Below are 144179 nucleotides of genomic sequence, written 5' to 3'. Positions count from 1 at the left end.
ATATATATATATTTGACCATTAACCACGCTCCCAACAAAGCCCCACCCCCAACGAAGCCCCGCGCTCAACCCCCGACCACGCCTCCCACCCCGCACCCCCACCACCCGAAATCGGAGGTCTCAAGGTTAGCAAGTATGGTTCGGTTTGTCTTCGAGTAGGCTTCATCAGTTCGAGCTTATAGACTTAGATTGGTCAGCTCTAGTCCAGTGACAAGTGACAAAACCCCAAATATTTATATTCCCAAAAAAACGGAGGGTGTGTCTGGACAAGGATGGTTTCGCCCTTTCGTAGTGAGAAAAACAACTGTTTTGATGCAAACGAGTAATCCTAACTGTCAAAGCCAATGACAGTCAATGAAGTGTAATTTCCTTTTGTTATTCTTGAGGTATTGTGTGGATCGACTTCTACCAGTCTAAAAGAGTCGGAATCCCCCGCGTAAGCATTCCATGCAGTTGTAAACAAATGGCACAAATGGCATTCTGGTCACCTTCTGTGACCAGGATGTTCTCGAAATCCTGTTATTTGTTGGAGGCTAAATAGCAGAGTCTTTTGGGAATGGTTGAAAGGACAGTGTTATATGTGGTACTACATCTGATCAATCTAAGTCTATGAGCACGAACCGATGAAACCTACTCAGATGACCGGCGACACGTCTCTAAAACCAACCAAACAGTCCAATTACGATCGATTAAATGCCCTGAGATTAAAAACAATCCTGATTGAGTTGATTATGTGCCACCTGTGATGAGGTGGTGACTTGTCCAGGGTGTACCCCGCCTACCGCCAAATGCAGCTGAGACAGGCTCCAGTGACCCCCGTAACCCCAAAAGGGACAAGCGGTAGAAAAATGGATGGATGGATGAATGGAGTTCATTATATCTGTGACATTCCATTCATAACATGAATCTTACAAATATGATTTTCTTGATCTTCTTCTGCAGCTCTGGGGGCTCCTCAAACAAGGCTACAAGTGCAAAGGTATTTTATTTTATGCATACATCATTCATTTCCCCTTAGGACCAGTTTATGTTAATCACTTTTCAATGTGAACTACATTATCAAGTCCTGGTCCACCATGTTCTTCTTTTTATCAAAAAGCGCCTACTTAAAGGGGAATTGCGTTTTTGGAATTGTGCCTATTGTTCACAATACTTATGAGAGACAAGAAGACTAAAGGTTTTTGTTTTTTTCGCTTTCCAACGTATAAAAATGGGTTCGTCCTACATGGCTAGCAATGCAGTCAATGGGAGCAATCAGTTTTACCGATAAATTACTTTGAAAATGTATTCAAAAATTGTCAACAATGCTTCATTTACGTTCTGTAACCTGTACAATAACCAAATTGGAGTGAAATTGTTATCATAAGAGCGAACACGGAGGAACCCTTTTTCTAGCGTACTAACACATCGGTGTGCTACGGTATTAGCCGTAAAAGCTAACTGTGGCAAAAGATAAGCTAGCTTCTACGTCAGCACGAGACATGTCTTAGTTTGTACTGATTAGAAAATATGAACAATCATATTACAGTATCTGTAAAGCATACTTGCCAACCCTCCCCGATTTTCCGGGAGACTCCCGAAATTCAGCGCCTCTCCCGAAAACCTCCCGGGACAAATTTTGTCCCGAAATTCAGTCAGAGCTGGAGGCCATGCTCCCTCAAGCTCCATGAGAACAGACTCAGCAATGTTGTGACCCTCTTAAACAGGACAATACTGCCATCTACTGTACATAGAATAGAATAGAAAGTACTTTATCGATCCCTTGGAGCTATTCAGCACCACAGTTCGCTCACAATAAACAATGATAATAATAAATAATATAATATATATAATATATTATATATACAATATATAATATATGAATAATATAAATATATTCTACATATATACTACATTTAAGTGCAGTCAAGGAACATATGTTTTAGGGAGTCTGTTCAGAAGCCCACAGTAAAGAGACGTAACTTCATCACGTCGCCTGGTTATTGACTCCAACCCAATATATTACACCGTCAACGAGCAAAATTAAAAAATACGCTTGGAAGTTCCAAAACGAATGGAAACAAGAATTTCAGTTTATCCAGGAGAGTTCGAAGGGGAAGAGGTATGTTGCCTGTAAATTTTGTCGAACAGACTTCTCCATTGAACACGGTGAACGAATATACTCAGCCATGAATGGTCAGCGAAGCACAAAGCGTCCACAGCGCAGCATCGTTCACAACCCAGTATTATGGGCCACCTCGCAAAATGAAGACCCGATGGTGTATCTTATGCTGAGACAAAGATGGCTATGCTGATAGCTGGAAGCAACATCCCGTTCTCATTTGCGGATGTCTACAACAAATCCGTGAAGGTTATGTTCCCGGATTCGGAGATCGCTCGCCAATACGCAAATGGCAGAACAAAAGTTACTCAAATAGTGAAAGGTAAGTGTTGTTGTTGTTGTTGTTGTTTTTTAGTAACTAGCAAGCACAGTACAGTTAGTGGAACAACTGTGTTTTATTACTGTGTATTTGATAAGTGCTGTCGGAAATTCAAGTAATTATTTTATTTATATATACAATAAAATAAATATATATAGCTAGAATTCACTGAAAGTAAAGTATTTCATACACACACACACACACACACACATATATATATATATATATATATATATATATATATATATATATATATATATATATATATACAAAAATTATATATGAAATACTCGCGTTGGTGAATTATACTACCCCCCTCTAAACCACGCACCCCGCCCCAACCACGCCTCCGCCTCACCCCCCACCACGTCCCCCACCCCCACCTCCCGAAATCAGAGGTCTCAAGGTTGGCAAGTATGCTGTAAAGTATTCGCTCAGCATATGCACTGAAGTGTACGGTAATGTGCTGCATGTTTTATGAACAATAGTCGATGAACATTTGTACATTTCCTTAAGCTGGCCGGGGACGATTCCAGTTGATAAAGGCAAAGCTTGGCTCAAAAGTTCCAGATTTGCAGCGTGACCAAATCACACCTCTCTCTCTCTCTCTCTCTCTCTCTCTCTTTCTCTCTTTCTCTCTGGGCTTCTGTCTGCTCCAATGTTTCACCCTCTTCTTTGTGCTTGCCTCTATAAGCAATGGTTCACCCTCCATTTGCATATTCAGATTAAAAACAAAAAGGGTTGTTGATGTCCAAAAGTAGTCGTTTTCGTTGTCTGTTACCAAGCTGCCATGATTACAACACACTCACTGGTTGAAGTCGGAAGTGCGCCGCTATGGAAATGAAAGTAAATGTACCAGAGAAGGAAGGCACACTATTAATTAAAATGACCAAAATAAGGTAAATATCATACATATTAGATATTGTTAAGAACATGTTTGTTACTACATTATATATAGACTTGAGTATGTATATAAAACATTGATAGAGGGTTTTGAAGTTGTTTTAGAGGCCCCCCCCCAAAATGCCATGTGTATCCTTGGGGTCGATGTCAACATAGAACCGCTTGTCACAAGTAAATATGCAAGTAAGGGCTAGTTTTTGTTTCGATTCAATTGTGTCGACAACCTCTTATGTTGATATCCGCCAGCCTGTTCAATGGGCACCGACATAAACATAGATTGACTGACTCATGTTGACATGTGTTGTCAACATAAATGAAACGTACATATTTACAGTGCATTCGGAAAGTATTAACAACGCTTCACTTTTTGAGTTTTGTTGTCGCAGAAATTGTAAATTTTGAGGATTGTGGAAAAAATTGTGCTAGGAAATTGCACAGTCTGGACAAATTTGCCAGATTGTTACCTTTTCTTGCTGGCCAGTATTTTAGGACCCGAACCATACTTAGGGAAGAACTGACCCCCTTTGTTGCCTCACTGAGTTATTAAGCAACACCGCAAGTTCCCAGACTTCATTCTTGAAAGAGATAACAAAGTTTTGTCTTGCTGTATGCAAACTGTATTTTATTTTTTATTTTTAGACATGGCAGTTTTAGGCATTGGAGACTTTCACAGCGACAATACTTCTCAACTGCTCTGCATCCTGCCACGTCTTTTCCCACATTAAACAAAACATTTTACGATATGAATCCCGGACGAGCCCCCAATATTACCTATAACAGCTGGTGGTATCTTAAGACCTGAACCGTACTTAGGGTCGATCTGATCTCTTTTGTTGGCTCAAACCAGCGGGTTTACAGACTTTAGTTGAGTCATAAAATAGCCGCCATAGCTTTGTGTTGCAGCACACAGGCTTTATTTATTTTACTTTTGTTAAAAAATGGCAGTTTCAGGCACCGGAAACTTTCACAGCAACAATACTTGTAACCTGCTAAGCACACGCACTACTTCACTAATGCTGGGTAAGGTCAGAGCTCACACAGGATAGACGAAAATAGCTGTCCAAGGCTATACTTTAAGGCGAATGGTTGGATTTGTCTGAATTGTCGCAATCGTCACATAGCAAAAATCCTGTAGGGTAATAAAGTGGTTCTTTGTCCCGATCTGTTGTATAATGAATGATGCAATCAGTTGTCATCCTGAATTTCAGCTGGTGTGCTTTGACTTCTCAGACTGTGGCGTCAACTGCCATAAACAGTGCAGGGAGCTACTAGTTCTGGCTTGCAGGAAGCTGCTGCGTTCTGGTTCTTTGGGATGTGTGACCCCTGACAGACGGACACACAGTTCACTGCCCACCAGCCCCTCGCTGCACACCGATACCGGTCAGCCATCTTGAATGAACCGCCATATTTTTCAGTGGTAGTCGATCAATATGCAGTCTTACTATATTGCTATTGATTCCTCAGTAATCCTCTTCACTTCCTCCAGACAAGGACGAGGTGTTCGAGTTCCCTGGTGTCACATCAGCAAGTCCGACTCAGGGTACCAAAAGCATCACCCTGATGACCGGCTCGGCCCAGAGGATCTCCGTCCGTCTGCAGAGGGCCACCATCAGCCAAGCCACTCAGACTGAACCTGTGTGGTCTGAACACGGCTGGGGGGCCACCAACATTGGCTCCCACACCTTTCCCAAAACGAAACACCGGACTCCCAGAGAGAACTATAAAAACATAACTTTTGCCTTGTGGGAAAACCTGGAAGATAAAAAGCGGCGGACAGTTTTGGTACAATGCAGCGGCCACTCTCAGAATACGACGGGTGGAGAGATCACAGATCGCAGGATCACACGAAAAGAAAAGGTAATGGAAGCACAGCAGTATCTATTACCTACAGCATTACCACTGCGTTTTTTATGCCTCACTTTTTGTACGATTTGGCCATTGACTGACTTTTAGGAAACCAGTGTTAATTTTGACAGCAGTTTTTAATTTGGTTATAATTATAAGCCTTTGTCAAACATTTATTTTAGTTTTAGTCAAATCTCAGTCATCTAAATGTATTTAGTTTTAGATGAGTTTTAGTCAACAAAATTATATCACATTACAGTTGGCTAAAATTACTGTAAAGGTAGTGGACTAAAATATGAAGTATAAAAGAAAAGGCCTCTTTAAAGTTTATTTGAAAGCACCCATTGGCGGGCCGCTCGTTTCCCACCTTGGCCTTCAGTGATGTCCGACTTCAATGATTACCTCTCAAAATACCATACTTTATGTCACCACATGACATATCAAGGGTGATGAGTTAAATGCAGGGTTCAATGCAGAGAATAATTTCGCCCTACTTAGTGTGTATGTGACAATCATTGGTTCTTAAACTTTTTTAACTTTATTTCTGCAGAAATACTATACAGAAACACATTTACGCACTATTGTGCATTAAACACATCAAAAGTGTACAAAACGGGTTATTTTCTGGTGCATTTAAAAATCAATTAACTCACATCAGCAATTAAAACATAGCTTCTGTGGTACTGTCAAAATTAAAATTGCAAAAAACATATTAAACGTGAAGAAAAAAAGAAATAAAATATTTGAACTCACATTTTGTGGCACCCATTCGATGTCGTATATAGCCCCTTAGAGTCAGTTAATTTGAGTGGAAATGGCGGACCTTTCCCCATTTCATCGCTGACATCTTTTCACAATATGTAGTTTCTCATAAGTATCCTTTTTGAAAATGGCCTTGCAAATATATATCTGCCCACCTAATCAACATGTTGCTCTCCTTCTTTGTGAGTACTGACGAGTTTTATGTGATTGGATACTCACCCCCCCTCATTCAGAGCGAATCTTCATATCTGTTCTTCTGCCGGACAGGGAGAGATAAGAAGGGAGTTATGGCTAGTCCAAATAATTTTGATACCGGTACCGGGACTACACTGTTTTGTTGAATAAATATAAAGTTCTCGTTAAAAAAATTCCTTTTTGCTTCTAGGACAGCTGACTTGGTAGCAGAAGTGAACGCCACTCTGAGGGGTCCAGAAAGCCACTATCGACTTCGACCAAGAAGTTCTTCTGTCTGGGAAGGTGCTGGGCTGTTTGAGCAACACAGAACTTTGTCAACTAGACCACATCTGCTTAGGTCAGCGACATGTGCTTTGGTAAACTAAAGTGGAAGAGGATACACACGCTATTTCTGACCCGAGAACCGGAAGGAGATGGATCTTGATTGGGAGTTACCTTCACAACAATGTCAACATTATGAAATAGTGTGTCGTTACCTCACTTTTGGATGACATATTCGCGTATGAAGTAAACACGGGAATATGTGTTAATGCTGAAAAGGTTAAACTGAACTGAAATACTAACGGTTAGCATGCGTCAAGTTTGAGAAGAAGAGACTCTGAGGTGAAGGCTTGAAAAGTTAGCTGAAAAAGCTAGAACATTGCTAATGTTAGCAGATACAGTTAGCATGTTTATAGTTGAAATGACTGACTACGAGGTGTTTGTCTGCTAATTTAGCTAAAAAAAAAAAAGTTGGAATGTAGCTAACAATAGCAGAACATGTTACCGTTAGCATGCATTAAGTAAAAAAAATGTATGACTCTGAGGTGTTTGCCAGCAAATTTAGCTAAAAAAAAGTTAACATTGTAGCTTTTTGCATTGGACTAACATTAGCAAAGAGCATTTTGATTTTGGAATGTTTCAAATTGGGTGAGAATTGTGGAAGCAGTAAGTTCTTTTAAAAGAGAATAACTTAACGATTGATGGATACATCCATAGACCGGTTTATATTCCTAAATTTGAAGTATATCGATCTGTACTCATCAAATTGGCCTTCCGTAAGATAGGTATCGATCCAATACCGATTTAAAAGGGAATTGATCCATTTATCGATACTCGAAAAAGGAAAACATTTGATTTAAGAACGGCAGACTTTATATGAAGTTTATCACTCCAAAAAATAAGGACGTAAACGTTCATCAAAACAAAAATGTCGGATAGCCATGGTAGTTGAGAAAGGTCAGCTACAACAAAAGCCACAACGAATACAAATGATACAACACAATAATCTAGCTTTGAAGTGGAACTGCACTTTTTTCTGAATGTTGCCTATCTTTGTTTTTGATGACAGATTACAAATATTACATCTCTAATTGCTATGCTAATGTTAAATAGCGGTTTCACGGTGGCCGAGGGGTTAGTGCGTCTGCCTCACAATACCAAGGTCCTGAGTAGTCAGGGTTCAATCCCGGGCTCAGGATATTACTGTGTGGAGTTTGCATGTCCTCCCCATGAATGCGTGGGTTCCCTCCGGGTAATCCGGCTTCCTCCCACTTCCAAAGACATGCACCTGGGGATAGGTTGATTGACAACACTAAATTGGCCCTAGTGTGTGAATGTGAGTGTGAATGTTGTCTATCTGTGTTGGCCCTGCGATGGGGTGGCGACTTGTCCAGGGTGTATGCCGCCTTTCGCCCGATTGTAGCTGAGATAGGCACCAGCCCCACCGCGACCCCAAAGTGGAATAAGCGGTAGAAAATGGATAGATGGATGTTAAATGGCAGACTGCATCAATAAATTATCTTAGATTGCGCTACGAACATGACGCTACTACCAAGAATGTATCGGAGTGGATGCAGGTCCAAAGCAAAGGAAGAGTTTTTTCCAAGGAATTTTCGGACGGGGGATCATAAAAACAAAAGTTTTGAATGTCTCAAAGTTAATTTAAAAGACTCTGTGGATTGATAAGAGTGTTAAATCCGAAAAACCGTACGTGCCCCAGATGAAGTTTGCAATGTTTTGGACTATCTTGCCAGTTGTGTGGAATACAGACTTATTGTTAATTAGTTGGGAGTGCACAAATGCAGCGTGAAGAGGTTTGTGTACGCTTTAATATTTTGCCTTTAATATACCTGCTTAATAATCTAACATCTCACTCGGGAGTCCGAATTAAACCGGTATTTTACATTTTTTAAGATACCTTCTTAAATAAATCTCTGTTTCTTTTCCATCACCATCGATGTACTTCAAACTGATCTGTTCTTTTAATTTGTGAAGGAAATGAACAATCTTTTGCTAATGTTTTTATTGAATGGTATCCAATTCCGGGTTGAATCCCGCGCGTTGAGACTGGTGCATGCGTGATACGAAAGGGTCATCTCCGGCTGCACACACCCCCTCAAGGGATCTGGTTCCCAATCCAATTATCCAGATGTATTAGTCCGACTTTTCAAAAACAAACACGATCAGATTGATTGATTGATTGATTGATTGATTAATACTTTTATTAGTAGATTGCACAGTTCAGTACATATTCCGTACAATTGACCACAAAATGATAACACCCAAATAAGTTTTTCGAATTCTTTAAGTCGGGGTCCATGTTAATCAATTCATGGTAGACTTAGACTTAGACTAACTTTAATGGCGTTAAGGCGTTTCCATGGGCGGTAGGAAGCTTGTTCAGAGCTAAGCTATTTGAGAAATTGTACTAATTTAATGAATGACACTTACTGACTGGGAAACCTTGGTGGGACTGCAGATTTGGGACTTAAATGCTTCTACTGAGGTATCGTGTCCAACTGTTACCGGTAGGGCATTCCAGAGTACTGGACCCCGAATAAAAAACGCTGGAGAGAACACTCTGCGAATCAAGAATAGGCCAAAGATTTTTGGACCGGGTCATATGGTACAATACAATCAGCAAGATCGGACGTTTAGTATTATATACGTAAGTAGTAAAACCTTAAAATCGCATCTTAAGTGCACAGGTAGCCAGTGCTCGTGACCCAGTATAGGTGTAATATAATCAAACTTTCTTGTCCTTTTCTAAAGTCTAGCAGCCACATTTTGTAGCAACTGTAATCTTTAAAAGGGGAACATTATCACAATTTCAAAAAGGTTAAAAACAATAAAAATCAGTTTCCAGTGGCTTGTTGTATTTTTTGAAGTTTTTTTCTAAATTTTACCGGTGCCAGAATATCCCTAAAAAAAGCTTTAAAGTGCCTTATTTTCGCTCTCTCGAAGCCACTGTTCATTTCCCTGTGACGTCATACAGTGCTGCCAATGTAAACAAACAATGGCGAATAGCACAGCAAGATATAGCGACATTAGCTCGGATTCAGACTCGGATTTCAGCGGCTTAAGCGATTCAACAGATTACGCATGTTTTGAAATGGATGATTGGAGTATGAAAGTATTGAAGAAGAAACTGAAGCTATTGAGCGAATAGCTATTGACGCTATTCATAGCCATAGCGTTAGCATCGCCGGTAAAATGTGCGGACCAAACGATCAGGACTTTCGCATCTTGTGACACTGGAGCAACTTAAATCCGTCGATTGGTGTTTTTTTCGCATTAAATGTGGGTGGAAGGAAACGTAATATTATTTCAAATGTACATACAGCTATAGCCTAAATAGCATGTTAGCATCGTTTAGCTGGCAGTCACGCCGCGACCAAATGTGTCTGATTAGCACATAAGTCAACATCAACAAAACTCACCTTTGTGATTTCGTTGACTTCATCGTTGCAAAGGCATCTGCAGGTTATCCATACATCTCTGTGCCATGTCTGCCTTAGCATCGCCGGTAAAATGTGCAGACACTCCGGCACATTCAATGGGGGTCTGGCGGCAGATTTCTTGCCACTTTCGCATCTTCGGGCCAGTGGTGCAACTTGAATCCCTCCCTGTTAGTGTTGTTACACCCTCCGACAACACACCGACGAGGCATGATGTCTCCAAGATTACAAAAAATAGTCGAAAAAACGGAAACTAACAGAGCTGAGACCCGGTGTTTGTAATGTGTTTGCGAAAATGAAAATGGCGGCTTTCTTACCTAGACAACGTCACGTACTGACGTCATCGCTCCGAGAGTGATAAATAAAAAGGCGTTTAATTCGCCAAAATTCACCCAATTAGAGTTCGGAAATCGGTTGAAAAAATATATGGTCTTTTTTCTGCAACATCAAGGTATATATTGACGCTTAAATAGGTCTGGTGATAATGTTCCACTTTAATGCTAGATATAGGGAGACCTGAAAATAATATGTTACATTAATCAAGACGAGACCTAACGAACGCATGAATAATGATCTCAGAGTCAGCGGTGGACAAAATCGAGTTAATTTTAGTAATATTACTAAATAAGAACGATCTTCCATTTGTTCACGTTGCTTTAATAAATTATAGCAGTGAAATACAATAACAAAACATGTTATCAATGTATTCCTAAGTGCCGTCTGGCATAACTTCAACACGTCATCCACTTCCTGTTTGCGTGTGTGTCACAATAATAGTACCGTGGTGCAACATTCTCTATCTCCCCCTGAGCCTTTAACATATGTAAACCAAGGCTGAAAAGTAATAATAAGCAGAGATGATGTGATAATCATTAATGAGAACATAAAAAAAGGTGATGCGGAACATAGAACTAAAATTCACCACCCACAAACCCCTTAAATGTTACTCTATTTCATAGTCTTTATGCCAGGCAGGCGTGCCGGGCTTCCTGGTGGACCGGCGCAGGCCCACGGCTGATGGTGTAGCGGGCGACTGGGGAGGGGCAGTCGATGGGGCCGCAGGAGCAGGCGACGGCCTGGCGGGGGTACTGCGATCTGGGGTCGCAGGCGCGGTGGACCTCTCAGTGAGTTGGGAAGGGTCCATGGGAGGCCGGGCAGGTGGCAGGGTGGGCTGATACAGGGGGTTTCGACACCTTTGCAGGTAACGCCAAACTACTCAGGGGGTCAGGCAGCAGAGGCAGTGCAACAGATGGCGGGATGCCAGTATGGGTTGCCAGGTCGTCATGAATGGATCGGGGGGTGGGCAGTTCATCGTGGACAGGAAGGAACTTGCGCAGGAATCTCCGGTTCCGAGGGGAGACCCTGCCCGACCCATCAATCTTGACGACGTACTGGTCATGCTGGCGCACCTCAACGACACGGCCAGTCCTGTCCCACTTGTTGGGATGAGGCCCTGTTTGGTTCTGCACGCGTACGTGATCCCCCACTTTGAGGGGTGGCAGGCGCTTAGTGTGCTCCGCCCAACTGTCGGCTGTACGGATGTGGCGTTTGCGGAGGGCCTCCTCTCTCAGCGTCAGTGTCTGACGCCATGTTGCATGGGGCCTGTACCTCCCGGGCGGGATCGGGATGAAGTCCCGTATGGGCCGGCCAAAGATGCACATGGCAGGGGAGAGCTTTGTGACAGGGTCGGGCGTGTTGCGGTAGTGTAGTATCGCCCTCTGCACAGAGTCAGTGTCCAGCTCCCCCTTCGGGCCAGTGTTGTCCGTGATCAGCCGCTTCATAGTCTTAACGCCGATTTCCGCGCGGCAGTTGCTGTGAGGGGAAGGCTACAGACGAAAGGCAGTGGTGCACGCCCCATCTGCATAGAAAGGATCTGGTGTCGGCAGAGGTGAATTCCGGTCCACCGTCAGATGCTAGCTCCTCAGGCGTCCCATACGTGGCAAAGGCTCGGCGCAGGTGGCATATGAGGTCTGCTGCGCCGCCAGTCGACCTGGATATGAGTGGCCAGTTGGAGTACCGGTCTACGATTACTAGGTAGTGTATACCCCTATGGACGAAGAAGTCTGCGCATATAGCTTGGAAGGGGTACACAGGTAAAATGGGGGGAATTGGTGGCGCCGCAGGCTGAGAAGGTGCCATACGGTTGCAGTGTTCACAGTTAGCCCGGGTTGTGAGGATGTCGGCCGTCATACCTGGCCAGAACACAGACGATTCCGCACGGGCAGTCATCATGGAGACGCCCTGGTGAGCGGCGTGTAGGGCGTCGAGTACTTCGTCACGGAGGGAGGGTGGTATCACTACTCTGTCCCCGTACAGCACTACACCGTCCATCGAAGTGATGTCCTCGCGGTACTGGTAGAAGCCACGGATCGCGTGGGCATCTCTGTCCTGGACTCCGGGAAGCCGTCCATCGCTATCTCCTCCAGCGCGCGCATGTCGTCATCGCTGCTGGTAGCCTCTCTGACGCGGTCCCATGTCACGGACCGTAGTGACTCGAGTCCTGCAGTGCACCAGGTCAGGTCGCCACTCTCGTCATCACCGTTGTCATCCTCATCGCCATTGTCTGCAGTCCCTGTCTGTCGTATGAGGGACAGGATGTCGGTGTGTGTGCTGTGTGGAAGGTGGCCCATCATGGCGACACTGTCGTCCGGCAAGACCATGGGTGATGGGTTCCGAGTGCCAACTGGTCTGCGTGACATCGCGTCAGAGGCTCTGTTCTTCATGCCTGGTATATGTATCATGCGGAAGCGGTAACGCAGGGTCTTTTCCTTGAGGTTCCTGAGGCGGGGGTTGGGTATGTCGTCCAGCGCCCTGTCGCCAAGGAGTTTGAGGAAGGGCTTGTGGTCCACTGCTATGATGAGGTCTTTGCAGCCCAGCACGAAGTATCGTGATTTATCCAAGGCGTCGGCGACTGCCAGCGCCTCGCCTTCTATGGGAGCGTATCTGGACTCAGCTGCGTGGGTAAATCGGCTGCCAACTAGGGTCACCTTCCAGCCATTAGTGCAACAGAAGGGTTTGACTGGGAGGCATAAACAATGCTTTTGGAATAACCAGAAGCCGACCCCTTCCTTTGACCAGTCCGTCGCGAGGCATGTGGGCTTAAATTTGTCAAAGATGCGGACGCCTCGCTCGATCTCCTGGACGATCGTCGCCTTGGACTCGCGGAAGACCTCCTCCAGCTCCGGGGACCACTCGAAGCGCACGCCATGCTGCAAGAGCTTCCGGAACGGTTGCATGCGCTCGGCCATACTGAAGGCATAAGCCACCTGGTTGACAAGGCCGAACCATGACCTGACGTCGGTGATGTTTCGTGGCCAGGGAAAGTCTCTGATTGCGTCCAGGTAACGACTGCATGGCCGTACGTCGGTCATGGTGATGGTGAAGCCGGCAAAGTCCACTGTGGGAGAGGCGAATACGAACTTCTCAGGGTTGAGGATGATGCCATTCCTGCCGCAGACGTCGAGCCATCGCACGGCCTGGAAGTAGGCTTTTTCAACGTCGTCAGCCCACAGTAACGTGTCGTCCACACACTTGGTTTTGTTACCAATGTCCGTGACTACCTCGTCATATCGCCGTGAGTAGCCGTCTCCTGACGCTATGTATCCCTGCGGGGCTGAGAGGTATCGGTACCTCCCCCATGGGGTGATGAACGTTGTCTTGTGGCGATCATCCTCGTGTAATGGGACGCTGTGGTAGCCATTCCAGGCGTCGAATACAGTATTGTACATGCCACTGGGCACCTGCCTCGCCTGGTGGAAGGGGGACTGTGTGTGGTGAGTTTCACGAACAGCATGTTTGTTCAGGGCTTGGAAGTCAACTGTGCGCCGTGGCTTGCCGTTCTTTTTTGCACATATTACCATGCGGTGACACCATGTTACCGGTGTGCCAACCGGCACCTCCTCCAGTACGCCAAGACGAACGTCTTGGTCGAGGCCAGCCTTCACCTCGCTCTGCCAGTGTATGGCTACTGGGATGGGTATGTGGTGGGCCACTGGCGTTGCATCGTTATCGAGCATGAGGCAAAGTGGTGGGCCAGACATCCTGGGCAGGGGCTGGTGAGGGCATGTGTTAAACGTACTCTGAGCATACAGCTTCAGGAGGTGCGCCCGTAGCGCCTCCCTGTTGGCCTCTGTAGCTGGCATGGGGAGCGTAGTAGGTGTGACTGGAGACTCTGCGCGTCGGGGACAGTTACATGGCTCCGAGGTCGCCAGGTTGACCTCACCCAGAGTTGGGAACTTGTCAGATATCATGCCGAGATCCACGCAGGCTGTGCGAGACAGAAATATGCGGTCTGAGGTGTCAGTCACATATGCGATCTGGCGCGTTTCCAGCCTCCGGGCGTCGCTGCTGCTGCCGGCGAATCTGATGATGGCGGCCCCAAGGATGCGTATACCTTCATTGTTCGCGGCTCTCATGGTCATTGATACAGGGATGAGGTCGTCTGTGCTCAGACCTAGTTGCTGGGCGACCTTGACGCCGATCAGACAGCTCTGGCACCCTGTGTCAGCCATGGCGGGTAGGGTTGCAGCACGGGTGTGCTTTAGAAGGTCGAGTCCCAGCGCTTTGTAATCTTCACGCTCGATGGCGAGGGTGAGGCAGATGTATGGCTGTGGGTTGGATGGGCGTTTCGTCCACTTGTCGCACATATCATCATAAAGGTGGTGGGCCAAGGGCAGTGTGCAGATCTTGTCGTGGACGCTGTCCATTGTGAGTGTGCACAGTTCTACGTGCGCTGCTGTCTGTTGTTCCTCGTGCGCCCCATCAGCCTCTTCTGGTGGGGGTCTGGATGGGCGGCCGCCCAGAGAGACTCTGTCGAGGTGATTTTGCCGATTGCATTTCTTGCACGTCTTGCCATATGCAGGGCATTCAGCGCGCCGGACGCGCCACTGCGGTGTCTTGCCATGACCTGTTCCACCACAATAGACACAGGGCTCCTCAGGTTTCGTTTTAGTTTATTCTGCCCTTTGGCCCCCTTTGCTGCGGACGTCTTGCTGTTTCCCTCGCCGATATGAACTGCTGATCGAGTCTGTATTTTGGGTGTCAAGCAGGCGTGAGGCTGAGCGCTTCCCTGATTCTTTAGCTTCAATGTACTCTACCATGTCTTTTAATGGCATATTTAGATTTTTCCCGCCCAATAAATCCAGCTGTATCTCTTGGTCTGCTATGCCCCGAGCGATCACATCACGCAGTATTTCCTCTGTGACATCATTCATTTGGCCACAGTCCTCTTTTGTGCATTTCAGTTCGTATTTGCATGTGCCAGCCTGCCCCTTTAAACGAGCGTGGAATGACCTGATGGGCTCCTCGTGTCCCTGCCGCATGTTGGATAGTGCCACCCTGGCCACCATGATGTTTTCTGCACGGACGGCGAGTGCTTTCATAGCCAAAAGAACATCCTTTCATCACTATCCACGAGGCTTTTGCCAGCTGCGTGAGTGAGGTCTTTTCTTAGCTCCTCCTCGCAGCACTCGAGTAGCTGCGTGACTACGTCAGAACCGGTTAATTTGGTTCCTCTTTTGTATTCGTCCCAGCGGGTTAAGAAATATGACCACGTCTCAGCCGTTCCCGCCAACGCGATGGAGGGTCGCTTGAGCTTCTCTACCTTAGCATTCATGTGTGGCTCCCTGGGGGCTGCAGTGTGTGTGGTCGCATGGATGTTCAGCATCGCCGCCACCACTGCCGCCTCTTCGTGCCGAGTCGTGTATTCACAGTTTGCGATAGGGCAACGTACCTCCATTGTTGGTTTTACTGGTTTGCGTTTCACCTTCTTTGTTTTGATGACTCACTCACTCTTCGGTCAATGGCGTGAATGCATTCGCCGCTCGCTCATGCGTTGTTTGCATTCCGATGTCGGCAAACTCCGTTTGATAAAGTCCATGTTTTGTTATAAATAAGAACGATCTTCCATTTGTTCACGTTGCTTTAATAAATTATAGCAGTGAAATACAATAACAAAACATGTTATCAATGTATTCCTAAGTGCCGTCTGGCATAACTTCAACACGTCATCCACTTCCTGTTTGCGTGTGTGTCACAATAATAGTACCGTGGTGCAACATTCTCTAATTACGGAGATAAAAGAAGGCTGTTTTAGTAACACTCTTAATGTGTGACTCAAATGAGAGATTTGGGTCGAAGATGATACCCAGATTCTTTACAAAGTCGCTTTGTATAATTGTTTGGTTGTCAAATGTTAAGGTGGTGTTATTAAATAAGTGTCAGTGTCTAGCAGGACCGATGATCAGCAATTCTTTTTTCTTAGCGTTGAGTTGCAAAAAGTTGCTGGACATTCATTGTGTGTTGTTATGATCAGCATGACAGTAAAAGCTAACACCGTATTTGCTTGCGATGTCACCTAGCGGCAGCATGTAGATTCTAAAAAGTGCAGGGCCAAGAACCGAACCCTGTGGGGAACCTATGGCTCTAGAGCCAGATGTGGCTCTTTTGATGACTGCATCTGGCTTTCAGGTTAATCTGAGCTGACATCGCTTGACAAGATAAGTAATGAATAATTCCACTTGTGATCACAGTGTTAAACATAATGTTCAAAATATAAAACATTCTCGTGCTTTTTTAATCCATCCATCCGTTTTTCTACCACACCTGTTCAAGAAGTTGCGTTAATGGTAAGAAGTTATTTATTTATTATTGGTTAGTGTGGGGATTGCCCTCCTGGGGGTTCTTCAGACCACCGACCACCGACATGAGAGCCTGTTTCAGGGTTACAATATTGTTTTATATTTAAATAAGTCTCTCAGTTGCTTTCTAGCATTTGTCTTTTTCTCTTTTGTTCTCGCTTACACTCTGGCTCCAGCCCCAACCCCGTCTCTCCTCCTGGCTGCTGCTTATAACATAGCGACAGGTGATTAGATAACAAGGCCCAGGTGGTTCATCTACGCACCTGTCGCTGATTTCGAGGCCGATCCTGGCAACACTCCGCTTCGCTGCAGGCCCGCAGGCCACGCCCCCTCCACAGTTCACTTTAGAATAACAATTTTATTTGTTTATTTATTTACTTATTATACTCTAGAAATGTTGGTCTTACTTAAAAATGCAAACATTTAGTTGTGTTCAGTGTTAAAAAAAATATTACATGGCTCTTACAGAAATACATTTTAAAATATTTGCCTTCTTGGCTCTCTCTGCCAAAAAGGTTCCCGACCCCTGACATAGAGAGACACACTGCATCCTATCAGTAAGATAGGATTTAAACCAAAAAAAGGCTAAGTCGGACATACCAATACGTGTTTTGATTTGTGCTAATAGAATGTTATGATTGATGGCATCGAAAGCAGCGCTGAGATCAAGTATCAGCAACATGGATGACACATCAGCATCCATAGTCGGCAATAGTTTGGATGTTTTTTAGAGCGCTTTACAAGCTCCATTGTAAGCGGACTTTTGATCGCATTTGTTTACTATTTAGAATGCATACGAAGAAAGAAAAACATGTTTTTGTGTTATGCAAAATACAAAAATTACAAAGAGCAGTTCCCCTTTAAACCACAAAAGACGCGACCGACAGAAGTGACAGCGAAGCAGGTCACGCGACATGAAGCGACAACTAACAGTCTAGGACAAGTTATTTTATGAGAAAGAATGAGAACAAGAGATGGATCAAGGACGTTATGGAAATTAGGAAGCAAGAAGGGATCAGGTGACATACATGCTTTCGCACACCTGGGACACTGTCAGTCATGGACGACGCGATGGGAACTTTACTTAGCAGGTAAATCTACTGTTGGTTACTGTACTTTTATTAAAAATGTTTTGAATGCTTAGAATGTGAGCAGAAAATGTTTCATCTTGTTAATTCAACCTAAAGTGTTGGTTGCACTTTATTCAAATAAGATGTGAATGCATTGGTCAGTAATTGTTATTTACTTGCTTCTTTCTATCCATAATTCATTCATACCTAGTACCCTTGCAAGAATATAACAGGAATATAGGGAACTTCACCCGCAGAATCCAGTATTTATTTCACAGTCATACACTGCTTGATTTTTTTATCCAATTTTTTGCTACAGTTACTAAATCGTATTATTTAAAAAAAAAGATTGTCCCTGAATCGTTTTGGCAACCACAAATACTGAATCAAATCGTTCATGAAACGAATTGTTGCCCCCCTAAGAAAAAGAGTTACGGAAAATTGGGAATTCCGGGAAAGCTGGGAATTTTTGGAAGTTGGAAAATTTTGAATTTGAATGACTGAATCAGTTGAGAAATGTGGGGAATATGTAAGTTTGAATATTTGCCCATTCATTTCAAATGGGTAAAAGGTCTTGGAGTGTGTGGAATTGATGGAAACGTGGGACTTTTTCGGGGAAATAAAGAATGTTTTTTGCATGGATGTCGTGAAAGAGCCGAACGTTTCCAGCACAATCAGAACGTTCCAGGATTTTCGTCAGTAGCTGCATTTCCATAGCAGTTTTTCACAAAATAAAAGCGATTTTTTCAAAATTTCGACAAAGTACATTTGCGACTTTTATTGTTTTGCATCAGGAGCCATAAATAATTCTCGTAAAATCTTGTACCGCAAGACTCCACTTTGAGGAAGATGGACGCTTTGTGATTCCACGGTTTTGGAGCTATGATCACAATTGCAGACATTGACGTTGCCGTGATTGTCGATCAAAGACCAAGGCAGGGGGTGATTGCTCAAAGGCAATGTCCTTACGTACAGTGGGGCAAAAAAGTATTTAGTCAGCCACCGATTGTGCAAGTTCTCCCATTTAAAATGATGACAGAGGTCTGTAATTTTCATCATAGGTACACTTCAACTGTGAGAGACAGAATGTGACAAAATAATCCAGGAATTCACATTGTAGGAATTTTAAAGAATTTATTTGTAAATCATGGTGGAAAAAAAGTATTTGGTCAATCATTCAAACAGCCCCAAAGCATGATGTTTCCACCCCTATGCTTCACAGTGGGTGTGGTGTTCTTGGGATGCCAATCAGTTTTTTTCTTCCTCCAAACACGACGAGTTGAGTTTATACCAAAATGGATACTTGGATGATACAGCAGAGGATTGGGAGAATGTCATGATGTCAGATGAAACCAAAATAGAACTTTTTGGTATAAACTCAACTCGTCGTGTTTGGAGGAAGAAGAATACTGAGTTGCATCCCAAGAACACCACACCTACTGTGAAGCATGGGGGTGGAAACATCATGCTTTGGGGCTGTTTTTCCGGTAAGGGGACAGGACGATTGATCCGTGTTAAGGAAAGAATGAATGGGGCCATGTATCGTGAGATTTTGAGCCAAAACCTCCTTCCATCAGTGAGAGCTTTGAATGGTTGACCAAATACTTATTTTCCACCATAATTTACAAATAAATTATTTAAAATTCCTACAATGTGAATTCCTGGATTTTTTTTCACATTCTGTCTCTCACAGTTGAAGTGTACCTATGATGAAAATTACAGACCTCTGTCATCATTTTAAGTGGGAGAATTTGCACAATCGGTGGCTGACTAAATACTTTTTTGCCCCACTGTATGGCAGCGGTCACGAATAAGGGAGTTTTTTTCAGATGAATTCACAGAATTGAGAAATTCAAGGGCCCCCTTACCATGAATTGATTAACGTGGACCCCGACTTAAACAAGTTGAAAAACGTATTCGGGTGTTACCATTTAGAGGTCAATTGTACGGAATATGTACCGTACTGTGCAATCTACTAATATAAGTCTCAATCCATCAAAAACCGTTGACACTGTTCAGGCTGGAGCGTGGCTTCGAGCCTGCGGGTCGGCGTTCATTACCAGGAAGGCACCTGCGACCTGTCAGCCCTCCTTGTCCTGCATCAGTGCCCAGCTGATTCGGTGTTTAGGTGCCCTGTAAATGCAAACAAAGTGCTTTTACGACACACTTCAATATCAAAACGTCTGAAAAACCACCTTGCATCAAGTGTTAATATTCTTTACACAATTACTTGATAATACTTTTGTATTGTTTATACAATGTGTACAATAGTGACCACAGAACTTTTGTAAACCAGATAATAATCCATGTCTAGTATAAAGTAAATTAGATAAACGGTTATAAAAAATAAAAAGATAATTCATTTTATTTCATTCATTGATTCATTTGTCGACAAACCATGACACAAAACTTGGCTGAAAGTTCCAAAACAAATCACTTAAGCTAAGACTGTATCTCCAGCATCACGCTTGTCTCGTCTTTTCCCACACCAGGTCTCGCGTTCCCTTCAAGAACCGGAAAAGAAACGAAAAAACACTTCTCCACAAATACCATGTTGTAAATAAAACAAATATATATTTAATTTTTTTTTTTTAACCTTGTAACTATGTTTTTAACCAATTTTACCGAACTATTTATTTTTTAATGAATCAATAAATGATATAAAATGAATTCTCTTTACCATGTGTAATATAATGTAGTTTGTATTACATATGGATTATTATCTGGGTTGCACTTTAATTTGGAGCTAAAGTTGTTTTCATTTATTGTATGCTTTTTATTTATTTATTTTTTGTGTGTGTTTGTATCCTTTTTTTTTTTTTTTTTAATAAACCTTTATTTATAATCTGCAAAATTTACATACAATCAAGAAATAATAAACAAAACAAGAACAGAAACAGTACAAAACAGCCCCAGGGGGTTGTAGATTCCATAAAGTAATTGTATAGTAATAAAATGCAATATACATATACATACATATAAATATAAATATAAATATATATATATATATATATATATATATATATATATATATATATATATATATATATATATATATATATATATATATATATCCGCCAGCGCCCCCCGCAACCTCGAAAGGGAATACGCGGTAGAAAATGGATGGATATATATATATATCCAGTGGGGCAGAAAAGTATTTAGTCAGCCACAGATTGTGCAGGTTCTCCCACTTAAAATGATGACAATGTTCATCATAGGTACACTTCAACTGTGAGAGACAGAATGTGAAAAAAAAAATCCAGGAATTCATATTGTAGGAATTTTTAAGAATTTATTTGTAAATTATGTATCAAAATAAGTATTTGGTCAATAACAAAAATTCAACTCAATACTTTGTAATATAACCTTTGTTGGCAATAACAGAGGTCAAACGATTACTATAGGTCTTTACCAGCTTTGCACACACAGTAGCTGGTATTTTGGCCCATTCCTCTATGCAGATCTTCTTGAGAGCAGTGATGTTTTGGGGCTGTCGCCGAGCAACATGGACTTTCAACTCCCTCCACAGATTTTCTATGGGGTTGAGGTTGGAGACTGGCTAGAACACTCCAGGACTTTCAAATGCTTTTTACGGAGCCTCTCACTGACGGAAAGAGGTTTTGGCTCAAAATATCACGATACATGGCCCCATTTATTCTTTCCTTAACACGGATCAGTCGTCCTGTCCCCTTGGCAGAAAAACAGCCCCAAAGCATGATGTTTCCACCCCCATGCTTCACAGTAGATATGGTGTTCTTGGGATGCAACTCAGTATTCTTCTTCCTCCAAACACGATGAGTTGAGTTTATACCAAAAAGTTCTATTTTGGTTTCATCTGAGCACATGACATTCTCCCAATCCTCTGCTGTATCATCCATGTGCTCTCCGGCCAACTTCAGACGGGCCTGGACATGCACTGGTTCAAGCAGGGGGACATGTCTGGCACTGCAGGATTTGATTCCCTGTCGGCATAGTGTGTTACTGATGGTAACCTTTGTTACTTTGGTCCCAGTTCTCTGCAGGTCATTTACCAGGTCCCCCCATTTGGTTCTGGGATTTTTGCTCACCGTTCTCTCATGATCATTTTGACCCCACGGGATGAGATCTTGCGTGGAGCCCCAGATCGAGGGAGATTATCAGTGGTCTTGTATGTCTTCCATTTTCTGATAATTGCTCCTACAGTTGATTTTTTTTCACACCAAGCTACTTGCCTATTGTAGATTCACTCTTCCCAGTCTGGTGCAGGTCTACAATTCTTTTCCTGGTGTCCTTTGAAAGCTCTTTGGTCTTGGCCATAGTGGAGTTTGGAGTCTGGCTGTTTGAGGCTGTGGACAGGGGTCTTTTATACAGATAATGAGTTCAAATAGGTTCCATTAATACAGGTAAAGAGTGGAGGACAGAAGAGCTTCTTAAGGAATAAGTTACAGGTCTGTGAGAGCCAGAGATTTTTCTTGTTTGAAGTGACCAAATACTTATTTTCCACCATTCTTTAAAATTCCTACAATGTGAATTCCTGGATTTTTTTTTTTTTTACATTCTGCTTTCACAGTTGAAGTGTACCTATGATGAAAATTACAGACCTTTGTCATCATTTCAAGTGGGAGAACTTGTGTGTGTGTATATATATATATATATATATATATATATATATATATATATATATATATATATATGTGTGTATATATATATATATATATATATATATATATATATATATATATATATATATATATATATATATATATATATATATATATATATATATATGTATATATATTACATAGATAGATGGGCACCAGCGACCTCAAAGGGAATAAGCGGTAGAAAAGGGTTGGATGGATATATATAGTTACGTAAATTATTTCTTGTATGACATAATCGGTAAACAGCAGTTGGATGACGTCACTTTCTCTAAATTACTTCCTGTTGGTTGTCTTCTGGTATTCGTCTGAAAGCAAGTCGTACATTTTGCTGTCCTCTGTAATAATCTCTGTTGCCATCCTACACAAAGCAACGTAGAAGCAATGCCGTAAGTTGTCTTTAACAAGTTATGAACATGTCAATCTGTGTTGGCCCTGCGATGAGTTGGCGACTTGTCCAGGGTGTACCCCGCCTTCCGCCCGATTGTAGCTGAGATAGGCGCCAGCGCCCCCCGCGACCCCGAAAGGGAATAAGCGGTAGGAAATGGATGGAACATGTCAGACATGTTAAAAAAAATTTAATTGTGCCGCTATGTTGAATAGAACTGTCGAATGTGTCAAGTCATTCAGACGGACGGGGGTCTCCCTCTGCTGGACATTTAGGGACATTACAGTTACATGTTGCGTGTCATAGTAGGCAAATAACAACGTTCTCTTCATTGACTGCGGTTTGGCTCGGTGTTTATGTACGTCTTATGGGAACAGTAAACACTTCATGGGTGTTTCCATTACATCAATCATTTAATGTTTACTTGTGTAGCCCAAAATCACGAGTGTCTCAAAGGGCTGCACAAGCCACAACGACATCCTCGGCTCAGATCCCACATCAGGGCAAGAAAAAGACTCAACCCAATTGTATGACAATGAGAAACCTTGGAGGGGACCGCAGATGTGGTAAACTATCAGTTTTGTATTCCTACCCCCTATCTGTGTGTGTGTGCTGGGTCAGGAGCGTGCATCCTGACTATAAAAGGAGATGTTCGTGCGTAAGTGTCTGGGAAGACAACGGATGCAGGTCGTATCTTAGATGTTTACATCAAGCTAAGCTAGTCTTTTCTCAGGGCTAGGGCCATCATCTTTGCATACAACTTTATTGCCTCTTCTTCCGCAAGAAGTAATCCAATCCACACACAAATGTCAGTACTAAAGGGCCCTATGTTATTATGTGCCAAAACTGAAATACCGACTTCTTAACCTGGTGATTTGCTTTCTCCCAGATGAATTAAACATTCACCATATGCAAAACATAATAAGAGTTCATTAATTCACTTCAGTAGCTGGGTAATAATGGGTGTTGTTCAGATGACGTTTAGGATTAAGGATAAAAGGAAGAGGCAGACATGAACAGCATGGACTCTTCAGTTGTTTGCCGCTCTACTTTCAGTTTCAGTTTATTTCAAACATGCATACAATTACTATGTAAATCATCATGTATTTCCAGTTGTTTCATTACAGCATGTCCGAAAAGTAGTAGGAAGAAGCAGAGTTTATATAATCCTACCCATTTTCATATCATAGCAGATTTATACCATTTCTTTGTTTTCTGTTTGTAACAGAACAGTGCATAAAAAAATATACCGTTTCCATATGAGTTGGGAAATTGTGGTAGATGTAAATATAAACGGAATACAATGATTTGCAAATCCTCTTCAACCCATATTCAATTGACTATGCTACAAAGACAACATATTTGATGTTCAAACTGATAAACATTTTTTTTTTGCAAATAATCATTAACTTTAGAATTTGATGCCAGCAACACATGACAAATAAGTTGGGAAAAGTGGCAATAAATACCGGTAAAGTTGAGGAGTGCTAATCAAACACTTATTTGGAACATCCCACAGGTGTGCAGGCCAATTGGGCCAATTGGGCCAATTGGGTGCCATGATTGGGTATAAAAACAGCTACCCAAAAAATGCTCAGTCTTTCACAAGAAAGGATGGGGCAAGGTACACCCCTTTGTCCACAACTGCGTGAGCAAATAGTCAAACAGTTCAAGAATAACGTTTCTCAAGTGCAATTGCAAGAAATTCAGAGATTTCAACATCTATGGTCCATAATATCATCAAAAGGTTCAGGGAATCTGAAGAAATCACTCCACGTAAGCGGCATGGCCGGAAACCAACTTTGAATGACCGTGACTTTCGATCCCTCACTGTATCAAAACCGACATCAATCTCTAAAGGATATCACCACATGGGCTCAGGAACACTTCAGAAAACCACAGTCACTAAATATAGATCGTCGCTACATCTGTAAGTGCAAGTTAAAGCTTTACTATGCAAAGCGAAAGCCATTTATCAACAACATCCAGAAACGCCGCCGGCTTCTCTGGGCCCGAGATCATCTAAGATGGACTGATGCAAAGTGGAAAAGTGTTCTGTTGTCTGACGAGTCCACATGTAGAATTGTTTTTGGAAATATTCGACAAGGGGAAGCGAACCATCCAGATTGTAATCGACGCAAAGTTCAAAAGCCAGCATCTGTGTTGGTGTGGGGGTGCATTAGTGCCCAATGCATGGGTAAATTACACATCTGTGAAGGCACCATTAATGCTGAAAGGTACATACAGGTTTTGGAACAACATATGCTGCCATCTAAGTGCCGCCTTTTTCATGGACGCCCCTGCTTATTTCAGCGAGACTATGCCAAGCCACATTCAGCACGTGTAAGGTACTTTTCCGGCCCGCCTGCAGTCCAGACCTGTCTCCCATCGCTGTCGTATTTTACGCTTCATAATGATGAAGCGTAAAATACGACAGCGGAGACCCCAGACTGTTGAACGACTGAAGCTCTACATAAAACAAGAATGGGAAAGAATTCCACTTTCGAAGGTTCAACAATTAGTTTCCTCAGTTCCCAAATGTTTATTGAGTGTTGTTAAAAGAAAAGGTGATGTAACACAGTGGTGAGCATGCCCTTTCCCAACTACTTTGGCACGTGTTGCAGCCATGAAATTCTAAGTTAATTATTATTTGCAAAAAAAAATAACGTTTATGAATTTGAACATCAAATATCTTGTCTTTGTAGTGCATGCAATTGAATATGGGTTGAAAAATGATTTGCAAATCATTGTATTCCGTTTATATTTACATCTCAGACAATTTCCCAACTCATATGGAAACAGGGTTTGTATATCAACAAGCATTACATACGTCATTATCTATTTTTTTTTTTAAAAGGTTAACAATCTTTATCTTAATTCTTCTTCTTTGTACTTTGTGAATACTTTTAGTCCGAACAGTTTCTTAACCTGGATCATATTAGTACTTTGTTTGATTTCCTTGCTTAATCCATTCCATAACCTGATATACTAAATGTTTTAAGTGTTGTACGTGTACAGCACCTTCCGCCCATGTGCAGCTGGGATAGGCTCCAGCTTCTCCCGCGACCCCGTATGGGACAAGCGGTAGAAAATGGATGGATATTACTTAGTATTATCATATATATCATTCAATTGTGATATGATAACAAACCCAGCAAGTTTTCAATTATGTTGCATGCATTTTGAGCTCTATCAAAATATTTTGCAAGATGAAAATATTTGACAAGTACAATAAACCAAACAGCTTAGAAATCAATTGAAGATTCAGTGAGTTGTGGTGATTTTAATTATTAATAGACCTCTGTCTACGTTGACTAATGCAGTAAATAAACACCGCCTTGCCCTGCTCAATATGGCTGCTGTGTTCCAATGTACAACATGCGGCATCTATGTATTTATATTTATGCTTTTCTTTCAACAGCAATTTCCAGTTCCAGACAGACGAAATATGAAGAAAAAAAACATTTTTAATGTTTTTTATTTTTTCATATCTGCTGACTGCACACTAAGAGTCTACACTATGGGTGTCAAAATCTGGCCCACCGTGTAATTTAACATGGCCCTTGAGACAATATCAATTTACCATTAGAGCTGGCCCGCTGGTGTTATACAGCGTCGGTGCCGCTGTAACACCGCATTCACCGCTAATACTCATACTTGCCAACCCTCCTAATTTTCCCGGTAGACTCCCGAAGTTCAGTGCCCCTCCCAAAAATCTCCCGGGGCAACCATTCTCCTGAATTTCTACCGATTTCCACCTGGACAACTATATTGGGGGCGTGCATTTAAAGTACTGCCTTTAGCGTTCTCTGCAACCTGTCGTCACGTCCGCTTTTCCTCCATACTAACAGTGTGTCACATAATATTTGTGGCTTTTACACACACACACACACACACGCACAAGTGAATGCAAGTCATACTTGGTCAACAGCCATACAGGTCACACTGAGGGTGGCCGTATAAACAACTTTAGCATTGTTACAAATATGCACCACACTGTGAACCCACACCAAACAAGAATGACAAACACATTTTGGGTGAACATCCGCACCATAACGCAACAGAACAAATACCCAGAACTCCTTGCAGCACTAACTCTTTCAGGTAAAACTTCAAACACACTGACCAATATTTAACATTGTATTCATGCATTTTCTCTAACTACTTCAAAGCTTGAATGTTTGGTTCATTTATTATTATTTTTTCAAATTTATTAGCCTGTGGAAAAAATTTGATATTTACCTCAGAAGATTGGAAATAGAAATAAAAGGCATTACATTTTTATTTACATTTTATTTGATATGTCATTGATTTTTTTTAAATTATTATTAGTATTATTATTTGAAACTGGATTTTGCATGTCACTAAAGTTGTAAAAGCCTTGCTTGTTCAAAATTTAATGCAAAACTTGATTGGGTCCCTATTAAAAGGTTAATTTGTTCAACCGTGGCCCGCGACTTTGTTCCGTTTAAAATTTTGGCCCACTCTGTATTTGAGTTTGACACCCCTGGTCTACACAGTACAATGATGTAGCCCTGAAGGAGGGACCCAGGTGGAACTAAATAGAACTCGTTAATGCCCGTGTGCAGCTGTGATAGCCTCCAGCACCCCCGTGACCCCATAAGGGACACGCTGTAAAAAATGGATGGGGATGGAATGAGAATCAGGTGTGCTGACAGGACATTGAACAGAAAGTAAAGGTGCTTCAAAACACAGAGAAGTACACAAACCATACATTACTTATTTATTTATGAGAACTTTTGTGTATATGTTTATACTGTATGTCTCTATTTTTATAATTGTTTACTTACTTATTGCATATTTATTTAGTTACTCATTCATTAATTTGCTGTTGTGTTACAGAGAACAAACTAATGGGATAAAACAAAGGTATAGGGTTAAATAAACTCTGCTTCTTCCTATTCTTTTTCGGACATCCTTTACGACGACGAACCGCAGTCAGGTCGAGACCCCAATGAGGACGAAGACCGTGCGGATGAGCTTCCCTGGGATGGTTTCTCACAGTTTGTGCTGAAATTCTTTGGTCATGCAAACCACTTGTTGTAGCCACTGTCCGGGTGGCTGGTCTCAGACGTTCACGGAGGCCGAAGAATGTGATGCATTACATTGTGTATTGTATGCATGTTCGAAATAAACTGAAACCAATCAACCAAGTAAGATAGAAATGTGTTTGATTTCTAAGTATTGTCAATAGTCATTTTACTTTTGACCTTTTAACTTACCTGAGGCCAGAGACTGGTGACAGTCTCTGGCCTGCATGAGGAAATGAGCGCTGAGCACGAATATGAATCTTTTGCGGCGCCCCTTAGAGAATGGTCCATATTAAGAAGTGCTACTGCACCTGGGTTTGGTGCACCCTTTCATGAACATCTGTACTGGATTTGGTGTCGACAAGACATTGTGTTGGCGAGTTGGGTGAAGGATCCCTAATATTCCAACATTATGCGTTATTTCCAGGACACTTTGGACTATGATGTACCTGGCGCAGATGTTAGACTTAGACAAACTTTAATGATCCACAAGGGAAATTGTTCCACACAGTAGCTCAGTTACAATGATGGAAAGAGTAAGGATGGAAAGGACAATGCAGGTGTAAATAGACTAAATATAGGGATATAAAACATAACATATGTACATAATATTTACATGTGTACCGTTTATTATGTCTATATCATTGTGGAGTTCTCGCCAATGACGGACATGATAGCCTCAGTCATATTTTCGAACAGTTACTTATTTTGCAATAAATGTTCTTTTATGCTTTTCAACAAATGTCTGTCAATCTCACCAGTGAACACACAAATGTTTATCTTCCGTCTCTGCGCTCCTTCTCCTTCCCAACTGCTGCCTTTAACAGAGCGACAAGTGATCAGACAAACAAACACTCTCAGCTGTGTCATCTACACACCTGTTGCTAATCTCAAAGCTAGCCCTGACACACCCCGCTTTGCTGCAGGTCCGCAGGTGTTAGAATATATATATATATATATGTATACGTGTATGTATATATATATATATGTATATATATATATATATATGTATATACATATATATACGTATATATATATATACACGTATACATATATATATATACACATATATACATATACATATATACACATATATACATATACATATATATACATATACACACATATATATATACATACATACACACATATATATATACATATATATACACATACATACACATATATATATATATAATATATATACATATATTTATTTTATTACACTAACTTTAGTCTGCTTAAAGTTTGTTGCTTTAGTTATTAGCTATTTTGCTCAGGTTAGACTTTTTCTAATCTATGCAGGGACAAAACTTCTTGTCTGAGGGGTGGCCTCAGCCACAAGATGTTATCATTGTTTTGGCCCGTTGGCAGCCAAGGACTTCAGGGACCTAGGTAGGGATGGGATGACAGCACGCAGACAAGACAGAGACTTCAAGGGTCTCAACGAAGATAAGAGGACAACACGCAGACGAAGCGGGGACAAGGTGAAATCACATTCTGTCACGAACTATGCGGCCTGGACTTGCTTTGCATAATATATGTGACTACTCCTTTTAGAGGCAGCCTCAGTGATGTTGACTATGGAATGCTGAATAAAAAGAGGAACGCGGGAGCTGGACCTTAGAGCGTAGGTCGAGATTGTGACTAAGTGTGCAGTGCCCACGTTCTCCTCATGATCCCTATTTAACAGGTCCCTATTTAAGCAGTTTGCCTACCGGGCAAACAGATCCACGGATGACGCCATATCCATGGCTCTCCACTCCACACTGAGCCACCTGGAACACCGGGGGAGCTATGTCAGGATGCTTTTCATTGACTATAGCTCCGCCTTCAATACCGTCATTCCAGACATCCTGGTCACCAAACTGCTGGACTTAGGCCTCCCCTCACCCACCTGTCTTTGGATTAAGGACTTCCTGACCAACCAACCTCAGACAGTAAAAGTTGGCCCCCATCTGTCCTCCCCACGCACACTCAGCATCGGCTCTCCACAGGGCTGTGTGCTGAGCCCTTTGCTGTATTCCCTCTACACCCATGACTGCAGTCCAGCCCACTCGGGGAACACCATAATCAAGTTTTCCAATGACACAACGGTGGTGGGTCCCATTACAGGGGGGGATGAGTCTGCATACATAGATAAGGTTCTGAAACTATCAGCGTGGTGTTCAGTGAATAATCTGGCACTGAACACCACAAAAACCAAGGAACTCATCTTTGACTTCAGGAAAAACACTGCAGACCCCGCCTCCCTCTACATCAACGGCGAGGAGGTGGAGAGAGTCAGCTCCTTCAAGTTCCTCGGCACCCTCATATCTGCTGACCTGTCCTGGACCCAAAATACAACTGTCATCATCCGGAAGGCCCAGCGGTGACTCCACTTCCTGAGGGTTGTGAGGAAGAACAGACTGGAGAGGCAGCTGATGGTGACCTTCTATCGCTCAGCTGTCGAGAGCCTGCTGACGTACTGCATAACAGTGCGGTACGCCAGCTGCACTGAAGCAGACAAACAGGGGATTCAGAAGGTCATAAAGTCTGCACAAAAAATCATCGGCTGCCCCCTGCCCTACCTGAAGGATTTACATAACTCCCGTTGCCTCAAGAATGCAAAAACCATCACCAAAGACAGCAAACACCCTGGCTACCACCTGTTCCACCTGCTACCATCGGGCAGGTGCTACAGGTGCATCAGAGCCAGAACAAACAGGCTCAGAGACAACTTTTTTCCCAGAGCTGTCACCATGTTGAACTCTAACTTATAATAATAATAATTCACCCCTGTACAATATCCTGCCCTAATACCCTACTGTGCAATAGTACCCTTCGAGTGCAATACGTCCGGCACTGATTGTTATTTTTTACTTCAGTCCTCTTGTCTTGTTCTGTATATTGTACAGTATTTTGTATTTCTATAGTGTTTTGTATATTGTACAGGATTGCTTGTTATTTTTATTGGATAGTAGTCTGTTTATTTAAATTGTTAGCTTTTCCTTTATTATCTCGTGTTATTTTACCCCATATTTGTTCCCACAACCGCACCTTAAATTGGAGTCTTTAATCTCGTTATATGCACATATGACAATAGTCTATTCTATTCTATTAACTGTCTTCTTTGTTCCTTGCTTCTTGTCTGATTAATAGATTAATTAACCTGACAGCAGGCCACAACCCCTCCCACAATCATGTATACAACATATAACAATTACCATGTACAATATTACAGTATATGTGAGAGCTGCAGCATAAGAGAGAGTAAATCCAGCAGAAAATAGTCATCAAAAACAAAGAGAAGTAGCTAACATAGAAGGTGACAGATATCATCTATTGCTGTATGGCGAGTGGTTTTGCAGCTGGATGGATGTTACACCGAAAGTCAACTTAGCACAGAAATGCTTTCTTGTCCAATCTTGCTATTTGCCTCACGCAAGGCAACACTTATTCGCATAGAGTTGATCAGGTTGTTGATTTTGGCCTGTGGAATGTTACAATCCTATTCAATGGCTGTGTGAAATTGCTGAATATTGGTAAGAACTGGAACACGCTGTCAATTACACCGATCCACATCATCCCAAACATGCTCAATAGGTGATATGACCGGTGGGTATGCTGGCCATCCAAGAACTGGGATGTATTCATCTTCCAAGAATTTTGTACAGATCCTTGCAACATGGGGCCATGCATTGTCATGCTGCAAAATGAGGTTATGGTCTTGGGTAAAGGGTAAATGACACAACAATGGGCTTCAAGATCTAGTCACATTATCTCTGCATTCAAAATGCCATCAATAAAATGCACTTGCGTTCGTTTTCCATAACATACACCTGCCCATTCCATAACCTCACCTCCACCATGGACCACGTAATTCAAAACATTGACATCTGCAAACCGCTCTCCAACACTTGGTGTCTGCCATCCGCCCCGAACAGGGAAAACCAGTGAAGAGAACACCTCTCCAACGTGCCAGACACCATCGAATGTGAGCATTTGCCCACTCAAGTCGGTTACGACAAACTAGACCCCGAAGAAGACCGCATGCATGCAGTTGAGCTTCCCTGAGACTGTTTCTCACACTTCGTGCAGAAATTATTTTGTTATGCAAACCAATTGTTGCAGCAGCTGTCCAGGTGGCTGGTCTCAAACGACCATGGAGGGGAACCTGCTATATGTGGATGTCCTGAGCTGGTGTAGTTACACGTGTTCTGCGGTTGTGGAGCTGGCTGGATGTACTGCCAAATTATCTGAAACGCCTTTGGAGACATCTTACAGTAGGGAAATGGTAAATAGGTTATACTTGTATAGCGCTTTTCTACCTTCGAGGTACTCTAAGCGCTTTGATACTATTACTTGAAGTGTCTTGCTCAAGGACACAAAAGACTTGACTAGGTTGGTAGAAGCTGGGCATTGAACCAGGAACCCCCAGGTTGCTGGCACAGCCACACTCCCAACTGTGCCATGGTTGGGAGAAATGAACATTCCAAGTCAGCATGCCAACTGTAAGCACCCTCAAAACCTGTGGCATTGTGCTGTGTGATAAAACTGCACATTTCAGAGTGCCCGTTTATTGTTGGCAGCCTAAGGCACACCTGTTCAATAATCAAACTGTTTAATCAGCATCTTGATATGCCACACCTGTGAGGTGGGATGGATTATCTTGGAAAAGAAGAAACGCTCTCTAACAGATTTATGAACAATATTTGAGATGAATAAGTGTATATAGTAAAAGTTTTAGATATTTGCATTCAACTAATTAAAAATGGGAGCAAAAACTATAAAGTGTTGTGTTTATATTTTTGTTAAGTGTATCCCTGGGGATGAATTACGAATTTGTATTTTATTTAAAGAAAAATAATACAATGTCATCTGATTCATTTGCTATGCTATAAATCTAGCATTGTGTTCTTTTAATGGCTGTGCTTCTTCTGGGTCCAACCTCAGAGTGCGTGTGGGGCACACTCCACTGGTACAGTATTGCTGTTTCGTAATGGTGCCATCTGCTGGATTAAAAAGTGGATTAAGTTGGCAAGCAAATAAACGTTTTTATTATGATAATAGCTGTGTAGAAAAGAGTAAGACGTGTAACTGGTCAATGAGCCAAATAGTAATAAAACTGACCATTTTTGGCACTAAAATCACAATTATTTCCCAACTTAAAATAAACCTTTGTTTTAAAAGTTCCTGATGGCGCCAAAACCCGATGTACTAACGCAGCACGCCAGACCGACTTCTTTCAGTACTAGCAGTCACCTGTGAGCTGAAAACTGTTTAGTGCTTCATAGTAATTGTATCGGCACGTTTTTTTCTTAAAAGCAACACACGGGGATACTAGGGGACCTTGTGTTGCATAATGTGTCATTGGCCCCATCACTAGTAAGTGCTCCTGTAACAGTGATCGTATTAAATCATGGTAACATTCCATCAACATAAAAGGTGACACTGAAAGGCCAAGAACAAATGTTTTAAGACACCTTTATAAAAATCCACATAACAAAAAAAAAAAAAAAAAAGTGTACCTGCAGAATAAGTCGTATGACATTACAAAACGAAAAGACAGATTTCATCTTACTTGACAGTACTGTTAGGAGAAAAAGATTGTGACTGAGAAGCACGGTGCTTAGGAAACTAAATTAATATATGTACATGTACATCTGTCATTGTCAAGGCTAAGTTTCAAACAAACTTGTACAGGATAGTGAAACTATTTATTTTGATGAGTTTGTGCTGTAAAAAAGTGTGTTGCACCTAAAAAGATGTGACATAAAAATACTCATTTGCAGTCCAGTTAGTCGCACAAACTGCACTAAGCATAACTTTCATTGACGAATTCTAATAGTTGATTTTTCCACTTCTTAAGTTCAGCAGTTCTTTGAATTTTGCACCGACGCAAATCTCACATTCAGGCACAAAACGTTCACACTAGACCTTCTTTATACGTTTACAGCATGTCGTCGTCCTCGCCTCCTCCGTACATGTCCGCTAATTTTTTGAAGCGAGGTCCCCAGTCGCTGAGACAGTCGTAGTCCTGGTCGCCGCTGCTGGACGAGTTCAGTGTGGATATGCTTCCTGCGTCAGAGCCGCCTCCCTCGTAGTCGAACACCAGCAGGGAGTCATAGGGGGGCGCTGTCGGGTCATTGTCGGCTGCTTTCAAGTTCTGCAACAGAGCAAACAATCCTTAGCGGACATGGATCACACAGCCTCTACACCAGGTATGTTAAACGTAAGGCCCGCGGGCCTGAACAGGTTCTATCCGGCCGGCGGGATGAGTTAGTTAAATATATAAATGAGCTGAAATTTTTGAATGAAAGAAACTGCTGTTCTAAATGTGTCCACCAGATCAGAGGTTCTCAAATGGGGGTATGCGTACCCCTGGGGGTACGTGAGATTTTTAAAAAATATTCTAAAAATAGCAGCAATTCAAAAATCCTTTCTAAATATATTTTTTGAATATGAATGTAAGTTCATAAACTGTGAAAAGAAATGCAACAATGCAATATTCAGTGTTGACAGCTAGAATTTTTGTGGACATGTTCCATAAATATTGATGTTAAAGATTTCTTTTTTTGTGAAGAAATGTTTAGAATGAAGTTCATGAATCCAGATGGATCCCTATTACAATCCCCAAAGAGGGCACTTTAAGTTGATTACTTCTATGTGTAGAAATATTTATTTACAATTGAATCACTTTTTTATTTTTCAACAACTTTTTAGTTATTTTTATATATTTTTTTCCCCAAATAGTTCAAGAAAGATCGCTACAAAAGGGAAATACTTTAGATTGTTTGCAATACTTTGCAAACAATCTAAAGAAGGCTTTATGTTTAAGTTATCGTGCCGTGATTTTACCAGTCCGGCCCACTTGGGAGTAGATTTTTCTCCATGTGACCCCCCCAAAAATAATGCACCTAGGGATAGGTTGATTGGCAGCACTAAACTGGATCTAATGTGTGAATGTGAGTGTGAATGTTGTCTCTCTCTGTGTTGGCCCTGCGATGAGGTGGCAACTTGTCCAGGGTGTAGCACGCATTCCGCCCGAGTGCAGCTGAGATAGGCTCCAGCACCCCCCGCGACCCCAAAGGGGAGAAGCGTTAGAAAATGACTGGATGGATGGCTCCCCATCTAAAATTAGTTTTTACACCCGTTCTACACAATCAAGCTAATCACAATCATTATTATACTGTGTGTGTGTGTGTGTGTGCGTAAATGTGTATTGGAAAGTATCTAGTAACAAACGTGTCCGCATCATTCAACTTACTGTATCATGAAATTGACTTAATTATTGGCCACTTGGTGTCACAAAAAAAAAAATAATCACTTCACATCAACTTAAAAGATATCCATTCCAGACAGCTAATAATAAATCGGTTGGTGTTTGTTCTTGGTTTGACTAATTTCACTTGATCAAGACTAAAAGATTGATATTGTATCTAAAGTGTAAAAGTAATATCAGGACATACCTAATTGCAATACAGTTGACTACACAGTGTGCTTGCATGTGTGCAGTTTTGGCTCAAACGTTCCTTTACTCAATCACTACCAAAATAAGTGGAGGACCCCTGGAAGGAGAAATACTATCTTGCACTTAATGTTTGGATGGAGAGTACATCACGCCTGTTAAAATAACAGCTTTTCAAAAAAAACTATTAACTCTATTGTGATCGCTTCAATTGAGAGACACTTGGTAACACTGATTGAGATGAAAGGACCAAAATACCACGTTGTATTAAAGTACCAGTAGAGTCAAAAAACAAGCTGCCTCTATATTGAATATATTATGAAATATATCTGATATGACACCAAATAAAATTCCAAAGTAAATAGATATTATTAAAATAGTATCAATCTCAGAGATTCACGAGCCATTTTGAGAGCTAATGAGCAAGCTAGACACGTGATCCGTGACGTAGCGCAAGGACCACAGATTCATCCATCTATTTTTCTACCGCTTGTCCCTTTTGGAGGGGAGCCTATCTCAGTTCTGCCCTTCCCCGTAAACATTAACGCAAAAGGAGAACTGTTTTTTTTTTTTTTTTAAATTGTCTGCAACAAAAAAATACTATTTATCAATAAAATCGATATATCGTTTAGGCCTAATATAATGTAGCATCTATCGATTGATTTTTTTTACGAATTATCACGCATCCGGTCGCTTTCACACATACAAAAACACAGACAGAAACAGCTAAAATGCCAAAAATGCAGAATAAAGAAGGAAAAAAAACATACGTCGCACTGGAGTATAAGTTGCATTTTTGGGGGACATTTATTTGATAAAATCCAACACCAAGAATAGACATTTGAAAGGCAATTTTAAATAAATAAAGAATAGTGAACAACAGGCTGAACAAGTGAACGTTATATGACGCCTAAATAACCCACTGAGAACATGCCTGGTATGTTGTTAACGTAACATATTATAGTAAGAGTCATTCAAATAACTATAACATATAGAACATGCTATACATTTACCAAACAATCTGTCACTCTTAATCGATAAATCCAATGAAATCTTCTTCCTTGGTGTCGCTTCTAATCAACTCTGCCAACTCCAAAAAGGTATGCGCCGCTTCCTCTTGTCGTTTTCTGCTGCATATTTCACTATGTCCAGCTTGTAATCTGCAGTACATGATTTCCTTTTCGGTGCCATTTTTGTTCAGCCCTTCTCAGTTTTTATAAGTTACCGCCAATGTTGAAATAATCCATTTTAATAGCTACGGCAGTAGCATACAGCAGTTAGCATCCCATGACCCACAATGCACTTCTGCCATGACTTCCCTCCGCCGAATTATTATTGGTTGACGTGTGTATAACGATTGCTGACGTGTGTGTGAGACGATTCCTGACATTTTCTTAGTCTCTTCCACGAATTAGATAAATAATATTATTTGATATTTTACGGTAATGTGTTAACATTTTCACACATAAGTCGCCCCGGAGTATATGTCACACCCCCGGCCAAACTATGAAAAAAACTGATTTATAATCCGAAAAATACGGTACTGAACAGAACCCTTATCATACACAAAAGTGTGGTTATAATAATAAATGAAACAAAATGTATCTATGGGTTATAATTCACATCCAGCCAGGAAACATAAGCTGTTGCGTGTGCATACACACACACACACACACACACACACACACACACACACACACACACACACACACACACACACACACACACACACACAACATCACTGTGACGACACACGTTCACAGGACAAGCACTGCCTGGATTGACCAAATTTAAACTTGTTAATGGTTTTCCATGAAGGTAAATCTTCATGCTTTTCACACTAATTAAAGACATGGTGGCTAAGTCCGCCTCTTTAAATGGAGAATAGGGTCTCATGTGTGCGCACACAACAGATTTGACTCACATCGTCAATGAAATTGCCGATATCCTCCGGGTTGGCGGGACGAGGTCGGTACTGCGGCGCTGGCATAAAGTTTGGCATCACGTCGTTCCTGAACACCTCAGGACGGTTGTCCAGGCCCTGGTGTAGAACACCGAGATCATAGTCCTGGAAGACAAAAGATTAATTATTTTCTGTCACGCTCCTTCACCATTAACTGAAAAATTATTGTGAACCTGCTACTCATTTGTGTCAAGATAGTTGACTAGCACAGGCTCCAAAAAAAGATATCTTATTCTACGTAAGATATTCTATATTATTAAACGTAGTCACAGTAAAACAAAAGGCTCATAGTTCCTGGTCAGCTGATTCCTTTGAGTACTGTTGCCATCTAACTGGGTGTTTGTGTATTGTTCAAGTATGAATAAAGACACTATAGGCTGAAATGCAGAGCTTTAAACGGTCAACTCTTGCTGAAAAGGGTTCCTGAGCATTCAATGATAATGCTGGAAAAGTACACATAGGTAGGATAGAAAGCAACAGTGATTGAACATTTGCATTCAAATTGTTGGGAACAATATTATATATATTTATAATTATAGTAAAACCGTGGGTGATAACCGTACATTGATAAACTCAGACTGATTACGCTGCTAATTCCCAAATTCTCATGTCTTTAAATACACATTAACATTGATCCACACACTGTAGTGAACAGATACACGAGTCAAGAGATTTGCTTCAGAACTAGTGGGAAGGAAACAAGGCCTGTGTGTACGTGAGGCTGACAATGCTTGCATTGATCAATCCCTACGTTTCTATGCACTAATTTAGTCTGATGATTTCCCCAAAAGTTTTTTTTTTTTTGTATTTTCACACCTACAGTCATGGTCTAATGTTGTACACTTGTAAAGAACATAATGTAATGGCTGTCTTGAGTTTCCAATAATATGTACAACTCTTATTTTTTTGTGATAGAGTGATTGGAACACATACTTGTTGGTCACAAAATACATTCATGAAGTTTGGTTCTTTTATACATTTTTTATGGATCTTCTGAAAATGTGACCAATCCTGCTGGGTCAAAAGTATACATACAGCAATGTAAATATTCGGTTACATGTCCCTTGGCAAGTTTCACTGCAATAAGATGCTTTTGGTAGCCATCCACAGGCTTCTGGCTGAATTTTTGACCACTCCTCTTGACAAAATTGGTGCAGTTCAGCTAAATTTGATGGTTTTCTGACATGGACTTGTTTCTTCAGTATTGTCCATACGTTTAAGTCAGGACTTTGGGAAGGCCATTCTAAAACCTTAATTGTAGCCTGATTTAGTCTTTCCTTTACCACTTTTGACAAGTGTTTGGGGTCATTGACCTGTTGGAACACCCAACTGCGCCCAAGACCCAACCTCCGGGCTGATGATTTGAGGTTGTCCTGAAGAATTTGGAGGTAATCCTCCTTTTTTATTATCCCATTTACTCTTTGTAAAGCACCAGTTTCATCGGCAGCAAAACAGGCCCAGAGCACAATACTACCACCACAATGCTTGAAGGTAGGATGGTGTTCCTGGTGATAAAGCCCTCACCTTTTCTCCGCCAAACATACTGCTGCGTATTGCGGCCAAACAGCTCAATTTTTGTTTCATCTGACCACAGAACTTTCCTCCAGGTCTTATCTTTGTCCATCCATCCATCAATTTTCTACCGCTTATTCTCTTTTTGGGGTCGTGGGGGGCACTGGCGCCTATCTCAGCTACAATCGGGCGGAAGGCGGGCCATGTGATGTCAAAAGCGCCTTATTGCAGTGAAACTTGCCTACTGAAACCCACTACTACCGACCCCGCAGTCTGATAGTTTATATATCAATGATGAAATCTTAACATTGCAATACATGCCAATACGGCCGGTTTAGTTTACTAAATTGCAATTTTAAATTTCCCGCGAGGTGTCCTGTTGAAAACGTCGCGGAATGATAACGCTTATGTTGACGCGTGCTTGTGACGTTATTGGTTGGAGCGGACATTTTATCCCAGCAACACTCAGAGCTAAAAGTCGTCTGCTTTGATCACATAATTACACAGTATTTTGGACATCTGTGTTGCTGAATCTTTTGCAATTTGTTCAATTAATAATGGAGACTATAAAGAAGAATGCTGTTGGTGGAAAGCGGTGGATTGCAGCTGCCTTTAGCAACCAAAACACAGTCGGTGTTTCTTTGTTTGTTGTGAAGCTTTAATATGGTACAGAGCGGCCAAGAGAACATGTTTCCCGACCACATGTCAACCGGCAGGTTTCGTTGAGAAAATTGGGGTAATAAGTCGGCTCTTACAGGAGACATTAGCGGAGCTTGCATCCTCCTGCAGCAGCTGTCAAAAAGGTAGCTGCGACTTTCTTGGCTCCTCCATGGCTTCCATCAGAGACACTGGCGGTCAACACACCCCTCCAACTTTCAGGTATGAGTTTATAATCTCACCATAACATTAGTAACAATAATCAGATAAGGGATTTTCCAGAATTATCCTAGTAAATGTGTCTAAAAACATCTGAATCGCTCTCACTGCCCTCGCCTTTTTCCCCCTTTTTTCTAGTGCTTCACTCTAACTTTCCTCATCCACGAATCTTTCATCCTCGCTCAAATTAATAGGTAAATAGTCACTTTCTCGGTCCAAATCGCTCTTGCTGCTGGTGGCTATGATTATAAACAATTTACGGATGTGAGGAGCTCGACAACCCGTGACGTCACGGGCACATCGTCTGCTACTTCCGGTACAGGCAAGGCGTTTTTATTAGCGACCAAAAGTTGCGAACTTTATCGTCGATGTTCTCTATTAAATCCTTTCAGCAAAAATATGGCAATATCGCGAAATGATCAAGTATGACACATAGAATGGACCTGCTATCCCAGTTTAAATAACAAAATCTCATTTCACTAGGCCTTTAACATTGTTGTATGTATACTTTTGACCCAGCAGATTTGGTCACATTTTCAGTAGACCCATAATAAATTCATAAAAGAATCCAAACTTTATAAATGTATTTGTGACCAACAAGCATGTGCTCCAATCACTATCACAAATAAAATTAGGAGTCGTAGAAATTACTGGAAACTCAAGACAGACATGACATTATGTTCTTTACAAGTGTATGTAAACTTTTGACCACGACTGTACGTGTAAAGTCCATGCACACCTTAATGCGACTATTGGTCATACACCATGTGGATCCCGCACACTGGGGGGCGCTTATTTAATTTTAGCACGGACAAATTAATTTATTTTGCGGTTGACCCCTGACAGGGGTGTCAAAGTCAAGGCTTACGGGCCGAATGAATTACTGTATCTATGGCCCCCTGGGATGATATTTGATTAGTATTAGAACCGGCCCGCATGCCACAGCTGCCTGCTATTTTCTTCCACGCACCAATACTGTGAGGGTGGGCGCTAGGAATTTTCAAAACGGGGCCCCAATCCATAAAAATGGGGTCCCACTTTTTTCTAACAGTTTTGAAAACAAATGATAATAGATTGCATTATCCTGTTATATGTCACAATCTATATTGTGTTTTGGAAAAATGTCATAAAAGTTAATTCATTAAAAAAAAAAAGACCAAAAAAAAATGTTTATGCATATGTAAATGTATTCTGTTATAAACATTCATTCACTCTCAAATTTCTTTCATGGATCTAAACATTACCGCTGCCGGTATTTTTTTCAATATTTTTTTTGTAATTTTCAGAATGTGTTTGTTCTCTTTATGGCAAAGAAAACAATCTGAAGTTTGTGTGCACAGATTTTCCTCAATGCGACCCCTGAGCTAAAATGAGTTTGACACCCCTGACCTATGACTATGCATTGCGGATTCTTACAACTTGTTTTTAGTGATGTCCGCTTTAATATTGACACAGATTATAAATATTACATCTAATTTAGTGCATGGACACGCACTGAGTGCTATGAGTCAGACAGTCCTACAACTACACTGAGGAGATTGCAGTAAGAGCACTTTTTATTAACTTTACAGATTTCATTGTTTCCCATGCAGCCGTGGGACTTGGAAGTAAACACGATGATAAAAAGTTCACAAGGGATAAAACTGCCACCAATATTTGCTGCGAATATGTTCCACATTCTTGACTACTTTGATCATCATTAAAAATAAAGAAGATTGGGGTTCATAAAAGGTAGCGTTGTCATCGATTATGTGCTGTTATAAGATTTGGAAAGGGAAGAGAAAGTTATTCTCCCTGACTAACTTGGGGCAATAGTTTATGAAGGTAGGAGCACTAAACAAAAAACAAACAAAGGGTTTAAATCGACCACAAGAATAAAAGTAAGTGATTGAGGGCCCTCTTATATTCATTATTGTATCTGTGTCTTAGGCAGGATGTTTTATTGTGAAGTTTGTATGGTTGTTTTTGGAGCATGTGACAAACGTAAGTGTGAAAGACAAAGTTGGAGAAAAATAATTGTCTCAGAAATGTAACTAACAAGGAGTTGTCCTCATTTTATATAACATTTGAGAACAGGTAAATGTCCTTTGTGTAGACTGAGTGACTTAAGAGTTAATTCATGTATACTTTAGAATAAGATGTGACATACACTTCATGGTCACTCCGTGATCACGTACGACCGCCAGACACTTCTGGATATGGACATATCGGGCCGTTTTGGACTGATAGACGCGTGCGTGCTAACCGTGCTAACTAGCATGGGAATACGTCGGCGGCTACATCCAGCGGCCTGTGAAGCAGCGGAGTCTAGTAGCAGCGGGGGCCGTCTACGGAGCAGACGCCAGCGGTGTGATCGGAAACGCGAATGCAGAGCGGGGCTTAAAACAAAGCAGAAGGCTAATCCCCACAGAACACCACTTCCCTCCATCCTGCAGCCGCATTTAAATGGAAGATGCGAGACTACTGGTCTGGGTAAGGAGTCAGTTAAATTAGAACAAGTTTTTTCTGCTTTGAGTGTTTCAGAGTTGGACATGTGTTTTACTGAGGTGGCTAACTATGATGCGTGCAGTTTATCAAACCAACAAACAAACAATCGGAAAATCCCCGTTACTGAGGAGGCTAACCATGATGTGTGCAGTTTATCAAAGCAACAATCAAACAATCGGAACATTCCCGTCGTATCAATTCCTAGATATGGTCGTAATTATACTGAATGCACTGGGCATAATAAACACAACATTATTAATATTGCTACTACGGATAATTTGATCAAAAATTCCCTAAAACAGCCCACTACCTATAATATAGTTTTTTTAAACATAAGATCATTGTCTCCCAAAACGTTGTTAGTTAATGATATCATCAGAGACAACAATCTTAACGTCATCGGTCTCAGTGAAACCTGGCTTAAACCAAACGACTTTTTTGCGCTAAATGAGGCATGTCCTCCTAACTTTACACATGCGCATATTGCCCGTCCGCTTAAAAGGGGTGGGGGGGTCGCACTAATATACAACGAAAACTTTAACCTTAGTCCTAACATAAATAATAAATATAAATCGTTTGAGGTGCTTACTATGAGGTCTGTCACACCGCTGCCTCTACACCTGGCTGTTATCTACCGCCCCCCAGGGCCCTGTTCGGACTTTATCAATGAATTCTCAGAGTTCGTTGCTGATCTAGTGACACACGCCGATAATATAATCATAATGGGGGACTTTAATATCCATATGAATACCCCATCGGACCCACCGTGCGTAGCGCTCCAGACTATAATTGATAGCTGTGGTCTCACACAAATAATAAATGAACCCACGCATCGCAACGGTAATACGATAGACCTAGTGCTTGTCAGGGGTATCACCGCTTCCAAAGTTACGATACTCCCGTATACTAAAGTATTGTCCGATCATTACCTTATAAAATTCGAGGTTCAGACGCATGTTCGTCAAACTAATAATAATAATAACTGCTATAGCAGCCGCAACATTAATACGGCCACAACGACAACTCTTGCTGACCTACTGCCCTCGGTAATGGCACCATTCCCAAAGTATGTGGGCTCTATTGATAACCTCACTAACAACTTTAACGACGCCCTGCGCGAAACCATTGATAACATAGCACCGCTAAAGTTAAAAAAGGCTCCAAAAAAGCGCACCCCGTGGTTTACAGAAGAAACTAGAGCTCAGAAATTATTATGCAGAAAGCTGGAACGCAAATGGCGCACGACTAAACTTGAGGTGCACCATCAAGCATTTAGTGATGGTTTAATAACTTATAAACGCATGCTTACCTTAGCTAAAGCTAATTATTACTCAAATCTCATCCACCGTAATAAAAACGATCCTAAATTTTTGTTTAGTACGGTAGCATCGCTAACCCAACAAGGGACTCCTTCCAGTAGCTCCACCCACTCAGCTGATGACTTTATGCAATTCTTTAGTAAGAAAATTGAAGTCATTAGAAAGGAGATTAAAGACAATGCGTCCCAGCTACAACGGGGTTCTATTAACACTGACACGATTGTATATACGGCGGATACTGCCCTCCAAAATAGTTTCTCTCGTTTTGAGGAAATAACATTAGAGGAATTGTTACAATGTGTAAATGGAATAAAACAAACAACATGTTTACTTGACCCTCTTCCTGGGAAACTGATCAAGCAGCTCTTTGTATTATTAGGTCCATCAGTGCTAAATATTATAAACTTATCACTTTCCTCGGGCACTGTTCCCCTAGCATTCAAAAAAGCGGTTATTCATCCTCTTCTTAAAAGACCTAACCTCGATCCTGACCTCATGGTAAACTACCGACCGGTGTCTCACCTTCCCTTTATTTCAAAAATCCTCGAAAAAATTGTTGCGGAGCAGTTAAATGAACACTTAGCGTCTAACAATCTATGTGAAACCTTTCAATCCAGTTTCAGGGCAAATCACTCGACGGAGACAGCCCTTGCAAAAATGACTAATGATCTATTGCTAACGATGGATTCTGATGCGTCATCTATGTTGCTGCTCCTCGATCTTAGCGCTGCTTTCGATACTGTCGATCATAATATTTTATTAGAACGTATCAAAACACGAATTGGTATGTCAGACTTAGCCCTGTCTTGGTTTAACTCTTATCTTACTGATAGGATGCAGTGTGTCTCCCATAACAATGTGACCTCGGACTACGTTAAGGTAACGTGTGGAGTTCCCCAGGGTTCGGTCCTTGGCCCTGCACTCTTCTACATGCTGCCGCTAGGTGACATAATACGCAAATACGGTGTTAGCTTTCACTGTTATGCTGATGACACCCAACTCTACATGCCCCTAAAGCTGACCAACACGCCGGATTGTAGTCAGCTGGAGGCGTGTCTTAATGAAATTAAACAATGGATGTCCGCTAACTTTTTGCAATTCAACGCCAAAAAAAACGGAATTGCTGATTATCGGTCCTGCTAGACACCGAACTCTATTTAATAATACAACTCTAACATTTGACAACCAAACAATTAAACAAGGCGACACGGTAAAGAATCTGGGTATTATCTTCGACCCAACTCTCTCCTTTGAGGCACACATTAAAAGCGTTACTAAAACGGCCTTCTTTCATCTCCGCAATATCGCTAAAATTCGCTCCATTCTGTCCACTTAAGACGCTGAGATCATTATCCATGCGTTTGTTACGTCTCGCCTCGATTACTGTAACATATTATTTTCGGGTCTCCCCATGTCTAGCATTAAAAGATTACAGTTGGTACAAAATGCGGCTGCTAGACTTTTGACAAGAACAAGAAAGTTTGATCACATTACGCCTGTACTGGCTCACCTGCACTGGCTTCCTGTGCACTTAAGATGTGACTTTAAGGTTTTACTACTTACGTATAAAATACTACACGGTCTAGCTCCATCCTATCTTGCCGATTGTATTGTACCATATGTCCCGGCAAGAAATCTGCGTTCAAAGGACTCCGGCTTATTAGTGATCCCCAAAGCCCAAAAAAAGTCTGCGGGCTGTAGAGCTTTTTCATTTCGGGCTCCAGTACTCTGGAATGCCCTCCCGGTAACAGTTCGAGATGCTACCTCAGTAGAAGCATTTAAGTCTCACCTTAAAACTCATTTGTATGCTCTAGCCTTTAAATAGACTCCCTTTTTAGACCAGTTGATCTGCCGTTTCTTTTCTTTTTCTTCTATGTCCCACTCTCCTTTGTGGAGGGAGGATCCGGTCTGATCCGGTGGCCATGTACTGCTCGCCTGTGTATCGGCTGGGGACATCTCTGCGCTGCTGATCAGCCTCCTCTTGGGATGGTTTCCTGCTGGCTCCGCTGTGAACGGGACTCTCGCTGCTGTGTTGGATCCGCTTTGGACTGGACTCTCGCGACTGTGTTGGATCCATTATGGATTGATCTTTCACAGTATCATGTTCTCATAGTCATTGTCACCGACGTCCCACTGGGTCATTATTGTCACCGATGTCCCACTGGGTGTGAGTTTTCCTTGCCCTTATGTGGGCCTACCGAGGATGTCGTAGTGGTTTGTGCAGCCCTTTGAGACACTAGTGATTTAGGGCTATATAAGTAAACATTGATTGATTGATTGATAAAATTCAGCTTTTATTACGGTCTAGGAACAAAACTCCTTAATGAGTGCCACCTGTATTCACCTGGCATAATAACTTCAGCAGTTTTATTTAAAACCCAGTTTTATACAATTAGGGGGTCCCTGCGCCAACTTTACTTCGGTGGCTCTGTTGGTAAAGTGGCCATGCCAGCAAATTGAGGATTCCTGGTTCGATGACCAGCTTCCGCCATCCTAGTCACGTCTGTTGTGTTCCTGAGCAAGACCCTTCACCTTTGCTCCTGACGGGTCGTGGTTAGGGACTTGCATGGCAGCTCCCGCCATCAGTGTGTGTGTAAGGGTGAGTGTGCAAATAGTGTCAAAGCGCTTTGAGTACCTTAAAGCAGTGGTTCTCAAATGGGGGTACTTGAAAGTATGCCAAGGGGTACTTGAGATTTTTCAAAAATAAATCTAAAAATAGCAACAATTCAAAAATCCTTTATAAATATATTTTTACTTCAACAAAATATGAATGTAAGTTCATAAACTGTGAAAAGAAATGCAACAATGCAATATTCAGTGTTGACAGCTAGATTTTTTTGTGGACATTTTCCATAAATACGGATGTTAAAGATTTCTTTTTTTGTGAAGAAATGTTTAGAATTAAGTTCATGAATCCAGATGGATCTCTATTACAATCCCCAAAGAGGGCACTTTAAGTTGATGGTTACTTCTATGTGTAGAAATCTTTATTTATAATTGAATCACTATTTTTATGTCTTTTTTTCCCCAAATAGTTCAAGAAAGACCACTACAAATTAGCAATATTTTGCACTGTTATACAATTTAATACATCAGACACTGATGACGTAGGGCTGTATTTTACTTCTTTATCTCTTTTTTCAACCAAAAATGCTTTGCTCTGATTAGGGGGTACTTATATAAAAAAAATGTTCACAGGGGGTACATCACTGAAAAAAGGTTGAGAACCACTGCCTTAAAAGGTAGAAAAGCACTATACAAGTAGTATTCATTTAACATTTGGTGGCCCTTGGCCTAGCAAACGTTAATAATTTACCTGATCATCCTCTCCACCTCCCTCTTCATCATAGTAATAGATGTTATCTCGGATATCGTCTTCCTGCAACAAAGGCTCCTTCTGCTCTCCTCTTCTGCGCCTTGCAAACAGCAGCAACAGCAGCAGCAGCACTGAGCACAAATATTAGCAACATGGTAAATTCAGGCACACTGTCACTTGACTCGCTACTTGTAAATTGCAACAAGCATTTGGCTAATGAGAAAATGTCATACTCACAGAGAAGCAGGAGGACTCCTCCCAGTATTCCCAGGATGACTGGCAAGTCCGAGCCGCCTGCAACACGGCCCTCCTTGCAGCTCACTTTTTCTCCTGTGCAGTCACACACTTCGGCTTGAACTGTGCTGTCTTGCTCCATACCCTGGTTGTCTGCCACCCGCAGAACCACAGTGTACTCTCCTCTTGCCAACTCTGTGGCCAAATTTAAGATGATGCCCGTTTCTGAAACAAGAAAATGGTCCATACTCCCTCAAACCCATCTCTTGTGTACCAAGCTTAGGTACAAATTTATTTTCCTGTGATTGAAATGCAAAAAACAAAAACAAAAATGTACTTACTGGAGTCGTTCATTCTGGCCGTCCAGTTGGTTTTGGACAGGCCTTCTAGGGAGACTCTGTAAGGCGCAGCAAAACCAGGTCCATCTTTGTCCGTTACAGATAGCAACTGAGGAACTGGTTCTTTCTTACACACCTGGGAAACATCATCAAATTATGGCATTGCCGTCATTAAGCCTATTTTAGAGGAGGTGAAGCCCCCCTAAAATATTCTTAGGCCCCCTAAATGATTGATTTTTTTCTTTACGAAAAAATTGCAGAAAATTCTATATAAATATGCAAGAATATGATTTAAAATAGATAATATAACCTACGATTATAAAATATTTTGAAGACCCTTTGTTAGCGCTTGTTATCCAATCTGTTCCATCAGTAACGCCCGAAATACTATACTGAAAGTCCAGTCCACGTTTTCACTGTTATCTTAGTAAGGTCAAGCCAGACCGCAGCAGCATTAAGGCTACATTTAGTGTCCACTTCAGATTTTTTCTTGGTCAAATCTGATCTTTTTATGTAGTTGTTCACATTACAAAAAAATGTGTCCAGACTCCAATGTGAATGAAAACTATACAGACATGGCACCATGACATTGCACGTACTGCGGTGTTTACGGAAGTAAACATGCTCCAATTGTAGTTGTCTCAATACTGGCACATTTGTGGCAAATACAAGGATTCTGTGCAATCAAAGTCAACATTTTCTGAACCAGTTTTTTGAGACATTTGCCTCAATGTCTGCTCTGAAGAGTGCGTTGCCGATCAGTGGTATAACATTGTTTGGCCTGAGTTCATAAAAAATAATTTTCACCTGTTTCTGCTAATTTGTCAAGCATCTATTTCGTATCCGTCTATTTCGGATACAACATTTGTTATTATTCTCCATTATGCAACCAGTGCAAGAGAGTTCACACTAAAGGCGCATCATAACACTGATTGATTTGTAATATAAATGTCATAACAATGTCTATAATATTGCTGACAGAAAAATAACTTCCATATCGTATGATAAGCAAAACACACAACTACAGCTTTACAGTACACGTGTGCTTCTTCAACTTTATGTAGCTTAATAGCCTTAGTGTTATTTTAAAATAGTGTTTAGGGGCTCTGAAGACTGGATGCACAGACAGGCTGAAAGTCAAAAAGGTGGAGTTCTATGGGGTTTTTTTTATCTTCACTTTTATCATTTACACCATAAAAGGCAGGTCAATTTGATAGTCCATATCACCCATCCCTACTGGCCAGGTGTGGCCTGTGGGAATCGAATTTGACAAATGTAGTCTCAATACTTTATATTACCATTACTGTAATAACAGGAAACTTAACAATATTGCTTACTGTATATACCATTTCGAATTATTCAGTATTTGCTGTGTAATTCAAATACAGTACAAGCAAGTTTTAAGCAAAAAAAAATCTTGCAAATGCAATAATTTTGAGTAAAGGAGGTTGTGCTCCAACATCATCACTTTGGGCAGACATCCAGCCCTGTTTTCCAGGAAAAAAAGTTTATTTTCCACTAGAGCCCCCTTGGTTTCAGGTCAATTCTGTAGTGCTGTGCAAGTTCGTTTACACTGCTATCCTCTGCAAACAGGGAAACGTTGCACAAATTGCCTGCTAGCTTTTCCATGCAACAACACTGCCCTTATGTGTTTGGGCCACCTCATGCTTACTAAGACAAATAAGGCTTTCCTACACTTCTACTACCAACCATTTAGATGTTATCAGTGTTTGATGAGTAATTCTAATACAGTGCCAAAAAGTAGTGAGCGAAAAGATCTTGCAAGTGGAAACATTCTTAAAACTTTACACGCTTACATCATAGGAACCTCCTGGAGACTAAGCCACCCGTTATTCAAACCTAGTGATGGTTTGGTGGTGTATTCATCTCTTGACTCAGCAAACATGACCATTAATTCTAAAAAAGGTTCCCTTCAATTGTTGATAATGCGCAGCGTATAAACACATACACAACCCTCACCTTGAAGGAACGTTGCTCAATGGTGGGTGCGTTGTCATTAACGTCTTCAAGGAGGATCATCAGTGTACCGGTTCCAGTGGCTGGGACTTCATCTGGTGAACAGATATTACAAAGTACAATTAATTTCTGGAAAGCTCAGAATAAAAATGACTTGTAGAAAGAGTAATGTAATAAAATGACTACTGTATTATGATTCTTTAAAATACCTCCAACTTGTCATGTCATATTTAGGACAGATGTGATACTGGTGTTCACGACTGATGTTGCTTACATGTGGTCCAAGAAATAATAAGTTTGTGCGTTTGCTCAGACACATGAAAAATAGTGGTAACGCTGCTGCACGTGTGAATTTATAAATCTATTGAACAAAGTGTGTCCTTACCGCTGTCATATGCACCAATGAGTGCGGTGTATTTGTTGTCCTTCACAAAAAGGGCCTCTCTGTCCAGGGGACTTTTTACTGTGATCAGGCCAGTTTCTTTGGCCACATTCAACCAGCCTGCTGGGTCACTAACAATTTTATACCTAGAAATGTCACAGACAAAATGTATAAATCGACATAGTCATGCATTAAATACTCACTCTTTTAAAGCACTAGAGGCAGTCATGGTATTCTTACATGACAGTTTGTTTGCGTGCAAGGTCAGGGTCCGAAGCAGTGTACTGTACAATATCAGTGTCCACAGGAAGGTCTTCGCGTTTGGACACAAGTTTCATCACTGGGTCAAAGACAGGGGCCTCGTTGACATCTAGCACGTTTACAACCACGGTTGCAGTAGCAGTCGGCAACGCAGTAGCGAAAGGAACCTCATTTTCCACCGCAACCAACAATGTGTGCTTGCTACTCTTCTCAAAGTCCAGACCCTGTTTCCATGGAAGGAGAAAATGTTACAATTAATTTGTAGGATTGCATCACAACTAGACTTTCAGAGGCTCAAATTTCATAAACATTTAGAATTTTGAATTACACAAAGTATTTAAAAACCTATGTGTTCTGTACAAATGTTTAATGATTGATCCTTTTATTTACGCTTTTAGTGTGAATTATATTTAGTGAAGTGAATTATATTTATATAGTGCCTCTCTAGAGACTCAAAGTGGTTTACATAGTGAAACCCTTTATCTCCAATTTTAAGCTACATATAAACCAGTGTGTGGGGGACTGGGAGCAGGTGGGTAATATCTTGCCCAAAGACAAGAGCAGTGACTAGGAAGGCAGAAGCTGGAATTGAACCTGGAACCCTGAGGTTGCTGGCACGGCCACACTACCAACCGAGGCACGCCATAACACTAATAATTGTAATTTCTAAGACACCATTTCTTTAACAGTAAAACCATTGATTATACCTTGACAGTTGTGATTATTCCCTCATTCTTGTTGCTTCCAGTTATTACGGAAAAAAACTTTCCAGGATCCCCATCAACAATCTTGAACTTTGCATTCCAGGCTGGAGAGTGCGGCTCATCGCCATCGGTTACAGTCATCTTAATGATGACAGCGTCCACTTTATTTTCTGCCACAGATGCCTCATACTGTGAACGAACAAAGGAAATATGTAACAGTATTGTGGAAAATACAGTGTATTGAAAATAATATGCACAGCGCTTCACTTTTTCCGCATTTTGTTATATTATTGCCTTATTCGAAAAATGGAGCAACTACATTTTTATCCTTACAATTCTACACACAATGACCAAAATTTAGTTTGAAATACACAGTTTCAGTCAGACATTTATATGAATGTTTTAAAAACAAGAACTGGGTGCACATATTTGCATTTGTCATATCCTACAAATTCCAAATTACACATGCAACCAATATTTGGTGCACTTAGCATGCACCTGGGGATAGGTTGATTGGCAACACTAAATTGGCCCTAGTGTGTGAATGTGAGTGTGAATGTTGTCTGTCTATCTGTGTTGGCCCTGCGATGAGGTGGCGACTTGTCCAAGGTGTACCCTGCCTTCCGCCCGATTGTAGCTGAGATAGGCGCCAGCGCCCCCCGCGACCCCGAAAGGGAATAAGCGGTAGGAAATGGATGGATGGATGGATAGCAAGTTTCATCCTGACCGGATGCAGTGTCACACTCATTATTAGAATTAGTAAAAGGGTCTTAAAAAGGGTTATAAAAAGTCAAATTTAAGACTTTAAAACAAAGATTAATACTACTTAAAACCTTTTGACATCTTTACTGATAAAAAGTATAAAGACATGAAGGAAAGAGGATGGGACAGGAGCACATAGGTCAGTAACAATTGAGGAAAACTTCAGGAGGGTCAATAAAGTCGCTCTAAGGATAACCAGCTGCCCCCTACTTTCTCTGAAAGCCCTTTATAGTTTGGTAGGTTAGTTGAAAACCCAAACTGCTGCATCAATAAGGCAGAGAAAATTATAAATTTGCAATAGAAAATACATGTTTAATGTAACAGAAGAGTTTGTACTCAAATGAATCAAATATGAATATTTTTTTGTTGTGCCCAATATTTTGAAAAGTATCGAAATACATATTGGTATTGGTACCAAAATATTGGTATTGGAACACACCATGATGCACAATAAGAATTATTTATTACAAAGGTTTCATTTTTCATTACATTTTACTTCTATTGTACTGTATGTAAAAACCCGCACTGCAACCATATTTCCCCATTGTGGGATGAATAAAAGTTTATTTATCTATTGACATGATGGCAAGAGGCTATCTCGCTATGACTGGCACTGCGCTAGCGACCGACAGGGTGTTGTTTTTGTTTACAGCAGGATGCAGTGACTGCTAAGATGTCTTCCCCAGAACAATGGGGACATCCTTATCTTTATGAAAACATTTTTTTAAATATAAACTCAGGTATTATTTTCTTCGTTTTCAATGATATGGACATAGGCTAGCTTTTGATTTAATCTCCATGTTTAAAAGGAAGACTATATGCCTTAAATTGCACTTAAGTTGTTTATTTATTCATGGTTCAAAAAGGTAGTATGCCTTATATTGGTTGTTTTCATTTAATTTAAATGCCAATGTTGGACATTTTGAGTTGAATATTGTTAGTTTTAATGGACAAAAGGTTTTGACAAACAAAAATGGAGGACCAAGTCATTTGTCTTGTCTTTTCTCTTTTTTTGCTGAATCGAAAAATTACCCAATCCGTGACTCAAAACCCTCAATATACTGTACTACATAAACAGTCGCGATCAAAAGTTTACATACACTTTTAAATAACATAGTGTTATGACTGTCTTGAGTTTCCAATAATTTCTACATCTCTTATTGTGATAGAGTGATTGGAGCACATACTTGTTGGTCACAAAAAAAAAAAAACATTCATGAAGTTTGGTTCTTTTATGAATTTTCTATGAGTCTACTGAAAATGTGAATAAATCTGGGTCAAAACTTTACATACAGCAATGTTAATATTTGGTTACATGTCCCTTGGCACATTTCACTGCAATATTGCGCTTTTGGTAGCCATCCACAAGCTTCTGGCAAGCTTCTGGTTGAATTTTTGACCACTACTCTTGACTAAATTGGTGCAGTTCAGCTAGATTTGTTGGTTTTCTGACATGGACTTGTTTCTTCCGCATTGTACACACGTTTAAGTCAGGACTTTGGGAAGGCCTAAAACCTGCGCCCAAGACCCAACCTACGGGCTGATGATTTTAGGTTCTACTGAAGAATTTGGAGGTAATCCTCCTTTTTCCATTGTCCCATTTAAAGCACCAGTTCCATTGGCAGCAAAACAGGCCCAGAGCATAATACTACCACCACCATGCTTGACGGTGGGAATGGTGCTCCTGGGATTAAAAACCTCACCTTTTCTCCTCCAAACACATTGCCTGGTATTGTGGCCAAACAGCTCAATCTTTGTTTCATCTGACCACAGAACTTTCCTCTAGTAGGTTTTATCTGTGTCCATGTAATGACAGATGAAACAAAAATTGAGCTGTTTGGGTCTTGGTTGCAGTTGGGTGTTCCAACAGGACAATGACCCCAAACACACGTCAAAAGTGGTAAAGGAATGACTAAATCAGGCTAAAATTAAGGTTTTACAATGGCCTTCCCAAAGTCCTGACTTAAACATGTGGACAATGCTAAAGAAACAAGTCCACGTAAAAAACAAAACAAAAAAAAAAAACAATTAGCTGAACTGCACCAATTTTGTTAAGAAGAGTGGTCAAAAATTCAAATAGAAGCTTGTGGAAGGCTACCAACAACACCTTATTGCAGTGAAACTTGCCAAGGGCCATGTAACCAAATATTAACATTGCTGTATGTATACTTTTGATTCAGCAGATTTAGTCATATTTTCAGTAGACCCATAATAAATTCATAAGAGAACCAAACTTCATGAATGTTTTTGGAAACCAACAAGTATGTGCTCCAATCACTATCACAAAAAAATAAGAGTTGTAGAAATTATTGGAAACTCAAGACAGCCATGACATTATGTTCTTTACAAGTTTTGATCACAACTGTATATTTTGTCTCTGTAGGTATAATTTTGAACCTGTGTAAATTTGAGAAAATTTTATATAGATTCAATATTGTCCAACCACTTATTGTTTAAAATTGAAGACATTCCATCCTGAAAAAACAATAATCCAAGTAGGGCTGGGCGATATATCGTTTATATCGATATATCGCGGGTTTGACTCTGAGCGATATAGAAAATTACTATATCGTAATATTCGAGTCTACGTTCTCACGCAGTTGCCTTTAACTGCGGGCATTACTCTACAGGCTTTTCTTACTCATTCTCGTCTCTCCTTCTCACAGAGACGTAAAACAAGGCCACCTTCTTACACACGTCACATACTGTCACGCGTATAGCGTCATACGCTCTCGCCGAGCAGAGAGGTGGCAGCATGGCTAACGTTAGCTGAGGCAGGTCGTGTAAGTGCAGCGGTGCGAGAGACATTACAAGAGACAGAAGGTGCGAAACTGATCACAAATAGAAGAACAATTAATGCCCCCCCCCAAAAAAAAACAGTCGGGGGTCCATCATCTGGCGGTGGTTTGGCTTCAAGCGGAAAGATATTCAGCAGACAACAGCAATATGCAAAGAATGCAGCCGAAGTGTTGCTACAAAAGGTAGCAGCACTACTAATTTGTTCTTTCAATTAAAAAGTCACCCGCAAGAGAATGAAGAGTATTTCAATAAAAAACAGTTTTGGTAAATTGACTTAGTTGTGATTTACCTCTGCATGAAAGTTTAAAAGTAGCATATATTAATGCAGTATGAAGAAGAATGTTTTAATGTAGACACATAGAATCATCATACTACTGTGATTATATGCATCAGGTGTTCATTCAAGGCTAAGGCAAAATATCGAGACATATATCATATATATATATATATATATATATATATATATATATATATATATATATCGCGATATGGCATAAAAATACCGAGATATTAATAAAAGCCAATATCGCCCAGCCCTAAATCCAAGTAAATCAACAAGAGACATTGAAGTCCATGATCAGTATGTTAAATGCGGACTCAAACTATACCTAATGAAGACATCAGCAGAAACACAGTCTGGTAGGTAAATGACAATTACTAATCAAATTTGGTAACAAAAAGTACTTACAGGGTTTTGGGTAAATGCTGGAGCGTTGTCATTGCTGTCTGTCACAGTGAGAATGACCTTCGCTTGCCCACTCAAGCCGTCACCCATAGTGTCAGCTACCTCTACCAACAGTGTGTACTTGGGATATTTCTGTACAAAGAAAAACATATATAAGTGAGTCATAAAACAGACAGTTGAAAAAAAGAGCTGCAAAAATTGATTTGTTTTCACTTTAAAAGCTTCACCAAACAAAATGTGCCTTTATAATCGGGAATCAATGCTGCACCATTGTCACGACACCTGACATTTGCTCCTCTCTCCCCATTATTGCACAACGAGCCAGGGCAAGTTAGAACTATTGCCCTGGATCCACCTACTCATTTGACCTGTCCTATCAAGTGTGCTGTGGACTGTGACTTAATAGACTTTCTATTTCAGGAACATTCCATGAAAATATTCAGAAAAACCGTTGGAAGTTCCTTTAAAGCTGAATAAGACAATGAGGAGTCTTATGATAAAAATAAAACAGCGCTGTACATTTTAAAAGCACATGGCTTTGAACATGGTGTGTGTGTCTGTACTTGTTTACTTTGAAGATCAGACATTAGCCAAAAGCTACATATGTGCAATTAAAAAGGGACCCAGGATGATTTTCGATAAACGATCAAATCATGGATACTAGGGCTTCGAATCTTTGGGTGTCTCACGATTCGACTCAATATCGATTCTTGGGGTCACGATTCGATAATATATCGATTTTTTCGATTAAAGATGATTCTCGATTCAAAAACGATATTTTTCCAATTAGAAAACGATTCTGTATTCATTCAATACATAGGATTTCAGCAGGATCTACCCCAGTCTGCTGACATGCTAGCAGAGTAGTAGATTTAAAAAATTAAAAAAAAAAAAATTTTGTAATTGTAAAGGAAAATGTTTTATCAACTGATTGCAATAATGTAAATTTGTTTTAACTATTAAACCAACAAAAAATATGACTTATTTTATCTTTGTGAAAACATTGGACAGTGTGTTGTCAAGCTTATGAGATGCAAGTGTAAGCCACTGTGACAGTATTCTTTTTTTAAATTTTTATAAATGTCTAATGATAACGTCAATGAAGGATTTTTAATCACTGCTATGCTTATATTATAACTAATATTGATACTGTTGTTGATAATATTCATTTTTGCTTCACTACTTTTGGTTTGTTCTGTGTCGTGTTTGTGTCTCCTCTCAATTGCTCTGTTTATTGCAGTTCTGAGTGTTGCTGGGTCAGGTTTGGTTTTGGAATTGGATTGCATTTTTATGGTATTGCTGTTTATTGTTTTGTTGGATTGATAAAAAATAAATAAATAAATAAAAAAAAATAAAAAAATAGATTTAAAAAAAAAAATTAGAATAGATTCTGAATCGCATAACGTGAGAATCGCGATTCGTATTCGAATCGATTTTTTCCCACACTCCTAATGGATACCCGTGTAAACTCCGCTTTTTGTGACAGCTTTGCATTTGATTACTGCATAAATACACGATGCAAATACACTATTCTCTTTTACATTTGATATAAACCTCTGATAAATATAGAAACAGTCACAAAATTGACACCACGGAAGCCCTCTGCAGCCTTTTCTCTTGCAAAGCAGGTGTATACGAGATGTGTTGTAAAAGCGGAGTTACGGTGTACGCTGCCACACATTGATGATTTCAATTACTATAATAATTTGTTTGAGGGAATGCAAACCCGGAAGCACAAAATCTGCATTCTGTTGCTGTGGCCGAGTGAATCTATACGCTGTTTATTAAACTTTTGACCGTGTTGGGAGGAAAAAAATTGTGGTGATGTTTTTTGAGATATATTTAACAGTGTGTATTTTCAAAAGCTAAATTTTGATAATTTTGGACAGGACTGGGAGTAGGGTTTGAATTTAAATCTAAAGGGATCACCTTCACAAACAAACTGTTGCAGACAAACACAAAGTAGATTATAAATGTGATTGGAGCAAAATGTACAACCAAAAAGACCACAATGAAGTGTTTTAAAGGCCTACTGAAATGAGATTTTCCTATTTAAACAGGGATAGCAGGTCCATTCTCTATCATACTTGATTATTTCGCGATATTGCCATATATTTGCTGAAAGGATTTAGTAGAGAACATCCACGATAAAGTTCGCAACTGTCGGTGTTAAGAGAAAAGCCCTGCCTCTACCGGAAGTTGCAGACGATGACGTCACATGTTGAGGGTTCCTCACATATTCACATTGTTTATAATGGGAGCCTCCAACAAAAAGTGCTATTCGGACCGAGAAAACGACAATTTCCCCATTAATTTGAGCGAGGGATAAAAGATTCGTGATAGAGGATATTGATAGCGACGGACTAAAAAAAAAAAAAAAAAACTCCTCTCTGAGCTGCTACCTTACCGTGGTAGAGGAGTTTGCGTGTCCCAATGATCCTAGGAGCTATATTGTCTGGGGGATTTCATGCCCCCTGGTAGGGTCTCCCAAGACAAACAGGTCCTAGGTGAGTGATCAGACAAAGAGCAGCTCAAAGACTTCTATGGAATTACAACAAAATGGACTCAGATTTCCCTTGCCCGGACGCGGGTCACCGCTCTGGAGCCAGGCCCGGAGTTGGGGCACGATAGCGAGCGCCTGGTGGCCGGGCCTGTCCCCATGGGGCCCGGCCGGGCACAACCCGAAGAGGCAACGTGGATCATCCCTCCAATGGGCTCACCACTCATAGGAGGGGCCATAGAGGTTGGGTGCATATTGAGCCGGGCGGCAGCCGAAGACAGGGCACTTGGCGGTCCAATCCTTGGCTACAGAAACTAGCTCTTGGGACGTGGAACGTCACCTCACTGGGGGGGAGGAGCCTGAGCTAGTGCGCGAGGTAGAGAAGTTCCGGCTGGATATAGTCGGACTCACCTCGACGCACAGCAAGGGGTCTGGAACCAGTTCTCTGGAGAGGGACTGGACTCTCTTCCACTCTGGCGTTGCCGGCAGTGAGAGGCGACGGGCTGGGGTGGCAATTCTCGTTTCCTCCCGGCTCAAATCCTGCACGTTGGAGTTCAACCCAGTGGACGAGAGGGTAGCTTCCCTCCGCCTTCGGGTGGGGGGACGGGTCCTGATTTGTTTTTTGTGCTTACGTACCAAACAGCAGTTCAGAGTACCCACCCTTTTTGGGTACACTCAAGGGAGTACTGGAAAGTGCTCCCCCGGGTGATTCCCTTGTCCTACTGGGGGACTTCAACGCTCATGTTGGCAGCGACAGTGAAACCTGGAGAAGCGTGATTGGAAAGAATGGCCGCCCGGATCTAAACCCGAGTGGTGTTTTGTTATTGGACTTTTGTGCTCGTCACGGATTGTCCATAAACACCACGTTCAAACATAAGGTTTCCATATGTGCACTTGGCACCAGGACACCCTAGGCCGCAGTTCCATGATCGACTTTGTAGTTGTGGCTACAGGCTAAAGCTTCCCAACTCCATCTTGCTACTTTGACTTCTCCAATGTTAACTGAACAAATTGCAAAAGATTCAGCAACACAGATCTCCAAAATAATGTGTAATTATGCAGTTAAAGCAGACGACATTTACCTGTGTGTGTGCGTAGCGCTCATACTTACTAAAAACGCGTGACGTCTTGCGTACACGTCATCATTACACGTTTTCAAGACAAAACTCCCGGAAAATTTTAAATTGTAATTTAGTAAACTAAAAAGGCCGTATTGGCATGTGTTGCAATGTTAATATTTCATCATTGATATATAAACTATCGGACTGCGTGGTGGGTAGTAGTGGGTTTCAGTAGGCCTTTAAATGAAGAATGAACTCATCATAGGCACTCTATAAATAACTGGATGAAGCAGCCAGTCTCTTCCTGATCTTGGTAAAATTGCTCCAAAGTATGGGCAAGAGAGAAATGCTGTCTTGATACATCCTTATGTTTTGCATGAATTGACGAAGAATCTTTAAAGTCTTGGAAGTAAAAGATAATTTCAGAATTGTGATTCTGTATAATATCACAGTACAAATTGGTTTGGGTGTTAAAGGACAAACACAAAGAAAAGGGTTGTCTAAAATGTTCCATTTAGGGCCAGATGGAAAATGGAGGAATGAAGAGGGCCAATTTGATATCTATCGTTTTCTCTGTCTGTAGACTACTACTTTGAAAAATAAATCAGAAGTAGCTCACGACAAGTAATTTTACTTGAAAAAAAAAACTATTTAAAAAAAGATAAACGCTTACATTCTGCTTTGTTATATAATTTTTTTTTCTCATAACATCTCGTGCAACTTTTTCATATTTACATTTATTTGTAATGAAATCATGTTTGATTACATTTTCAGACTAAGACGTGGGCCAATAAAAAAAAAAATCTGGAGACTTTGGACAGCTTGACATAGGTGATGAGGAATGAGAAAGTACTTACTTCTCTGTCTAAACCACCCGCATTGATTCTGATGGCTCCAGTCACTGGATTGATTTCAAAAAGGTTCTTGCTGGGTAGCTCTGGGGTTTGACTGATGATACGGTAACGGATATCAGCGTTGTTAGTGTTTGGCTGGTCCGCATCTGTGGCAACCACGGTAATAACTTCAAAGCCTGGAGATAGAAATATAAAGAAGGTGGCGATCGTGAGGGTCGGAATTTAGATATTACACACTAGTCAGCACGTTTAGCGAATGTAGCAACAATACTTGCATATATGAAAAAATTACATTGTAAAAAAACAACTAGTTTTAATCCTAAATTAAAACCACTGACAGTACCTTTTGGTGATGCCTCAGCCACTTCTCCAAGGAAGGTGTCTTTTTCAAACACAGGTTTGTTGTCATTCTGATCAATGACGTTCACTACAATTTCCATCGGCTCTTCGGCATTTCCAGCACCCTCTGCTATAGCATGGGCTTGGAACTGCAGAAATAATCAAGTTAAGTTTTGCTTTGTTCACAGTTTTTACAAAAATCCTGTCAGAGCTCTTTCAGTATTAAAGATCCTAGCGCAGATAATAATACTGTAAGAGAATCTTACCAAGTACTTATCCTGCTTCTCTCTGTCCAGTGGTTCTGTGACATAAAGATTACCCGTGGCTCTATCCATGGTAAAAAGTCCAACAGGAGGCTGATCAGCTCCTGGACCAGTGATGCTGTAATAAAGAGTCTTTACTTTGTCTTCATTTGACCGAATCTGTAATAGACAGGAGAATTTTTTTGTAATGTCTTTAACCTTTTTAGTTACACAATTAAAATCCTAAGAACATTTTTTGAACCTAAAGAAAAATGAAAGACAGAGACTCATGTGGTCTCCATCCATTTCTACCGCTTTTTCCCTTTGGGGTCACGGGGGGCACTGGTGCCTATCTCAGCTACAATCATGTGGTCTGATAAAATTAAATCATCAACGTTCAACAACCCAAAGGATTGATGAAGAATTAGACGGGGACGGCGTGTCAAAGTTGGTAGAGTGGCTGTGCCAGCAATCTGAGGGTTACTGGTTCAATCCCCACCTTCTAGCATTCTAGTCACGTCCGTTGTGTCCTTGGGGAAGACACTTCACTTTTGCTCCTGGTGGGTCCTGGTGAGCGCCTTGCATGGCAGCTCCCGCCGTAAGTGTGTGAATGTGTGTGTGAATGGGCGAATGTGGAAATACTGTCAAAGCGCTTTGGGCTCCTTAAAAAGGGGTATAAAGCGCTATACAAGTACAATTCATCTACCATTTAGAAACTGGCTAAGGTATTGAAACAAGTAAAACATTCAGCACGCTTAGCACGCGCTCGCATGCACGCTATCTGGGCTTGTAAAAGCAGATCTCTGTTCATGTGGCAGATACTCTACTCTGCCTTTCGTGACCACTTTCCATTTAAACACTGACTACACAAGGCTTTCACTTTTTAATATACACCTCTTTTCGATAAATATAGCGACACAGTCGCAAAAATGACAACACAAAACCCTTCTAATGCCTTTTCTCTGGCAAAGCAGATGTATGAGGTGTGTCGTAAAAGTGGAGTGGCATTGTATGCTGCCATACATCCATTACAATTTCAATTATTATTACAATAATTTGTTTATGAGGAAAACCAAATCCAAATCTGCATTTGTGAGCTCATTTTGGCTATTAAGGTCACACTGAACTGTCTGTGCGCGCCTTCTGTAATTATGTCTATGCAGACTGGACAGTGCCGTGCAGGGAGGAGTCCCGCTTGGCAGCGCAAAACATTATAGTGAGAAACATCGTTTTAACGATTTCCTTCTCCATAAATCTTCATAATTATTTGGACTAAGATTTAAAATCAACTAAACATTCAGCCCTAACAGCAATACTGTATACAGGATAATAATATCAATAGCAGCACAGCAAATAAGCATGTATCAATAAAACAAAGTATGAATAACATTTATAAAAAATCCATGAAAATACAATTTAAAAAATATTTTTTAGACAAAAAATGTGGAATGTTTGAAAATGTTAAGGATTTTAAGATACAGAGGATTTCAAATTTAAATAATCAAGGTGACGCGTTTGCAAACAGTGTAAATAGATATGGATAATGAAATATATTTTTTAAAATGGGCCTTATTATGTAAAACCTACTTTTCTTACCTATTGGTACCTGCTTATGTGTATTAATGCTCTGCATAAGTCCCAAAAATTTGAAATCAAACCGTGGAGGCAATGAAGAGGTATTTGTAAAACAATCTTGACTTCCTTATTTCGTCTTTCAATGTTCCTTTCGGAATTTTTTCCAAGTGTGACGTCAACGGATTATCCATATATGGTAGATATTTACCAAACTATCTTTGCGCGGGTCGGTCAATTTATGTAAATCCAGCTGTACCACAACATCTCCACAATGAAACCCAAGGAAGGAAAATGCTCTGCTTGTTTGCTTTATGGACCACAATGGAAACAAGCCTTTTTAAAGCATTACATGTATTCAATTATTTAAGATGTCAATAAACTTCTCAATCAATCAATTAACCAGCACAGGTCAGTACATACACTTTTAGCCTTATGAAGTCAAAAAGTGCCTTACTTTAACGTTTATTATTTGTTGCAATGTGACTTCAACTGTGACAAAGTGGCTCCAAGTGTGTTCAAAGAATAGTCTTATTTCAACAGTAGACCTTTACAAAACATTGGATTTTTCGAGAAAAGAAATACTCAGTGACTTCTATGGCAGAGGTCGACCACCTTTAGCATAAAAAGAGCCATTCAAACCCATTTCCCACCAAATAAAACTAGAGCTAAAAACTTAGTTTGATCCCCAAAATGATAACACCTATTAGTTTCATTACATTGCATTTATAAAATCAAACACTAGACAGAAAACGACTCCAAGCATTTTTCAGTTATCTCCAGCTGGATATTTTACTGCAAATAATGTGTGCTCGTTTTGGAAATGTCTTTTAACATTGGATTTTTTGTTGTTTGCTATTTTCTCCTCACACATTAAGTACACACGTGAACAAACCTCAACAAGAGTGAAAGTAAATTAATTTGTCCGTCAAGCATTAAATATTCTATATTCATCATAAATTTTTCTCTTGTTTAATCTGTCCATTATTAGCTTACTAATACAATTGCTTGGCAGCAAAAGATGAACACACATGCAGTGTGATGTACAATCCAACAACCAAATATTAAAATACGTTTTTTATAAGATCACCAAACCCTCCAAAATAACTGTTACAATAAAATTAACTAAATAAAATAAAATAGGCATTATTTATTGACATTTTGTTTTAAAGACAAAGGGAGAATGGCGGAGGCATGAGGAACCGCATCTGGCTCCAAAGCTGCAGGTTGCAGACCTCTGATCTATGTTAATGAGGGAGAGAATGAAACCGCAAGTAATAACAGTAGGACAGAAAATTTTGAATGGTATGTTAGCTTGATTTGTCGTCTAGCTAGCTTAGCATTCTAATGTAAGACAATACTGTCACCGTCCAGCAAAATAATCATCCTAAAAAGTACTTCTAATTGGATCAGTGCCTACTGTGTTAAGCAATGGACCAATAAGTAATTTCATTTGTTATTCGTGAGCAATGATGTAGCCCGTACCAAACTATAAGCAAACTCGGGCCTCTACGGTTTAAAACTTAAAGTACCACTGATAGTCACACACACACTAGGTGTGTTGAAATTACCCAAGTGTTTGAAGCAGCAGTGCAGTAAAGATATCAACATGATATAAAATAGAAAAACATTGTATGGTCAATATATACATCCATATGTCCAGGATTTAGCATTGGAGAGATATTGACTGCGTAGAAGTTTAACCTGAAGGAGGTGACCAGTGTCGTCACCTCCTTTAGCTAAAAACAAACCACGGTGAGTCGCTGGTCTTGCCAGATCATCGGGATGATGTGTTGTGGTGAATGTCAAGTAAAAATTAAATAGGTGGTGTGGATAATCGGTGTCTATAACCCAAACGGTCTTTTAAAAAAAATAAAAATAAAAATTTGCAGTAAATAAGGCTGCCTGGTTGAGACAAGCTCGTCAGCGTGAGGGGGTGTGGTAAGGAGGGCTTCATTTGCAGCAAACACATCCGCCTCTTGAAAAAAAAGTTTTAAGGCAGCCAAAAATTGTCTGAAAAAAACCTTTACGGCAAAATGTTGGCCAAAGACCCATCGTTACATTTTGTAAAGACCAAAATGAAGTGTTTATTTAAAAAAAAATACAAATCAGATATGACCCCTTTAAAAAAACTTACTTGAGTTACTTTGGCAGGGAACGGACCTCTGTCATTCTCAGCGACATTAATGTCAGGAATAACCCAGTCTCTCCTTCTCCTCTTCAAGCCGGCCACTGCTTTTGGAAAATGCAAAACAGGTACTTCGGGATCATCTGCTTTCTATCAAGAAAAGAAGCAACATGGTCAACACAATCAATGATAAAGATTGCAGTATTTCCTTAGTAATAAAAAAACATGGAATCAAAAGTATATAGTAGTATATATTGGAGCATGTATGTTTGACTCTTATTATTATATTATTATTCTTAACAACAACAACACCATTAAAGGGGGGTTTAGTTTGAACACTTAAGCCAAAACCTTTCGTGTTATGCAATCGTTAGGAATATTTTTTGAAACAATTTATATATACTCTCAGAAACAGTAATTGGGAAAAGTATGTTAGATGTTTGGAATTTGGCCACAAGAGGGCCCCATTTATTGCTAGATAGCCATTTCACTGCCACTGAGATGAAAAAAATATTTAAAACCAGTGTGACACAATGGCCAAGTATACAGTACTTCTAAAAAACCCGTAAATGGACAGACTGACCTGGATTACTTTGCAAATTAAATTGTATATAAAGACAGCGGACTTCATGCATCAGGTTATTTAAACATCAGTAGAAATTTGATTCCAGAGGATGAACCTGTTAAAAAGCTGTGAGGTCAACATTGTGAGTCTTATGTCAGGTGGCGGCTATCATTTATAACTTGTGAAGTGGGTCAACATTCATTCGTGTTCCTCATGCAAGGGCGCAGCTATCATTTATAACTTGCAAGATGAGCAATTGAATGACTATTACATGGCGTATGTATTCGCAAATGAGTGAGCATGCCGTTTGGAGTCTACTTATATGTCATGCAGTGATGAAGGCTCCAAGCGTATTTCAGGAAGCAAAAATGTACGTTCCTCAATTGACAAGTCCACAAGCACTTATCAGTGAGTTTTAAATACTGTAACTTAAACATTTTCACTTATTTGCTTTTGGTTCTAACACCTTATTTATTATTTTATTCATTCACTCGACACAATTTAGTAGTCATGGTCAGTCATACTTTATACAGTGTATACATTTTTTTCCATTCAGCACAAACATTTTATCACTTTTTTATTTTTTTATTTTAAGTCCATCAGATGTTGTCAGCATTAGGCAACACACCAATCACATCGACACGGCAACAATACAATTAGGTAAACATAAGACTTGGCGAATATATGATCGTGATCGATGATAATGATTATTTTAAGTTTGATAGCATACAGTATGCTACTTCGATCAAACAAGGAAGACATTTCTATTAGTAGTAAACAGTAGGCATGCATTGATGCTTGGTATAATCCTGCATGGAACAATCTGCCTTTATTTACCATGATCCTGTGTGTGTTTGTATACGTCTGTTTGTGTGAATGTGTTTGTGTGCGTGCTTGTTCCTGTCTACTGTCCCGAAAGTCGGGCTTGTCACTGCGTGGTTATTGTTCAGTGTTGTGCCTCTTCCCCCTTACACAGCTATAAGTGCAGCCGAGAAGAATAAAATACAGAAATATGGCCTACACTAGCATAGAAGTTGAGACAACATTTAGAAGGTACAGCAACTTTAGTGACACACTTTAATCTCACTGACTAGCTGCAGCTCACCTTTTGGTGCTTGCAGTAATCCTGCCTTCAATGCGGACTCGCAGGCTCTTACAGAAGAGAATGTCTTTTTGACTAAACTACTGTATTGGTCCTGACAAGGAAAATAAACACCTACTAATTCAATCAGGAAAAAAAAGTAATCCATTTGTGAATCAAACTTTTTGTTATTGCATTTGCTCTGATTAAACTCCTCTGATACAACATGTACTTAAAAACTCTGCAGATACTTTTCGTTCAAATAATTTGACTCCGTGGATAAAAACATTTTGTTCATGAAATAATCATTGAACATGTTTTATGTGTTGCTACACATTATTTAACAGCACCTCAAGTTCAAACTGCTCCTTAATGTACTTTCATTAAATATAAGCTACAGTATTTGAGTTTTTAAAAACTCCACAATCTGGGTCACTGCCTGCCGCTTGCCAAAGCACTGGTGAGAAGCACTAATGTAAAGTATTTAAAGAATACAAATAATTTACAATTTGAAAGTGTTGTTAAATAAATAAGTTAAAATTAAAGCTAATGTAGTATTCAGTTCGTCACTGATACTTTGTTTATTGCAGAATGAGGTTTGCGATGACAGGCAAAATAAAAGAACTTTCAGAGCAAAAAAAAAAGTTGTTACTTTAATCCCACAAAATTTACCAAAAAAGAAGCATGATCGAACTTTAAAATCAGGTAAGGACCTTAGTGTGGGTTACATGCACCGTTGCACCTCTCGTAAGCACAATGATAGTAATGAAAAAATGGCAGTTGTCGACTATTAGTATAAATTATTACATTGAGCAGAGAGTTCTGTCTGCTACAAAATACTGTAGTAGGGATGCAACAGTACTTGGTATAATCCTGCACGGGACAATAACCTTTAATTTTAAAACAATTTTTTTTTTTTGTAACTTTGATAATTTTTTTGCCATATCACTCAGCCCTGTGTAAATGTGTCAAACTCAATGAGGCGTATTTAACCATCACTCCAATCAATTGGACTGCTTATTCTGGGACTCATCTACATTTCACGCATGCATGTACCTTTTCTAATTGTGCACCAAACATGACCCAGAGTGTTCACATTGCCAAACAAGCCAGACTTTAGGTTAAGTTGGCCTAAGCATGCTGCAACTACGCCCTCAGCCACCAATTTCACATGGATAGCATGTGTTTGCATTTACCATGCGTGTACTATGAACTTCAGAGGAAAAGATGGTAATGAGGCCAAATATACAAAGTACACAAATAATAAATCCAGATCCTACCTGACGATCACTGGCAGACTCCACCTCTCCGATATGATGTTGTAGCGTGTGGTCTCCTGGTTGAAGCTCAGCGACTTGCTGGTTCTGATACAGTACCCTGACAGGAATTGTCATCTTGCGCCCTTCTGAGTCCCAAACGTGGATCAAAAATTCATGTTGTTCTTGATAAAGAGAAACTGGTCTGTTTACCTAAACAAACATCAGCAAAAGACAGCTTTAAAAGTTGAAGTTTTACTTTCTGGTTAAAAATAATATGAAACATCTCTTGATGAGTTGATATGCAACAAAAATTATTACTATAAAACATACTGAAATCAAAAGTTATATATCATACATGCTTAAATCATTTAGGGGTGTGACGAGAGGTGGGAATAATGATTGATTCTCTAATGCACCACGATTGGAACGTTAACGATTCTGAATTGATGGACAAAAAAAACAAATATCGATTATTAATGAAATTAAAGTACACATATGGAAGGAGGAGGGGATGACAAGCTATGCTAGTCGCCACGCTAAGCTAGCTGCAAGTGAGGAAGTGAAACAAAAGAAAGGAATAAATACTTTGTTAAAACGCGATTCCTGTTGGACTTTTGTTGAAGGATACAGTAAATAGCTAAGAGGAGGAAATTAGCAAGTAGATTACTAACTATCCATTTTCTACCGCTTATCCCATTTGGGGTCGCGGGGGTACTGGAGCCCATCTCAACTGCATTCGCGCGCTAGGCGGGGTACACCCTGGACATGTCGCCAGCTCATCGCAGGGCCAACACAGATAGACAGACAACATTCACACAAGGAAAATCCTACTATTCACAGTGTGAGTGCGACAACATGTCTGTCAGCCATAGATACGAAGAGGTTGATAGTAGTCACGATACGGCATAAGTCTTACAGCTCCAAATGTAAAGTGTAAGGATATTCCGTGGTTTTAGAAGGCACAACAATTAAAAAAAAGAATGCCTGCCAGTTAGAGACATTTATTTTATAATTTATCCGGCAGCTACAGTTCTCACATATACCAGTACATACATGTATACCAGGGCAGGGTTTCCCCTTAAGGTACAGCAATCTATAAAATGTGCAAATATCAAGAGGACAGTGGCGGCTTTTAAGGAGAGAAAGTTCATCTGGTGCAACAGCGCGAAGCAAGTGTGACATCCTGCTCACTACAACTTGCTTTTCATCGGGGACACAGAAGGACAGAGTCCCTAAACCCGAATACAGTCTATTGTAACAACATAAAAAGATGCTAGATTTGTTGCTAGTCAATTTTAATAAAGAAAAAAAAAAAAAGAAAAAAAAAAAAAAATCAGAAAAATTCTGTAGACAATGGAAAATTCTCAAGAATATAAAAAAACATATTACTAATTAGTAATGGAGATTTGGTTTTAAATGTATGCACACATTGAGTCTTATTAAAGAAAATCCTATTGCAAATTATGCAAATTATACGATGACCACACCCCACCACGCCCCTGACCACACCCCCACAGGTATCTTGGCTAACGAGGTTTAATATAATTGATCTTGGTGGCCCGCCACAGTAAAATAAAAATCGGCCACACTTTAAAATTGAGGGGTTTTTTTATGTGAAAAACTCAATGTAATGTATTGTAGACTCTAGAACAGTGGTTCTTAACCTTGTTGGATGTACCGAACCCCACCCTTTTCATGCGCGCATTCGCCGAACCCTTCTTTAGTGAAAAATTAAAAAAAATATTTTTTTAATTCAAGACAAAGTTGTATGTTTTTGGTAACACTTTAATATGGGGAACATATTCTAAGCAACAAAGACGTAATTTAGAGTTATTTGGACACTAGGGGAACATATTTTAAGTAATAAAGACTTAATTCAGAGTTATTTGGTTAGGGTCAGGGTTAGAGGGTTAAGGTTATAATAAAGCCATGCCGGATAAGGCATTAATAAGTACTTAATAATGACTAGTTAAGAGCCAATATAATAATTTGCATGTTAATAAGCAACTAATTAATGTTGAATATGTTCCCCGTACTGAAGTGATACCATGTTTTTTTTTACTGGTGTACAAAATGAACTGTGCATGAACATCACCTTGTTCAAACAACAAAACCAACACAGTACATGAACTCACAACAAATGACACACATGCAAATCAGTCAGCTGTCGCCGTATCTGTAATACGCTGATAGGGAGAAGTTTGTATTTACACGATGAGTCGGGTGTGTTTTGACCTCCGCTGAACCCCTGAGGCTGACTCACCGAACCCCTAGGTTTCGATCGAACCCAGGTTAAGAACCACTGCTCTAGAAGAAGTCACACAAAGTCTGACGCTCTTTAACTTTTATTGCCAATCTTTTTCTAACAACCGGCACAACAATTATTCACGAATCCTCGCCTCCTTGGCGACAAATAAACTGCTTCCTACAAGTATCATCCATGCAGGACGAGGAACAATATTAGATTTCTATACATACACACACCTTCTGGAAGGCTGACTACTGGAACAGAGGTCAATATATTTATATCTTACGAATATGAATCGATCTATCGATCAATCGTTACACCCAGCGCACGTACGCATGATACCAGAGCCCTTCAGACTCAACATCTTCCAGTCAGGGGCCCTTGAAATTATCCCAACTCTACCACCCTACTTGGTACTCCTGCCTAAAATTGATGTTAGAATCTCGTTTAGCTCTTGTGAGTCCAATATTTTGTATCGTCACACCCCTACTCATTTACATAATGACCTAATAAATGTGGACTCAGGCATTTAAATACTCACCTTCACGACGCCATTGGTCTGCACCGTAAAACGTGTGTCATCACTCCGGAAAGGAAACCTTTGGCGGTCCGAACAGTCTGTAAAGTCCACTGAAAAATGGGGAAAAAGTCATAAGTAAAAAATTAATAATTGTTCATTCAGCCAACAGACATGTTTAAGCTGGTAACAAGCAATTGTTCCAATGCTTAAATACCAATACAAAAACTAATAGCAGATCATGTATTTGTCCATTCACATTACCAAAAAATTAATAAATAAATCCAATTAAAAAAAGAAAAACCTAAAAAAAATGATTTTATGAATTTGGCTGCTTTCGCTCTTTCAAAACCCACAGAACGGGTTTGTGATTGCCCTGACATGAACATCAACACCACCCTAGCATGAACATCAAAACCAAAGGCAGTTGTCCTTTTAGGCAACCTATGCAGCCACTAGGGGGCCATTCCAAACACTGAGCTCAACAATTTGAACAGTCCGGTTGAAATGCCCTGAGAATATAACGGCAATATTCACATACAATGACATCATTATTTGAGAACAGTTGAGCCCTATGTCAATGAATACGATATATAGCTGTACCTATTGATTATTTTTGTAATTGAGAAATATAGCCATTAATCAATTTCGAATAATCGAGTAATTAAATAACACACTTTCTAATCTCGATGCGACTTTCAGGGACACTAATCTTGATGCACCTTTTAGGGACACTAGTTGAAATAAAGGATTTTTCTGATGACCTTTAAATTTTTTTAAAACAGTGAAACTAAAAACATTCCAATATGGTGCAGAGGTTTGTTTATTCCAGAAATTAGGTTTACAAGGTGAAACTAATACACATAGGCTATAACAAGCAAATTAAAATATTTTAAGGCTTCTTTTGATACAATTTTAATGATAATGGCTTAGACCTTGTGATAACCTGGATTTGAAAATCTCAGAAAATTTGGAGTTTTCAAAAACTAAGCCATGATCATCTAAATGATAAATGAAGACTTTACCTATCTCACTCTGCATGTAATGAGTTTTTTTTTGTTTTTTTTAATCACAGTTTCACAGGGCTTCACGGTGGCAGAGGGGTTAGTGCGTCTACCTCACAATACGAAGGTCCTGACTAGTCAGGGTTCAATCCCGGCCTCAGGATCTTTCTGTGTGGAGTTTGCATGTCCTCCCCGTGAATGTGTGGATTCCTTCCGGGTACTCCGGCTTCCTCCCACTTCCAAAGACATGCACCTGGGGATAGGTTGATTGGCAACACTAAAATTGGCCTTAGTGTGTGAATGTGAGTGTTAATGTGTTGGCCCTGCTATGAGGTGGCGACTTGTCCAGGGCGTACCCCGCCTTCCGCCCGATTGTAGCTGAGATAGGCACCAGCTCCCCCCCGCGATCCCAGGGGAATAAGCGGTAGAAAATGGATGGCTGGATTAGTTTCACATTTAACGTTGAATTGCTTACACATATAAACTTTCAATCAATATTTAGAGTTTAGAGTTTTACCCGTAAATGCAGATAACATTGCACGTCTACCAGTGGTATAGTCACTATAATACCACTTATATAAAAATGTTAAAAAGTAAATAAAAATATAAAAACACTCAGCATGAGCCAGATAATAAATGAGAAAAAGACTCATAAACTATGATTGACAATGTATTCGGCACATACACATTTGAAAAGGTATTCATTGGAGATGTGCTATTTGATATTTGGACAAACAACTTGTTAGTATTAACATACAAACTCCAAATGCTAAAATGTGTTTGAATTAAACATCTGCAAGTCAAATATAAGATGGTCCTAGCTGCCAAAATAGACTTTTACTTTGCGTTTGTTTGCTGTTAATGTGCTGCATCATTGAAGTGTTCTTGTGAAACATCAGCTCCCTTTGGCAGTGCAAACATTTCACCACAATGTTTATCTTTTTCACTTTTAATTGATCAACACCTCTTCACATCTTCTCTGGGCCCTTTGATCCCTTTCCCCTTTTGACATCAGCTATGTGCACATTCAATCGGATTAAAAGCCTAACCAGAATAAAAATGCTTCATGTAAACATGCCATTCACAATATTCTGACCCGATCACACACGTTCAGGTCAAAAAATGTTTATGATCCAGACAGGTTGTTTATCCCGAAAGTCATTGAGATTGAAGCACATGAAAATCTTCCGAAATTCAGGTTGGAATTATCCTTACTGTGCATATCTATGAAGTCAGCTATACTGGTGGTGAAGAGGGGACTAAATTTAATAGTGTTGGAATGAAGCGATTGTACAGACATAACGTTATTGTGGTTGAGTTTGTTGCTTTAAAAACGAGACTAGCAAAAACAAATGTATAGTATGGAGTGTCATGTGTCGATGTAACAAAAGAAGGGATCCTGGCGTTGTATTGACCAGCTGTTTTATTCACGACACTACAGCTATTTCAAGTGCTATCCTCAAACACCTACACAGAATGTTGAAAAGTGATGCGTTACAACACGTACATTATCGCAACGCTATAAGCACAGAACAGCTACTTTTATAAATAGAGAGGTAAGACAAAAGTAGTGAACAGAAGGAAAATATAAATACCATGAGAATGTCTGACAAGCAAAAATACACAAAGCCATGTTTGGGAGTGGATTCTCAGTGGAAGAGGGGTCAGTGCGTCTGCCTCACAATACGAAGGTCCTGAGTAGTCTGGGGTTCAATCCCGGGCTCGGGATCTTTCTGTGTGGAGTTTGCATTTTCTCCCCGCCATGAATGCGTGGGTTCTCTCCGGGTACTCCGGCTTCCTCCCACTTCCAAAGACATGCGCCTGGGGATAGGTTGATTGGCAACACTAAAATTGGCCCTAGTGTGTGAATGTGAGTGTGAATGTTGTTTGTCTATCTGTGTTGGCCCTGCGATGTGGTGGCGACTTGTCCAGGGTGTACCCCGCCTTCCGCCTGATTGTAGCTGAGATAGGCACCAGCGCCCCCCGCTACCCCAAAGGGAATAAGCGGTAGAAAAGGGATGGATCAATGTTTGGTAGTCTACTACTACTTCAGCACCTACAGTGAGCAAACTCGTGCAAAAGATGGCGCCATAACACAAGTAATACCTTTCTGTTTAAGTTGGGTTTTGCCATGTTGAAGTAAAGCATTCTAATTTAAGGTGTGACGCATGAAAATGCACATCATAACCTGATCAATTTTTTCCAGGGTGATTAGATTAAGAAAAATGTGTCTATGTACACGTGGCTACGGTTTTTCTGAGTCATATCACTATCAACACTCCAACAGTCATAGTGTGTGTTAGTGTGCCTAAAAAACAATTATCACATCATTCCATTTGTCTCAATGCTGCACTTGCACCGGCTTTGCTCCAGTCAAATTTTTTCATGTGCTCAAGAAGAGAAAATGTCTCCACTGGTTTATCGCTAGTACTTGAAATTTAGCCTATCATTAATGCAATAAATTGAGACAATACATTGGACCTCCCTACTCACAGTGGACAAAACCATGGCAAATATTCGAAAGTGCTAAACAGATGATAAACTATGATTACGTGTGTGAGTGTCAGAGCGGAGTTGCAAATCAGCTAGTGAAATGTTCTTTCATTCATTGTGACATTCTGGGAATTTATTGTAGAGACATCAAAGTCTCACATTACGTTAAAAATTGTTATTTGAACATCCATCCATTCGTCCGTCCATTTTCTATCGCATGTCCCTTTTGGGGTCGTTATATGTAAAAGAAAAACATTTTTAAAAAGTGTTTAATTCCCTTGTTCTGCAGTGTAATCTGTTTAAGTGGAGATTCCTTACATTGACTGACTCACGTCAAATTGTGAGTGTGAAAACAGCTTTTGCTTGCACATTTACTTGTGACTTTGGGAGAGACAAAAGGAGAGGGTAACAATAAAAAAAATTATTTATGTCTTTTCTGTAACTGTGCAAAATGTAAATAATGCAAGTTAAGTGTCAGTTCTTGTCCTGTTTAACCCTCACTCACAACCATCTTCATTTGTTATTGATTTTCACATAACTACATATCTATTTTCATAACTAAAAATCTGCTTTTGAAAAAACTCTCAAACGATAATAACGTTACCAATACTACTAAGGCCCCGTTTACACTAAGGTTATCCAGGGTATATCCCACTTAATCTTATCCGTGTCTACACACAACAATGTCTCCATTTAAGACCCCCTTCGTCCAGCAGCGCAACGCGACCTAATACGCATGCGCGGTAAATGCACAAGTCAAAGTCACATCGAGTGTTGCTTAGTGTGCAAGTTCTTAAATGTAACTTATCTGAACAATATTACGTGTTGTGGTATTTCAATTGACTGGAATCTACTGTGCTGTGGCACCCTATTGTAGTCAATCACACCTGAGCCATAATAAATTATTAGACACGTAAACAATGTGATAAAGAACATTTTATAACAATCAATCTCGGGATGTAAATATCTGGTCAGGACACTCATCCCTCTTTTGCCTTCACCTTCATTGACCATTCGTTTTTGGTGACTTTATATACTCTGGACCTAGACATCGAGTCTGCGATATACATGGCGGACAATAACTGATAGTCTGCTTTGCCAGTCCAAAAGCATTCGCCGTTTTCTGTAGTTAGTCTTCCCTCAACGGCCAGGTAATACAAAGCACACGCTACCTTTTCTATCACATCCACAGGAGCCCGCATTCTCGTTGACTCTCCTTCGACAAATTGACTAAGTTTTTTGCTAAGTAGAATCACAGATGACCTGGACATTGGAAAGTTCTCTTGGCGTCTAAAAAGTGATGTATTCGAAATAGCTGCAATCGCTTTCTCTTAAGGTATTCTTGTGTGATTTCCACAAGCAGCTGTACAGACGGAATGAGAAACACGGGCATGTCTGGACGACTCTCCATATTTCTAGTGGTTAGCTCAGAGTAACGAAACCGCTTTATTATAAAGCTGGCTGTGGCCTGTTCTGACGTCACTTCCTGTGTGAGCGCGGCCTTTCTGACTTCACTTCCTTTCCGAACTCAGTTTGTAAACGATCAAAGAGTCTATACAAAGCTAAGTGCCGGAGATTCAAGAAATGCACGGCGCACTTAGCCGTGTAAAACTTTGTCCGAGGAGGGGGACTATAAACTGGTTTAGTGTGGCTGAAACGGGGCTTAGGCTAAAAAAAATTTGTTTAAGGAGTTAAAAGGACTTACTGTAGGCATGGCCTAATACTACGAATGGTTTCCCCTATCCATCCATCCATTTTTCTACCGCTTATTCCCTTTTGGGGTAGCGGGGGGCCCTGGCGCCTATATCAGCTACAATCCGGCGGAAGGCGGGGTACACCCTGGACAAGTCGCCACCTCATTGCAGGGCCAACACAGATAGACAACATTCACACTCACATTCACACACTAGGGCCAATTTAGTGTTGCCAATCAACCTATCCCCAGGTGCATGTCTTTGGAAGTGGGAGGAAGCCGGAGTACCCGGAGGGAACCCACCCATTCACGGGGAGGACATGCAAACTCCACACAGAAAGATCCTGAGCCTGGGATTGAACCCAGGACTGCAGGACCTTCGTATTGTGAGGCCAGACGCACTAACCCCTCTGCCACCATAAATGTAACTAAATTTTCATTGCCTCCACACCTTAAAAAAATATATTTTTGACGTGGAACAAAATTAAAGTAAGCCCCCAGAAGAAGTCACACACAATCATGTTTACCTTTTATTGCCAATCTTATGTTAAAAAAAAAAAAGAAAAAAAAGTGGGCTTCACGGTGGAAGAGGGGTTAGTGCGTCTGCCTCACAATACAAAAGTTCTGCAGTCCTGGGTTCAATCCCAGGCTTGGATCTTTCTGTGTGGAGTTTGCATGTTCTCCCCGTGAATGCGTGGGTTCCCTCCGGGTACTCCGGCTTCCTCCCACTTCCAAAGACATGCACCTGGGGATAGGTTGATTGGCAACACTAAATTGGCCCTAGTGTGTGAGTGTGAATGTTGTCTGTCTATCTGTGTTGGCCCTGCGATGAGATGGCGACTTGTCCAGGGTGTACCCCGCCTTCCGCCCGATTGTAGCTGAGTTAGGCGCCAGCGCCCCCCGCGACCCCAAAAAGGGAATAAGCGGTAGAAAATGGATGGATGGATGGATGTTAAAAAAACGACGCAATTCCATCACGTGCAAACACTTTTGTCTACATCAGGGGTCTCAAACTCAATTTACTTGGGGGCCACTGGATGCAGAGTCTGGGTGAGGCTGGGCCACAAGAAAAGATTTCTTATTTTTTATCTATTATTTATTTTTTTAAATGTCTTTATTTTTATTTTCAACACAAAGTAAAATCAAAACATAAATGAACAAAATGAGGATTAAGAAATGTGAGGCAATGCAAATGAAATAATTAAAAAAAACAACTAATAATGGTTTGAATTGGTCCAGGTTTCGGGGACTGTTATCACTGACGGACAGGTGTCGCGGTGCGAATGCAGCCAGGCACGTTAGAAAACCCTCGTCTCCATTGCGACATCTCTGTAACTCTCACTCATTTGCAGAAAATGGATGGATGGATAGCTTCAGAATAACAATGTTACTAAAAAGAATAACAGACTTGTTGGTCTTACATAAAAATGCACGCATTTAGTTGTATTCAGTCTTAAAAAAATATTATATGGCTCTCATGGAAATACCTTTTCAAATATTTGGCTTGTATGGCTCTCCTAGCCAAAAAGGTTCCTGACCCCTGATCTAGTAGCAATAATATTGCAGTCTAAAACAGCAAAATTGTCAACAAATAGCAAATAATCAGTTGCTAAACAAATACCAAATAACTATAGTTGCATATTACTTACACAAATACTGAACAAAAATATAAAATGCAACACATTGGTTTTTGCTCTCATTTTCCAAGAGTTCAACTCAAAGATCTAAAACTTTTACTATATACACAAAATACCCATTCCTCTCAAATATTGTTCACAAATCTGTCCAAGTCTGTGTTAGTGAGCAATTCTTCTGTGCCAATGTAAATCCATCTCACCCCACAGGTGTGGCATATCAAGATGCTGATTAAACAACATTATTATTGCACGGGTGTGCCATAGGCTGCCAACAATAAAAGGGCACTCGGAAATGTGCAGTTTAATCACACAGCACAATGCCACAGATTTCACAGGTTTTGAGGGTGCTTGCAGTTGGCATGCTGACTGTAGGAATGTCCTCCAGAGCTGCTGCCTCTGACTTGAATGTTCATTTTTCTACAATAAGCAGTCTCCAAGGGTGTTTCAGAGAGTAAAGAGGCCTTTCATTGTGGGCAGCCTAAGTCACACCTGTACAATTATCAGGCTTTTTAGTCAGTATCTTGACATGCCACACCTGTGAGGTAGGAGGGATTATCGTGGCAAAAAAGAAATGCTCACCAACACAGATTTATACAGATTTGTGAACAATATTTGTTCTGTTCGGTGTACAAAGTCTTCGAGGCAAAAGTGTATTACAAAATCCAAAACCAGTGAAGTTGGCACGTTGTGTAAATCATAAATAAAAACAGAACACACTGCAAAGACTAAATACTTAATGTTCGAACTGCAAAATGTCATTTTTTGCAAATATTAGCTCATTTGAAATTTGATGCCTGCAACATGTTTGAAAAAAAACTGGAACAAGTGGCAAAAAAGACTGAGAAAGTTGAGGAATGCTCCTCAAACACATTTGGAACATCCCAAAGGTGAACAGGCTAATTGGGAACAGGTGGGTTCCATGATTGAATATAAAAGCAGCTTCCACGAAATGCTTAGCCATTCACAAACAAGGATAGGGCAAGGGTCACCACTTTGTGGCATTATCTTGAGCAAATTGTCGAACGGTTTAAGAACAAAGTTTCTCAAGCAATTGCAAGGAATTTAGGGATTTCACCATCAACGGTCTGTAATATCATCAGAAAATCTGGAGAAATCACTACATGTAAGCAAGGTCGACATCCAATGCCTGTGACCTTCGATCTCTCAGGCAGTACCGCATCAAAAACCGACAGTGTGTAAAGGATATCACCACATGGGCTCAGGAACACTGTCGGAAACTACAGTTGGTCGCTACATCTGTAAGTGCAAGTTCAGGGTTTCCCCCGGAAAATGTGTTAGTTAAAGGCCTACTGAAACCCTCTACTACCGACCACGCAGTCTGATAGTTTATATAACAATGATGAAATCTTAACATTGCAACACATGCTAATACGGCCGGTTTTTACTAAACTGCAATTTAAAATTTCCCGCATGGTATCCTGTTGAAAACGTCACGGTATGACGCGTGACGTCTCGGATTGTAGCGGACATTTTTTTCCAGCCCGATCCAAGCTATAAGTAGTCTGCTTTAATCGCATAATTACACAGTATTCTGGACATCTGTGTTGCTGAATCTTTTGCAATTTGTTCAATTAATAATAGAGAACTCAAAGTAGAAAGATGGAGGTGGGAAGCGGTGCTCTGCAGCTGCCTTTAGCATCACAATAACAGCCGGTGTTGCCTTGTTTAAAGTTCCCAAAGGTGAATTTTTACTATGGAACGGAGCGATCAAGCGAACATGGATCCCGACCACATGTCAACCGGCAGGTTTCGGTGAGAAAATTGTGGTAATAAGTCGGCTCTTACCGGAGACATCAGCGCAGCTTGCGTCCTGCTGCAGCTGCGTGGCTTCCCTCAGCGACTCTGGCGGTCACCACACCCGTGGCCACACCCCTCTGACTTTCAGGTACTATATAATCTCACTAAAACACTAGTAACACAATAGGCAGATAAGGGATTTTCCAGAATTATCCTAGTAAATATGTTTAATAACATCTGAATCGCTCTCACTGCCCTAGCCTTTTTTTTTCCTTTTTAAACTTTTTTTTTCTTTCTAGTCCTTCACTCTCATTATTCTCATCCACAAATCTTTCATCCTCGCTCAAATTAATGGGGAAATTGTCGCTTTCTCGGTCCGAATCGCTCTAGCTGCTGGTGGCTATGATTGTAAACAATGTGAGGACGTGAGGAGCCCTACAACCCGTGACCTCAAGCGCACATCGTCTGCTACTTCCGGTAGAGGCAAGGCTTTTTTTTTATTAGCGACCAAAAGTTGCGAACTTTATAGTCGATGTTGTCTACTAAATCCTTTCAGCAAAATAATGGCAATATCACAAAATGATCAAGGATGACACATAGAATGGACCTGCTATCACCATTTAAATAAGAAAATCTCATTTCAGTTGGCCTTTAAGGTGGTGACTCTCCAAGGGGAGGGGACTAGCGAAGGGGGTGGGTGTAAGGACCGGTGTAACTCGGCCTGTCGCCATCACGTCTCCACCTCGTCGCTGCCACCACAACCTGGGGGGCAATAGACTAAGGACTGTGGTGAAGTAGGCTGGCTTTGGGTGTGAAGAAGCCTACAACTTTTGGTTTTGTTTTCCGCTCCATTTGCTGAATGGCAATATAAGATATACAGTATATCGCTATATTTTTTCCGTAAAGTAAAAACAAAACAGTCCAAGCTACCTGAGATACTAAAATAATAACTTACAAAGTCAAATTAATGACTTACTCTACTCTACGTAAGCATTTGCAATAAGCGTTAGGAAAAAAAAAGGTAAAAGGGGTGGCCACATGCTTACATATGATCGACTCTATCCGTCCAACTATCCATTTTTCTACCGCTTGTCCCTTTTGGGGTCTATGCTTAATTTATTACAGCATTTAGGAAGCCTGCAGTTGACTTTTATTTTGTAAAATGTTATATTTTTATCAACATGTGATAGTAAGGACTCCACCATTCAAAACTAGGCTACTAAATTACTAATGATTAATGTAACTATAGCTGAAAAAAAAAATAGTACAACAGCAATAGGAGAGACTATTCATCCCTGAACACTATGGAGTTCATGTATGGTTTGATTCACTTACATTATTTTATCAGAGACAGAAACCCTTCATTTAACATATGTCCTTTTTTGCTGCTTCAACACAGCTCAATCAACACAAGTGAAATAACACAAGTGAAATAATACAAGTGAAATAACTTAGTTTTTAACTGTAAGTCAATATTGCTTCTTTCTCTCAGACAGGGCTTTGCTGTCCGTAACACACACACACAAGCACACACATTAGGGGTGTAACGGTACACAAACATTTCTGTTCGGTACGTACCTCGGTTTAGAGGTCACGGTTCAGTTCATTTTCGGTACAGTAAAAAAAAAAAATATATATATATATATATATATATATATATATACATACACACACACATACATTTTTTGGGTTATTTACTTACCAAATATGTAAACATTAACTTTATCCTTTTAACATTGGGAACACTAATTATTCTGCCCACGTTAATCCACATTAAGGTGCCTCAAGTTGTTGCTTGGATTAAATAAAATGACAAAACTTTTCTTCGACATATAAAAAGTTCAACAATTAAACAGTTTCAAGTCAACTCATCATGCCTAATTTATTACAGCATTTGGGAAGCCTGTAGTAGATTTTTATTGTGTAAATGTTATATTTTTATTAACGTGATAGCAGGGACCCTGCCTTTCAAAACTAAGCTGCTACATTACTAATGATTAATGTAACTATAGCTGAAAAATTAGTACAATAGCAATAGGAGAGATCCCTGAACACCATGGAGTTCATGTAGGCTTAATGATAGGGGTGTAACGGTACGTGTATTTGTATTGGACCGTTTCGGTACGGGGGTTTCGGTTCGGAGGTGTACCTAAGGACACGGACATATTAAGTAGCGCCGCACGTTGTATAAACAATGCACACCGAGGCACCATGAATTGATTAACGTGGACCCCGACTTAAACAAGTTGAACAACTTATTCGGGTGTTACCATTTAGTGGTCAATTGATATGGAATATGTACTGTGCAATCTGCTAATAAAAGTTTCAATTAATCAAAAAAAATACACGGTATGCTAGCATCGGGCTATGATAGACTGACCACACCTCCTCTTTTCACGGGATATGTCCTCTGCGGAGCTGTCCAGGTGGAGTTTCTTAAATGCCTCGAATGTCCAGCATTTTAAATTAGGTTTGCGTGTATTTTCAATGTATGTTCAGGGTTGATAAGGGGTTAAAAACAAAAACAAAAAGTGGTACGCGCAGTAGCATTGGTGAGAGAGGGACAGAGACAGAGAGAGCGAGAAAGTTATAATAAACGCGCATGCGTCGCCAGGCTCTGCTTTTTACCCATAGATTTATCCGATTTTATTTTTTATTATCTATAGCACGGGTGTCAAAAGTGTGCCCTGGAGGCCATTTACGGCCCACAGCTTATGTTTTAAAGGCCCACGGCACATTCTAAAAATACTATTAAAATAAAAAACAAAAGTGAAATAAAAAAGCTTAAAGGCTAAATGTTATTTAGAAAAAGTTGCAACATTGACTAATAAAACAAAGCTGTTCTTTTTTCTCTTTCAAACTGTCATTGCTCAAAACATAATATTGAATCAAAATCCATCCATCCATTTTCTACCGCTTATTCCCTTTGGGGTTGCGGGGGGCGCTGGTGCCTATCTCAGCTACAATCAGGCGGAAGACGGGGTATACCCTGGACAAGTCGCCACCTCATCGCAAGGCCAACACAGATAGACAGACAACATTCATGTTATAATGAATTATTGACCTACCCAAGTTTCCGATTACTTCACATCAAATATTCCATTAAGAAAAATATGTTTGGTGGAAGATTTAGCAAATTTGTTAAATAAATAATCCCAAAATTTATATTTTGTTGTTTTCTTACTGTACCGAAAATGAACCGAACTGTGACCTCTGAACCGAGGTATGTACCGAAACAAAATTTTTGTGTACAGTTACACCCCTATGTACTTATATTATATACACTATTAGAGACAGAAAATCTTCATTTAAAGGCCTAATGAAACCCACTACTACCGACAAGGCTGTCTGATAGTTTGTATATCAATGATGAAATCTTAACATTGCAACACATGCCAATATGGCCAGTTTAGTTTACTAAATTGCAATTTTAAATTTCCCGCGAGGTATCCTGTTGAAAACGTCGCGGAATGATGACGCGTATGATGACGCGTGCGCGTGACGTCTCGGGTTGTAGCGGACATTTTTTTCCAGCCCAATCCAAGCTACAAGTAGTCTGCTTTAATCGCATAATTACACAGTAATTATATTGTGACGTTATTGGTTGAAGGGGACATTTTAGCCCAGCTTTTTTTTTTTTTCTTTGTCATGAAAAAGGGAGGTTTTTGTCTTGAAAAAGGAAGGTTTTTAGGTTGGTGCACTAATTGTAAGTGTATCTTGTGTTTTTTATGTTGGTTTAATAATGAAAAAAAAAATTTAAAAATTCTTCTGTGGCCGGGTACCAATCGAGCCGCGGCCCGGTACCAATCGAGCCGCGGCCCGGTACCAATCGAGCCGCGGCCCGGTACCGGTGGTTGGGAACCACTGGTGTAGGAGACAGAGGCAGAAAGCAGAGCAGCTTGTTAAGACTTTAGCTTAGGCGGCTACTTCATATGTTCATGTGGAAACTCGTTCGGTACATCGCCGCACCGAACTGAAACCCCAGTACCGAAACGGTTCAATACAAATACAACGTACCGTTACACCCCTAACACACACACACACACACACACACACACACACACACACACACACACACACACACACACACACACACACACACACACACACACACACACACACACACACACACACACACACACACACACACACACACACACACACACACACACACACACACACAACCAACGTTACGCTAAAAGCTAATTAATTAGCCTTCACCTGGGAGCGTGCTGAGCGACCGCTTGTTTCTAGAATATCAACGGGCTCATAGTGATGTTACAAGGAGTTGACCGGGAGTTGCTTATCATATGGGGAGAGTCCGCTGCCTTACCTGCTAAAAACTCCTTTCACTCCACGTTACATGCGCTCTGAATACACACTGCTGATTGGATGTTACCGCTCTGCGTGTAACCAATCAGATGGTTCTGTGGGTGGGACAATGCTAGGGGCTGCAGAGACATACTGACGGACGCAAAACTAAGCAGAGCAGCTTGTTAAGACTTTTTTTTAAGACTTTAGTTTAAGCGGTGGGTCTTTGGAAACCCTGGAGTTAAAACTACTATGCAAAGCAAAAGCCATTTATCAACAACACCCAGAAACGTTGCCTGCTTCGATGGGCCCAACCTCATCTAAGAACTGATGAAAAGTGGAAAAGTGTTCTGTGGTCTGACGAGTCTACATTTCAAATTGTTTTTGGAAAAGAGCCATCCAGTTTGTTATAGGTGGCAAGTTCAAAAGCCAACATCTAAGATGGTATGGGGGTGTATTAATGCCCAAGGCATTCGTAACTTACACATATATGAAGGCACCATTAATGCTGAAAGGTACATATAGGTTTTAGAGCAACATATGCTGCCATCTAAGCAACGTTATCATGGATGCCCCTGGTTATTTCAGCAAGATAATGCCAAGCCATGAGTTACAACAGTGTGTCTTCATAGTAAAAGAGAGCGAGTACTAGATTGGCCTGCGTGTAGTCCAGACCTGTCTCCCATTGAAAATTTTGGGCGCATTATGAAGCTTAAAATACGACACCAAAGACCCCGGACTGTTGAACAACTTAAGCTGTACATCAAGCAAGAATGGAAAAAATATTCCAACTGAAGAGCTTCAAAAATTGGTTTGAGTTCCCAAACGTTTACAGAGTGTTGTTAAAAGGAAAAGCCATGTAACACAGTGGTAAAAATGCCACTGTGCCAAGTTTTTTGCAATGTGTTGCTTCCATTAAATTCTAAGTTAATGATTATTTACAAAAAAAAAATAAGTTTCCCAGTTTGAACATTAAAATATCTTGTCTTTGCAGTGTATTCAATTGATTATAAATTGAAAAGCATTTGCAAATCATTGTATTGTTTTTATTTAAGAATTACACAACGTGCCACCTTCACTGGTTTTGGGTTTTCTAGAAAGTATCCAGTAACAAATGTGTCCGCATCGTTCAACTACCTGCATCATGAGCTAAACTTAATGTGGCCAGTATGTCGCCGAAAAAACGATCATGCCACTTCAAATTAAAGACAGCATAAGCCCATTTCAAAGGGTTGAAAATAAATAGATTAGTGTTTTTCATACCGACCATCGTACGTTTAATTTCCCTTTGTCAAACCTTTTATTACATTCCACACTACCAAATAGTTTGTATGATTCCTGCTGCTATCGGATCGAATCAATATCAACAAATACGCAAGATTACAAAAACGGTATCGTATTGGAAGTGATAAAGTTGAATCAGGACAGACCAAGTTATTATACCACGAGTGACGGTTAAAAAAAATTACACACTGATAATTCCTTCACCCCAGAAAGAGAGAATGCAGACGTGAGGAAAAAAAAATTAAGTCGCCAAACAGGTTGGACTTAAACTTGTTTCACAATACTTGAACGTGTTGACATCACAACAACCATTTAGAAAATAAAAACATGCCCTATTGTCCTTGTTAGAACGGTCATTGTTTTAAGATATTATCCAGACTTAAACAAAACAGATAAAGCAGTGCTCCTATTTTTCAGTTGTTGACATGCTCTGAAAAGAGAGCATTTGCAAAACAGGCTTGGGGACATTACTGAGCACTGCAGGTAGAAACATAACAGAAGGTGCAGCAAGCTGATACTTGCTGTACTTGCTCCATGAGGCACTAATGAATAGCACTAGTTTGCAGAAGGTATTTATTCCAACTCAGGCGAATGCAACAGTTGACGATCATACAATTTTCTCTCTAAAGTTGATGCCGATATTACATTAGCTGAGAAAAACATGGCTGAAACTACACAGGTAGAAGAACAATGAAATGTTGATTGTTCTTACCTTTGCCCAACAATGCACCACGTTTCAGTTGTTGTCTGCTTACTTTGAAAACCTTCATGTCCGACTGAAATCCTGGTACACATGACTGCTTCTCAGACCAAACCAAAGTCTAGAAGAAAAAAAAATTTTCAAACACATATACACAAATATAAACACACAATATATAAATATAAACACACACACAGTCTACACATACAGATATGCGCACGCACACAAAACAAAAATGATCGTGTTACCTTAAATGAAGATTATTAACAATCACTGTTTCCATGCACAAAAAAAATTACTTTTTGAGAAATCAAACTTTATAGTTTGATTTCTCAAAGTTATCTTTTTTTATTTTTTACACCAACATGTGAAGTCCAAGTGTCCATGCACACTCAAATGTGACTATTGGTCATACGTAATGTGCCTCCAATACACTGGGGGCGCTCATTTCATTTTAGCGCAGATAACTTAATTACTTTTCCAATTGACCTATGTCATACTAGGATTTGTGAATCCTTACAACTTGTTTTAACTGATGTCTGCTGTAATATTGGCACGGATTACAAATATTACATCTCTTATGGTTATACTAATGTTAAAGATACAGCATCAAGAAAAAATATTGGATTGCGCTACGATCATGATGCTACTACCAGGATTGTATCGGGTCTGATGAAAAGAAACAGGTGAAATAGATTTTTCAAAGGAATTTTCGGACGAAAACCATGGAAAAAACTTTCGAATGTTTCAACGTTCATTCAAATAGCGCCATGGATTGATGGAAGGAGTTTTGAATCCGAAGGAAAAGACTGATCGTGCCCTGACTGATGTCCAGAGGAAGTTTGCAATTGTTCTGGACTATTTTGCCAGTTGTGCGAGAAGTTAATCAGTTGGGAATGCACAAATGCAGCGTAAAGAGGTTTGTGTACATTTTATCTGCCTTTGTGCACCATGATCTTTAATCTCATCTGTATTTTGTTCACCCCTCCGAATTTACATTTCCTTAGCTATGTTTTTAAAATAATATTTTCTCTTTTTTTCCACCATTGATGCACTTTAAAATGTTCTGTCAGTCGCCTGTTCATTACAATTTTTGCTATGTTTTCCCACGCGTTGCGACTGGCACATGCACATTACAAAGCGTCCTGTCCGGCGGCACACACCCTCTCGAGAGATATGGTTTTCAATCGCATAATCCAGGTGTGTTAGTCTGACTTTTCAAAAACAGAACACAACTGGTGTTTCCATGTTGGAGGAGGCTTGTTTAGAGCCAAACTATTTGAGAAATCGGACTTATTTAGCGCATGGTCACATACTGACTGTTTGTTTTGACCGCCGGAAAGTGGCGCATTGCACGTTAGTGTGATGATAGCGCGATGTGATGTGCATGCGCCTTTCAAAACAAACACCCACGGAATTTTAACAACTTTGTATGGATAGGCATGTTCACGGCTAAAAAAAACGTAATTTTAAAAAGGACGTCAAATGAAGTGCAGTGCAGCTCCAACTGTGGCCAGCTCAAAGTTGAAAGCAAACACGGTGCCCAGAAGTCACGTTGAGTACATTTTGAGCAATCATTTAGGAGATGGTCTGTAGCAGAATTGGCCCAAACCTACTCAATGGCGCCCCCCCGGAGAGTGACAATATTATAAGGTCGCGCCAACATAGGGACCCCTTTGATGCCAAATCCGGAACACTGTTCATCGTGACAGGATACAGGAAACTCAGCAAATGATTTAGACTAACACACAAATAGTCTGCTGTTTTGGTTTGTGGGTGCCATTTTAGCTGATTTGGGCCATTACTTTTTGGGGGTTTTTGTGTGTGGCCCAAATACTTTTTCTTTACAGTCTTATGGAGGGCGTGTTTTTGATTTTTTTCCCTAAAATGTCACATCCTCCGGGCAGAGGGGTTGTGCGTCTGCCTCACAGGTCCTAGGTTCGATCCTGCGCTCGAGATCTTCCTGTGTGGCGTATGCATGTTCTCCCCGTGACAGCGTGGGTTCCCCCCGGGTACTCAGGCTTCCTCCCGCCTCCAAAGACATGCACCTGGGGATAGGTTGATTGGCAACACTAAATAGGCCCTAGTGTGTGAATGTGAGTGTGAATTTTGTCTGTCTATCTGTGTTGGCCGTGCGATGATGTGGCGACTTGTCCAGGGTGTACGCCGCCTTCTGCCTGAATGCAGCTGAGATAGGCTCCAGCGCCCCCCCGCGACCCCAAAAAGGACAAGTGGTAGAAAATGGATGGATGGAAATTGGCCCGTAATGTATGAACATCAGTGTGAATGTTGTCTGTCTACAGTATCTGTGTTGGCCCTGCGATAAGGTGGCGACTTCTCCAGGTTGTCGGACAGCGTGGCGCGGTGGGCAGAGTGGCCGTGCGCAACCCGAGAGACCCTGGTTCAATCCCCACCTAGTACCGACCTCGTGACGTCCGTTGTGTCCTGAGCAAAACACTTCACGCTTGCTCCTGATGGATGCTGGTTAGTGCCTTGCATGGCAGCTCCCTTCATCAGTGTGTGAATGTGTGTGTGAATGGGTAAATGTGTAAGTAGTGTCAAAGCGCTTTGAGTACCTTGAAGGTAGAAAACGCTATACAAGTACAACCCATTTATCATTTATTTACCCTGCCTACCGCACGAATGCAGCTGAGATTTGCTCCAGCACCACCCGCTACCCCGAAAGGGATAAGCGGTAAAAAACTAAAAATTACTGGAAATGGCCCCCAGGCTGCACTTGAGACACATTTTAGACCCTATAGCACAGGAGTGTCCAAAATTAATTCCACCGAGGACCCATCCATCCATTTTCTACCGCTTATTCCCTTTTGGGGTGTCGCGGGGGGCGCTGGCGCCTATCTCAGCTACAAATCGGGCAGAAGGCGTGGTAAACCCTGGACAAGTCGCCACCTCAACGCAGGGCCAACACAGATAGACAGACAACATTCACACTCACATTCACGCACTAGGGCCAATTTTTTTAGTGTTGCCAATCAACCTATCCCCAGGTGCATGTCTTTGGAGGTGGGAGGAAGCCGGAGTACCCGGAGGGAACCCACGCATTCACGGGGAGAACATGCAAACTCCACACAGAAAGATCCCGAGCCTGGGATTGAACCCAGGACTGCAGGACCTTCGTATTGTGAGGCAGACGCACTAACCCCTCTTCCACCGTGAAGCCCCATACAGTAAAAAATGTGTTTAATTGTGGCCACTTTAATATTTTTTACCATTTATTTACATAAATGAATGTGAAAACCAATTCAATGTAGGTCAAAATATGCTTATGCATTTAAATGTTATGGAAAACAGTTTGCAACTCATATTTGTGTTATAGTTCACAAAAGTAGTTGGAAACAGTTCTTTTTTTACATTTTAATTAGAACAGAAGGGCCTCTACAAATCGAGCTGTGTGCCGAAATGGCCCCCGAGACAACGCTTTGGACACCACTGTTGTAACCCACATAGTGCATGATTATCACTTTTAAATTTACACTACGTTATGTCTCCAGAAATAACAACAACGGCCATGCTGAAATGATGTTAGTGCCTCCATGGAAAGCTAGAGTTTATTCAAGCACTTGAGCAAGTTCACCTGTCGACGCCATCATGGAGGGCGAGGCCATTAAGCCATTAAGTTAAACCTGCTAATCCGAAAACGAAAAGGTAGTTTTGTCTGGTAAAAAATATTTAATATATACTGTGGTTTGTCTGAAAAGCTTTAATTTATTTCAAACCAATAACATTTGATCCAATTTTAAATTAAGTCCTGGTTGTGAGATAAAAAATAAAAAAAATGGTTCCAAAACTACTTCCGTGTTCATGCTATACAGTATTTGACTCAAGAGGAGGCGTTTGAATTGAGGGTAAAATGACAAATAAAATAGTAAGATACTAATATTAATATCACATAAAAGCTAGAAGTCAACACGCGGAAATGTAAGAACTTACCAGAAGCAGCATGAGCAAAGTTCCCAACACCGCAAACCTGGCGGCCCCCATCTGTCTGCCTGTCCCCAAAATGTCTTCCTGGAAGCGACAAACAAATGAAAATAAATTCCCCAGCAAGTGTTCGCGTTCAAATGGCTTCTTCTTCTCTTGCTGTTTTCCCCTTTTTCCCGTGTCTTGCTTTTTCTTCTCCTCCCGCTTCTTCAACAACCTTCTGTACGACTCCGACTGGCTGGTTCAAAGAGACAACCGCAGGTAGTTTGACGACGGTGACGTCAGCTCACAGGTGCGGGTCTTCCGCTTTCCATATAAGGACATGGAGGCCGGACCCACGTGACCAGGCAGATACCAACAGTTTCTGTGGCACCTTTAGTCACAATGAAGACGAACCTTGACCAGTTTACTCACATCTTAATATGTGTTTGAATCCTTGAGTGCTAAATGATGCAACTTTCCTCTCCACCCCTCCTCTCTCTCTCTCTCTCTCTCTCTCTCTCTCTCTCTCTCTCTCTCTCTCTCTCTCTCTCTCTCTCTCTCTCTCTCTCTCTCTCTCACACACACGCAAAACACAAGTTAACCATGTTTTAAAATGTAAGCTACAACATGTTTTGTTAATGGTTGTCATGTGACACAGGGACAGTCATAGGACTATCCCAGAATATGGCTTCCCCAAAATGGCCACTTGTTGCTTAGCTAGATCATTTACGAAAGCAATTTTTTTTTGCGATGGAAGCTCATTATCACAATTTTTAATGCTCGGGAGTCGCTTATTACAATTCAACTGTTCTTATCATTTTTATTTTAATGAATTAATGTACTTTATAACAAACCAATGAAATATACCAGGCTTTTAGCCTTAAAAGGCATGCGGTAAATTTTGGCCTACGCTTAAAAATTTGAGTGTGATGTAAGGATACCAGTACCATAATGAAAAGCACATTTAATAAAAAAAACGTTATGATGGGCTTACCTTTACTTATAAATTAAGTCCATGCGCAGCTCCTTCTGATCAAAAGCATCAATAACTTGTTTATAGAAGTCTTCCTTATCTTTCTTCAGTTTTAAAAGTCACTCTGTCTCGATGGAGATATTTCTTTAATGCCTCCTGCTTCTATTGAAAGTCCAGTTTAGAAAACTGTTTTATTTTAATAAACACACACTGCTCACTCTTGCTGGTCTAGTTCATGGTCGGTCGGTGTGTAGCCGTAGCGCGCTCTCGTTTGGGTTGCTCCCGACGTGCAGACCGCTGCTATCAGTTAGCTCGGCTCCTCACGGGCGACGACAGAATCCTCCTCGGACAACTCCCCCTTTCGTTCTGCTCCGTTGGTGATCTCTTTATCCCACCGCTGCCACCATGAAGTGTTATTGTATAAATAATACACTGGGTATTTATGACTGGAACATGCTTTATTTCAGCCCGGTTGTTTACATAGCCAGCATAAGAGTAATGGTGTTACATCCTAAAAGGTCCGTCGTGGACCCCACGCGTCATATCCGTTCCCAGCTTTTATCAAGACACTTGTTGTCACTTCTTCTTCAGCCGAGTAGTCGCAAGAAGGATCACTAGCGCCCTCTACCACCAGGAGGCGGCAGTCATTTAATGACTCATATTTGACATACGCAGCTACATTATATCAATAAAACATAGCTGCTTACTGTTCTTTTTAGCATATTCAATAGCTTGGACCTTAAATCCTACTGAATAGCTCGTAATCTTCTTCCCTTTATGCGATTTCAAATGATTGAAATCAACCTCCTCCATTTTGAAAATGATGACAGGGGAAGTGTCACTCGTGACGTGACGAGTTTGACCCGGCAAATGGCTTTGCACTTTGTTTATTATATATACATATTTTTTTGTATTCTATTTTTGATACTTTGAATTAACAACCCCTGGCGCTGTTTTGTACTGTTTTTATAATGTTTTGTAATGTTTTATACTGTTGTTGGACTTATTTTGATTATTGTTTCTCAACTGTTTGTAAATGTTGAAATTTATGAATAAACATTTAAAAAAAAAAAAGAGTTTGACCCGGCGGTAATACTAAGCATGCGCTAATTATTTTGCGAAACGAGTTTGACCCGGCAGTAATTCAAGGCAGGTGCACACTATATACCTGGCGGCAATTCAAGGAAATACGGTAATTTCATGGCTGCAACACGTGCTAAAAAAGTTGAGAAATGGCATGTTCAGCACTGTGTTACATCACCTTTTCTTTTAACAACACTCAATTAACGTTTGGGAACTGAGGAAACTAATTGTTGAAACTTGAAAGTGGAATTCTTTCCCATTCTTGTTTTATGTAGAGCTTCAGTCGTTCAACAGTCCAGGGTCACCGCTGTCGTATTTTACGCTTCATAATGTGCCACACATTTTCGATGGGAGACAGGTCTGGACTGCAGGCGGGCCAGGAAAGTACCCGCTCTCTTGTTTTACGAAGCCACGCTGTTGTAACACGTGCTCAATGTGGCTTGGCATTGTCTTGCTGAAATAGGCAGGGGCGTCCGTGAAAAAGACAGCGCTTGGATGGCAGCATATGTTGTTCCAAAACCTGTATGTACCTTTCAGCATTAATGGTGCCTTCACAGATGTGTAAGTTACCCATGCTTTGGGAACTAATGCACCCCCATACCATCACAGATGAAGACTTTGGAACTTTGGGTTGATAACAGTCTGGATTATTCGCTTCCACTTTGGTCCGGATGATACGATGTCGAATATTTCCCCCAAAATTTTGAAATGTGGACCAGACAGACCACAGAACACTTTTCCACTTTGCATCAGTCCATCTTAGAGGATCTCGGGCCCAGAGAAGTTGGTGGCGTTTCTGTATGTTGTTGATAAATGGCTTTCACTTTGCACTTACAGATGTAGCGACGAACTGTATTTAGTGACAGTGGTTTTCTGATGTGTTCCTGTGGTGATATCCTTTGGAGATTGATGTCGGTTTTTGATACAGTGCCATCTAAGGGATCGAAGGTCGGGTCATTCAATGTTGGTTTCCGGCCATGCCACTTACGTGGAGTGATTTCTCCAGATTCTCTGAACCTTTTGATGATATTACGGACCAAAGATGTTGAAATCCCTAAATTTCTTGCAATTGAACTTTGAGAAACGTTGTTTTTAAACTGTTTGACTATTTGCTCACGCAGTTGTGGACAAATGGGTGTACCTCGCCCCATCCTTTCTTGTGAAAGACTAAGCATTTTTTGGGGGAATCTGTTTTATACCCAATCAAGGCACCCACCTGTTCCCAATTAGCCTCCCACTTCCAAAGACATGCACCTGGGGATAGGTTGATTGGCAACACTAAATTGGCCCAAGTGTGTGAATGTGAGTGTGAATGTTGTCTGTCTATCTGTGTTGGCCCTGCGAAGAGGTGGCGACTTGTCCAGGGTGTAACCCGCCTTCCACCCGATTGTAGCTGAAATAGGCGCCAGCGCCCCCCGCCACCCAGAAAGTGAATAAGCAGTAGAAAATGGATGGATGGACAATTGTAAGCGATTTACTTGTCATTCTGCTGCTGCTATGCTTCATGGTAATACATCGATGAATAATTCATTATTGAGATAAGAGCCTTCCTCTAAGACATACCTTGTTTTCTTTTGTCTGCATGCCTGAACGTCAGCTGACTCATATTATTAACGTTATGTACTGTCTATCTGTGCAGTGCAGGACTGACACACCTCGTAATGTGCAAAGTCACAAACTAATCCACTATTACAGTACAACTCGCTTATGTTGACAACCTTCCAACAGGCACAAGACTTTGCAACAACGTTAAGAACTTGTTGACTTAGGTCCTGACGTTGAGCAACTCAAACATAACGTTGAAACAACATTCTCTTTGACGACGTTTAATCAATCTCGGCTCCTCACGTTGATTTGACCGTTGAAATATTCTAAGCACGAATGCAACGTTAAAACGACATGCTTTTTGACAACGTTTATTCAATGTCAAGTTTTCACGTTAATTTGACCATTGAAATTTGGTAATTTCCCAACCAACGTGGATCCAACGTCGCACATCAACGTTGTCTCAATTTACAAATACAACTATTTTGCAACTTTGTTTCGAAGTCAGTTTTAAAGGACATGTATGTATAATCAATGTTGTATCAATATTCTGTACCTGCTGGGCGGTTTTTGTCAATTAGCTCTACACTAAAACATGGCGACTTAAACGGGTCATAATTTGCAAAGCCCATTTTTTTGGACCTGTTGGCACATGTTTTTGCATGTTTTGGAGCCTCATAAGTGCCATAAGTAACTTCCTTGTTCCAAATGAGGTCTTTGAGATTTGCCATGATTGTAAATGCTCTGTGGTTGTTACATCATCGGTTAGCTCCATACGTGGTGAATCTTTTCCAGCTGATGCTATGCTATTAGCAGTGTTTTGTAGTTCTAACGCAAAAATGAGACCCATGGTATTGTTTGTATTGACCAGCACATGGGCCTCAAGTATTAAGCTCGCTTACGCACAAAAACCTGGCAGACATCCTTTTTCCCGGCAAAGATTAGATCTATCAAGACTGACGGTAACGTGGAAATGTGCGCCGTCTTTTGCCAACAATTTTAAAAAAAGAGCGAGGCAAGGACACAAAATTCACTTTTTGATGTAAGTGTCTTTATTAGCTATATCAGCCTACCTTCAAAATGACTGTGTTGCAGGCTGACGCAAACTTTCCTTGACAGAAATGTGTAAATGGAATCTTTATTCTACCAATTTTTGTAACATTCGAAAACTTTAGTAAAACGGAGGCTTCTCAGAGGGTGAGATAACTCCTGGAAATTACTGGCTCAGAATGGCCAAAGGTATAGATTGTGTGTCCAAGTTAAAGGAAAACTTCAGGTAGTTTTCTTCTAATGGGTTTATTGCAATTTTTGCAAACCGGGCAATGTTTGCAAACTATCATAAACTAGCAGAAATGCAGGCAATATTCCATCCATCCATCCATCCATCCATCTTCTTCCGCTTATCTGAGGTCAGGTCGTGGGGGCAGCAGCCTAAGCAAGGAAGCCCAGACCTTCCTCTCCCCAGCCATTTCGTCCAGCTCTTCCCGGGGGATCCCGAGGCGTTCCCAGGCCAGCCGGGAGACATAGTCTTTCCAACGTTTCCTGGGTCTTCCCCGTGGCATCCTACCGGTTGGACGTGCCCTAAACACCTCCCTAAAGGGAGGCGTTCAGGTGGCATCCTGACCAGATGCCTGAACAACCTCATCTGGCTCCTCTCGATGTGGAGGAGCAGCGGCTTTATTTTGAGCTCTTCCCGGATGACAGAGCTTCTCACCCTATCTCTAAGGGAGAGCCCTCCCACCCGGCGGAGGAAACTCATTAGCCGCTTGTACCCGTGACTTTGTCCTTTCGGTCATAACCCAAAGCTCATGACCATAGTTGATGATGGTAAAATAGATTGACCGGTAAGATGAGAGCTTTGCCTTCTGGCTAAGCTCCTTCTTCACCCCAACGGATCGATTACTGAAGACGCCTCACCGATCCGCCTGTCGAGCTCACGATCCACTCTTCCCTCTCGTGAACAAGACTCCTAGGTATTTGAACTCCTCCATTTGGGGCAGGGTCTCCTCCCCAACCCGGAGATGATGCAGTCAATATTGCATACAGATAATGTGTCATGAGACATGCAAATATACATTGAAATACACAGAGGACATAATCAAATGAAATTAAATGAGCTCAAATTTATTTACAAACGGGGCATAATGATAGCCTAAATAGGATGTTAGCATCGATTAGCTTGCAGTCATGCACTGACCAAAACCTGATTAGCACCCCAACAAGTCCATAATATCCACCAAGCTCACCGTTGTGCATTTTGGCATAAAACACATCTTTCTGTGGCAGGGTCGGAGAAAGTTGTGCATGTAAACAAACTACAGTGAGTTCAAGGACCGCCGAAATTAGTAGGAGAAAACGGCCCTCTCTAAATACTCTCATCAGTGAAGCATGTTTAATACCATCCATCCATCCATTTTCTACCGCTTATTCCCTTTGGGGTCGCAGGGGGCGCTGGTACCTATCTCAGCTACAATCGGGTGGAAGGCAGGGTACACCCTGGACAAGTCGCTCGTTTAATACAGGCAGCGGAATTAAGGAAGGTTTGTGTCATGTTTGTTCTCCTGCAGAAACCATATCAAAACCAAAAAATATATTTTTCCTCCATCTTTTTCCATTTTCCCACATTTTTGAAAACGCTCCAGAGAGCCACGAGTTGCCGACCCCCGACTTTTCATTGACAAACGTAATGATTAGTTTAATAATTAGATCAATAATCAGTGCCTCCTCGATTTCCCTGGATTTATTTTAGTAACATACATTTCTACCCGATATTAGCTCCCACATGTGACACTACATCCGCTGGAACGTTACTTTTCATGGCCACGGTATGGGCTGAGGGTCACACAGGAAACGGTGCAGTTTAAGAACATTTTCATGACGTCGTTATCGCGTTAACATTGACAGCCCTAAATCCGATGCAGCGCACTTACTTTAAAGGCCTAATGAAACCCACTACTACCGACCACGCAGTCTGATAGTTTATATATCAATGATGAAATATTAACATGGGAACACATGCCAATACGGCCGGTTTACTTTACTAAATTGCAATTTTAAATTTCCCGCGGAGTTTCTTGTTGAAAACGTCGCGGAATGATGACGCGTGCGCGTGACGTCACGGACTGTCTGGAAATATTAGCGCAGCCCTATTTGCGGCTAAAAGTCGTCTCTTTTCATCGCGCAATTAAACAATATTCTGGACATCTGTGTTGCTGAATCTTTTGCAATTTGTTCAATTAATAATGGAGAAGTCAAAGTAGAAAGATGGAGTTGGCAAGCTCTAGCCTTTAGCCACACAAACACACGGTGATTCCTTGTTTAAAATTCCCGGAGGTGAAGCTTTACAGTGGATCAGAGCGGTCAAGCGAACATGGTCCCCGACCATTTGTCGACCGGCAGTTTTCGGTGAGAAAATTGTGTTAAAAGTCGCCTCTTACCGGAGATCTGTGGAGTTTGCGCCGTCCTTGTATCTGCCGTCGACTTCCCTCAGAAACTGGCCTCAAGACACCCGTCGACACACCCCTCCGAATATCAGGTACTATTTAATCTCGCTAAAACACTAGCAACACAATAGAAAGATAAGGGATTTCCCAGAATTATCCTAGTAAATGTGTCTAAAAACATCTGAATCGGTCCAAATGCAATCGCTTTTATTTTTTTTATTTTTTTGTAGTCCTTTGCTATTAATATCATCATCCACAAATCTTTCATCCTCGCTCAAATTAATGGGGAAGTTGTCGTTTTCTCGGTCCGAATAGCTCTTGCTGCTGGAGGCTCCCATTAAAAACAGTGTGAGGATGTGAGGAGCCCTCACCCTTGTGACGTCATCGTCTGCGACTTCCGGTAAAGACAAGGCTTTTTTATCAGCACCAAAAGTTGCGAACTTTATCGTGGATGTTCTCTACTAAATCCTTTCAGCAAAAATATGGCAATATCGCGAAATGATCAAGAATGACACATAGAATGGACCTGCTATCCCCGTTTAAATAAGAAAATCTCATTTCAGTAGGCCTTTAAGACAACAGAAAATTCGATAACTAGACAAACAATTGGAATTGTTATTGCTCGCTTGGATGCGAGTAAGTCTTTAACAAAAGCAGCTAAAGGTTGAAATCTGACACTTTTCTCTCGCCACTTAACTTTGCTTCTTCACTCCCCCCTCCTTTCATTCCTCCTCTTTCCTTCCCTCTCCTCCTCCATCTTAATGCCACATCTTCCACTCGCTAAGTGACAGCAACTGTAAAGTCTTTCTTCTCCACACACGCACAGCTCTTTGTGCTTCTGTGGGCGCATGAATGACGTGTTGAAGAGCAGAAGATAACATCTGCTAATTGCTTAATAGTGCCCAACAAGTCTAAGTCGTCAGACAGAGTTCCCTATTTGGCTTTCAGTTCCCAGTTTACTTTTTATTTTTGCTTTTTTTCATAATGGCACCCCACAGCAGTTACCAGAGTAACACAGATGCAAACAGTGCTCTTTTAAAAAGTTAATATAGGAAGAAATTAAGCAGTACAATTGATGGACTTAATGAGTCGGTCAACATAAAAGTGTTGTCGACATAAATGGGACCGATTGTATATTTTACTGGAAATTCGACCTTATATCAATGACAGCAGGTTATTGTTTTTGTACAGTGCGTGATTTTGAAAATGTACCAGATCAATGAATGTTCATGTTGAATGACTTTGTGTTGTCTTCCGTATAACCGACAATAGGCCCTTTTCCACCATAGGTTTCAGAATGTTTAGTTCATGGAACCTCTGGTTCCTGGTTTTATAGGTTCCTGTAGAAGTGTGTGGTTTGTGTTTCCACCGCATTTCACAGTTCTGAGTAGTTTATTCAAATCAGACTGATGATGTATGGAGGAGTGGTTTACTATATTCCTATACTGATGCTATGTAGATCAGGAGTCTCAAACTCAATGTACCTGGGGGCTACTGAATGCTGAGTCTGGGCCGCAAGAAAAGATGTCTTAAAAAATGTATTTTTAAATGTCTTTGTTTTTATTTCCAACACAAAATAAAATCAATATATAAATGAACAATATGAGGATTTAGTAAATAAATCAGTCATAGGTAATAACAATAATAATTAGATTTCTCCAGTCAGCAACAATGTATACACATACTTACTGTGATGTTATGAGCTAGGGCAGTGGTTCTCAAATGGGGGTATGCGTACCGCTGGGGGTACTTGAAGGTAGGCCAAGGGGTACGTGAGATTTTTAAAAATATTCTAAAAATAGCAACAATTCAAAAATCCTTTATAAATATATTTATTAAATAATACTTCAACAAAATATGAATGTAAGTTCATACACAGTGAAAAAAATAATACAACAATGCAATATTCAGTGTTGACAGCTGGATTTTTTGGACATGTTCCATAAATATTGCTGTTAAAGATTTCTTTTTTTGTGAAGAAATGTTTAGAATGAAGTTCATGAATCCAGATGGATCTCTATTACAATCCCCAAAGAGGGCACTTTAAGTTGATGATTACTTCTATATGTAGAAATCTTTATTTATAATTGAATCACTTGTTTATTTTTCAACAAGTTTTTAGTTATTTTTAAATCTTTTTTTTTCCAAATAGTTCAAGAAAGACCACTACAAATGAGCAATATTTTGCACTGTTATACAATTTAATAAATCAGACACTGATGACATAGTGCTATATTTTACTTATTTTTTTCAACCAAAAATGCTTTGCTCTGATTAGGGGGTACTTGAATTAAAAAAATGTTCACAGGCGGTACATCACTGAAAAAAGGTTGAGAACCACTGAGCTAGGGAATATAAGAACTACACTACCCTGCATGCAACGGTAGTGACAAGCATGCGCGGTAGCCCCGGTAAAGGTTGGATGTCGCCGTATCGGCAGCTAGAATTTGGTTATGACCACGCTATGGAGTTTATAGTTACGGTAGCACAATTAGCCCCGAACGGGCTAACATCACAACTAACGTGTTTACGCCCGATTCGCCCAGCGACTCTCTGTCAAGGTATCAGCGCTGGGGTCCAGTGCTCCACAGTTTTGTATTGTCGCTCGGTCCTTCGGCAGAATGCCGAAGGACCGAGTGACAATTACCATGAATTACCATGAATTGATTAACGTGGACCCTGACTTAAACAAGTGGAAAAACGTATTCGGCTGTTACCATTTAGTGGTCAATTGTACGAAAATATGTACTGTACTATGCAATCCACTAATAAAAGTTTCAATCAATCAATCAATGCTTCGGAGACACACACACAGTGACAGAGAGAGCTCGTGAGAGAGAGCGAGCAGGCGGGCGAGCGAGCGGTCTAGTGGAAAAGCGGCAAAACGTTTCACTGCGTGCATCACGCAAGTGACGTCAATGTTCCGCCCTCGAAAATAAACCACACCGTGTTTGGTCGATTCCTTCAGCTCCGCACACATTGCCGTCAAGCGCCATTCATATAAAACTTGCGGACCGCACTAACATTAAACTTTCATATTAAGATGGGTGCCGAGGAATAACGTCTGGCGGGCCGCGTGTCTGAGACCCCTGATGTAGATAAACAGACAACATTACTGTAGGTCACAGTTCTTTTGCTAAAAAATTAAGTCATCGAAATCCAAAGCAATCATATACAAAACGATATGATTTTTTTTTTTTAAAGTGTACCCAATTGTTCGTCAAAAGTCAGGCTTTTGTCCTCAATGTCCAACAGTAAGAAAGTCGTCCTCTCAATAAATGACAAATTCATGAGAGTCCGGCAATTTATTTTGGTCCATTTCAGCTGTAAATAACAATATATAAATAATAAATGTCAAAGTTTATCTCACGCCGACAACATGAACACATCGGCTTTAGTGCTAGCTTGTTAGCATTAGCCTTCGGTTCACTCGGGTTGAGGCTAAAAACTACACAAATGGACTGTCACTGACGACTTTTACAACATGTAATAAAGTAAATAGTTGATGTTATTTACCTTTGTTCCACTTGTGTACTGCCTCCTTTTTTCCAATTTATCCAATGAAGTCAGAGTAGTAAGCAGCTGAGGTCGCCGCTGGTATTGTGGTAATTTGAGTTTTCCTTGCTTATTTCTGTCTGTATCTGCACACCATATTCAATCGTGCATCTTCTCAGGTTTGCCTGTATTACCCAGCCTTGTCTAGCGCCTTTATTTTGTATCTAGTTTTTCTGTTTAACTTCTTTCATGAAGTAGTTCTTTCAGAGCTTCGTCTAGTGTTTTTATTTTGTACTTTGTTTCTCTGTTTTACGTTTACTCATTCAGTATTATTCCTAGCCTTGTCTAGCACTTTTTGTTTAGTTTTGGTTATTGATCATTGTAGTTTTTTCATGGTGTATTTTTTGTACTTCCACCATCGACTTTGTTTTGGCTACGTCCTCCTTCCGCCAAAATAAAAGGACGAACATTTCTCCACAAACTAAAATGTCTCTGCATCCTTGGGATCCACCTCACCAGTTCGTAACAGGTATCTGGTTATTTTTCCTTTTAACATGTTCTGTCTACACGTCTGTTAAAATGTAATAACCTCTTATTCTTCTGTTGTTTGATACTTTACATTCGTTTTGGATGATGACAAAAAATTAGGTATCAATCTGATACCAAGTAGTTACAGGATCATACAATTGTCATAATGTAAGTCCTCATGTGTCCAGGGACATATTTCCTGAGTTTATAAACATAATATAAAATTTGAAAAAAAAAAAAAAAGATTTTGTGATGCTAAACAAACATAGACATAATCATTGTAGTATCAACTAGATACCTTATTGTACTTGGTATCATTACAGTAGATGTCAGGTGTAGATCCACCAATGGCATTTGTTTACATTCTGACGCCGGTGAGCTACAGACCGATGACGTTAAGATTGTTGTCTCTGATGATATCATTAACTAACAACGTTTTAGGAGACAATTATCTTATGTGCAAAAAACCTATATTATAGGTGGTGGGCTGTTTTAGGGAATTTTTGATCAAATTATCCGTAGTAGCAATATTAATAATGTTGTGTTTATTATGCCCAGTGCATGTAGTATAATTACGACCATATCTAGGAATTGGTACAACGGGAATTTTCCGATTGTTTGTTTGTTGCTTTGATAAACTACACGCATCATAGTTTGCCACCTCAGTAGAACACATGTCCAACTCTGAAACAATCAAAGCAGAAAAAACTTGTTCTAATTTAACTGACTCCTTACCCAGACCAGCAGTCTCGCATCTTCCATTTAAATCCGGCTTCAGGATGGAGGGAAGTGGTGTTCTGTGGGGATTAGCCTTCTGCTTTGTTTTTAGCCCTGCTCGGCAGCCGCGTTTCCGATCACACCGCTGCCGTCTGCTCCGTAGACGGCCCCCGCTGCTACTATACTCCCCTGCTTCACAGGCCGCTGGATGTAGCCGCCAAAGTATTCCCGTGCTAGTTAGCAGGTCTAGCAAGCACGCGTCTATCAGTCCAAAACGGCCCGATATGTCCACATCCAGAAGTGTCTGGCGGTCGTACGTGATCACGGAGTGACCACGATGTGAGCCAGCCATAAAGTTTGTAGAATTGTTCGGTATTTCTGCCAAATGTTCCATATTTAGCAAGAGCTCCTCAATGTCGCAGCCCTTCCGGGCGCCGCCATCTTGGATAATGACATGATTAGTGACAGGTGCGTGAGTCCGAACACATGACAGGTTGTCATGGTGACAAAATAAGAGTGCGCAAAGAGTCCAAAAACCAACAGATTATAACCAAACAAAACATGATCACAAAGACACGACACTTACACACTGTGTCTGCTGTTAAGTACTCTGTGATTGTGCGCTACCGAACATGCTCCTCTGCTCGTAAAACCGGCAATATAATAACGTGACCACAACGTGACGTCATGCCCGTTACAAAAAAAGGGGATCGGGGACCGGTACTTTTTAGAAGCGGTATAGTACCGAATATGATTCATTAGTATCACGGTACTATACTAATACCGGTATACTGTACAACCCTACTCCACAGCGATTGCCTCCTTTTTTCCACCCTGGACTATTGTCTTTTTAGGAAAAACGGACAAAACATGTCCAAAGTAGCGTTCTTGCACAAACACATGGTTCGGACACGGGGGCATATTTGGCTCTATCAAAAAGTTTGTGAATCGGAAAGTTTGCAAATAGACGGGTTCGTAAATTGAGGTTCCACTGTACTTGCATAGTTGTAGAGTGTGGAACGATAATAAAAATGAAATTACTCAAAGTGTAGTGGTAATTGTTTTTCAGCAACACCTAGTGGTCACAATAATTCATGAAGTTGTCAAAACGGGGGCTATGGTGTGGTTTGTTTTCCCGGAATGCAAAGGAAGGTGACGGGACATGGCGTGAAGATAAAGACATGTTTTAATTTGTCCATAAAAAAATTGCAAACTGAAGGCGTGCACAAAGCGGAGAAAAAACTTGGCTAAAAAAAACAAAAACTACCACAAAGGCAAAACTATGGATATGAAACAAAAGACAAGCTAAACGTAACATGAATAAACAAAACTTACTTGGAAGGAAATGAGCAGAGTGATACATAACCAGAGTGAACAGAGCATGGGACAACAACAATGACGCCAGGCCGACTGCCTGGCAACTACAAGCTTAAATAATAGTGAAATGATTAACACAGGTGCGTGACTCCTAAACAAATCAGGTGCATGAGTCCAAATGAGTACAGGTGAACTAATCGGTCGTCATGGTGGCAAAACAATGGAGAGTTAACAGGAATGAAAAAGAGTCTTAAACCATCAGAACATAACTAAAAAAAACGTGACCACAGAACATGACAGAAGTTAGGTGTGTGGCTCAGTAAGTTGAATGATGCGGCTATGTTTCTTACTGGATACTTTTTAATACGCTTATTCCTTGGAGACTTTGTGTGTGTAAAAATTGTGCAGCTCTAAGTATTTCGGACTATAAGGCATGCTTAAAATCCTTTCATTTTCTCATAACTCGACAGTGCGCCTTATTACCCGGTGCGTCTAATGTACAGAATACAGTAATTTTGGTTGTGCTTACCGACCTCAAAGCTATTTTATTTCGTAAGTGTGACCAGTAGAAGGCCGTCACACATAAGAGATAGGTGTACACTGCAATTTGATGGGAGTCACACATAAGAGATAACCTGACTCTCGCCAGATCCTTGTAGTTCGCTGAGTGCCACACAAGGGTGTAGGCTCGAAGGCATTGCAAACTCCTTCAAAATAGCAAAAAATAATAAACCAATCAGGATCGCCAGGTGGGATTTCATATATGCGACATAGCGCCGAAGCGACTGGTGTGCTGACATTGATTCTGCTATTGCAACTGTTTTGTCAAATTTATCGATTATTAATTAATTAAAAGATAAACAGAGAACGGTTTTGAAGGCATTTATTGGTGGCAAGGATGTTTTGGCTCTTCTTCCGACCGAGTTTGAGTTTCCCAGCATCGCTCTCATCAGCGTCACGGGTTGATTTTGAGGTGAGTGGTTGAAGTAGCATGTCGTTCAAGATAACGGACAAGTGGTTTATCCAATCACACATAATGATTTTTTTCACAAGGGTCCCACCTTCTGAAATATTTTTCCTGTTGAGAACTCCCAGATCCTTTTGTGGAGCTCAGCGAACTACAAGGATTTGGTGAGAGTCAGGTTACACAAGAGATATGTGTAGACTGCAATATGACCCAAGTAAACAATACCAAAATTGTATATATTCCGTTGAAAATATAGAACATTACACACGGTGTGCAACAATTTGTCAAAATGTTTTAGTACGACTTTGATAAGCTATGAAGCCGCACCCATTGATGGATTGCACTGTGCTTCAACATACGAGTATTACAATGGTGTGTGTATAAGGTAAGACATATTATCTGGCGTTTTGTTTCGCAATAATATGCAAAAGCAACTTTTCTTTCATTCTGGTACCTGCTGATATGTATGTGAGATTTGCATAAGACCTGAACATTTGCGCGCATCCGCCTTTGTTGTCCGTATCGACACCGTAGTCGATAAGCTTTTTTTTTTTCTCTATCTTATCGTTATGGGATCCTCCGCTGTTGCCATTTCTAAAATAAAGTAGTGTAAAGCTCTTACTTATATTTGTCAGTAAACTTGCCATGAAAGCGCTAAAACATACCGGTGTAGTTAGTTTACATTATTCACCCAAGGAACTTTAGTTATTAGAGAGTTCCGGTCGGACGGTTTTTCACGGGACACATTTCCGGTGTTGATGTTGCACGAGTGAGCCGCGGATGAGGAGATGCTGCTCCGTTATTGATTTTAAGTAAAGTCTGAATGTCATTATAATAGTTAGCGCCATCTTTTGACTTTTCTTCCCGTCCTTGCATGCTACACCGGTAAGAGAAACAAAGATGACAGGGAGAAGACTCTGGCAAAGGTGAGCCGCGTAAATAAGACCGCCCACAAAACGGCGCATCCTAAAGCGGCTTGAAGGTGGTCTGTAAAACATAAACTATGCAACATTTTACCCAAAGAAAGGAAAAGTTTTCGATTCAGAACAAAAAAAAAAATCACAATATGACCCCTTTAATGCGCCCTATAATCCGGTGCGCCTTTTGTATGAAAATAGACCTGACTAGACCCACTCATCGGCGGTGCGCCTTATGATCCGGTGCGCCCTATGGTTCGTAAAATATGATATTTGTTCATATTGACCAATGGGCTGTTTTAGACTGTAATATTATTCAATGAAAGACACTTCTTCCGAAGGTCTAACTGGTGTGCTATTGTGTGTTTAGCTGTTGTTGTTGGCCTATAGCCTACCATGTTTACCTTTTGTTAAAGACTTGACTAAAATACAACAAAAGACCAACCTTCTATGTTTATTGGAGGACATTTAGATTTTAACTGGCTGTCCAGCTTTGCACACGACTTTGTGTCGGAGGTTATATCACACATTTTAAATCCCAGCCCATGTAATCCCATACTAGTTGTTTTTTTTATAATATCGAGCTATTATCCGATATCATAATCGGATCGAAAAACCCCTAAAAGCACGAGCATAATGAACAAGGGGAGTTGAATGATTATGTTTAGATTAGACAGTTTGATACCGAAAATTCTTCTTCCATGCAAGTTGTACTAACTATATTAATTAGATTATTATTACTTTATGAAACACTATAAGTGAAATATGTCAAAACAGGAAGAACAGTTAAATGGTCTTCTCCTGGTGTCAACTAAAATGCAACTCGTCCCAACACACTTTCTTATCCTTCTTGGAATTTCTCTGTTCTTCTTCTTCCCACCCCAAACAAACTCTGCGTCCTTGTACTTATCTCATTGGAATGTACAACAAGCTCCAACTCTACAAAAAGCGCGTCATTAATGGAGAAAACACATGAGATGTTTTTCCTCACAATGTAAGGCAAACGCTACGTAAAGGTAGAAAATAGCCTTTGCAAGAAAAAAAAAAAAAAGGTCAAAGCAAACTAGTAACAACAGAAATTGTTTCAGCTACTCTTAGTGTAATATTTGATTTGATACATTACATTACTGAAGGTAAAAAAATGTGTAAAAAAAACTTAAAATAAATATAAACTTAAAATTTATTTTTAATATTGGACCGAGCTGCTGCTTGCTGATGGGTTAAGTTTGGGAAGAAATGAAGTGCCTGTTGGTGCCGAATAATATGACGCGTATGCAAATGTAAGTGTAGCACATACACCACCGCTATTATTTATTAAATATTCAACCTAAACCTTCGGAAAAAAAGAAATTTTTGACAAGAAACAAATTCATATCATGGCAAGTTTATCATAGAAAGAGTAAACTATCGAATAATAATGACTTCATCTACCAACATAAATTTCTGTGTGTCCAAACTTTTGGCCTGTACTCTTTATATGTATATATATATATATATATATATATATATATATATATATATATATATATATATATATATATATATACATATGGCTTCACGGAGGCAGAGGGGTTAGTGCGTCTGCCTCACAATACGAAGGTCCTGCAGTCCTGGGTTCAGATCCAGGCTCGGGATCTTTCTGTGTGGAGTTTGCATGTTCTCCCCGTGAATGCGTGGGTTCCCGCCGGGTACTCCGGCTTCCTCCCACTTCCAAAGACATGCACCTGGGGATAGGTTGATTGGCAACACTAAATTGGCCTTAGTGTGTGAATGTGAGTGTGAATGTTGTCTGTCTATCTGTGTTGGCCCTGTGATGAGGTGGCGACTTGTCCAGGGTGTACCCCGCCTTCCGCCCGATTGTAGCTGAGATAGGCGCCAGCGCCCCCCGCGACCCCAAAAGGGAATAAGCGGTAGAAAATGGATGGATGGATATATATATATATATATATATATATACATATATATTGAGGTGGCGACTTGTCCAGGGTGTACCCCGCCTTCCGCCCGATTGTAGCTGAGATAGGCGCCAGGAGTGTGCGAAAAAATTGATTCGATTGCGAATCGAATCGTTTGTTTTGCGATTCAGAATCGATTCTAAATTCTAAAAAATCGATTTTTAATTGTTTTTGTTTAAAAAATATATATATTTTTTTATTTTTATTTTATTTTTTTAATCAATCCAACAAACCACTACACAGCAATGCCATAAGAATGCCATCCAATTCCAAAACCAAACCTGACCCAGCAATAAACAGAGCACCTGAGAGGAGACACAAACACGACACAGAACAAACCAAAAGTATTGAAACAAACATTAATATCATCAACAACAGTATCAATATTACTTATAATTTCAGCATAGCAGTGATTAAAAATCCCTCATTGACATTATCATTAGACATTTATAAAAATTAAAAAAAAAAGAACAATAGTGTCACAGTGGCTTACACTTGCATTGCATCTCATAAGCTTGACAACACACTGTGTCCAATGTTTTTACAAAGATAAAATAAGTCATATTTTTGGTTCATTTGACAGTTAAAACAAATGTACATTATTGCAATCAGTTGAGAAAACATTGTCCTTTACAATTATAAAAGCTTTTTACAAAAATATACTACTCTGCTTGCATGTCAGCAGACTGGGGTAGATCCTGCTGAAATCCTATGTATTGGATGAATACAGAATCCTTTTAAATCGGGAAAAAAATCGTTTTTGAATCGAGAATCGAATTGAATCGAAAAATTTGATATATTATCGAATCGTGACCCCAAGAATCGATATTGAATCGAATCGTGGGACACCCAAAGATTCACAGCCCTAATATTTATATATATATATACTGTATATACTTTTGTTAATTTCTTGATTTCATTATACAACACTTAAAGGTTGTATAATGTTGCCCAAACGCCCAGTGCCAAGCACCCCCCACACATCCCACCTCCCTCAAGCAGCGAGCCAGACGGCAAAACCCACAAGGTGTGAGTGGACCAACAAAACGTCTAGTTCTGTTAGAATTGACACTTTAAATAGTTTGCATAGTGTCGGTCACATCTCGACACCGTGGGACCAAGATCAATATGCATCGATCCTTAATTGCTTCCTCGCCTCGCAAGGCTTCAAACAAGTTTCTCCCTGAGAAAATTTGCCTCTGAACCAACAGCTCAGTGGCCCCGCTGCCCAACCCCCACCAGAGAACAGCGAGACATAATATGTACAATGACTTCTAGTCTAAATGTGTTTTGATTTTATACGGTATAGCAACAGTTGTTGTTGTGTATTTGGGATCTGCATAAGTCCTGCATAAGAGGAGGCATTGCAGAGATATTTATAAAGCAATCTTGCCTTCCTTCATACTTCCTCAGAAGGAGACTTTTTGAATTTGACCACTGGTGACGTCAGCAGATTATCCATATTTGGTACAAACGTAGCCGTGTAGATAAGACCACAAAACGGGACAACTTCATGGCAGCCAACCGTCTCTGCGAGTGCATCTCCGCTAAAGCTATCACCGGGCTGAGTCCGTCTTTCTGTGGCCAATCACAGCGTGAATGCAAACTTTTTTGGCCCGGTCACTGGTAAACTGAAAGTCAAGAAATGTTGTGTTAATCAGTTTGGCCTTATCTGGCAGTAACCTATTTGATAATATTGCTCCAAAGTCATCCAATAAACATAAATGATAAATAAATGGGTTGTACTTGTATAGCGCTTTTCTACCTTCAAGGTACTCAAAGCGCTTTGACATTACTTCCACATTTACCCATTCACACACACATTCACACACTGATGGAGGGAGCTGCCATGCAAGGCGCCAACCAGCACCCATCAGGAGCAAGGGTGAAGCGTCTTGCTCAGGACACAACGGACGTGACGAGGTTGGTACTAGGTGGGAATTGAACCAGGGACCCGCGGGTTGCGCACGGCCACTCTTCCACTGCGCCACGCCGTCCCTACATACAACATGTCATTGTTATCTTGCTCTCATTTTGACTGTCGTGATGTCATCCAAACACCCTGAAAGCCCCAAGGCAATGGGTGACTTTGTGTGGCTTTCTATGCTGAGCTCGTTTGCTCAAACTGGCGTCTGGCCTGCACCAAAGCAACAAAAGTAGTACAATTTGTATTACATGATTTTAATCCATTTTCACTAAGAATAATAAATGTACTAGCTCCAAGTATAGCCCACTACAGTATATTTATTTCCGTGCGTTGTACAAAAATACAAACCCCGTTTCCCTATGAGTTGGGAAATTGAGTTAGATGTAAATATAAACGGAATACAATGATTTTCAAATCATTTTCAACCCATATTCAATTGAATGCACTACAAAGACAAGATATTTGATGTTCAAACTCATAAACTTTATTTTTTTTTTTGCAAATAATAATAAACTTAGAATATTATGGCTGCAACTCGTGCCAAAGTAGTTGGGAAAGGGCATGTTCACCACTGTGTTACATCACCTTTTCTTTTAACAACACTCAATAAACGTTTGGAAACTGAGGAAACAAATTGTTGAAGCTTTGAAAGTGGAATTCTTTGCCATTCTTGTTTTATGTGGAGCTTCAGTCGTTCAACAGTCCGGGGTCTCCGCTGTCGTATTTTACGCTTCATAATGCGCCACACATTTTCGATGGAGACTGGTCTGTACTACAGGCGGGCCAAGAAAGTACCCGCACTCCTTTTTTACGAAGCCACGCTGTTGTAACACGTGCTGAATGTGGTTTGGCATTGTCTTGCTGAAATAAGCAGGGGCGTCCATGAAAAAGATGGCGCTTAGATGGCAGCATATGTTGTTCCAAAACCTGTATGTACCTTTTAGCATTAATGGTGCCTTCACAGATGTGTAAGTTACCCATGTCTTGGGCACTAATGCACCCCCATACCATCACAGATGCTGTCTTTTGAACTTTGAGTTAATAACAGTCTGGATGGTTCACTTCCCCTTTGGTCAGGATAACACAATGTCTAATTTTTCCAAAAACAATCTGATATGTGGACTCGTCAGACCACTGAACACTTTTTCACTTTGCATCAGTCCATCTTAGATGATCTCGGGCCCAGAGACGCCGGTGGCGTTTCTGGGTGTTGTTGATAAATGGATTTCGCTTTGCATAGTAGAGCTTTAACTTGCACTTACAGATGTAGCGATGAACTGTATTTAGTAACAGTGGTTTTCTGAACTGTTCCTGAGGACATGTGGTGATATCCTTTAGAGATTGATGTCGGTTTTTGATACAGTGCCGTCTGAGGGATCGAAGGTCTCGGTCATTCAATGTTGGTTTCCGGCCATGCCGCATACGTGGAGTGATTTCTCCAGATTTTCTGAACCTTTTGATGATATTATGGACCGTAGATGTTGAAATCCCTAAATTTCCTGCAATTGCACTTTGAGAAACGTTGTTCTTAAACTGTTTGACTATTTGCCCACGCAGTTGTGGACAAAGGGGTGTACCTCGCTCCATCCTTTGTTGTGAAAGAATGAGCATTTTTTGGGAAGTTGTTTTTATACCCAATCATGGCACCCACCTGTTCCCAATTAGCCTGTACACCTGTGGGATGTTCCAAATAAGTGTTTGATGAGCATTCATCAACTTTATCAGTATTTATTGCCAACTTTCCCAACTTCTTTGTCACGTGTTGCAGGCAGCAAATTCTAAAGTTAACGATTATTTTCAAAAAAATATATGTTTATCAGTTTGAACATCAAATATGTTGTCTTTGTAGCATATTCAACTGAATATGGTTTTAAAAGTATTTGAAAATCATTGTATTCCGTTTATATTTACATCTAACACAATTTCCCAACTCATATGGAAACGGGGTTTGTACATAGAAAGTAATTTAACAAGTTGCTATGTTATATTTAATAAGTTGCTTAGGTTATTGATAGAAACGTGAGTACTGGGGCAGTGCCCAAGAATAATGAGGAAGTAAACAAAAATCCCCTTTTATTTTCACTTACAGTACTAGCCCAAGGGTGTCCAAACCCTGGCCCCCGGGCCAAATGCGACCCACCGGGATCGTCATTTTGGCACTCAAGACAACAGCACTATTTCAATTTTATAGCAAACCTGTCTGTGCAGGTTGTTTTCGTGGTAAATTTAAATACCCATCTTTTGGACAATGTGAGAAACTCAGGTCAGTGACCATGATGAAACTCAGGTCAGTGACCATGATGTGTACTTTCTTGATATTATAAGCACAGCATTTAGCTATAGGACCCGATCCAAACAACCTATCCTGGTCATGTTGCAGGAAAACAGTTTTTACCAGCACACAAAGTCAACACACATGGTCACACCTAACGCAACCTGCTCACTGAACTTTGGGGATATTATAAAAAAAAATGTCCAATCACCACAAAAAAAATTGAAATTACACCCATTTAAATCCCTTGCAAGGCATGATGGGAAAAAAATGGAAAACACACTTGCCACACTCATTCATGTTTGACTTTAGGCTGCATGATATTTATGAGTGATTACAAAGCTTTAAAGAGGCCGTCACGGAAGTAAACAAGGTCGGAGTTGAACTCTCACATAGTCCATCCATCCACACCACTTTCGCTTATCTGAAGTTGGGTTGCGGGGGCAGCAGCCTAAGCAGAGAAGCCCAGACTTCCCTCTCCCAAGCTACTTCGTCCAGCTCTACCCGGGGGAATCCGAGGCGTTCCAAGGCCAAATGAGAAACGTAGTCTCGCCACCGTGTCCTGGGTCTTCCTCGTGGACTCCTACCGGTCGAACGCACCCTAAACACGTAAAGGTCCCCTCCCCCTCAGGGAGGTGTTCGGGGGGCACTCTGACTATAGATACCCGAACCACCTCATCTGGCTCCTCTTGATGTGGCGACGTTCACAAACTCTTAATAAGAAATTATAATAATCATTAATTATATAGGGGCTTCACGGTGGCAGAGGGGTTAGTGCGTTTGCCTCACAATACGAAGTTCCTGCAGTCCTGGGTTCAAATCCAGGCTCGGGATCTTTCTGTGTGGAGTTTGCATGTTCTCCCCGTGAATGCGTGGGTTCCCTCCGGGTACTCTGGCTTCCTCCCACTTCCAAAGACATGCACCTGGGGATAGGTTGATTGGCAACACTAAATTGGCCCTAGTGTGTGAATGTGAGTGTGATTGTTGTTTGTCTATCTGTGTTGGCCCTGCGATGAGGTGGCGACTTGTCCAGGGTGTACGCTGCCTTCCGCCCGATTGTAGCTGAGATGGGCGCCAGCGCCCCCCGCGACCCCGAAAGGGAATAAGCAGTAGAAAATGGATGGATGGATGGATTAATTATATATCCATTATGTTATTATAGTATGTAAACACACACACATATACAGTATATATATATATATATATATATATATATATATATATATATATATATATATATATATATACATATATATATATATATATATATATATATATATATATATATATATATGTATATATATATATATATATACATGTGGGTGCCTCGATTGGGTATATATATATCAATCAATGTTTACTTACATAGCCCTAAATCACTAGTGTCTCAAACCACTACGACATCCTCGGTAGGCCCACATAAGGGCAAGGAAAACTCACACCCAATGGGACGTCGGTGACAATGATGACTATGAGAACCTTGGCGAGGAGTTGGGTCGAAGATAATACCCAGATTGTTTAACGAGTCACCTTGTTTAATTGTTTGGTTGTCAAATGTTAGATTTGTATTATTAAATAGAGGTCGGTGTCTAGCAGGACCGATAATCAGCATTTCGTTTTTTTTGGCGTTGAGTTGCAAAAAGTTAGCGGACATCCATTGTTTAATTTCATTAAGACACGCCTCCAGCTGACTACAATCCGGCGTGTTGGTCAGCTTTAGGGGCATGTAGAGTTAGGTGTCATCAGCATAACAGTGAAAGCTAATACCGTATTTGCGTATGATGTCACCCAGCGGCAGCATGTAGAGGCTGAAGAGTGCAGGGCCAAGGACCGAACCCTGGGGAACTCCACACGTTACCTTAACGTATTCCGAGGTCACACTGTTATGTGAGACGCACTGCATCCTGTCAGTAAGATAAGAGTTAAACCAAGACAGGGCTAAGTCTGACTTACCAATTCGTGTTTTGATACGCTCTAATAAAATATTATGATCGACGGTACCGAAAGCAGCGCTAAGATCGAGGAGCAGCAATATAGATGACGCATCAGAATCCATCGTTAGCAATAGATCATTAGTCATTTTTGCGAGGGCTGTCTCCGTAGAGTGATTTGCCCTGAAACCGGATTGCAAGGTTTCACATAGATTGTTGGACGCTAAGTGTTCATTTAGCTGCTCTGCAACAGTTTATTCGAGGATTTTTGAAATAAAGGGAAGGTGAGACACCATGTTTACCATGAGGTCAGGATCGAGGTTAGGTCTTTTAAGAAGAGGATGAATAACCGCTTTTTTGAATGCTAGGGGAACAGTGCCCGAGGAAAGTGATAAGTTTATAATATTTAGCACTGATGGACCTAATAATACAAAGAGCTCCTTGATCAGTTTCCCAGGAAGAGGGTCAAGTAAACATGTTGTTTGTTTTATTCCATTTACACGTTGTAACAATTCCTCTAATGTTATTTCCTCAAAATGAGAGAAACTATTTTGGAGGGTATTATCCGCCGGATATACAATCGTATTTGTGTTAAGAGAACCAAGTTATAGCTGGGACGCATTGTCTTTAATCTCCTTTCTAATGACTTCAATTTTCTTATTAAAGAATTGCATAAAGTCATCTGCTGAGTCGGTGGAACTACTGGAAGGGGTCCCTTGTTGGGTAAGCGATGCTACCGTACTAAACTAAATTTAGGATCGTTTTCATTAAGGTGGATGAGATCCGAGTAATATTTAGCTTTAGCTAAGGTAAGCATGCATTTATAAGTTATTAAACTATCACTACATACTTGATGGTGCACCTCAAGTTTAGTGTTTTTTAACTTTAGCGGTACTATGTTATCAATGGTTTCGCGCAGGGCGGCGTTAAAGTTGTTAGTGAGGTTATCATTAGAGCCGACATATTTTGGGAATGGTGCCATTACCGAGGGCAGTAGGTCAGCAAGAGTTGTCGTTGTGGTAGCATTAATGTTGCGGCTGCTATAGCAGTTGTTATTTTTATTAGTTTGACGAACATGCGTCTGAACCTCGAATTTTATAAGGTAATGATCGGACAATACTTTAGTATACGGAAGTATCGTAACTTTGGAAACGGTGATACCCCTGACAAGCACAAGGTCTATCGTATTACCGTTGCAATGCGTGGGTTCATTTATTATTTGTGTAAGACCACAGCTATCAATTATAGTCTGGAGCGCTACGCACGGTGGGTCCGATGGGGTATTCATGTGGATATTAAAGTCCATCCATCCATTTTCTACCGCTTATTCCCTTTCGGGGTCACGGGGGGTGCTGGCGCCTATCTCAGCTACAATCGGGCGGAAGGCGGGGTACACCCTGGACAAGTCGCCACCTCATCGCAGGATATTAAAGTCTCACATTATAATTATATTATCGGCGGGCGTCACTAGATCAGCAACGAACTCTGAGAATTCATTGATAAAGTCCGAATAGGGCCCTGGGGGGCGGTAGATAACAGCCAGGTATAGAGGCAGCGGTGTGACAGACCTCATAGTGAGCACCTCAAACGAGTTTCCGTTGTATATTAGTGCGACCCCCCCCCCCCCCCTTTTAAGGGGACGGGCAATAGGCGCATATGTATAGTTAGGAGGACATGCCTCACTTAGCGCAAAAAAAGTCATCTGGTTTAAGCCAGGGTTCGCTGAGACCGATGATGTTAAAGGGGAACATTTTCACCAAACCTATGCAAGCGTCAATATATACCTTGATGGTGCAGAAAAGAGACCTTGTATTTTTTCAACCGATTTGCGAACTTTAAATGGGTGAATTTTGGCAAATTAAACGCCTTTCTGCTTATCCGTCTTTTAGCGGTGACGTCAGAACGTGACGTCACCGAGGTAACACACCCGCCATATTAATTTTCACATTACAAACACCGGGTCTCAGGTCTGTTATTTTCCGTTTTTTTGACTATTTTTTGGAACCTTGGAGACATCGTGCCTCGTCGGTGTGTTGTCGGAGGGTGTAACAACACTAACAGGGAGGGATTCAAGTTGCACCACTGGCAAGAAATCTGTCGCCAGACCCCCATTGAATTTGCCAGAGTGTCTGCACATTTTACCGGCGATGCTAAGACAGACATGGCACAGAGATGTATGGATAACCTGCAGATGCATTTGCAACGATTAAGTCAACGAAATCACAAAGGTGAGTTTTGTTGATGTTGTTGACTTATGTGCTAATCAGACAAATTTGGTCACAGCATGACTGCCAGCTAATTGATGCTAACATGCTACACTAATCGATGCTAACATGCTATTTACGCTAGCTGTATGTACATTTGAAACTAGATACCCACATTTAATGCGAAACAAACACTTGCCAATTGACGGATTTAAGTTGCTCCAGTGTCACAAGATGCGAAAGTCCTGATCGTTTGGTCTGCACATTTTACCGGCAATGCTAATAAGGCAGCCATGCTATGGGCCACTTAATTAGGTACACCCACGCTATGGCCGAATAGCGTCAATAGTTATTCGCTCAATAGCTTCAATTTCTTCTTCAATTTCGTTTTCGCTATCTGCCTCCATACTCCGACCATCTGTTTCAATACATGCGTAATCTGTTGAATCGCTTAAGCCGCTGAAATCCCAGTCTGAATCCGAGCTAATGTCGCTATATCTTGCTGTGGTAACCGCCATGTTGTTTGTATTGGCAGCCCTGTATGACATCACAGGGAAATGGACAGTTGCATCGCAAATAGCGAAAATCAAGAACTTTAAAGCTTTTTTTAGGGATATTCCGGGAGGTGTAAATTTTTTTTTAAAACTTCGGGAAAAAAAAACAAGCCACTGGGAACTGATTTTTATTGTTTTCAACCCTTTTGAAATTGTGATAATGTTCCCCTTTAAGATTGTTGTCTCTGATGACCTCATTAACTAACAATGTTTTGGGAGACAATGATCTTATGTTTAAAAAACCTACATTATAAGTAATGGACTGTTTTAGAGAAGTTTTGATCAAATTATTCGTAGGAGCAATATTAATAATGTTGTGTTTATTATGCGCAGTGCAATTAAAACAATTACGACCATATCTAGGAAGTGATACGACAGGAATTTTCCGATTGTTTGTTTGGTGCGTTGATAAACCGAACGCATCATAGTGTGCCACCTCAGTAAAACGCATGTTCCGATTGTTTGTTTGGTGCTTTGACAAACTGAACGCATCATAGTTCGCCACCTCAGTAAAACGCTGTGACGGACTTCCTGCCATCCATGTGTGGGTTGTCGTGACGATGGACACAGGACGCATCGTAGCAGGTCTGACTTGTGTTTATTATTTCAACAATCACTTTGTCCTCTTGCCTTTTTGTCGCGGCACTTTGCAGTGCACGGGCGTTTCCTGCTTCTGGCTTCAGTGCACCTTGTGGTGTCCGAGGTTTGCATCTGTGGCAGGGGCTCATCATCTCTCGGGTCTTGTATGTCGTGCTCGTGGTCGGTGTCGTCAGCTGGTTCTTTCTCCTACTTCTGCCTCTTGATCGTGCCCCCTTCGCCTCTTTTAAAGTCTAGGAGCAGATGCGCAGATTGTGAGCAGGTGTGTGTCCTACGCACCTAACTCGGATTGCCGCTGCAGTGTTGCTCCGCGTGTGTCACGCTTCTCCTCGCCGCCGCATGCCCCGCCTCCTGGCATCCAGGTGGGCCCGCGCTGCTGCTTTCCGCCCGTTGTCGGCCCGTCGGCTGTGTCTCTCCACAAACGCATGTTCCGATTGTTTGTTTGGTGCTTTGATAAAATGAACGCATCATAGTTTGCCACCTCAGTAGAACGCATGTCCAACTCTGAAACAATCAAAGCAGAAAAAACTTGTTCTAACTTAACTAACTCCTTACCCAGATCAATAGTCTCGTATCTTCCATTTAAATCCGGGTTCAGGATGGAGGGAAGTGGTGTTCTGTGGGGATTAGCCTTTTGCTTTGTTTTTAGCCCCCTCGGCATCCGCGTTTCCGATCACACCGCTTGCGTAGACGGCCCCCGCTGGTATATTTTTTTTTAGCCCAATGTGGCCCCCCCCCCAGTCAAAAAGTTTTGACACTCCTGCTCTGGCTCATTGTAGTTCATCTTTGTCCAAATACTTGACTCTGGTATTATATGCAGTGTAATTAATGTGTAACGTAACATGTTCTTTGTAAATATGTACATTTATGTACATTTACAGTACATCTTCTTCGATGTTGTAAAACATATTTATATAGTATGTGTAAGAAAACATGAAACTGTACTATTTTTTCTGTTTGTAATACAGTATTTGAGGGCTAATACATGTTTTTGAGTTTGTTGATAGAAAATAGGGTTGTCCTGAAAACAATATTTTGGTACTGGTACCAAAATGTATTTTGATACTTTTGGATGCTTTTCAATACTTTTCATAAGAAAAGGAACCATAAAACATGCTACCATTGGCTTTATTTTAACATACAATCTTATGATACATTAAACATATGTTTCTTATTGCAATCAAATACATTTTTTGCCATTAAATAAGATAGTGAACATACTAGACAACTTGTCTTTTAGTTGTAGGTAAGCAAACAAAGGCTCCTAATTTGGGTGATGACGTATGCAATAACATATTGTGTTATTTCCCATTGTATCATTCGTCAAAAGTATGAGGGACAAGCAGTAGAAAATTGATTATTAATGTACTTGTTTATTTACTGTTAATATCTGGTTATTTTTCTGTGTTAACATATTCTCTGTAAATTTGTGTTAAAGAGGAATAATCACTTATTCTTCACTTGTTTGATACTTTACATAAGTTTTGGGTGATATTACACATGTTGGTATAAATTCAATTATCAATCAATATTCATTGGTAATTTTCAAAGTCCTCATGTGTCCAGGGACATACAGTAATTCCTGGGTTTATAAACAGATGTCATGTTCTGTGGTCTGGATTATGTTTTGTTATTTTTTTGTTTGTTTCTGGACTCTTTTAGTTCCTGTTTGCACTTTCTTGTTTGTTTTGTCACCATGGCGACTCATTAGTTTTCACCTGTCTCTTATGATGGGGACACGCACCTGTTCTAACGAGGATACTACTATTCAAGCCTGACGCTGCCAGATAGACGGCCTGGCGACATTGTTCATTTCATCCTCTGTATTTGTTCTGTTCATGCAGTCGATTCACGCTCTGCCAAATAAGCTTTTTCATGCCACAGTTAGCGAGTTCTGTTTCATGTCCATAGTTTCTGCCTATGTGTTGATTTTTGTTTCTTACGCTTAGTTGTGCCTTCGCCTTGAGCGTTTGTTGTACCCTTTATAGCAGTGGTTCTTAACCAGGGTTCGATCGAACCCTAGGGGTTCGGTGTGTCGACCTCAGGGGTTCGGCGGAGATCAAAACACACCCGACTCTTCGTGTAAATACAAACTTCTCGTGGCTGTCATATTACAGATATCGCAACAGCTGACTGATTTGTAGGTGTGTAATGTGTTGTGAGTTTATGCACTGTCTGAGTTTTGTTGTTTGAACAAGGTGATGTTCATGCACGGTTGATTTTGTGCACCAGTAAAAAAAAATATGGTAACACTTTAGCATGGGGAACATATTCACCATTAATTAGTTGCTTATTAACATGTAAATTTGTAAAATATTGGTTCCTAACTAGTCATTAAGTACTAATTAATGCCTTGTTTGGCATGGCCTTATTATAACCCTAACCTTCTAACCCTGACCCTAACCCAACCTAATAACTAACATATTCTATTACTTAAAATATGTTCTCCTAGTGTCCAAATAACTCTAAATTAAGTCTGTGTTACTTAGAATATGTTCCCCTATACTAAAGTGTTACCAAAAACATACAACTTTGTCTTGAATTTGAAAAATAAACATTTTATTTTTCACTAAAGAAGGGTTCGGTGAATGCACGAATGAAACTGGTGGGGTTCGGTGCCTCCAACAAGGTTAAGAACCACTGCTTTATAGTCAAGATGAAATCATGTTTTTACCTGCAAGCCTCGCAGTAAGCTGCGAAAAACCCCTCGTCTTGACAGAATGTCGCCAGCACCCCTTTACTTCGCATCGGACATGGAGGATATGGACCAAGGTACGTGGGAAGTATTAAAGGCTTTGGAAGCTGAAACGCTCCCCCATTCCCCCATGGAGCGCAGGGATTTGATGTTCGGACCTAGCGGTTTTTGGTCCTGATCAGCTCCGTGTGGCCCGGGGACGGCGCTGCAGTGCCGGAAGCGCCGGCAGAGACGGCAGCCGTCAAGGAAGGCTTCGCCGAGCAGGTAGGACGCGTCGTTCCCGCAAACAATCCTCGCAGTAAGCTGTAGAAAAACCCTCATCTTGACACAATAAAAATGACAAAAACTGTTGTGGCAATAAAAAAATATCAATGTAATCATTGTAGTATTGTAATTATACTTGGTATAATAACAGTCAATGTCTGTGTAGATCCACTCATGGCATTTATTTACATTCAGGAGCGCGAGCTTGTTGTTAGCAGTTAGCTATTGTATCCTCCTACGGCGTGTAGTGAAGCATGTTTAGCTTTTCCTCGTCCTGCAGGGATGCTACTTGTAAGAAACGTACTTTATTTGTCGCCCTGGAGGCCAGGATTAGTGAATGTTACTGAAATGGTTTTATAATGCGATAAATCAATGCTGGACGTAGATTAGTAATAATGATCAATGGATGAAAAACATTGCTTAATATTGTTGAAATTGCCTTTTATATTTTTGCTGTTAAGATTAATGATGATTAAGAATTGATTGTCACATTATTGTTCCAGAATGTAGTCAAATTGAAAAAGAATTTAGTAACACATTTTGTTTTAGTGCCACGTTGATGACTTTGGTTATCATTCTTTGTTTGTGTGTTATCATCCAGATGATGCAACCTTTAATATTTGCAGTAGTTGTGTACATTACAAACAAGTGCAATTACTGTGTTCTGCATTTTAATGTGTAAATCAGGGATGTTCAAACTTTTTGCCTCCAAGATCCAAAGTGAAAATGTGCCAAAGACAGCATTTTAACCGTACAGCAGCACCATGAGTGAAGCATTTAGATCTGGGGTGTCCAAACTATAGTCCGTAGCTCATTTTTAAACGGCATGGTCACAATCCTTAGCATTTAAATATTGGCATGCAAGCTTTTTTGCAAATTCTGCAGTTACTTGACATAGGATACCTACGCCATTGCTAGTATGCACGCTTCTTTGTTAGCTAATTTAGGAGGTTTACACACGATTCAGTCATATTTGGGCATGCTAACATTAATTTGTGTATGTATATACATACATATGTACATATATATATTAGGGGTGTGGGAAAAAAATTGATTCGAATATGAACCGAATCGCTTCTCATTTTTAAAAAATCTATTTTTTTTTTTTTTTCATCAATCCAACAAACCACTACACAGCAACACCATAACAATGCAATCCAATTCCAAAACCAAACTTGACCCAGCAACACTCAGAACTGCAATAAACAGAGCAATTGAGAAAACTTAAACAGGACACAGAACAAACCAAAAGTAGTGAAACAAAAATGAATATTATCAACAACAGTATCAATATTAGTTATAGTTTCGGCATAGCAGTGATTAAAAATCCCTCATTGACATTATCATTAGACATTTATAAAAATTTTAAAAAAGTGTCATAGTGGCTTACACTTGCATCGCATCTTATAAGTTTGACAACACACTCTGTCCAATATTTTCACAAAGATACATTTTTGGAACGTTTAATAGTTAAAACAAATTTACATTATTGCAATCAGTTGATAAAACATTGTCCTTTACAAATATAAAAGCTTTCTTTTTTTTAAATCTACTACTCTGCTAACATGTCAGCAGACTGGGGTGGATCCTGCTGAAATCCTATGTATTGAATGAATACAGAATCGTTTTGAATCGGAAAAATATTGTTTTTGAATCGAGAATCGAATCGAATCGAAAAAATCGATATATTCTCGAATTGTGACCCCAAGAATCGATATTGAATCGAATTGTGGGACACCCAAAGATTCACAGCCCCAATATATATATATATATATATATATAGATAGATATAGATATAGATAGATATAGATATAGATAGATATAGATATAGATAGATATAGATATAGATATATATATATATATATATATATATATATATATATAGATATAGATATATATATATATATATATATATATATATATATATATATATATATATATATATATATATATATATATATATATATATATATATATATATATAAATAAAGTTTGCATGATCTTCCCGTGACTGTGTGGGTACTCCAGCTTCCTCCCACTTCCAAAGACATGCACCTGGGGATAGGTTGATTGGCAACACTAAATTGGCCCTAGTGTGTGAATGTGAGTGTGAATGTTGTCTGTCTATCCGTGTAGGCCCTGTGATGAGTTGGCCACTTTTCTAGGGTGTACCCCACCTTCCGCCTATAGGCTGCAGCCCCACTGCGACTTCAGGAGGGACAAGCGATAGAAAATAGATGGATGGAGTTGAATTTTAAATAGTGTTGAATCCAGGATCAGTTTTTAATCAAATCGTCACCATATTGAAGTGAAAACAAATCATGAGTTGTTCACATCCCTGATACACATTCGATACTTTTGTAGGTACTGACCGAATTCCGTTGGTACTACCAGGTACCGATTCAGGTCAAATCAAAGGGCTCCATGTTTTGATACTTTTGTTGCATGTGAAGTCACGTCTGGCTGCAGACAGGCATATTTGTAGCGGACTGTCTCTCAGTAGTGTTGCTATCTTCCATGCAGACAAACCAAGCACGCCTGATAGGAACAACTCAAAAGTAAGGTTCCACTTTGGAAATTGCGCAAGCTGGATGCTAATGTGCATTGGATATGTCATTGGCATTAGTGATTTTACATGGCGAGTTCAACACCTTCAAATTTGTTAATGAAAACTACAACTAGGGTGCATGTTACAATCAAACAGCTGGTGTGTATGGAGGACAATACTTTCAGTAGAAACACTTTGTAGGACTCAATGATACAACGTTGATTATACATACATGTCCTTTAAAACTGACTTTGAAACAATTAAGCATAATAGTTAATTTGTAAATTGAGACCACATTAGTGTCTGGAGTTGGATTGTTAGGAAATGACCAAAATTCAATGGTCATATCAATGTCAGAACCCAACATTGATTAAATGTCAAAAAGCATAGTGTTCCAATGTTAGGTTTGAGTTGCTCAATGCAGGACCTAATTCAACAAGTTCACAATGTTGTTTTAAGGTCTTGTGTCTGCTGGGGGGAATGCCATATTAAAGGTATTGAAAAAAGACTACTTCCTGACTACAGCAACACACCAAGGACAAACTGAAAATGAAGCATACTTCTAAATAATACTTAGAATTGTACGAAAACAAGATAGAACAACTGAAGCACAGTTATCCTCTTTGACTTGCCTGTCAAATGTTACATTTTAAAAATATATATTTTATTATTAAAGAAGTGAACATTTGTTATCACATGAACACACACAAAAGTACTGAAAATCTGTTTGTTGAGTACCGGTACCGATTCAAAAGTGAAAAAGACCCATTCTGTTACCTGTCTATGTACAAAACTTAAAGCTGTGTCGAACAAAACCAGGATGCTTTGCCAGGACTGTCACAGTGAGAGACTCTGGTTAAAGATTAACTGCCAAGTCAATATTTAAACAAGCTTAGAGCAGAAACTCAAACTGGGCCACGACAAGCAAGGTTAACTTTCATTGAATATTGCTCATCCTAACACTTGAAATAGGAGACAAAATTGTGTTACTTCCGGTATTTCAGCCTTTGCGTATTACACTAAGTTGGACGTATAAAACAAGGTATTGAGGACAACAAGAAATAATGTGACGTGACGAACTGAGGCAGCTTTTGCAACAAGCAAGAATGTATCAGCGGTGTCCAAAGTGCTAGTGGAATTCTTGTATGAAAAAATGGGAACATTTCTACTGACACAGATGACAGCGGATGATATAAATATTATTTTATTATATCGATAGTTTGTAAGCAAACACTGAAGAGCCGTGCTGCCTCGTCTGATGTCATGCCACTTTTTACAGTGTTGTTTGAGTGTGGTCATGTGACTGCCAGGCTCCGTTTGATTGGTGAAATGGAGTCAAAGGTCACTAGTTCTTACTTGGATTGGTGAAACAGAGTCATGTGACACTGCCTGCTGGAAGAAGTCTCTCTAACAAACCAAAATAATATGTTTTTGCAAGTAGTAATAAATAGTTATAAATAAATATAATGATGATATAAATACATGTAAGGCTTAGAATAAAACTCAAATGTACCAAAGTAAAAGTATAAGGTAGAGGTGTCCAAACTTTTATACTTGGGGGCCGCATTGGACACTTTTTGGGGTCGCGGGGGGCGCTGGCGCCTATCTCAGCTACAATCTGGCGGAAGGCCTAGTACACCCTGGACAAGTCGCCACCTCATCGCAGGGCCAACACAGATAGACAGACAACATTCACACTCACATTCACGCACTGGGGCCAATTTAGTGTTGCCTATCAACCTATCCTCAGGTGTATGTCTTTGGAGGTGGGAGGAAGCTGCAGTACCCGGAGGGAACCCACGCAGTCACGGTGACAGACATAGCAAAACCACAGGCAGGAAGAGACTTAAAGCCATTCTAACCACCAAGATAGCTTGAATGTGAAGTAGAGAAACAAGAAAACAAGTCAGGACACAGACACATTAACAAAGTTGTAAGGTTTATGCCACAATTGAACTATATTAACGTTGTTATTGTTCTATGCCAGTGGTTCTCAAACGGGGGTACGCGTACCCCTGGGGGTACTTGAAAGTATGCCAAAGGGGTACGTGAGATTTTAAAAAAATATTCTAAAAATAGCAACAATTCAAAAATCCTTTATAAATATATTTATAGAATAATACTTCAACAATATATGAGTGTAAGTTCATAAACTGTGAAAAAAAAATACAACAATGCAATATTCTGTGTTTTTTGTGGACACGTTCCATAAATATTGATGTTAAAGATGTCTTTTTTTGTGAAGAAAAGTTTAGAATTAAGTTCATGAATCCAGATGGATCTCTATTACAATTCCCAAAGATTAAGTTGATGATTACTTCTTTGTGTGGAAATATTTATTTATAATTTAATCCCTTGTTTATTTTTCAACAAGTTTTTAGTTATTTTTATATATTTTTTTCCAAATAGTTCAAGAAAGATCACTACAAATGAGCAATATTTTGCTCTGTTATACAATTTAATAAATCAGAAACTGATGACATAGTGCTGTATTTTACTTCTTTATCTCTTTTTTTCAACCAAAAATGATTTGCTCTGATTAGGAGGTACTTGAATTTAAAAAAATGTTCACAGAGGGTACATCACTGAAAAAAGGTTGAGAACCACTGTCCTATACCACTATGAGTACAAACGTGTGCGTTGAATGTTAAAAGCAGTCGTGTGCGGTGGCTCAAAGCTTTTCGAGCATGAAGTAGTCCATTAAAGGAAGAGAAAGACGACACTTGTGATGTTCTTATCGCCATGTCTACGGACGACTACTTCCTGTTAAAAGCCTATTATCAGGCTGCCCATTATCAGACTGCTCAGAAGCTTTTAGTTCCCATAAACTATCTTTCATGCCAGCAAAGACTTCCAGTCTTCCCAGCTTCTTATGACCGATTCAGCAGCCACTGAAGTGAAAACTTGCTGATGAAAAGTGTGATGAAGTAGTTGGAGCTTGACAAGCCTGGACATGATTGCTTTTCTGGAATGTGTGGGTTGTTTCTTTGTTTTTGTGTTTTTACCCCACGGTAGGAGGGGAGGAGCAACTATACGGAGGGTTAAATGAGGAAAAAAATTATAAATAATAAAAATAGTAATAATAATACACGTTTTCTTGCAGTTTGTGCAAACTTCAAACATTCCTCCCATTCTTCCTGAACAGTTGTTGTCCTGGGAGGATGGCGGCCTGAAGGCCTGTCACTCATTGATCTGCGACAAAAGCTGCAGACCACACCCTGCACCTTAATCTTTGTGTTTGTCTGCCATTGTGAAGGCATGCTTCTGCTCTGCAATTAAATCATTGACATGCGTAAACAAAGGGGGAGGAGTCGAGGGGGGCGTAATCCCCAATAAAAACAAAGACAGCCGTGGAGAAGAATCAAGTGTTGCATTCCTTTTATTCCGAAGTATTAACTTGAAAGCAAGTCAAGGAAGACCCAACTAAAGCATTGAAATGTCAAATAAAAAAAAAAAAATGGATCAGTATCAGCAATTATTGCAGTGTGTTTACTTGGTATCGGATCGACACGGATATTTGCAGTATCGCCCACGCCCTATAGCCTGCAGGACTTACACAGCTGGCTTCCAAACAAGCGGGCGTTGTCTTCTCCAAAGCAAATAATGTCCACACAAGCGTGCGCACACACACACACACACACGCACACACACACACACACACGCACACACACACATGCACGCACGCACACACACACGCACGCACACACACACACACACACACACACACACACACACACACACACACACACACTCTATTTATAGCAACAATGTGATCACAAGCCCATGTACTATTTCGACATGATCGACTAGCGAGGTGTTTCCTCAATTCCTTGCTCCCTGGGAGTTTATTGGAAATCCTAAATCATGCATCTCACCTGGATAGTAGAAGGATGACGACATATTCCGACAAGTTGTTGCACTTTGACAGCCAATTAGGGCCTGGAAATGGCAAGAAGGACACAAAAAGAAGCTTGCTTCCAACCCCCTTTTCTTTGCGAGGATTATGTGTCATTCTTCATCTAAACAAGAATACATGAACATTCCAGCATTTGCCATTCTGATGACAGCAGACATTGTACTGTAAGTGATGTTTTAAAACGTCTGCATTGAGTAATAATCAGTGATGAAGAAAGAAAAAAGTGAATGTTGTGATGCATTTTTGAAATAAAATGAACAACCTTAATTAAAATACATACTTTAAACATATGTTTATTATTGAAATTTAGTCCTTAAATAAAATAGGGAAGATAATAGGCAACTTGTCTTTTAGTACTAAGTAAACAACCAAAGACTCCTAATTAGTTCGTTGACATATGCAGTAACATATTGTGTCATTAATCGTTCTATTATTTTGTCAACATTATGAGGGACAAACTGTAAAAATGTATTATTAATCTACTTATTCATTTACTGTTAATACCTTCTTACTTTCTCTTTGAACATGTTCTATCTACATTTATGTTAAAATGTAATAATCAGTGTGTTAATGTGTGTGTGAAAGGGTGAATATGGAAATAGTGTCAAAGCGCTTTGATTCCCTTGAAGGTAGAAAAGCGCTATACAGGTATAACCCATTTAAATATTTGAAAGGTACCTGTTACTACATTACATGTATACCCACATGTATATAAACCCATAATGGAGGTGTTTAAATGTTTTTTAAGGGCATTGTAGGCGGAATTGTGCGGCTCCTTAGGCTCCGTTGTACGCAGACTTTTGATGTAATTTATTTAATATTAAGAATGCAAAAAAATTAAATAAAAAAATAACATTCATCGTCTTGTCTCTCACAATAATTGTGAAAATTCCCCCCAAAAAGTGCAGTTCTCTTTTAAAGGCACCATACGTTAATAATAGTTTATTGTGTTCTCTTCGACTAATTTTATTTGATCACACCTTTTTTAACATTCCACATTACAAAATAAAAAAAATGATATTTTTAATAATTTTCATATATCAGCATATTATCATTTTCATATATCAGCATATTTCAAATAAATATGCTGATATTTTGTCTGATTATTATCGATATTAGCAAATACTCAAGGCTCCAATATCGGTATCATGGCGCAGTGGAAGAGTGGCCGTGCGCAACCCGAGGGTCCCTGGTTCAATCCCCACCTAGTACCAACCTCGTGATGTCCGTTGTGTCCTTGAGCAAGACCCTTCACCCTTGCTCCTGAAGGGTGCTGGTTAGCGCCTTGCATGGCAGCTCCCTCCATCAGTGTGTGAATGTGTGTGTGAATGGGTGAATGTGGAAGTAGTGTCAAAGCGCTTTGAGTACCTTGAAGGTAGAAAAGCGCTATACAATTCCAACCATTTACCATTTATTGGAAGTAATTATAGTAATAAAAGTTAAACGTTAAGTACTGTATCAATTATTACACATGAATACAATTATTACACATGTATACAAACATTTTATACAACCTCATGTGCCATGTTGGCCCTAAACACTGAGTGTTATCAATAAAAGTAACGTAAGATGTATTTTAACAGAGAGACGGAATGTAAAAAACAACCATTTTTTATCAAATAGAATTAGATTAGTAGTATTTGTCAGGACTTTGACGTGGATTAATTTTGCTTCTTCGATGCAGAGAGGATACGGGACGAGCCAAGCGTGAGTTCAGGTACATGGTTATTTATTTATACACTAAATAAAAAAATAATCGAACAAAGGGCGCTCACAACGAGGTATAATACTAGGCTATAACTATAATCGTGAAACCTAAACACTTGCTCAATGGCATGAATGAACTATAAACAAAAACAGCACGATGGCATGGCTATAAACAACTAAAACAAAACACTTACTGTGTTTAGCTGTTTCTGAGAGTTTTTATACTTTAAATATTGTTTCATAAATAAATAAATATTAATAAATAAGTTAATGATGCAGAGTTATAAAATATTATTAGAAAATGTGTGATTGTAAAATATCCTGAGCAAAATGTAAATGTATTGTGTTAATTGTGTTGCAAAGCGGAACGATTGTTGTGATGTTGCGACCACACGGACCGTAAACAAAGTAGAACATGCAAGAGGGGAGGGTGCTTGAGCACGTTGTCTTCAGCTCCTCAAAATATTTGAGTGTATTCGATGATTCGTGTAAAACTTCAAGCAAGTGATTATTAGAACCTCTTTTCGTTACAAGCAGCCAACGAGGTATTGTATTTTTTTGTAATTTAATTGATTTCCAAGTGTTTATTGATGTAAATTCAAAGACTAATGTACTGTATTGTACTGCATTTGTAAGTTCTCAAGGCGTTGGCGTTGGCGTTGGTGTGGAGGCGTGTCGGCGTGGATGGTGTATACAGCAAGAAGGAGTCAATAAATGCCCGTTTTACAAAAAAGAACTTCCCTGTGTTGCCGTGTATCGAAAGGAGCTACAGTGAGAACTCGACTGCCTCCGCGGGTAGAAGAGACACGGGATCATACGCGCATGAGAGCAACGGAGATTAACCTGCCTGTCAATCAAGTCGAGTTTCAGGGCGTGTCTAAAGAGCCCGCCAAAGCAGAGTGGTGGGAGAAGAGGCGTGCTTCTGGAATTCACAAGGACTCAGGTGTATCACTTTGCAAACGGTGCTTTGTATGAATGTTTAAAATCACTTGCTGACATTGTTTTACTATATATGTTTAACTGCAAATTATTAGTCAAACCGTAAAATAGGAAGACTTTAAAGGTTTCTAACAGCGCATAATTCAACAGGAAGAGTGTGTAGTTTCAGTTTATTCCAGCAGGTGTCTCAGTCATTTTAATAGTTAAACCAAGATTTGCAAGTGTCTGTAATTAAGACAGCTATATGCTATAAGGCATTTTTGAGTTTGACCAAGATTGGTGAATTTCCTGTTAATTAAGCAAAGTCCATTTTAAGGTAACTAAATAGGCTTACTGGTAATTTAATTTCATAAAATATCAATTTAAAAAAAAAAAAGGGCCTGCATTTTAATTAATAATTAAAAATAGGCCCAAGTAACTTCTTCTTTATTAATAACTGTTTGCACAAATTTGTAGGAAGCATTCACAACATTAACGAGAGAAAACAGTATTCAAGTATAAAAAGTAGTCTACATACAGTAGGTATTTCAAATTATTAGCCTACTACCAAATTAAATTAACTCCTTCATTGCCAAAAACATTGTCAATTGACAAGCCTCATATTATCTCAATATGTCTGACACAAACTCAAAGATTACAGGACAGCACACAAACTCATTAGCTCAGCCTGAGGTTAATGCCCTTGCTGCAGAAGGAGAAGACACTGTGCGAAGAAGCGGAAGAACTCAAACCTTGACGGAAAAAGGGAAAGGACTTCAAGAAGAAAAATTGAAAGGCATACATCGCAGTTACAAACTTGCATATGAGAAATGGAAGTATAATGCAAAAGTAGCCAAAGAGTTGATGAGTGATGAAATCTCAGAGGAAGATTTAAACAAGTCGATGGATCATCTACAAGCAACATGTGCAAATGTGAAGGCAGTATATGAGGAATTCCGTCAAATGCAAGCTCCTGATGCAGATGTGCGACGTAAAGTGGATGCATGTGTATCGATGTCTGAGTTCATGATTAAAAGAGCACAACAACTCTACATGCTGCCGCTGGGTGACGTCATACGCAAATACGGTATTAGCTTTCACTGCTATGCTGATGACACCCAACTCTATATGCCCCTAAAGCTGACCAACACGCCAGACTGTAGTCAGTTGGAAGCGTGTCTTAATGAAATTAAACAATGGATGTCCGCTAACCTTTTGCAACTTAACGCCAAAAAAACGGAAATGCTGATTATCGGTCCTGCTAGACACCGACCTCTATTTAATAATTGAACTTTAACATTTGACAACCAAATAATAAAACAAGGTGACTCGGTAAAAAATATGGGTATTATCTTCGACCCTACTCTCTCCTTTGAGTCACACATTAAAAGCGTTAATAAAACGGCCTTCTTTCATCTCCATAATATCGCTAAAATTCGCTCCATTTTGTCCACTAAAGACGCCGAGATCATTATCCATGCGTTTGTTACGTCTCGTCTCGATTACTGTAACGTATTATTTTCGGGTCTCCCCATGTCTAGCATTAAAAGATTACAGTTGGTACAAAATGCGGCTGCTAGACTTTTGACAAGAACAAGAAAGTTTGATCACATTACGCCTGTACTGGCTCACCTGCACTGGCTTCCTGTGCACTTAAGATGTGACTTTAAGGTTTTACTAATTACGTATAAAATACTACACGGTCTAGCTCCAGCCTATCTTGCCGATTGTATTGTACCATATGTCCCGGCAAGAAATCTGCGTTCAAAAGACTCCGGCTTATTAGTGATTCCTAGAGCCCAAAAAAAGTCTGCGGGCTATAGAGCGTTTTCCGTTTGGGCTCCAGTACTCTGGAATGCCCTCCCGGTAACAGTTTGAGATGCTACCTCAGTAGAAACATTTAAGTCTCACCTTAAAACTCATCTGTATACTCTAGCCTTTAAATAGACCTCCTTTTTAGACCAGTTGATCTGCCGCTTCTTTTCTTTCTCCTATGTTCCCCCCTCCCTTGTGGAGGGGGTCCGGTCCGATGACCATGGATGAAGTACTGGCTGTCCAGAGTCGAGACCCAGGATGGACCGCTCGTCGGGACCCAGGATGGACCGCTCGCCTGTATCGGTTGGGAACATCTCTATGCTGCTGATCCGCCTTCGCTTGAGATGGTCTCCTGTGGACGGGACTCTCGCTGCTGTCTTGGATCCGCTTGAACTGAACTCTCACGGCTGTGTTGGAGCCACTATGGATTGAACTTTCACAGTATCATGTTTGACCCGCTCGACATCCTTTGCTTTCGGTCCCCTAGAGGGGGGGGGGTTGCCCACATCTGAGGTCCTCTCCAAGGTTTCTCATAGTCAGCATTGTCACTGGCGTCCCACTGGATGTGAATTTTCCCTGCCCACTGGGTGTGAGTTTTCCTTGCCCTTTTGTGCGTTCTTCCGAGGATGTTGTAGTCGTAATGATTTGTGCAGTCCTTTGAGACATTTGTGATTTGGGGCTATAAACATTGATTGATTGATTGATTGAACAACTCATTGACGGTGATGCTGCAGTGAATGAAGAACAGTGGCCAGATGTCGGCTCCATTTTAAATTCATCAAGTCCATCATTAAAGTCTCTATACCTTCGTTTAGAACACAACACTCACCTAAGTAACCTTTCGGTCAAAAGAGATGATGCTGTGGCCGAAGCAGCTGCGGCCAAAGAGGTTTTGTCAGTGTTACAAGAGCAAGACAAGGAAGTCACTGAACTGCAAAGACTAGAGGCTGAAGAGAAGCAATTTGAGGCTGAATCTCTAGCCAGACAACAGGCAATACAAAATCAGCTACGAAAGCTTGAGCGCTTAGAGGAAGTCAAGAAGTTGAATGCAGCTAAGGCCCGAGTCAAGGTGTACGACGAACTCAGTGACAAATCTGAAGTCATTAGTTTACTACATAACATCAAACAACCCAATAAGACACAAACCCTCAATGCATCAAGTCCTCCTTTCATTCCTCAACAAGCTCAAGTGCCAAGTCATAATCCCAGTCATCCCAACATTCAATCAGTCCCACAAGTTCCACCAAATTTGCAGGTGCAAAGTCCTGATTTAGCAACTGATCTCGCTGAGGCCATGAGTGCCAATCGTCTCCCAACACCTGAACCTACAGGATTCACGGGAGATCCTATAAAATACAACGACTGGAAATTGTCATATCAGATATTGATTGACAGAAAAGGTATTCCAAAAAATGAAAAATTCTACTATTTGAGAAAGTATCTAAGTGGTGCTGCAAAGAAGGCTGTTGAAGGACTCTTCCTGATCGGCACAGAGGCAGCATATGACACTGCATGGAAGCTGCTAGAGAAGCGCTTTGGAGACCCTTACGTAATTGGGAAGTCCTTCAGAGATAAGCTGCATGCGTGGCCAAGAGTAAGCTCCAAAGATGGATGCGAACTGAGAGAACTAGCAGATTTTCTCCAGAGCTGTGAGGCTGCAATACCTCATATCAAGACATTAGAGATTCTTAATGACTGCACTGAAAGTCAGAAAATCTTGACAAAGCTCCCAGACTGGCTTGTGTCCAGATGGAACCGTAAAGCATTGGAAACCAGAGAAGCGAAAGCTGAATATCCTTCTTTCAAAGAGTTGGTGAACTTCTTATCAAGGGAAGCTGATCTGGCATGTGGCCCCATATCCTCTGTACAAGCACTCAAGAATTTACAGAATGAGAAACCAAGACAGACAAGAACTGAAACCATAAAGGCAAAAACGTCAACAAATACAACACAGAACACTGTCTCTTGTGTCTTCTGCAAGAAGTTTCGACACCACCTGGAGAAGTGTAGAAAGATTGCTGAAAAGACAATCCCGGATCGCATCAAGTTTGTACAAGAAGAGAAACTTTGCTTTGGCTGTTTAAAGACCGGTCATCACTCTAGAAGCTGTGAGGACAAAAGTAAGTGCGATACCCGTCGAAGAAGACATCCAACATGCTTGCATGATGACAACTTTCAGAAAGGTTCTTCATCAAACAAAGTGGAGAGTGATTCAAATAAAGCACGAGGAACAGAGCAAATCCCTGCAACTGCAACAGCAACTACCAATAGAGTTGCCCAAGGCAATCAAGGCTCACATACATCCTCAATAGTACCCGCCTGGGTCTCTTCCACAAAACAGCCTGAGCAAGAGATCCTAACATATGCGTTGCTGGATACGCAGAGTGACACAACATTCATCCTGGACCAAGTTGCTCAAAGGCTCAACACAAAGAAGGAGAATGTCTGTCTAAGGCTTTCCACAATGTCATCAGTCTCTACAGTCATACCCTGTCAAAAATTGTCTAACCTGCAAGTGAGAGGATATGACTTAGAAAAAATGATCTCACTACCACCTCTCTTCTCACGCGAGTTCATTCCTGCTGAGAGGTCGCACATTCCCACCACAGAGACAGCCCAAAAATGGCCTCATCTTGAACAATTGGTCCAGAAAATTCCTCCACCATTGGAGTGCCAAGTTGGCCTACTAATAGGCTATAACTGCCATCAAGCTCTTCTTCCCATAGAAACACTATGCGGAGAAGAAGGCCATCCATATGGTCAGCAAACCGACCTTGGATGGAGCATTGTTGGCTGTTCCAAGCCAGCAGCTGAGTTAGAAGACCCAATTGGTGTGAGCCATAGGGTCATTGTAAGACAAGTGACTCCTGCCGTACAACCTCTAAGTCGACTTAGAGGTTGACATCAGGTAAAGGACTAGGTCCTTCAGAAATCATTAAGATGCTCGAAATGGATTTCGCAGACCACTCAACAGACAACAATCCGGTCTCTCAAGAAGATCTTCTCTTCATGTCACGAGTGAAAGAGGGGATACGACAGAAAGAAAATGGACACTATGAGCTACCACTACCGTTCAAGAAAGACAAACCCAGTCTTCCAAGTAACGAAAGATGTGCAGCTAACAGATTAGCAGCACTGGAGAGACGAGTAAGAAATAATAAGCATTACTGCAAAGATTATGTCAATTTCATGAATGACATCATCACTAGTGGAGATGCTGTCAAGGTCTCACAGTCTGAACTCCACAAGCAACCAGCATGGTATATTCCGCACCATGGAGTCTACCACCCCCACAAACCAGGGAAGATACGTGTAGTCTTTGACTGTTCTGCACGTTTTCAAGACACATCGCTCAATGATCACCTCTTAACTGGACCAGACCTGACGAACACCTTGGTTGGTGTGCTGATTCGATTCAGGAAGGGCCCAATCGCCATAATGTGTGACATTGAGAAGATGTTTCACCAATTTCATGTCGTAAAGGAACACCAGGACTACTTGAGGTTCCTCTGGTGGGACGAAGGAGATATGAACTCTAAACCCTCGGTGTATAAGATGCGTGTGCACTTGTTTGGTGCAGCTTCGTCACCTGGCTGCTCCAACTTTGCTCTCAAACACCTCGCGGAACAAGGCCGTGGACGCTACACTGAAGAGGCAATAAGGTTCATCCAAAGAAGCTTTTATGTTGACGATGGCCTAACAAGCGTTTGCACACCTACAGAGGCAATCAGCCTGATAGAAGAGTCAAGAGCCCTATGCAAAACGGGAAACCTGAGACTACACAAGTTTGTGTCTAACAGTAAGGATGTCGTCAACTCAGTGCCACCAACGGAATGCACCCAAATCAAAGATCAAGACATTGCACTAGGAGAACACATCGAACGAGCCCTCGGTGTGCATTGGTGTGTTGAATCAGACAAATTTCAATTCAGAATTATTGTTAAGGACAAACAGCTTACCAGAAGAGGAGTGCTCTCAACTATTGCCTCTGTCTTCGACCCACTTGGCTTTGTGGCGCCATTTATACTGCTTGGTAAGCAGATTCTCCAGACACTGTGCAGCGAGAAGGTAACCTGGGACGAAACTCTTCCAGAACAGGTCTGCCCACGGTGGGAGTCATGGCTGAGAGACTTACCTGAATTGGCATCCATGAGAATCCAAAGAATGTACTTACCTGACAAGTTTGGAAAGACCTCACAATACGAACTGCACAACTTTTCAGACGCAAGTTGCATAGGCCATGGTGCCTGCTCATACCTTCGGCTCATAAGTGAAACTGGGCAGGTCAGCTGTTCACTCGTCATGGGAAAGGCAAGGGTTGCCCCCACAAAACAGACCACAATCCCAAGACTCGAGCTATCATCTGCAGTAACATCTGTGCGCAATGGTGATTCCATCAAAAGAGAACTTGAGATTGAAGCACTACACGAATATTACTGGACTGACTCCAAAGTAGTTTTAGGCTATGTGAACAATGATGCCAAGAGATTCCATACATTCGTTGCGAACCGCATACAGCGAATCAAATCCAGTACCAACCCTGCACAATGGCACCATGTCAATTCTGAAGACAACCCAGCAGACATTGCGTCTAGAGGAGCCAGTGCAGCCCAGTTGAAGGACTCATGTTGGTTGAAGGGACCAGACTTCCTTTGGCAACCAAGTCTGTCAGTCAAAGAAGCAATAATAGAAGTGGATGACGCTGACCCAGAACTGCAGAAAGCTTATGTTCATACCGTCAAGGCCGAAACCACAAACCCATTGATCAGCCGTCTAAGCAAGTTCTCAGATTGGTGAAGAGCTGTGAAAGCTGTCGCCAGACTGAAGAAATGTGTCAGGAGACGTAGTGGAAGTCAAGTAGGGACAGACCAAACTACAAACCTTGAAGAGAGACGTGAAGCAGAGTTCTTCATCATCAAGCTCACACAAGAGGAAGCCTTTGCTGATGAGATAAACAAACTCAAATGCAATGGAGCTGAAAAACTTGTCAAACGCAACAAGCTCTACCGGCTCAATGCTTACCTTGATGCAAACAATATACTCAGGGTGGGAGGACGGTTGTCGCAGTCAGCCCTTCATCATGACGTGAAGTACCCTGCAATATTGCCAAGGAAATCACATGTGTCAGACCTAATTGTGAAATATCACCATGAGCGTGTACACCACCAAGGAAGAGGGATGACAATGAATGAGATACGCGCAAATGGAATATGGATTCTTGGATGCGGAAGTATTGTGTCCTCACACATTTACAAGTGCGTCCCATGCAGAAGGTACAGGAGAACCACAGAAGTTCAACAAATGGCAGATCTCCCAAAGGAAAGAACTCTGACAAGCCCTCCATTTACCTACTGCGGGCTCGACTGTTTTGGTCCATTTCTTGTAAAGGTCGGAAGAAAAGAACTTAAAAGATATGGATTGATCTTCACCTGCTTATGTTCTAGAGCAGTGCATATAGAGACCCTAGACGACATGACCACTGATGCGTTCATAAACGCTCTCAGAACATTCATCGCGATCAGAGGCCCCGTACGACAACTGAGGTGTGATCAGGGAACAAATTTTATGGGCGCTAGAAGAGAATTTGCAGAGCTACTCAAGGGCATGGATCAAGAGCGCCAAAGAGCAGTTGGTTGTGAGTTCATTGTGAACATCCCATCAGCATGTCATATGGGTGGAGTCTGGGAGCGTCAAATTCGGACGATTAGAAGCATCCTGACGACCATGCTTGACAAGTGGGCTAACAGACTCGACACCACAAGCTTGAAGACGCTCACGTATGAAACAATGGCCATTATCAACAGCCGACCTTTGAGTGTTGAGAATCTTCATGACCCAACGGCTCCAGAGCCTCTTACACCAGACCATATTCTCACCATGAAATCTGCAGTAATACTGCCACCACCAGGCCAGTTCTGTAAAGAGGATTTGTATTTGCACAAGAGATGGAGAAAGGTGCAGTTCTTGGCGAATGAATTCTGGCAAAGATGGAAGCGAGAATATCTGCTGAACCAACAACAGCGACAGAAATGGCACAGCCCATCAAGGAACTCACAAGTGAACGACATTATGATATTAAAGGACGAGTGTACCCCAAGAAATGAATGGAAGCTCGCAAGAGTAGTCGAAGCTCAGCCTGGAAGAGATGGCATGGTGCGCAAGCTGAAACTGGTGCTCAGTGAGACTACTGTTGACAAGGGCAAACCTCACACACGACTGATTAATCTAGAAAGACCTATTCATAAAATAGTAACAATAGTAGAAGCCACCTAAGACGCACACACATAAAGATGCTTGAAACTGGTTTGATAAAGAAGGAAAATCCCACATTTCAGGTCAATGAGTGATTTGGTGGGAGTGTAGCTGTTTCTGAGAGTGTTTATACTTTAAATATGTTTCATAAATAAATAAATATTAATAAATAAGTTAATGATGCAGAGTTATAAAATATTATTAGAAAATGTGTGATTGTAAAATATCCTGAGCAAAATGTAAATGTATTGTGTTAATTGTGTTGCAAAGCGGAACGATTGTTGTGATGTTGCGACCACACGGACCGTAAACAAAGTAGAACATGCAAGAGGGGAGGGTGCTTGAGCACGTTGTCTTCAGCTCCTCAAAATATTTGAGTGTATTCGATGATTCGTGTAAAACTTAAAGCAAGTGATTATTAGAACCTCTTTTCGTTACAAGCAGCCAACGAGGTATTGTATTTTTTGTAATTTAATTGATTTCCAAGTGTTTATTGATGTAAATTCAAAGACTAATGTACTGTATTGTACTGCATTTGTAAGTTCTCAAGGCGTTGGTGTTGCCGTTGGTGTGGAGGCGTATACAGCAAGAAGGAGTCAATAAACGACCGTTTTACAAAAAAGAACTTCCCTGTGTTGCCGTGTATCGAAAGGAGCTACACTGTGAAAAAAACAAGAGGCATGAACAGCAAGGTGTGTGGCAGGTGATCGAGGGCATGAAGGATGTGCAGCAAGCAGTAAGCAATATGCCGGCATGAAGGCAAAATGCAAAGTTCCCAGACCGATGGAAAGAAAGTAAATGATTTAAATAGTAGCTGTGGTAATGAGAAACAGGTGCGGGACTGAGGGCGGGGGCGTGACAAGGTGGGAACTAATGAGTAGCCATGTTGACAAAGAAAACAAGGAAGTGCAAACGCAAGAGCTTAATGTCCAAAAAACTAAACATAACATGATCAAACATAAGACATGCTTCACAGGCATGACAGTATTAGTATTTGATTCCAGGGTGGTTTTAGTATTCAGTGTAGAAATCTTTGTTCTTGTATTTTGTACATTTCCAATCCATTGATGCTCATCTAGTACATTCCAGCAGGTCTTGTTACCGAGGTCAGCCCTTTGGTCTTGCCCCAGGTGGTGTAAAGGTTTGAAGCTGTATTTTGTAAAAATCACAACTTCAGATTAGGAATACTTTCTTAAAGGTACAGGACTCATTTGTATGAATATGTACAAAAACACTTTGTGGGTCACAATGCTTTTTGCTTAGTATGGGATCAAATAGTAATAAACTTCTTGTACAGTGGTACCTTAGCACTGTCTTTACACTAACTAGTTTTTTCCCTTTTGTTGGCTATCACGACGTACTTGGTACTTTGTACCAGAGAGTGAGAAGTACTTTGTCATTGCTGTGAAATGAAAGTAATACAAGACGAGATTCTATCCGGTAAACGACGCTAGTAGGTTCTGACTTGCCCCTAGACACGCCTGAATCATCAAAATCTCCAATATTGCAACAGTATTGCAATAGAGAATATTTCACAACATAACCACAATTGTTCCTGCGTTTGTTTGTTTTTTGTCCTCAATAATATTTTTTATTCTTACTGTGTAAGTGTCGATAATATGAAATGATTCACTGTTGCCGCTCTGCATGCAAATACTGTTTGACAATAACTCCATCTGCTGGACAACAGTGAAAACAACAGCTTCAGAACTAACAGCAGTTCACAAACTTTTATTTTACTAAACACCACCTCAGAAAATACTCCACCATAATGACTAACATTAAAATAAAGTAGCGTAGTAGCCCTAAGTATCCATTAAAAATAAGGCGGAAGTTTTATTTAACAAGTATAGGTAATGGTTTTGGCCACTGTTTACATTACACACAGTTTGAACAGTAACACTGAAGAATTGTGTACAAACCCTGTTTCCATATGAGTTGGGAAATTGTGTTAGATGTAAATATAAACAGAATGCGATGATTTGCAAATCATTTTAAACCAATATTCAGTTGAATATGCTACAAAGACAACATATTTGATGTTCAAACTGATAAACATTTTTTGTGTGCAAAAAATCATTAACTTTAGAATTTGATGCCACCAATACGTGACAAAGAAGTTGGGAAAGGTGGAAATATTTATTGATAAAGTTGAGGAATGCTCATCAAATACTTATTTGGAACATCCCACAGGTGTGCAGGCTATTTGGGAACAGGTGGGTGCCATGAATGGGCGTAAAAACAGCTTCCCAAAAAATGCTCAGTCTTTCACAAGAAAGAATGGGGCGAGGTACACCTCTTTGTCCACAACTGCGTGAGCAAATAGTCAAACAGTTTAAGAATAATGTTTCTCAAAGTGCAATTGCAAGAAATTTAGGGATTTCAATGTCTACGGCGCATAATATCATCAAAAGGTTCAGAGGATCTGGAGAAATCACTCCACGTAAGCAGCATGGCCGGAAACCAACATTGAATGACCGTGACCTTCGATCCCTCACTGTATCAAAAACCGACATCAATCTCTAAAGGATATCACCACATGGGCTCAGGAACACTTCAGAAAACCACTGTCAAAACCAATACAGTTTGTCGCTACATCTGTAAGTGCAAGTTAAAGCTCTACTATGCAAAGTGAAAGCCATTTATCAAGAACATCCAGAAATGCCGCCGTTTTTTCTGGGCCCGGGGTCATCTAAGATGGACTGATGCAAAGTGGAAAAGTGTTTAGATTAGAGATTAGATAGTACTTTATTTATTCCGTCAGCAGAGTTCCTTCAGGAAAATTATAATTTTCAGCACAATCCCATTCAAGATCAGACAAACATTAAAGGGAGACAGAACAGGATCGCTGACGGGTCTGCCGGCTTCCAGCGCCCCTTACAAAAAAAGATGAGATACAGGTAAACAAGGGGGGGAGAAAAAAATAGAAGATTAAAATAAAATAAAAAAATCGGTCTTAGCCTGGGCCCTGGAGAGGGGGTGCAGACTGAGGCCAAGGGAAAAAAACAACAACTCATAGCCGTAGTACACACCCCTCTTACAAGTGTGTAAGAGGGAAACATCAAACATCAAAGAACACAAAGGACATTAAAGACATTAAAGCAGCAGATACAACCAGACACTTCTACATACAGCTATGAATAAAAAGTAAAAGAAACATATCCACTGTGGTGGCCTCTGCGGTGTTCCACGCCATCGTCCGCTGGGGTGGAGGGAGCATGGCCAGAGACAGGAGCAGACCCAACAAAGCAACCAGGACAGCCGACTCCACTCCTGGCCAGTGTCCAGTCCGCATGGATGAGCGATGATACGTCCAAGGAGACTGAGGTGTCCGACACCTGCTCACCCAGCCAAGACACCGCAAAGCCTCTCCGTCCCAGCGCTCAGTGCCAGCTCCGCAGCCCTGTCCCCTCATCCGCATCTCCTCCAGTCCCTCCAAAGCGACTCCGGTGTGGCAGAGACCCAGCACCTGGTCTCCATGGCCAAAAGGCTCCCGGGAGGCAGATCCAGAAGTTCACAAAAAAAGCACCACAAAGGTCACGAAAGTGACACCCCTTGTCACACAGGCAAAAGGCAAAAAAATATAATAACACATGAAAACAAGAGGGAAACACAAAAGGATGATACAAGAGCACAGAGCTCCTGCCAACAGCAGCCACTACAGCAGCGCCATCTTGGAAAAAAAAAAAAAAAGTTTAGTGGTCTGACGGGTCCACATTTCAAATTGTTTTTGGAAATATCCGACATTGTGTCATCCGGACCACAGGGGAAGCGAACCATCCAGACTGTTATCAACGCAAAGTTCAAAAGCCAGCATCTGTGATGGTATGGGGGTGCATTACTGCCCAAGACATGAATAACTTACACATCTGTGAAAGCACCATTAATGCTAAAAGGTACATACAGGTTTTGGAACAACATATGCTGCCATCTAAGCGCCGTCTTTTTCATGGATGCCCCTGCTTATTTCAGCAAGACAATGCCAAGCCACATTCAGCACGTGTTACAACAGCGTGGCTTCGTAAAAAAAGAGTGCGGGTACTTTCCTGGGCCGCCGACAGTCCGGACCTGTCTCCCATCGAAAATGTGTGGCGCATTATGAAGCGTAAAATACGACAGCGGAGACCCGGACTGTTGAACGACTGAAGCTCTACATAAAACGAGAATGGGAAAGAATTCCCCTTCCAAAGCTTCAACAATTAGTGTTTCTTCAGTTCCCAAACGTTTATTGAGTGTTGTTAAAAGAAAAGGTGATGTAACACAGTGGTGAACATGCCCTTTCCCAACTACTTTGGCACTTGTTGCAGCCATGAAATTCTAAATTAATTATGATTTGCAAAAAATAAAAAATAAAGTTTATGAGTTTGAACATCAAATATTTTGTCTTTGTAGTGCATTCAATTGAATATGGGTTAAGAAGGATTTGCAAATCATTGTTTCCCGTTTATATTTACATCTAACACAATTTCCTAACTCATATGGAAATGGGGTTTGTACTTTAATCAAGTGATTCTTTGGCGTACAACTAGATGAAGCCGAAGTAGTTTTCATAAGAATCTATGTGCCAATATTGATTGGCCTCTGCCAGTGGTGTGAATTTCAGCTTTTTGGCTCGCTTAAAAAGAAAAGAACAGTCTGTTTCGGCCCCCAATTATGGTTCTTCACATTTATCGTTGCTTAAATTGATTTGATACCAAAACACATGTAAAATTAATTTCTAATGTAAAAATAATACAACGCTTTTAAATATGTATAAACATCCATCCATCCATTTTCTACTGCTTATTCCCTTTGGGGTCACAGGGGGCGCTGGAGCCTATCTCAGCTACAATCGGACGGAAGGTGGGGTGCACCCTGGAAAAGTCGCCACCTCATCACATTGACACACTAGGGTCAATTTTAGTGTTGCCAATCAACCTATCCCCAGGTGCATATCAAATGTTAATTTATTTATACGCTCAACATAGTAATGTTATGTTAATAATGCTACGAAAAATAACCATTGTGTCATGATCTGTGGCCCAGATCATGTTTGGTCATTTTTGTTAATTTTAGACTCCCTTAGTTCCTGTTTGTGCACCTCTGGGTTTGTTTTAGTTTCCATGGGGATTAATTGGGTTCACCTGCCTCTGGTTAGTAGTCGGCACACTCACCTGTTGTCGACCACTAATCAGAGAGCTATTTCTTGCCTCCTAGCTTCCCGTGTGTCGGTACCTTTTGCTTGATTTCTGTTTTTGGTACGTGTTTGATTGACGAAGATTAAATCATGTTCCTATCTGCACGCCTTGTCCGGAGTGGTCCTTCTACATCCCGGGAGAACAAACCCCACAGTAAGATGCGACCCAATCGTAACACATTGTATACAAAAACCAAAAAGGCCCAGCGTGTGTATGTTTTTCAATGACACATTGACAAAACATTACACAACATGTATTATTATTTAGAAATATGCAAAAGCCAAACAAAAAGCAGTATCAAGATAACACATTTTGCTAGTCTTTAGCAAAGATTGAAACATAAAGTGTCTCAGCTTTTCTTTCCTGCATGTAGTCTCTAATTCTGTAGTGCTCTCATTTGCTCTCGTCTCCCGCTTTCCTGAAGAAAAGAGAAAAAGCTGAATTCCATTTGTACGGGGAAGTCGGACGTTTTGAGTTCCTAGTAGTAATTTGCAACTCGTACTACTGAGCCGAAAAGTTAGGTCTGCGTGGTTTGCTGATATTAAGGTGGAACTTGGAGCCAAGCTATGCTGACATAAATGGTGCGCTTACCCAAAGTCAACTTGAAAGAACGTCTGCTGCCAGCGGGACCAAATGGACAACTGCTCTTTGCTCTGTATGTTTTCTCGCCCATCCTGTTCATTGTCTCTTGTCCTCCTCGTCGTCCCTGCAGCCTGCCTCCATTCCCACGTTACGAGCTGTGTGTCTCCTCTTCCCGAAAAATGAAATATCTTGTCTTTGCAGTCTATTTAATTGAATATAAGTTGAAATGGATTTGCAAACCATTGCATTTTATTTTTATTTACAAATTACACAAAGTGCCAACTTCACTGGTTTTGGGGTTTTGTATGTTAAAAATGTAAACATGACTGTATTAGGTTATGGTTTAATAAGGAAATGCCGAAAATCAAGTGCTGCAAGTCATTTTTTGAGCGAATTTTGTTCCCCACAAATAATCCAATAAATCATACATTTGATTGTTTGTAATGTGAGCCATGCATAGTGTAGCGTAGCTGGCGAGCATTTCTCCATTCCCCTCATGCCCCACTGTGCAAATAATGAGCAGTGATGAGCGGTAAGAAGCTACACGTGGCTTATCTACATTTTCCAGTCGCTTGGCGATAATTAGCTACTTTTTGAACGAGCTGACCATTCCAAAAAAATCCTTGAAAATGGCAGAGGGATTTTCTCCTGCAGATTACATTTCCTTTAGTGATTAAAACGGCAACCAGGAAACCCACAAAAACACGTGTCCTTGGCCAAAAATAGGACAAATGTATGCATTTAGAGAACACAATGCCCAAAACCTTAGTTTTTAGTTGTTTACTCCGTAAACCAAAATTATAACGGCGTTCTTCATCTAATATTCTAAGATGTGGTGGTAGGTGGGGTGTAATATTGTGGCGTCCCAGAAGAGTTAGTAATGCAAGGGATTCTGGGTATTTGTTCTGTTGTGCCTATGTTGTGTTAGGGTGCGAATGTTCTCCCGAAATGTGTTCGTCATTCTTGTTTGGTGTGGGTTCACAATGTGGCGCATATATGTAACAGTGTTAAAGTTGTTTATTCGGCTGTTGATCAAGTATGCCTCGCATTTGCATATGTGTGTCTGCTCTAGCCGCATAGATTATGTGACTGTTTGTATGGAGGAAAAGAAAACGTGATGACCAGATGTAGAGGACTTTAAAGGCAGTGCTTTGAAAGCACGCCCCCAATATTGTTGTCCGGGTGGAATTCGGATGAATTTAAGGAAATTTTCGTGGGGAGCAATGAAATTTGGGAGTCTCCCGGAAAAATTGGGAGGGTTGGCAAGTATGATGTATGTAGCTTCAATATAACAAGCTACTTCTGCCCTGTAGCTTGTAGTGTAGCTTCCTACAATTCACTGGGGATAGCTTCCGCTGTAGCTTAGCTACATTTAAATTAGCGTAACTTTTAACTTAGCTTACTACATTTTCCAAGTACCTTGCCCATCAATGATTATGAGGTAAAAGTTAGTTTAATACTTTACAGTTGGTACAAAATGTGGCTGCTAGACTTTTGACAAGAACAAGAAAGTTTGATCACATTACGCCTATACTGACTCACATGCACTGGCTTCCTGTGCATTTAAGATGTGACTTCATGGTTTTACTACTTAGGTATAAAATACTAAACAGTCTTACTCCATCTTATCTTGCTGATTATAATGTGCCATATGTCCCGGCCAGAAATCAAAGAACTCTTATTAGGGATTCCCATAGCCGAAAAAAGTCTGCCGGCTATAGAATGTTTCTTATTTGGAATCCAGTACTCTGGAATGCCCTCCCGGTAAAAGTTCGCTGATGCTACCTCAGTAAAAGCATTTAAATCCCATCTTAAAACTCATTTGTATACTTTAGCCTTTAAATAGACCCCGCTTTTAGACCAGTTGATCTGCCGTCTCTTTTCTGCTCTGCCACCCTCTCCTGTGTGGCGCGGTTATTAGTGTCATGATCCATTACTTGGATCATGGTATATTCTGGTTTTGTTCTGTTTGTTATCACATTCTGTTTAGTATTTGTCTTCCTCAGTTCCTGGTGGCACTTCCTGTTTGGTTTCCGTTCCCATAGTAACCCATTTGTGTCACCTGCCGTTTGTCTTTCTCGCGCACCTGCCTTTGATTATCCCTTCTATTTAAGCCTGCCCTTGTTTTTCATTCGGTCTCGGATTCACATTTGCTTCCATGCAACAGGTGACGTCGCTCTTCCCGCATTGTGGTGATTACTTTTGTGTACTTTAGCTTCCGCGCTATTCTGTTGTTTGTCCCTAGCTCATGCTAGCGCTTTCTGTTGGTTTTGTTAGTGCCTTCGTGCAAGTGTTTTTGTTCGTGGTTGGTTCTTTAGTGTAAATAAATGATCATTCTTACCTTCACGCTGTGTTCCATTCCGCTGACATCCACGAGAGAACGCAAACACGCACCACGATGCCAGTTAAGCATCACAATTAGGTGACCATAGATGAGACCCTAGCTTTTCAAAGTCGGGACCCGGGGTGGACCACTCATCCGTGCATCAGTTGCACTGCTGACCTGTCTCCATTCATGATGATTCCCTGCTGGTCCCACTATGGACTGGACTCTCACACTATTTTGCTAAATCCACTCGACGTCCATTGCACTGGTCGCCCGGAGGGCAGGGGTGGTCCCCACATCTGCGGTCCCCTCCAAGGTTTCTCATTGTGTCCCATTGGGTTGAGTTATTTTCTTGCCCGAATCTGAACCGAGGATGTCATTGTGGCTTGTGCAACCCTTTGAGACACTTGTGATTTAGAGCTATATAAAATGGTAAATGGGTTTGTGGAACTCTTTCCCTTGTAAGTTCTTTTGGACTGATAGAAATGGCTGCAGAGCCCGGATGCCAGGTTTGACAAGTCTTTTATTTAGCTTTTTCATGCATCGTAGCTCATGTTTGTGTTGTTCTTGCTCCTGCGTGCGTGCTTGACCGCTTTCTCCCCGTTTCTCCTCCCCCTCATGGTCTTCGACGCTGCTAATAAAGAGACGGGTGAATAGATAATTTGTTCCAGCTGAGGTATCCACTCACCTGTCAGCTGCTTCATAGCCGTCTCCTGCACACACTCTGCCCACAGGGGACGCGTGGACCACGCCCCTTCCACAGGGTTGTACTGCAAAAGCTTTTCTACCTTCAAGGTACTCAAAGCACTTTGACACTATTTCCACATTCACCCATTCATACACACATTCACACACTGATGGCGGGAGCTGCCATGCAAGACCCTAACCACGACCCATCAGGAGCAAGGGTGAAATGTCGTGCTCAAGGACACAACGAACGTGACGAGGTTGGTAGAAGGTGGGGATTGAACCAGGAACCCTCAGGTTTTGTAATTGTATTTGTATGTTTCCACCATTTAGTAATACTATGTTTTGTACCTTTTTCATGATGTAATGTGTTTGATTGGTGTTCTGTGTCATTTCCCCTTTTTTGTAAAACTCTTAGGAAGTCATTGTTTCTATTGCTGATGCCACAAAAAAAGTGTTCCCTTCCAAACAAGCCGAAATGCCTCTGAACAAAATTTCCTGTTGGCGCCGCCGACTTCAAGACAAGTGTGGCAACCGAAGGGAAGAGTCATTCTTAGGACGACTTGACGACGCAACAAAAAAAAAACACCATTGTGACAAGATGACAACTTGAGTACATGTTGCGAAACGTCCACCAGTAAGGACGTGATGTGGAGAGTGCTGACCCTGCTGACTACATTTTATACGCATGCGCAGATGCAAGGGTAGCTGAAATACAGTCACTAATGTTAACTTATTCAAATAAAATGTCCCATGTGGCCTCATTTCCCAGCAGGCACAAGACATTCATACAACGTTGACTATGCATCCAGTACAGGCCAAAAGTTTGGACACACCTTCCCTCATTCAAAGCATTTTCTTTATTTTCATGACTATTTACATTGTAGATTGTCATTGAAGGCATCAAAACTATGAATGAACACATGTGGATGTATGTACTTAAACGTGAAATAACGGAAAAAATATTTTGTATTGTAGTTTCTTCAAAATAGCCACCC

General features: G+C 40.7%; 3 protein-coding genes and 1 long non-coding RNA gene across 8 annotated transcripts in view; 2 read left to right on the top strand and 2 right to left on the bottom strand.

The window, feature by feature from the left end:
* rasgrp3 (RAS guanyl releasing protein 3 (calcium and DAG-regulated)) overlaps positions 1–17628 on the top strand; it is an 88496-nt gene extending 70868 nt beyond the window's left edge. For 4 of the 5 annotated variants that reach the window (XM_061911085.1, XM_061911084.1, XM_061911086.1 and 1 more), the window contains 4 exons: positions 943–979; positions 4554–4703; positions 4810–5180; positions 6316–17628. In XM_061911085.1, coding sequence (XP_061767069.1) covers positions 943–979; positions 4554–4703; positions 4810–5180; positions 6316–6324 — 567 coding nt within the window. In that variant the 3' untranslated portion in view covers positions 6325–17628. Of the gene's footprint in view, positions 1–942; positions 980–4553; positions 4741–4809; positions 5181–6315 lie in introns of those variants that run through there. The other variant, XM_061911087.1, reaches the window with a different exon arrangement.
* Positions 17629–33084: 15456 nt separating this feature from the next.
* On the bottom strand, positions 33085–88287 carry cdh1 (cadherin 1, type 1, E-cadherin (epithelial)). The gene is made up of 18 exons (XM_061911083.1): positions 87897–88287; positions 83958–84066; positions 69090–69178; positions 66322–66510; positions 63405–63545; positions 59720–59875; positions 59458–59602; positions 59118–59290; positions 54703–54831; positions 50457–50642; positions 49729–49973; positions 49492–49634; positions 49110–49201; positions 47133–47265; positions 46795–47016; positions 46558–46688; positions 37009–37152; positions 33085–33782 (listed from the first exon to the last, which is right to left on the bottom strand). The coding sequence occupies exons 1-18, from the start codon at positions 87945–87947 to the stop codon at positions 33567–33569; spliced, it is 2694 nt and encodes an 897-aa protein (XP_061767067.1). The 5' UTR covers positions 87948–88287; the 3' UTR covers positions 33085–33566.
* Positions 88288–125677: 37390 nt separating this feature from the next.
* On the top strand, positions 125678–132959 carry LOC133559368 (uncharacterized). Its single transcript, XM_061911082.1, has 2 exons — positions 125678–125969; positions 126061–132959. The coding sequence occupies exon 2, from the start codon at positions 131098–131100 to the stop codon at positions 132952–132954; it is 1857 nt and encodes a 618-aa protein (XP_061767066.1). The 5' UTR covers positions 125678–125969; positions 126061–131097; the 3' UTR covers positions 132955–132959.
* Positions 132960–142999: 10040 nt separating this feature from the next.
* On the bottom strand, positions 143000–143630 carry LOC133558826 (uncharacterized). Its single transcript, XR_009808022.1, has 2 exons — positions 143183–143630; positions 143000–143128 (listed from the first exon to the last, which is right to left on the bottom strand). It is a non-coding gene; the product is annotated as an uncharacterized LOC133558826 (long non-coding RNA).
* Between the last annotated feature and the right edge of the window lie 549 nt (positions 143631–144179).

This window comes from Nerophis ophidion, linkage group LG09, assembly GCF_033978795.1.
Source record: "Nerophis ophidion isolate RoL-2023_Sa linkage group LG09, RoL_Noph_v1.0, whole genome shotgun sequence".
Lineage (NCBI taxonomy): Eukaryota > Metazoa > Chordata > Actinopteri > Syngnathiformes > Syngnathidae > Nerophis > Nerophis ophidion.
Note: the sequence above shows the minus strand (reverse complement) of the source record. Positions and strands in the feature narration are given on the sequence as shown.

Excerpts from the sequence above, each read along its gene's own strand:
- cdh1 (XM_061911083.1), bottom strand. The coding sequence starts at position 87,947 with ATGGGGGCCGCCAGGTTTGCGGTGTTGGGAACTTTGCTCATGCTGCTT. Across the intron at positions 59,603-59,719 it reads AGAAGCAGGATAAGTACTTG|TTCCAAGCCCATGCTATAGC; the intron begins GTAAGATTCTCT and ends TTATTTCTGCAG. Across the intron at positions 47,017-47,132 it reads GGCCAGAATGAACGACTCCA|AAACGGGCATCATCTTAAAT; the intron begins GTAAGTACATTT and ends TTCTTGTTTCAG.
- LOC133559368 (XM_061911082.1), top strand. The coding sequence starts at position 131,098 with ATGCTCGAAATGGATTTCGCAGACCACTCAACAGACAACAATCCGGTC.